Raw genomic sequence first — 144,179 nt, 5'->3', positions numbered from 1 at the left:
TCTTGGACTGTCATGTTTTCATTTTCATTTGCTTCCATACATTTTTGAAATTTCTTCTTTAATTTCCTGGCCGACCCATTCATTCTTTAGTAGGATGTGCTTTACCCTCTATGGATTAGAGGTCTTTCCAAACCTTTTCTTGTGATGGACTCCAAGTTTCATAGCATTGTGGTCAGAAAATATGTATGGCATGATCTCGGTCTATTTGTCCTTGTTGAGGCCTGATTTGTGACCTCCCACGTGATCTGTTCTGGAGAAGGTCCCATGTGCCCTCGAAAAGAGTGTGTATTCTGCTGCCTGAGGATGAAATATTTTGAATGTATCTGTTGAGTCCACCTGGTTCAGTGCGTCATTCAAAGCCATCGTTTCCTTGTTGATTTTCTGCTTAGATGATCTGTCCATTGCTGTAAGTGGGGATGTTAAAGTCCATCACTATTACTCTTTTGTCATTAACGGGTTTCTTTATGTCTGTTATTAATTGCAAATATTTGCAATTGTTAGATCTTCTTGTCGGACAGACCTCGATTATTATGATGTAGTGTCCTTTGTCATCTCTTGTTACAGTCTTTGGTTTAAAATCTAGTTTGTCTGATATAAGTATGGCTCCTCTGGCTTTCTTTTGATGTCCATTAGCATGATAACTGGTTCTCCATCCCCTCACTTTCAATCTGCAGGAGTCTTTTTGTCTAAAATGAGTTTAAGCAGCATATAGATGGGTCTTTTTTTTTTTTTTTCATCCATTCTGACTCCCTTGTGTTTTGATTGGAGCACTTGGTCATTTTCATTGAGAGTGATTATTGATAGATATGAATTTTGCATCATTGTGTGACCTATAAATTTGTTATTTCTGGAGCTTTTCTCTGCTTCTTTACAGTGTATTGCTTTTGGTCTTTCTTTCCCAGTCAGAGAGTCCCCTTTAATATTTCTTGCAGGCCTGGTTTTGTAGTCATGAGCTCCCTTAGATTTTGTTTGTCTGGATTTTTTTTTTTTTTAAGAGACTGAGAGAAAAGACAAGAGGGGGCAAGGAGTAGCAGAGGGAGGAGGAATTTAAGCGGGTTCCATGCCCAGTGCAGAGCCCAGGACAGACCTCAGTCTCACGACCCTGGGATCATGTCCTGAGCGGAAATCACGAAGTCAGACACTTAACCAATTGAGTCACCCAGGTACCCCTCTGGGAAACCCTTTATCTCCCCATCTATTCAAATACCAGCCTTGCTGGATAAAGTATTCTTAGCTGCATGTTTTTCTATTCGACATGTTGAGTATAGTTGAGTATAGTATGGCATTCTCTTCCAGCCTGTTAAGTTTCTGGGGATAGATCTGTCTTCCCTTTTAATTCAGGGGTTTCTTTTCCCTTGCTACTTTCAGAACTTTTTCCTATCTCAGTATTTTGCAAATTTAACTAGTATATGTCTTGGTGTTGGTCTGCTTCTGTTGATTGTGGTGGGCGTTCTCTGTGCCTCCTGGATTTGGATGCCTGTTTCTTTCCCCAGATTAGGGAAAATTTCAGGTATAATTTGCTGAAATAAACATTCTGTCCCTTTTCCCTCTGTTCTTCAGTGACTTCTATGATATGAATGTTATTACTCTTTATGGAGTCATTGAGTTCCACAAGTCTACCTTGATGATTCAATATTTTCCTTCCCTCTTCTTTTCAGCTTTGTTAGTTTTCAAATTTTAATCTTTTTTTTTAAGATTTTATTTATTTGACAGACAGAGATCACAAGTAGGCAGAGAGGCAGGCAGAGAGAGAGAGAGGAGCAAGCAGGCTCCCCGCTGAGCAGAGAGCCCTATGTGGGGCTCAATCCCAGAACCCTGGGATCGTGACCTGAGCCGAAGGCAAAGGCTTTAACCCACTGAGCCACCCAGGCACCCCTCAAATTTTAATCTTCTATATCATTTATTAATTCCTGTGTTTCTTCCATCCTTGTAGTCATTACAACCAGTTATAATTTTGTATCTCATTTATAACATTTTTTATTTCAGGTTGACTAATTTTTAGGTCTTTTGTCTCTGTGGTAAGGGACTTCCTGGTGTTTTCTTTGCTTTTCATAAGCCCAGCTAGTATCCTTATGATTGCTGCTTTAAATTCTGGATCAGTCATATTACTTATCTTTTGATTTGATACCTGGCCCTGACTTTTACTTGTTCTTTTTTGGGGATGAATTCCTTGGTCTTGGCATTTTGTCTCAGTTGCCATCTTCTGCATGTCAGGAAAGCCTGGTATGTTTCCTGTTCCTGAGAGTAATGGCTCTATAAAGAAGAGGCCGTATACTGTCCAGGGCCTGGTGCTTCAGGAAGTGTTTCTGGCATATGCTGAGTGCACTCTGTTGCTGTGTTTCAACTGTTCTTTCCTTCAGGTCCTCTCCAGAGTTTGCCTACAGTGGGAAGTGTTTGGACCTTGTCCAGTTTGTGGTGAGTTTCACTAGGTGTGTTTCGGTCTTGCTTGTTTAAAGAGGCTAGATCCTATTTACACTAGAGCAAAGCTTTGCAGCGCTCTACGGTCAGTAGACTTGGTGTGTGCCGGAGGTCTGTGCAGGTCTCCTAGGCGGGGTCCGGCTCTTGCTCTGCCTCTGAGGCACACCTGTCCTGGTAAATAAGCACCTGCAGAGGAGGGTGGGGCTAGGTGTAAGCAGCTGGAGCCTCCACTCAGTGCTCTGCTGCTCACTGAAATCCCGTTGTGCTGCTGGGTGGGGGAAATGATGTCAGTCTGTTCTTTGGTCGGTGAGGCGGAGTTTGACCTGTGGCTGTTCAGGAAGCTGTCCCAGGAGAGTGAACAATCTCTCTTCATGTGCCCCATGCAGCCCTCACCCTGCCTTCCCTCTGTCTGTGTCCAGAGCGTCTTCCCACCTGGGGGCACTGTGCTCCTGTGTTTCATCTGAGGGGTATGGGTTTCAAATCTCCATGGTGTGCACTCAAACTGACCCTCTTGGGGTTTTGCTGGCTTTGGCTGGTGCTGGCAGTCGCATGCCCTCTTAGGAGCTTGCAGTTCGTGGTAAAGTGCAGCAAAGCGCCCGTGGGTGTCCAGGTTAACTGTCCTCAGCTTGTTTCTCTGCTGCTGTGCTACTGAATGGAGCAGTGCAATGGTGTCCGCCAGCCCTTTTGTCCCCAGAGAGACAGTGCCGCCTCTCCCAAATGCACTCCCAGAAGGGGAACTCTCTCTCCCATTGTGACCCAGGGGATCCTCAGACCACACTGCTGGCTCCGGGGCCTCTGTCCTGGAGCACCTCTCTGCCCACCGGGCTCCACCCCAGCAACGAAGATGACTTCTGAAACTTCCGTCTTTGAGCTCCATTGCTTGTAAAAACTTGAAATCATCAGTCCCTCTCATTTTCCCAGTCAGTGGTTTTGGGGACATGTTTGTCTTGTGCAGTGCCCTGTGTGCTGCCTCCACTTCCTCTCTCTCCGTCCCCCACGTCCCCCCATCATCAGGGCTCCATCCCCTTTGCAGCACTCACAAGTCTTTTCTCTCCCAAACCATGTCTCCATACCTCCTGCCTTCGACCTTTTTTCCCTCTGGTTGTACAGTTTGTTCTTAGTCCTCAGATCAGTTTCTTGGGTGTTCTGAGTGATTTGATCTTTATCTAGCTGCTGTCAGGGATGAGACAATCATAAGGTCCACCCACTATTCCACCATCTTAAGTCACTCTACCGGCTTCTCTTACAGACACCGAAACACAGATATAAGCAAGCTGAAGCCTCAGCCCTCCTGGAACTTATTTTCTAGGGCGGCAAAACAAAAACTAACCACTAATGAAATGGTAAGGTGCAGAGTGGTATAAAGTATTATGGAGATAAAGAAATCTCAGGAAAGGTGATGGGGAGTGCTAGGGAAAGACTGTAATGTAAAAACAGAGTGGTCAGGGAAAGTCTCATTAAAAAGGTGAAATTTGAGCAAAGACTTAAAAGTGGTTAGAAAGTAGATGGATATCTGGGGGGGGGGGGAATTAAGGCAGCAATGTATGCAGCATGCTGGGTCAGTGTGTCATTAAAGAATAAGTACACCAAGGAGCCAGGAGAGGAAGAAGGGCTGCAAATTAAAATGAGGGCCAGACCATACAAGAACTTTTAAGCTAATGACTCTGAATAAGGTGTTTGGGCAGAGAATTACTAGGATCTATCTTCTCTCTTCGCCCCCACTTCTCTTTCTCTCTCTCCTCTCTTTCCAGTTACTATGTGTGTGGTTTCTTTTCTTTCATTAATCAAAGTATAGTTGATACACAGTGTTACATTAGTTTCAGGTGTACAACATAATAAATCAGTACGTCTATACATTATGCTATGCTCACCACAGGTATAGCTACCAGATGTCACCATACAATGCTATTACGATACCATTGACTATCTTCCGTATGCTTTGCCTTTCATTTCCATGACTTGTTCATACTTCTCTTTATAAAGGATCATTCTGGTTGTTGGATTGAAATTAGAGTTTGGGTAAACATTATCACACAATATAATTATTACTTGTTTATTTATCTCAGATCTCTTCCCCCTTTGAGTACAAAGCTATATCTTGTTTATCTTACTATGCTTGTGACTTTTAAGTGTTTGAGAGACTTAACAGGTGAATTTAATCTGTGAATTAGTTCCATTTCTTTCATCAGGCATAAGAGAAATGTTTGTATTAAATTCAATCTGAAAAGATTACATTAAGCTTAATTTCATAGGAAAGCAACAGTAAATTGATAAAGACAATAGAGTGTAGAAAGGGAAAAGAGAAGAAAATTAAACCTACGTGTAGATAAATAAATATAGGGTGCAGTTTTAAAATAAGGAATAATTTGTCTTTAGGTTTTTAAATGGATTAAGAGCTAAGGGAGTACAGAATTCCAGCTTAATCAAATATATTAAGCAAACATCTAGAATGACACTAACTAGACTATCATGGTGTATGTCTCCATTAAAATCAAAGCATTGGTAAAATGTTGGAAAGTTAGTAATTTCTCGAATGGCTATGTTACAGTAGCATAGGCAGATCATCAGATAAGTATTTCATAGTTAAACAAACTTGTCCCTTGAATCTAAATCAAATTATGTGTTTGAGGCATGTGTATTGCTTCTAAATACGAATTTGCAACTTCATTCAATTTTCAGACAATTCCTAGGTTTCACTAAATGTATTCTTTTGCACTGTCATTTGTCTTGGTGTTTGAAAAGCCGTATTCACAAGTTCAGCTAGAAAATATTTATAAGCCCTATGGTGCCAGGCATTGGCAAATGTCCTCCCTGGACATGTGCTGAAGGGAACGAGCCATGCAACTGCTTCCTTCCCACATAATCCCTCTGGCTCATTGAAATTGGATGACCTTCCTGGGAACTCTTTACTGTGGCCTCTGTGGGTGCCAAAAGCCCAAGAAAGCTTGCTGGGTTGTTCTCATTCAAATACTGAACTTGCTGGGTTCTCATTCAGGCATCTTTAGACACACTTCCTTCTTGCTCCGCGACACTACTAATTGGCACAGGAAACATCCCAGCTTTGTCCATTTTCTATAGAAGTTGGAAATGCTTCTACCTCACTGTGCTGAGAGAATTATATTTTCAATGGTATGAATGCCCCGGACATTTCAATGATAACTTTGGGAATAAAAATAAAACACATAATGCTGTTCTTCACAGCCTCATGCCACAGAATAAGGGGTTACAAGCAAGAGTCCTCAAAACCAGGAGCTAAAGAAATGTGTGCTTGTGATATAGTTATTTAACTTTGATAGAAGCTGTACCTAGTGACTTGGTGTTGCTGTGCTCTTTACCTTAATTGACCTATTTGCACAATTATACATTTAATCTGTTTGCCACTAGTTGTAAATAAGAGGCTGTTGTGGTCTGTTTCCAAGGAATTTTTCCATCAGTTCAAGAAAGTGTGTTACATTGCCAAGAGCGAAGAAAATTGTCCTTGTATTTTTCATTGGCTAGGAGCCTATGTCTCCCATATTTATAAATCGGGGGAGAAAAACATCTCTAATCTGTATTTTTAGGTCTTTCCTGCTTGTAATGGGCTTGTGTAGAGTGATAGGCAGAAAGGAGATATAATTACTTGTGAGAGCGCTTGGGCTGGGTGTTGAAATTACTGAAACCTTTTTAAGCCAGTCTTAACATTTTGTAAGTTTGTGGCTACCTTAAATTTTTTGCATATGTGTATGCATATTTGTCTTCTTTGAATTCAAATAGATGCATAAAGCTTTTGTAGAGTTTTTTGAGGCTAATGATGCTCTTTAGTTGTGACATTTCACATTAAATATATTGATATGAGCAAAATCCATTCAAAAATATTGTTAAATAGATTATTAATGTTTTGCTTTGTGTTTCTGATTGCATATGGTGAGGTTTTGGGGTATTCAGTAAGCATAAGATAACAGTTCATGACATCACTGTCCTTGTGTTTTAAAGATCATGACAGGGTGACTGACCAGGTTATTAGTCATACACAGAAAAATCCAGCCATTTCTGGTTTTTACTTCATGTATAAGAAGTTCATTCATGCTGCCTTGTTTCTAGTGCAGGAAGGTATTGGATTCATTGAAATTCTATGTTCCCACAAAATGTCTGGAACTGTGATAAATACTTGAATGGATAAAAAAAGAGGTAGAAGTCTCCTGGAGAACTATTGTTTAGGTCTTCTTTGAATTATGATTTTTAATTCTTGCCAAGTTTTTTTGTTGGAATTAATTTTTAAAGGATAGTTTCAAATTTTCTAATTTTTCCAAGTTTTCCAATTTTGTTAATTCTTTCAAATATTTTATGCCTCCCCCAATTAAAGACCCACTAGTTTGTGAAACAAAACTAAAAACAATTTTCAAGATGATAGTAAGCCAAAGAGGCTGATGCTTGACAAGGAACAAAATGATAAATAAAACAGAATCGACATTTCCAGAAATAGAGCCAAAATTCACATAGGGATTCAGTGTGTGGCAATGCTGTTATTTCAAAGCAGTGGGGAAAGATCAATTATTTAATACATACTGTTGAGACAGCAGCTAGCCATTTGGATGAAGATCAAGCTGGATCTCTATATAGGAGCCCTAATAAATTTTTGGTAACATTTTTTTAAATAATAAGAGGAACCCTAATAAATTGGAGAAAAATTTAATACAACTTTTTAAATTTATTTAGGACCACGAGATGGGCAAAGTGTATACAAACATAAAGTATCACTTAAAGACTATAAAGAAAAGGAAATGGCAGAATTGCTTATGTAAAATTTTAAACTATTTGTGCAGAAAAATATATCATAAAATCTAAAAAAAAGTCAAAGTGGGAAAAATATACATTGAACATATAATAAGCAAAGGCTGATATTCTAGATATGCAAAAATACTCAGAAACCAACATAAAGATAACATCTGAAAGAAAACTGGCAAAAATATAAACTGTTCACCAAAAAACAAATGATCAATAATCATTCATGTCACAATCATGTGCTGAAAACCTGTATGAGCCAGTAATATTCAATGTACTTATAATATATCAAAGAACAAAACAGACACAAATTCTTGCACTTGAGTTCATTCTATCATGAGGGATGGTGGTGAAGAGGACAGTAAACAGTACACCTAAAAAATAATTATATAATGAGTTGAAGACATGGTTCCCAAACTATGTGCCAAGGCATCTTGAGGTACTGAAGCAAAATTACAGAGGTGATGCAAGTTATCGACATTTTTAAGGGAAACAAGGCATCATCTATCAGAAAATATACAAATTACTAGCTCAGGTAGCTCAGAGTTTCAACATCAATTCATGCTAAATTTCTTTTGGTGACATCATATTCTTTTTCATTGGTTGCTGTAATAACCCACAAATCCTACACAAAATTGTTGTGTATCAGGAAATGAGGATGGTGCTGTCCATTATGATTTCAAGTGTTGACAAGCCATTCAGGGTCCGACAGGCACACACATCCTATTAAGTAACTAATTATGATGAATTAAGAATGAAATAGAAATATTATTACTTTTTAAAATGGCTACTAAGTTGTTTAGACATCAAAACTATTCAGTTGTTTGGCTCTATCTGTTTAACGAATGGAGTTAGATACATCTTTTGGATAGAGGTGCTGTGAACATTTTTTGAGAAACTAAGGGTACTGTGAACTGATGAGGTTTGGACACCTCTATGTTAGAGGGTGATAAATGCTATGGAAAAATGCAGAACCACCTTTTTTTATTATAAGATACTCTCTTATAATTGTATTTCTTTGGTGTTGGTTCTGATCTCTCTCCTTTCATTTGTGAATTTCTCTATTTGGGTCCTTTCTCTTCTCTTTTTGATAAGTCTGGCTAGGTGGTTTATCAATTTTATCAATTCTTTCAAAGAACCAGCTCTTAGTTTTGATGATCTGTTCTAGTGGGTTTTTGGGTTGTTTCTCTATCATTATTTCTGCTCTAATCTTCATTATTTCTCTTCTTCTGCTGGCCTTTGGCTTCTAGCTCTGTCAGGTGGAAGGTTAGGTTGTGTATTTGAGATGTTTTTGCTTCTTGAGGTAAGCCTGTAATACTGTATACTTCCCTCTTATGACAGCTTTTGTTGCAGCTCAAACGTCTTGGACTGTCATGTTTTCATTTTCATTTGCTTCCATACATTTTTGAAATTTCTTCTTTAATTTCCTGGCCGACCCATTCATTCTTTAGTAGGATGTGCTTTACCCTCTATGGATTAGAGGTCTTTCCAAACCTTTTCTTGTGATGGACTCCAAGTTTCATAGCATTGTGGTCAGAAAATATGTATGGCATGATCTCGGTCTATTTGTCCTTGTTGAGGCCTGATTTGTGACCTCCCACGTGATCTGTTCTGGAGAAGGTCCCATGTGCCCTCGAAAAGAGTGTGTATTCTGCTGCCTGAGGATGAAATATTTTGAATGTATCTGTTGAGTCCACCTGGTTCAGTGCGTCATTCAAAGCCATCGTTTCCTTGTTGATTTTCTGCTTAGATGATCTGTCCATTGCTGTAAGTGGGGATGTTAAAGTCCATCACTATTACTCTTTTGTCATTAACGGGTTTCTTTATGTCTGTTATTAATTGCAAATATTTGCAATTGTTAGATCTTCTTGTCGGACAGACCTCGATTATTATGATGTAGTGTCCTTTGTCATCTCTTGTTACAGTCTTTGGTTTAAAATCTAGTTTGTCTGATATAAGTATGGCTCCTCTGGCTTTCTTTTGATGTCCATTAGCATGATAACTGGTTCTCCATCCCTTCATTTTCAATCTGCAGTCACTTGTAGGCAACACAAGTATGGGTCTTTTTTTATTTTTTTAAATCCATTCTGACCCCTTCTATGTTTTGATTGGAGCATTTAGGCCATTTGCATTTAGAATGATTTTTTTTTTAAAGATTTTATTCATTTATTTGACAGAGATCACAAGTAGGCAGAGAGGCAGGCAGAGAGAGAGGAGGAAGCAGGTTCTCTACTGAGCAGAGAGCCCGATGCGGGGCTCGATCCCAGGACCCTGAGATCACAATCGGAGTTGAAGGCAGAGGCTTTAACCCACTGAGCCACCCAGGCGCCCCTAGAATGATTATTGATAGATATGAATTTACTGCCATATATTACCTGTAAAGTCATTGATTATGGAGATTTTCTCTGTTCCTTTCTAGTGCTTACTGCCTTTGGTCTTTCTTTCCCTCTCAAAGAGTCCCTTTTAATATTTCTTGTGGGGCTGGTTTAGTGGTCATGAACTCCTTTAGTTTTTCTGAGCAAAATCTTTCTTTTTTTTTTTGAGAGAGAGAGAGAGAGCGAGAGCATGTGAAATTGGCGGTGGGGGTGGGGGGCAGAGGGAGTGAGAATTTAAGCAGGCTCCATGCCCAGTGCAGAGCTTGATATGGACCTCAACCTCATGACCCTGAGATCATGACCTGATCAAGGTCAGCCAGTTGACTGACTGAGTCTCCCAGGAGCCCCTGCTTGGGAAACTCTTTATCTCTCTTATTCTGAATATCAGCTTTGCTGGATAAAGTATTCTTGGCTGCCTATTTTTCTGTTTCAGCATGTTGAATATATCATGCCATTCTCTTCTGGACTATCAGTTTTCTGTGATAGATCTGCTAACCCTATTTGTCTTCCCTTGTAAATTAGGGATATTTTTGGCTTTGTTGTTGTAGGATTTTTTTCCTTATCTCTGTATTTTGCAAATTTACTGCATGTTTTGATGTTGGCTTGCTTTTCTTTATTTGTGCTTCCCAGATTTGGATGTCTGTTTCTTTTCCCATATTTGGGAAGTTTTGAAGTATAATTTGCTCAAATAAACCTTCTGCTCTTTTATCCCCTCTCTTCTTCTGGGACTCCTGTGATATGAATGTTATTATGCTTTATGGAGTTGCTGAATTCTCTAAGTCTACCTTTATGATCCAATATTTTTCTCTCCTTCTTCTTTGTAGTTTCATTGTTTTTCATACTTTTATCTTCTATATCATTTATTCATTCCTATGTTTCTTCTGTTCTTGTGGTCATTACATCCATTTGGTTTTTCATCTGAGTTTTAGCATTTTTTATTTCAACCTGACTAGTTTTTAGGTCTTTTAAGTCAGTAGTAAACGACTCCATGTTGTCTTCTCTGCTTCTCCCAAGCCCAACTAGTAGCCTTATAATTGTTGCTTTAAATTTGGATCAGGCATATTTCTTATACCTCTTTTGACTAGATCCTTGGCCGTGACATTTTCTTGGTTTGGGGGAGGGGGGTGAATTCCTCTTTCTTATTTATTTTGTCTAGGTCTCTGTCTTCTTCTCTGTGTTAGGAAAGCGTGGTATATTTCCTGTTCTTAAGCGTAATGGCTTTATGAAGAATAGGTCATATACTTCCTTTTCCACAGGAACACCGCAGTGCCCTCAGGGCTCCACACTGGCCATGTTTTGGAACTCTAAAACTCCAGCCTTGGAGCCCACTGGTTGTAAAAACACACGAATATCAGCCCTTCACATTTGCTTGTCCAATGGCTTTGGGGAAGTGCTTTCCTTGCCCAATCCCCTGTGCATTCCTCTCTCTCTCACCTCTCTCTGTGACCAGGCCTCACTCGCCACTCCCTTACCTGTGATCCATTTCTCCCCCAAACCATGTTTCTGCACCTCATACCTTCTGCAATATGACCTCTTCTCTCCCTTTATTTGTGCAATTTATTCTGTCAGTCCTCAGATTATTTCTTGGGTATTTGGGATGATTTTATATTTATCTGGTAATATTCAAGATAAAATGCAAACCTAGGGTCCTGCTCTTACTCCTTAGCTCCTCCCCCATATATAATTGGTTTTATGCAACATCTGACTCTTGGTAAAAATAATCAGGTACATGAGGAGGTAAGACAATGAGATCAAAATTAAATGAAACATATGATGACACAATGAAATTACATCACAAATTTTATATTTTTATGTTACTCATGGAAAATTCCAAACATACATAAAAATAGAAAAATAGGGGTGACTGGTTAGCTCAGTCAGTTATGTGTCTGACTCTTGATTTCAGCTCAGGTCATGATCTCAAGGTTGTGAGACTGAGACCATCATGGAGCCCCTCTTTTCCTCTGTCCCTCCCCTCTATCTCTGGCACTCTTAAAAAAAAAAAAAGAAAAAAAGACATGATAGAACGAAAAAGGAACACCTTTCTATCTATAACCCAGGGGTAACAGTCAACATTAACTCATAAACCCTCTTTTGTTTCATCTATCCAGCTCTCCCACCTTTGAATTATTCTAAGAAATTGTCATAATTTTTCACCTGTAAGTATGTCAGCATATATCATTAAAAGGTAAAGAATCTTACTTAAAATATGTCATGGACTAAGTATGTCTCTCTAAAATTTATATGTTGAAGTTCTAAATTCTAACATGATGATATTTGAGATGAGGAGCCCGAGAAATATTTAGGGGTAGATGTGAGGAAATGAGGGTGCTACGTTCATGATGGGATCAGTGCCTTTCTAATAGGAGACACCAGGGAGCTTTTTCTCTTTCCTCCCATGCAAACACAGAAAAAAGCGTACAAGAACATATAGCAAGATGGCACCTGTCTACAAGCCAGAAAGAGAGCCTTCTACAGAATCTCACCACAGCGGCAACCCAATCTCAAACTTCCAGTCTCCAGAAATGTGAAGAAATAAATTTGTGTTGTTCAAGCCACCCAGTCCACGTTTTTGTCATGGTAACATAAGATGAGAACTATAATATATAACAATAATACAATTATCACTCTATAAGGGGGGGAAAACCATTATAACCCATTTTCCAGCCTGAGTTTTAACTTTCTGAATTGCTTCAAATTTTTTCTAATTGGATTGTGTGAATTAGGACCCAAACATTGTTCCCGGCACAAATCTAGAAAACAAACATATTCAAAGACCCTTCTTTGAAAAATCGTCTTTGAAAAGGGTCTTGTTTTTTCTTTTCAGGGGATAGATAGATATAGATATATCACATCTTCTTATCCATTCATCTATTGACAGACATTTACTTCCATACCTTGATTATTATAAATAATGCTGCTGCCATAAACATTGTAGTGCATATAACTCTTTGAATTAACGGTTTCATTTTCTTTTGGGTAAATATCCTGTAGTGGAATTATTTGGTCATGTAGTATTTCTGTATTTTAATTTTTTGAGGAACCTCATACTGTTTTTCACAGAGGCTGCCCCAATTCATATTTCCGCCAATAGTGCAGGAGAGTTCTCTTTTCTCCAGATTCTTATCAACACTTGTTATTTCTTATTTTTTTGATTCTAGCCATTTTGAGAGGTATAAGGTAACATCTCATCATGGTTTTGATTTGTATTTCCCTGATGATGAGTGATGTTGAGCATCTTTTTATGTGTCTGTTGGTTATCTGTATGTTTTCTTTGGGGAAAAAAAAAGTCTATATTGGTACTCTGCCAATTTTTAAATTGGATTTTTTTGTGTTTGTTCAGTTGTATAAATTCTTTATATAGTTTGGATATTAACTTTTTATTGGATATATCTGTTGCAAATACATTCTCCCATTCAACAGGTTGCCTTTTTGTTTTGTCAATGGTTTCCTTCACTGTGTAAAAGCTTTATATTTTTTGTAGTCCCAGTAGGTTATTTTTGCTTTTGCTTTCTGTGCCTGAGGAGATCTATCCATAAATATGTTGCTAAAGCCAAAGTCTAAAAGATTGCTATGTTCTCTTTCAGGAATTTCATGGTCTAATGTCTCAGATTTAGGTCTTTAATCCATTTTGAGGTGATTTTTGTTCATTGTGTAAGAAAGTAGTCTAGTTTCATTCTTTTACATGTAGCTGTCCAGATTTCCCAGCATCGTTTATTGCAAAGACTGTCTTTTCCCCATTGTATATTCTTCCTTCTTCTGTCATTGATTAATTGACCATATAGATGTGAGTTTGTTTCTAGCTCCTCTATCCTATTCCATTTATCTGTGTCTATTTTTTGTTCCAGTACCATAATGTTTTGATTACTATAGCTTTATAGCTTATCTTAAGATCAAGGATTTTGATACTTCCAGCTTTGTTTTTCTTTCTCAAGATTGCTTTGGCTATTCCAGATCTTTTGTGGTTTCATACAAATTTTAGGATTTTTTGTCCTAGTTCTGTGAAAAATCCTATTGGTATTTTGAAAGGGATTGCATTGAATCTGTAGATTATGTTGGGTATTATAGACTTTTTAGCAATATTAATTTTTCCAATCCATGAGCCTGAAATATCTTTTCATTTGTTTATGTCATCTTCAGTTTCTTTCATCAGTGTTTTACAGTTTTCAGAGTGTAAGTCTTTCACCACTTTGGTTGTATTTATTCCTAGGTATTTGGTTCTTTTTGTTAGAAGTGTAAATGGGGTTGTTTTTTAATTTCCCTTTCTGCTATTTTATTGTTAATTTATACAAAAACACATTTCTATATATTTTGTAACTTGCAACTTTACTGAATTTATTTAGCAGTTCTAATAGTTTTATGATGGAGTCTTTAGGGTATCATGTCAACTGCAAATAGTCACAGGTTTACTTCTTCCTTACACATTTGGATGCACATTTGGATTTTTATTTCTTTTTCTTCTCTGATTGCTACAGCCAAGACTTGCTGTGTTGAATAAAAGTGGTGAGAGTGGACATTTTTGTTGTGTTTCTGATGTTTGAGGAATAGCTGTCAGTTTTTCACCACTAAAAATAAAAAGAAAATAATGTTAGCCATGTTTTTTTATATACGTCATTTTTTAAGTTTGGGTATGTTCCCTCTACACCCACTTTTTGAGAGTTTTTATCAAGAATAGTTGTTGTGGGGCGCCTGGGTGGCTCAGTGGGTTAAAACTTCTGCCTTTGGCTCAGGTCATGATCCCAGGGTCCTGGGATCGAGCCCCACATTGGGCTCTCTGCTCAGCAGGGAGCCTGCTTCTTCCTCTCTCTGCCTGCTTCTCCGCCTACTTGTGATCTCTGTCTGTCAAATGAATAAATAAAATCTTAAAAAAAAAATAGTTGTTGTATTTGCCAAATGTCCTTTCTGCATCTATTTAGATGACCATATTGTTTTTATCCTTCTTCTTGTTGATGTGACTGATTTATGAATATGAATCACTTGTACCCCTGCAACATATCCTACCTGATTGTGGTGAATTTTTTTTTTTTTTTTAGTGTTTGTTGTGGATTTGGTTTGCTTATATTTTGTTGAAGATTTTTGTGTCTATCTTCATTAGAGGTAATATCCTGTAATTTTGTTTATAGTGTCTTCCTCTGTTTTGGTATCAAGGTAATCTGTCTTGTTGAATGAATTTGGAAGTTTTCCTTCCTTTTCTATTTTTTGGAATAGTTTGAGAAGAATAAGTATTAACTCTTCTTTAATGTTTGGCAGAATTCATCTGTGAAGCCATTTAGTCCTGGACCTTTGTTTGTTGAGAATTTCTTGATTATCAATTCAATTTCATTCCTAGTAATTGGTCTGTTCGTATTTTTTAATCTCTTCCTGATTCAGTTTTAGAAGATTGTATGTTTCTAGGAATTTATCCATTTCTTCTAGGTTGTTTAATTTTTAATATGATTTTTTATAATCTCTTATAATTCTTTGTATTTCAGTGGTGTTGGTTGTTATTCTCCATATCTGATTTTATATATTTGAGCCCTCTGCTTTTTTCTTAATAGGTCTGACTAAAGATTATAAATTCTGTTTATCTTTTTAAAGAACTAGTTCTTGTTTTCAATGATCTTTATGTTCTCTTTTTAGTCTCTGTTTCATTTATTTCTGCTCCAATCTTCAATATTTCCTTCCTTCTGCTAACTTTGAGTTTTGTTCTTCTTTTTCTAGCTCCTTTAGGTGTAAGGTTAGGTTGTTTATTTGAGATTTTTCTTTTTTCTTGATGTTGGCCTGTATCACTCATTATAATTTCCCTCCCACAACTGCATTTTCTATATCTCAAAAATTTTGGACTATTGTGTTTTTATTTTCATTAGTCTCCATGTATTCTTAAATTTCTTCTCTTACTTCTTTGTTGACTCATTGGCTTGTAATAGTATGTTATTTAGCCTCCATGTATGTCTGGTTTTTTCTCTTTTTTTTTTTTTTTTTGTAATTGATTTCTAATTTCATACCATTGTGGTCACAAAACTATACTTGATATGATTTAGATCACTTTAAATTTATCAAGACTTGTTTTATTATCCTGGAAAATGTTCCATGTGCCCTTGAAAACAATGTATGTTCTTCTGTTTTTAGACAGAGTGCTATTTATATATTTTTTAGTTCCATCTGGTCTAATATATTATTCAAAGCTGCTGTTCCCTTGTTGATTTTCTGTCCGGATGATCAATTCATTTATGTTAGTGGAGTGTTAAAGTCTCCTACTGTTATTGTATCACTGTCAATTTCTCCCTTTATGTCTGTTAATACTTGCTTTATATATTTAGGTGTTCCTGTGCTAGATGCATAGATATTTATAATTATTATAATCTTTTGTTGGATTGATCCCTTTATCATTATGTAATGCCTTTCTTTGTCTCTTGGTACAGTCTTTCTTTTAACATCTATTTTGTCTGATAGAAGTAGCTCTACCCCAGCTTTCTTTTTTGCTCTGTTTGCATGATATATGTTTTTCCATCCTTTCACTTCCAATCTGTATGTCTTTAGGTCTGAACTGAGTCTCTCATAAGCAGCATATAGATGGCTCTTATTTTTTATCCATGCAGTCATCCCATGTCTTTTGATTGGAGCATTTAGTCCATTTACATTTAAAGTAATTATCGATAGGTATGTACTTAGCGCCATTTTGTTAATTGCTTTGGGGTTTTTTTTTTAGAAGTGGCTATTTTTTAATTGAATTATAATTAACATATGGTGTTATATTAGTCTCATGTGTACAGCATGACAATTCAACAGTTTTATACATTACACAGTGCTCATCACAATAGTCGCCATCTGTCACCAAAAAACGTTATTATAGTATTATAGACTATATTCTCTATACTGTACTTTCCCTGTGACATTTTATAACTGGAAGTTTGTACCTCTTAATTCCTTTTTGTAGTTATCTGTTCTTCTCCTGCTCTCTTCCTTTGTGGTTTGATGGGCTTCTTTAGAATTATGTTTGGATTCTTTTCTCTTTGTGTGTGTGTGTGTGTGTGTGTGTGTATTTATTATAGATTTTTGGTCTGTGGTTACCATTGGATTCAAATATAACATCTTATGTGTGTAGGAGTCTGTATTTGAGTTCATGGTCTCAAGTTAGAGCACATTCTAAAAGGATGAATTTTTTACTTTCCATTTCACATTTTATGATGTCATATTTTACCTCTTCTATTTTGTATATTCTTGACTAATTTTTTGCAGATATAATTGATTTTACTACCTCTGTGTTTTAACCTCTTTATTGGCTTTATAAGTGATTAATCTAGTGCCTTTACTGTATGTTTGCTTTTACCTGTGAAATTTTATCCTTTCATAATTTTCTTGTAGTTATGACTTTTTCTTCTTACTTAAAGAATTCTCTTTAACATTTCTTATAAGTCTGGCTTAGTAGTGATACATTCCCTTAACTTTTGTGTGTCTGGGAAACTCTTTATCTCTTCATCTATTCTGAATGATAACAAAGTATTCTTAGTTATAAGTTTTTTTTTTTTTCAGTGTTTTGAATATATTATGTCACTTTCTTCTGGCTCACAAATTTTCTACTAAAAAAATCAGCTGATTACCTTAATATGGTTTTCTTTGTATGTAACTGGTTTTGTTGTTGTTGTTGTTGTTGTTATTGTTTGTACCTTTAAATAATTCTCTCTTTATTGGGGCACCTGAGTGACTCAGTTGATAGGGTGTCTGACTCTTGATTTCAGCTCAGGTCATGATCTTGGGGTTTTGGGATTGAGCCTTATGTCAGGTTCCACCCACAGTGGAGGTCTGTTTGTCCCTCTCCCTCTTCTCCTTCCCTGGCTTTCTCTAAAATAAATTAGAAAATTAAATCTTAAAAAAAGTTCTCTCTCTTTATTATTACTCTTTGCCATTTTAATTATTATGTGTTTTGGTGTGGACCCCCTTGAGTTCATCTTTTTAGGGGTTCTCTGTGCTGATGGATGTCTGTTTCTTTCCCCAGATTTGGGATGTTTTTAGCTATTATTCTTCATTTAAGTTTTCTGCCTTCTTTCTCTCTTCTCTTTTTGAGATTGCTGTAATGCAGATGTTATCACACTGGATGATGTCACAGAGCTCCCTTAATGTATTTTCATATTTTATTTTTTTCTTTCTGTTGTTCAGCTTGGTTATTTTCCATTATCCTGTTGTCCAGATCACTAATTTGTTCTTCTGAATATTCTAATCTGCTATTGATTCCCTCTGGTGTATTTTTTGTTTCAATTATTGAATTCTTCAGCTCTGACTGGCTCTTTTTAAAGTATTTTATCTTTGTTGAGTTCTCAATGAGTTTATCCACTCTTAGGTCCAGTAAATATCCTTATAACCATTGTTTTGAATTCTTTATCCAGCATACTGTTCACCTATACTTTTTATTTTATTCATTCATTCAGGGCATATTCTCCTGTCTCCTCATTTTTTCTGTCTGTGTTGTTTTTTTATGTATTAGGTAGGTCAATTATGTCTCCTGGTCTTGAAAGTAGTGACCTTATGTAGAAGAGGTCCTGTGATGCCCTGTAAGCACAACGCCTTCTGGTCATCAGAACCAGGCACTCAGAGGGTTACCCCCATGTGGGCTTCATGCCTCAGCCTATTGTGGCTGAGCTGTGGTTGCCTTCAGCCCAGTTAGCTGCAATGATCTCCTTTGCTTGCTGTGGGCACACTGGGCAGGGTTTGCTCCCCACATTATTGAAATGCCTGTCTGTGGCCCACTTGGGCTCATTGGTGGGTGGGACAGATATTCACCCTAGTTCTCTGCAGTCAGCCTCTTTGTCACAGCAGTAGGTGCACCAAGGCAGGGCTTGTTCCCTGCTGGCAACAAGAGGACCAGCTGCAGGAACTACAGGTGCACTGGTGTGTGGGGTTATCTTCTCACCCCCTCACCACAGCATGAGTCACTCTGGTGTGGTGTCAGTCATGGCTGGGGCTGCCTGCCAGGTACAGCAGGTCAGAAGCTGCTTTGGAGGGATGCCTGTTGAGGCAGGCAGTTGGATACAGTGGATTCTTAGGGGAATACTGGGGCAGGTCATGTGATTCTAACAGAATAGATGGAGGGTGTTAGCACTGGTTCCAGAAAGGGTCTGGCTATCTAGATTGGGGGTTGGAAAACCAAATGGCATCCACCAGCGCCTTTATTCCTGGAGAAATCTCCTGCAGATCCTTGCCCCTCCAGCAAAGGTTCTAAGATTAGTCAGTGAATCTCCTTCACATACTCCCCAAGCACTTTTCAAACTGCTGCTTCTGAACTGTGTGTCTTCGGCCAAATTATTTAATGTGTTGACTTTTTAAGAGGAGCGACTCAGTTTTCTACCACCCTCTGGCTCTCCTGGAGTTAAGCATGCTGGTTTTTAAGCTGCTGATGTTAAGCCCCACTGATTTTTAAAGTTCTCAGAATTAGGCACCTGTGTGACTCAGTCAGTTAAGCAACTGCCTTTGGCTCAGGTCATGATCCTGGCGTCCTGGGATCCTGTCCCACATCAGGCTCCCTGCTCAACAGGGAGTCTGTTTCTCCTGCTAACCTCTCTCCTCTCATGCTCTCTCTCTCGCATGCCCTCTCTCTCTCAAATAAATAAATAAAATCTTTAAAACAAACAAACAAAAAACAACAAAAAAAAATAAAGTTCTCAGAATTAAATCTTGCTGTTTTTCAAAACTAGACGTTATGAGAACTGTATTCCCAGCGCAGGTCCCTGATACTAGGGATGCTTTTGTTGTGGGATCTGGTCCTTTTGTTTTTCCATACTTGTGATGTCCTCCTTGTTTGTGGTTAGTCCTGCCAGGCCTTTGGTTCCCAGCTATGTCTCTATCCCTCTTACCCTTTTTGATGTGGCTTCCTTTCCTTGATTAGCTGTGAAAGGTCTGTTCTGCTGTTCTTCAGGAGGTTTTCAGAGTTAATTGCATGGATGTAGCTGTAATGTATGTGTGTCCATGGGACAAGGTGAACTCAAGATTCTCCTACTCCACCATCTTCTTAAAACTCCTACATTTTAAAAACAAATATAAAGATTACAGAATCTTTATATCCATTTAATATATTTGAATTAGGAGTTTATAGTTGTTTTGATGAGCTATTCCAAAACATCTTTCCAGGTTGGAGTTAAATAAGAGTTTTCTCTTTTTTTCTCATAATGTGTTTTGATTTTTTGCTTTGAGTTTTTAAAACTATATGTTAGATGTCCTTAAAAGTCAGAAGTCCTTAAAATGTCATTATGTTCCAACAGCCTTATGTTGGGAAGACCATCTTATTACACAAAACCTCTTCAGAACATTTTAAAGTATGTTTAAAGAAATGCTTGAAGCTGCTTTGTGAAAGGCATTCTTAGGAGAACGAAAAGATAAGCCACAAACTGTAGCAAATATGTGCAGAACACATATCTAACATAGGATTTGCATCTAAAATATACAACATTTTAAAATCTAATAGTAAGGAAACAACCCAATTTAAAAATGGACAAAAGATTTGACAAAACACCTCACCCAGGAAGATAAACAGATGGCAAGAAAGCTTATGAAAAGATGTGCATCATCATTTGTCATTAGCAAAACAATAATGATACACTATTACCCACCTATTAGAATGGCTAAAATCCAACAAACTGACAATAAAAATTGCTGGAGAGGATGTGGAACAGCAGGACTTTTCATTCATAGCTGCTGGGGTTGCAAAGTGGTATAGCCATTTTAGAAGACACTTTTGTGTTTTTTACAAACCTAAACATAGTTATACCATATAGTCCAGCAATAATATTCCTAGGCATTTACCCAACTGATTTGAAAGCTTATGTCTCCCAAAAAAATGAATGTTTGTAGAAGCGTAATTCATAATTACCCAAAAACTGGAAACAACTAAAGATGTCCTTAATAGGTAAATGGATAACCAAATTGTGACACATCCAGATAATGGGGAAAAGTAAAAACTGTAAAGAAAATTAAAAAATCAGTGATTTCCAGAGGTATGGGGGAGGGTAGAAATATTGAATACATAAAGCACAAGGGAATTTTTAGGGCAATCAAATAGTTCTGTATGTTCTATAATGGTGGGTGTATAACACTATACATTTGTCAAGACCAGTACATTGAGAAACCTAAAACATGTGTTCTCATATACAGATTTTCTGGTTCTATAAACATAGCAATTTTATTCAATTCTATTGTGTTTCCTCACAATTAAGAGGAAAAATGTATTATTTGTGTATAATTATATTACTTAAAATTTTCTTGTTGGGGAAAGCTACCAAGGACTTGAGCAAGCATTAATGAAAACGGATTCTTCCACCTGTAATTTTACACATCAGGTGACTATGATGATCGTGAGAATTTTCACCAACTGGCTTCTGCCTCCATTCATTTCAGACCTTGTTTTTCATCCATCACCCACATAATTCTGGTACCAGGTCCATAAGACACATTCACTAGGGCATCCTAATGCAGCCTCTGCTCACACACATTTTTTGGTCATCGTGTCCTAGTGAACTGGGACAGTGGTCAATGGGAGTGTTTCTAGAAGCCATTTCCACACCAGAACACTAATACCTTAAAGATAAATGGAATTGGCTGCAAATTTTACAACAATATATTACTACCTGAATACATTGCTGGCTCCTTCCTATGATGTATAAAAGATCTATGATGTATGAGGACCAGAAATTTAAGTTTCTTTAACTTCACAGAAAATCAGCCTCCTGGTGTTAAGAGTGTTTGGAAGTTCTTATTTATTTATTTATTTATTTATTTATTTATTTCAATTTTCAAGGTAAAACAGCCATCAAGATTATGACCTAAGAGTGAGAATGGAGAGTGCAGTGAGGGGTCGGGGAGAGAAAATGTGTAAAATAGCTATGAAAATGGAAAAGCGAAAGTACTAGAGAAGAACAATAGACGAGAAATATAATTGTTGGATCAGCATTAAGACCCACTTGACAGGAAGGACTCTATAGAGAAACTAGTAAGGATGATGGTGTAATTTATAACAGTCATGTTTAGTCATACAAGTGCAGATAAAGAGTGGGTGGAGAACTATCATTTACCAGGCAAATATTAGGAACTGAGAGGGATCAAGAAGAAAGTATATGCAAGAGAGTGATTATGATGATGGACTGTGGATTTTAACCTGTTTAAGGAGAGGAAAGAGGACATCAATGACTGACACTTAGTGGAAAATGGTAGAATCATAGATTGACAGTCCCACTGGATCAATGGGATTAAACTGGAAAGATACAAAGTGGTGGTCAGAGATGGAATATATGAAATTGAAATATGAATGGGTTACAGTTAACGGCAATGATAAAGTCTATAAGAAGACCATCAGGCTAAGTGGCTAGGGTGGTGTTGAGAAGTGGTTCATTAGGAGAAAAGTTCCAAGGACCTGAAAAGACAGGATGTTGAAAGGATCACTTATGTGCATAACAAAATCACAAGAATTAGGACAGGAATACAAAGAATTGAGTGACAGTGATCCAGGGGCTAACACCATGAAGAAATGAGGGAGAGGAACCTGGGAGTTATATATGGAAGCAAGAGTGAGTGGCAGTGGATATATAGTCTAATAATGTGAGATTCAAATCTGGGAGGGCTTAGGGAGTAGAAAATAAAACCGAAGAAGCAACGAAGAGCAGAGGACCCATTTCTGAACTCAGTGACAGTTATGGACGGTAAACACCCCCTAACTGAGAGGGCTGAAGAGGTAGATATATTCTTAGAAGAGAGCCTCATGTTAATTTTGAGTAAGATGATGAAGGAAAAGTTCTAAAAGTACATTGGATTTTGCTAATTATGGACTGGAATTCTAAAGAGCACACATTATATTACGATCTCAATGTCCATCTGTAATTTTCTGGCCATTATGGCACAGCAGATAAAGGTTTATGTGGGCTGATCCAGAGTGTTACACATTCTTCTAATAAATGGAAAATGTAAAGTTAGAGAATAGTATTATACATATACATGCATACACATATACATACGTAGATACATATATGGTATGCTCATGCCAAGAAGTTCTGGAAGTTAACACAAAGTAGTTATTGGTGTTGATCTCTGGGAGAACCTAAATTCAATGTTAAAGGGAGACTTTGCCTTTATTTTATACCCTGCTATAGTGCAATACAGAAATGTACAATTTACATTTGTACAAATGTACAATGATACGAGAATTGAAATGTGAATACTTACTGACTCTTTAATATTAAGGAATTGTTCATTTTTCTTAGGTGTGGCAAGTGTACTGTGTACTGTGGTTATATTTTAAAAAGTTATAATTTAGAAATACACATACAAATACTTACAGTCCAAATATTTTTAGGTATTGACCTACAAATAATATGAAGGAGTACCTGGGTGGCTTAGCGGGTTAAAGCCTCTGCCTTCGGCTCAGGTTGTGATCCCAGGGTCTTGGGATTGAGCCCGGTATCGGGCTCTCTGCTCAGCAGGGAGCCTGCTTCCTCCTCTCTCTCTGCCTGTCTCTGCTTACTTGTGATCTCTGTCTGTCAAATAAATAAATAAAATCTTGAAAAAAAAAGTTTTTAAAGTTAAAAAAATATGAAAGGGCGGTGGAGAAGGAGTATAGATAGCAGACTTAGATAAAGATCATTCAGTAGTTGAGTCGAGTTGAAGCTAAGTTATGCTTACATGGGGTTTCATTATACTACTCTGCCCATTATATATATTTCAAATTGTTCATAATAAAACATTATAGAAAATTATCAGACATTAGGTAATATCTGTTCAGTTCAAATTTTTTTAAATTATACATTTATTATGTGTATTAAAATTTAGGGAATTACAGTGGTATAAATATTCATGGTCCTACCCCTCACAATGTTCATGACTTAAAGGGGAAAGAAATCAATTACCGATCCCACCCCCCCACTCCCCCCCAAAAAACGAGATGGACCAAGCAGGGCCTTGTAAGCCATGTTAAGGCATTTGGGTTCTCTTTGGAAGTAATGAGAAATCATTTAAGTGTTTTAACCAGAGAAAAGTAACATCAGATTTCTCTGAATTATTTGCTCTAACTTAAGGAACTGATTGAAAAAGGGCTAGTGATGTGTGATCAGGTAGGAGGCTATTTAGTTGTCTAGGCTTATATTGGCAAAAGTTTGCAATATAAACATTGAGCAGAGGCAGAATCAGCAAAGTTGGAAAGAAATGGGTGAAAAAATATTGTGTCATAAAACTAGGGGATGTGGTCTCAAGAGTCAAAAACCAACCAGAGGTTAAGCAAGATAACGATTTATTGCCTAAACCGCATGAGCCACCGTGGTGTTTCATCTCACCATTCCTCTTCTCAGAAATACACAATGGGAAGTTTCCCATGGTTCCTAAGGATATCTACCCTCCTTGTGGTATTCAAGGCTGTGCTCTCATCTCTCTTTATATCTCTTTTTGTATTATATGCTGAGGGCATGCTGGTTTGTTTCAATAGAATAAGCTAAGAAATTTTATTGCTTCTTGCTTTGGAAAGTGTTGCTCAAACTGGGTATAATTCTGTCAAAATTTGTCTCACCCTTGTAAATCTTAGCCCAAATATCAACTCCTCCATAATCTTACCTAATCTACATCCATTTCTCCTTCTTGCGTGCTTTAAGGACATGCTCCAAGCTTTGCACTTAGGTAATTACTTCAGTGTTGTTTTATACAAAGTACAGTGGTTTTCACATCTTTTCCCCATTAGAAACAATGTTGCGATCAAACAGGCTTAACTTAATGGGTCAGGTAATCAAAGACAGTAACTGGTAAATATTTATTGAAATGATTTATCTCATGCTCATATGGCAACAACATCTAGATTGAGTTTTTGTAGAAAAATTTGATTTTAGCTTAATAAGTGCTCAACCATTTTTTTTTTAAAGATTTATTTATTTTAGAGAACACAAGCAGGAGGGGGAGGCAGAGAGAATATCTTAAACAGATTCCTTGCTGAGCATGGGCTCAATTTATTGACCTAAGCCAAAACCAAGAGTCTGATGTCCAGCTGATTGCCAGGCAAGGACCCCCTCAACCATGTTTTAAATATGTGTGATAGCTTTGAGATATCAAACAACAGGGCAAACTTCTGAGAGTGCATAAAATTCTTTATTTAGAACAATAAAGTATATGTATATATAATGTAATTTCAAATTCAACCTGTATAAAAAGGGGTCAGGACATAAACCTAGTTTAAAAAGTACACATGTAGTATATACACATACACATCACATTTTACAACCTTTTTTATTTACTTACACTTCAGTCATAATAAACTAGAATAGTGTTGACATACATTTACATTACAATATGCAAACTCCAATCTATGACTGAACTAGCAATATATCTATGCATCCATCTAAATGTTTGAATACTTTCAAGTCCATCGATTTAAAAAATAGTGACAAGTGGACACTATAATCACACATTAATCCTTAGAATATAGAATAGGATATTCTTATTGAAAATTTTTGAGTCTTATAGCTGAGAAATCAAGTAATTGAAAATACTATGGTTTTTAAACAATTATCTTAATTATATTTTTAAAAATAACATCATAATGACATAGTTGGAGATGGCAGTTATAAATTTACAGTGCTTAGGAAACATTTTAGGATTATGAATATCCACTTTGATATAAATTATTTCTAAAACATCTTGTTAGGAAATGAAAGTACCATTATTTTATCTGTAACAAAGGCATTTCCAGACTTGTTAATGGAAAGCAGCAACTCATAAATTGTGTGATCAAACACATAAATTACTAGACTTTCAATCTGAATGTTTATATTTTACTGCCAATCTCACAAAATAATACTGTTTCAAAGACAAGCTGGCTTAATTAAAATTCTTATACCACTTTCTAATTTTAAAATGTAATTTATGGATGACCCCTTTCCAAATGGATTATAAATGATCTCTTGGCATTCAAAAACTTTGAGCATCTTACGTTTTGTGCTCTAAGCTTTTAATAAAATAAGAGCATTTAAATAAGCTTAATTTGGTGCAATTCTAAAAGTTACACATATCTTATAGTATCTCTTTCTAAAACGTAATTGTGGTTTTCATTCTTCAGAGGTGATCCAAAAATGTTTACTTAAGCAAAGGAAAAAGCCATCTCTTGTGTAAATGGTTATCCAATTCACCCTACATGAGACTGAATTTTACTTTTACTAATGGATCCTATTTACATTACAGACAAGAATAGCAATGACTTTTTATGTTCAAATTGCTTATTCACAGAGATCAGAGTTGAACATTTTATATGGAATAATTCCAGATTATGTTATCGTCTTTGTCAGTCATATATCAATAGGGCTCACACCTAAGGCGATGTGACCTCCAACTTCACCATAAAGATAAATAAAAAATTGAGATCCAAAGAGAAGAGGTGACTTAACCAATATCAGTTAACAGCAGAGGGGAGGCTTCTGACAATTTTCCCACACAACCACCTCGCTGTTCCAGACTGTCTTTTTGAAAAAGATTTCTTAAAGAATGAGTGGGAATGGCTAAAGGCCTCATATTGGAATTACATTTTGAAACCAAAACCCAGCTGCACAAAAACATTAAGAGATAGCCATGAATTCTGAATGCTTTTTCTGTTACTTTCAAACCTCAGTTGAACTAGAATACCAAAATATGCCACAGTTGCCCCAAAGTACTTTAATATTCAAAGGAATGTGTTTAATTCTTATTAAAAGCAAACACTGCATTATAAACACATACTTTCTCATACATTTTCATTCTTCACATACTTAATCCTTTTTTAAAGAGAATAGGGTACTTATGCTATTATCATGTTGAAAAAAAAAAACAATTTGTCTCACTCATTAAAAAGTGGCAGTGTGGTGAGCACGTAAGATTATAATACAAAATCCAGTAACAATTTGATATCAGTGAACAGGCACCATTTCTCACAGAGCCAGCTTCTTTACAGGCTTGTGTTCCACCAGAGGTGCAAAGCTCTTAGTATAATTTAGAATCTGCAGACTTCTGAGATCATTTTAAAAGGCAGTTTTGAAATGTTACACAAGAGACCTATCAGATACATGGCACCAGTTTAAGAGGTGATTTCATCGTTTATAGTATCAGTTGTGAGTTTTCCATGATTTCTGAAGGATATTCAGCACACGTACTGGATAAAACAAAGCAAAGATATATAGTTCTATATATATATCTCTCTATATATTTATCTCAAAGCAGATATGACAATTCCCAAGAAGCTAGCATCCAAAATAATGTTCAGCCTTTTTCTACTATTCATGCATTTTATCAAACTTTAGTGTTTTAAAAATTGGTCATTCACAAAACTCTCAATGAACCAATATATTTAATTAGAATATATTACCTCTCGCCTACCATGCCATATTTCATAACTTGCTGAATTCGTTTATTTAACTCTATTGATTAGAACCATCTCCTTGAGTGTTAAAACCCAGCTCCTAGCTTTGAGAACAAAAGTGTTTTTCTTGTACTCTCAAGCCTACTAAACAGCATTTTCTCATGCCTAAGAGATTTGAAACCATTGGTGAAATAAATCAAACTATTAAACTGAGAAGTATCAATTTTCTCAATCTACACCTGACCTACACATATAACTCATACATATTTATATCTATTTTCCTCCAAATAACCAACGTCACACACTGAGACAGGTCCTTTCAGCAAGTAAACTGATCTCTGGGTTTATTACTAATCGATTGTATCGGGGGATATTTAAGGGCCTGAATAAGTCAATGCAGCTTCCCAAAGCACCTGGGTTGTATCTTAGAGAAATGACTACCTTTTAAGGAACCCCAGCACTTTAGAGAAGGAAGGGATCATAGGAACCATCTGGGCTCTTTGGTACAAAAAAAGAGCAAAGGCCACTTCACTGGAGTTGATTTGGATCTGCTTTGAACATAATCTAAAATCCAACCACGCTAGAAATTCTTGGACTTTTGAAATCAAAGGAAAGCTCACAGTTTTTCATGACTTTTTTTTTTTTTTAAATCACTACACTGCAAATGGCCATCTGAGGGGGTGGAACTTGACAACAATGTTATAACAAGAATTAAGTTACAATAGAGAGCTTTGGATTCCTTTATGTATCTGTTCATGATATAGTAAAAGTATCTTCATCAAAATAAACCATAAGAATTCATTTCAGTCAGATGCTTATTTGCCTATAAAAAAATTGGTAATGGAAATTCACATGTCTTAACAACTTTAGTTTAAAAGCATGATGTCCATCTTTGGAATTCTTACCAAATTCACTCTTAATAGGACAAACGCTGTTACATGTTTTAAATAGCAAACTGACGTGTAACTACGTAAAGCTCGCTAGTTTTATTTCATAGACATTAATGAATATACAGTGACTGATTTTAAATAAATGGATCCTTTAAGCTGATAATGGTGATTATATGAGAAATAACTAAAATTTCCTGATTCCTTGCTGCCTTATAAAAGCCAGGTAACCTAGTTTTCAATACCCATATTATAATGTGGGTGTGGTTTTCTTAGATACTAAATAAAATTTTACTTTCTCTCATGATATAAATTGAAAATTGCACCTTCATATATTCAGCAATTTCTCTGTAGTCCCTTTACATAACTCTGTAGTATTTTTAGAACATAAACATTTCATAACATATTTTGCAAGCACAATTTATACACTCTGATAGTGGCAGGGGAAAAGGGTACTGAATGTGTTCCTCAGTGACTGTCCTGATATTCAGTGTTCTTAGCTTTGGGCCCTAAGTCTTTTGGAAAGTCTCCTCTCTGTAAAGGCATCAATATTTGGGGGGGGGGGGCGGTTTATTATTTTTACATTTTTATTCAACTTAAACTAACAAACAAAAAACCTAGTTCATTCATTTATTACCCCACCTCACCCCTTGCAACCACCAATCTTTTCTTTGTATCTATGAGCTTGGTACTTTTAATTGTCTTTCTTTTATTTTTTTTAGACTCCACATATAAGAGATCATATGGTATTTGTTGTTCTGACTTGTTTCACTTAGCCTAATGCCCTCAAGGTTCATCCATATTATCACAAATGACAAGATTTCATTTTTAGAGCTGAGTGATAATCCATTGTGTGTGGGGGGGTATGCACACACATATAGGTACATGTACACAGACACACATCTTCTTTATCCATTCACCCATTGATGGACACTTATATAATTGTTTCCATATCTTGGCCACTGTAAATAATGCAAAGAACATAGGGGTTTATACATCTTTTAGAATTAGTGTTTTTATTTTCCTTGGATAAATTCCCAGAAGTGGAATTCCTGGATAATATGGCAGTTCTATTTAAAATTTTTTTGAGCAAACTCAAAATTTTCCATAGTGACGGCACCAATATGCATTTCCACCAACAGGGCACAAGGGTTTCCTTCTTCTCCACATCCTTACCAATACTTACTATCATCTTTGTAGATAATAGCCATTCTAACAGGTATGAGGGGATCTCTCATTGTGGTTTTGATTTGCATTGCTCTGGTGACTAATGTTCAGCAACTTTTCATTTATCTGCTGGGCATCTGTAGCTCCTCTCTGGAAAACTGTCTATTCAGATCTTCTGCCCATTTTTAAATTATATATATTTTTTCTATTGAGTAGTTTGAGTTCTTCATAGATTTTAGATATTAGCCCCTTATCAGATACATGATATGCAATTATTTTCTCCCATTTTGTAGGCTGTGTTTCATTTTGTTGATGACGTCAATGTTCTAATTCAATACTGGCTCATAGGCATGGTTAGATCCAGCTAACCATGTCCATTTTTCTAGTGGGATACAGGTTTATGTCGAGAAGAGACCGAGATCAGACCCAGACCATTCATTAGCATCTACAAGGCTGACATGTTGCCAACTCCCATTATTTTATCCCCACTGTTTTCTCCATGTAGAGTTGTTGATGTTATTGACATTTGTTCTTAAAATTTTTTCTGGATCCCTTTGAGAAAAATTATTACCCCCCACTATTCAGGATAAAATCTACTTGCAGAGGCCAAGATAACTATGAGCTGCAGGTTGTAACTGAAAATCAAGCTATGTGGCTTTTCAGCAATTAGACACTTCTGGAGGCATGCAAAATGGTGCATGCTGTCTGGGACACGTGCTTTCTCTCCCAACATCAGTTGCAAGTTCTAAATGAGACCACAAGTCCCCCAGGTCCTTAAAATAGAGTCCTGCTCCATGCAAGTTCTTCTTTATAGATGATTAATTCAGCGCCACTTTCACAGTAAAACACTTTGTTCCAATTTGTGAATCATCCATATAGAGTCATGGGTAGCAAGAACAGATAAAAATGCAGTCTGTCACTCCAGACAGAATATGAATTTGTTTAAAGCTGCTTCATTTATGAAGCAAACATGAACTGTTACCCGCCTAGAGAGGAAAAAAAAGAGAGAGAGGTTATGGTGTATCTGCTTTCTGCTGCCTTTTCATTCTCAATAGCTGAATTCATAGGACTCCAGATTGAGTAATAGACTTAAAATAACTGCTTCACTTACACAGCCTAAAAGCACTTGACAAGTCTTTCCCCAAATGCAATGACTGGTCACTCTCTCTGATCTTCCTGGTAACATTTAACATTATCTGAAATGATCTTACTGTTTGAAGTCTCTCCACCCATTAGAGTGTATGCTCCATGAGGACACAGAGATTTGGCCACCTTTTTTTTTTTTTTTAAGATTTTATTTATTTCTTTAGAGAGAAAGAGAGCAAGAGTGAGCAGAGGGAGGGGCAGAGGGAGAAACAGACTCCTGGCTGAGCAGGAAAGCCCTATGTGGGGCTTGATCTCGGGACCGTAGGATCCTAAACTAAACAGAAGGCAGACCTTAACTGATGAGCCACCCAGGCATTCCATTTGTCTGTCTTTTTAACTTCTGTGCTCCAACACCTAGAACAGTGCCCGACACAAAGGAGATACTCAGTAAATATTCTTTGAACATAAGGATGGTTGAATGCATACCCGGCGGCTTTCACACCTATTTACCGGTTTGAATACAACAGATTGTTTCCATTTGTGGTAAGAGGGTTATCTTGTAGCCTTGTGTTTCTCTAACCAGGCCATGAGAAGGTAGTAGGTAAGGGGAGAGGCTTTGAAAGACCCAGGCAGTGTCTAGAGAGAAATGGAGTAGCATGAAGGAGATAACCAGTGGAGAAGCTGATCACCACCAACAAACAGCAGCCTTGTGGTCACTGAGCAATGCTCATGTGTTAACTGCCCAGCCAGGTTCAAGCCATCGCTTCTCTCAACTGAGGAACAGCAGCCGCAAGTTCACTTTCAATACTGTCAGCCAAGAAGAGAAAGACAGAAATCCTGGCACCAGAACCTGACAAAGCTTCTGGGGAGGTTCATTTGGCCAAACAGAGCTTATTGTACTTGTTGAAACATGAAACCTAGACATTGTTTCATTTCTTCAGAACTGGTGTTAATCCACTGAGTTTTGGACTCAGCTTTAGGATTTTCAACTTTCAAGTCAAGTATCTATACTTCCTTAACTGTTTTTTTTCAGTCGCAACCCTTAAATGAATGTTTGTTGCTTTTTCTTCCCTACTCAATACTCCTTCTCTTTGTCCTTACCACTCCCAGAATCTCAGTTTTTAAATATTTGAGATCAGTGCAGAGGTTGTATGTAAATTGTGTAAAATTACGCACTATAAGTGATAAGAAGTACAGTATTTTTGTCCAGTCTCTCTAAATGAACATACTAAAAATGATATTCCATGACAATTTACCAGAGAACTTCAGAAACTAGAGAACCTGCACCTGGGAAAAGAGAACTAAATCCTGAAAGAAAAATTAAGAAAAATTAAGAAAACTTCAGAAATCCAAAACATATAGCAGAGACTTTAAAGCTTGATTAAAAAAGTAAAAGGGAATCACACACACGCACACACACACAAAAGCAAAAGGATATATTTTTTAAAAAGCTAAGAAGAGCTTAAAATTCTAAACTTAAGTAGAGAAGCAAAAATGGAAATCTATTTCTAATTTTGTCCCCAGGTCTCTTAGCTAAGAAAATAAACTTGAAGGTTTGACAACTGTTCTCCCAAAGAACAAAAACTACAATTTTTTTATAATGATACCCTAGATCCTAGCAATGACTTCATGAAATAAGCAGGGTGAATCATATTATCCCCTTAACTATCTCTGAAAAACCAGGGGTTAAGACAATGGACTCATCCAGGAACATATAGCTTATCTAGTTGCAGAGCCAAGTCCTGAACCCAAGTCTAATCCCTTCTTTTTTTTTTTTTTTTTTTTTAAATTTTTTTTTTTTATTTATTTGTCAGAGAGAAGGAGAGAGAGAGAGAGAGTACACAGGCAGGCAGAGGTGGAGAGAGAAGCAGGCTCCCTGCCGAGCAAGGAGACCATGCGGGACTCGATCCCAGGACCCTGGGATCATGACCCGAGCCGAAGGCAGCGGCTTAACCCACTGAGCCACCCAGGCGTCCCAGTCTAATCCCTTCTTATCCTCTATATTATAATGTGTCTACAGAAGGAGTTCAAAAACAAATCCTCCAAAGCTCCGGAAATTCTTGGGAAACATCTGGTAAAGAGTCACAGATTGTACCAAGCCCTGTGTGCCAAATGACTAAACCTGACTCAAGGTCATCCATATTTCAACTCTAGGATCTATTATCTCCTGTCTTAGCTCAGGTCTGCAGGAAATGTCCAGGTTGTGTTTCTTTTGCGAATCTCTCCACCAGCCTAATTGTAGTAATTATTTTCACCACTTACCATACTGGGGAGTATCATTAAACACTGCTGTCCTAGTGTCTACAAAGTCACGCTATTTACAGTCAACCAAACTGGGCCTTCTCTGTGACGATGCAGTCCTTCTCCCAATGTCTCAACTAAAATTCTTTGTAGCTGACTCCCAAACCCCAAATTTATTACTTCCAGCCCTGACTATTCTTTGAATCTCCATTCTAACAGATTCGGCCACTGGTCAGTATTTCTTAACACCTCCTTCCCTTATTTTCTTTTAATGGCACCACCAACTGGTTAGTCCCATAGGCCCCAAATCATCCTTGAATACTACCTGTGATGTCAAGCCTCACATTCCACCAGTAACCAAAATGTGTTGATTCTTTTACTGCATATCTCCAAAGTGGTTCATGCTTTCCTATTTCCATGGCCCTGACCCTAGTCCAGGTTATCATTCTCTCTCATCTGTTTGTAAGACTGGCTTCCTAGTGGGAAGGAACTCCCTGACTCCAGCTCACTGCTTCCATCCATCTGTCTGGCCAAACCAACTTCTCATTACTTTCCTAAACCTTGGCTCTGACTGTATCATTCACATGTATCATTCACATCCAACATCTCCTTACATTACTCAATAAAGTATATGTCCTGTACTTGGAATTTTTCTTTTTTTTCTTCTTCTTCTTCTTTTTTTTAATATTTATTTTACAAGTAGGCAGAGAGAGAGGAGGAAGCAGGCTCCCTGCTGAGCAGAGAGCCTGATGCGGGACTAGATCCCAGGACCCTGAGATCATGACCTGAGCCGAAGGCAGAGGCTTAACCCACTGAGCCACCCAGGTGCCCCCTGTACTTGGAATTTTTCAAACTGACGTCCATAACCCTTGTTTCTTAGCCTTTTAACCCCTCATGTGTGACTTTCCACTGGGAGTCTAACTAACTGTACAAATGGACTCTTGAGAGCACTCTCTGCAACTTCTGGCCTCCCTGACTCAGTTTATGCCATCTGCAGTATCCAGACGACTCCTTTCCTATTGCTATTAAAATTTTACCCATCATCCAAGATCTGGCTCAGTATATCTGCCACCTCTAACATCTAGCTTGTGATGAAGCCTTTCTCCTGTTGCTAGTGATTTCTCTCCCTTCAGATAAGGTAACTATATATGGGTGTACCTGGTATAGTTCTAGGAGGTCCATCCATTCCACACCTACGTCAAGGACACATCCTCTACAATGTAAGCAGTGGTCTTGCCTTTGATCTCTTATTGCATTTGCCTTGTAAGCTCCTTTCATTGTTTTTTTAAGTTCATAAACCTCTAATTTCCTTTTAAAAGTAGGTTATTATGCACATGCCGTATTTCCTTTTGTAGGCTATAAGCAATCTGAGGATATAACTAGGTTATATTAAGCTTTGCATCCAACCATGTACTTACTTATTAGAGTGTGTTGGAATCACATTTGTGGAAAGAATGAAGAGCAAAATTTTCCTATACTCTTTTATTTCTTTCTCAAATGGCTATATACTGCTAATAAATGAAAAATTCTTGTGGGGGGGGCGCCTGGGTGGCTCAGTGGGTTAAGCCGCTGCCTTCGGCTCAGGTCATGATCTCAGGGTCCTGGGATCGAGTCCCGCATCGGGCTCTCTGCTCAGCAGCGAGCCTGCTTCCCTCTCTCTCTCTCTCTCTGCCTGCCTCTCTGTCTACTTGTGATCTCTCTCTGTCAAATAAATAAATAAAATCTTTAAAAAAAAAATTCTTGTGGGATGCCACTTATGAATACTTGAAATCAGCTCATCGATTAAGTCTATTTTTAAATTTTGTGTAGATATTTTCATGTTTGGTATCCAATAGACACCACTCTAGTCTATTTTCATTTAGAGCCAATTTCTTTTGTTTCTAGCTCATTACCTTATAATCTTTCCACCTTCTTTTCTCATTTTTAAAATACCAAACCCTCCTCCTCTTCATCTTCCAATTATGGGTTATTTCATTTAAAGAAATATTCCATTTTCTATTCTAGTACTACAATATTTATCTTAATTTGTTTTAGCTGATGAAACTTACACTTCAGGGAGAAATTCCTGCCATAAATCTGAGTCATTCCCTGAACTTTCCCCTTCCTTGTAAACTAAAAATGGCTATAATCCAGATTATATCTACTTTTAAAAATGCATAGCAACAACTGCGGATGACATTTCAATCTTGGTACTTTTTACTACTGTTTTATTTCTTGGTATATTTCCTCTCCTACCACCTTATATTCTGCCCTCACCAACCTTTTCCTTTATCACACCCCTCTTCCCAAATTATACTTCAAGATCCTTGGCAGGTTTTAAAACCTCTGCTGATACAGGGACAAGCAAAAAGCTTTACACAATGGGTACTCAGTAAGTGACTACACGTGATACCTATACATTTTGAATTTAGGTCTGTAGATTCAGGATGACCAGCTGGATCTTTTGTCTTTTTCTTATCCTTCCTGTGTCTATTTTTGTTTTTATTTTCATAAATTTTGTTCTCACGTTAATGCAATTCTGAGATTCCCATCTTCTCCATTTTCCTTCCCAACAAATATTTATTCATCATTTGCATGCACAAAGTATAAGCTATATAGTTTGGTGGGATTCCAAAATGAAATTCGGAAACAAATCCCACCCTGTAAGAGCTTATGGTTTAGCAGAGGACACAAAACGTCTATAAAAGTAATTGTGAAGTCCTATTAGTGTGTATTACATGGGCATTCCATGATGTATGAACTGTCACATGAAATATAGTGAGCTGGCCATATATTTGGGAAGTCGGCTTTGTGGAGGCAATGGTACCTGAGCTCAGTCTTGAGAGAGCTCCGTGGACATGACGAGTAATACTTTATGAAGGAGAATGCCACCTCCGACTTCACCACTCCTAATGTGTGAGAAGTTAATTTCTAAACAATCCAGAGCTCCTTTTTAAATAGCTTTTTTTTTTTTAATGTATTTATTTGACAGACAGAGATCACAAGTAGGCAGAGAGGCAGGCAGAGAGAGTGAGAGGGAAGCAGGCTCCCTGCCGAGCAGAGAGACCGATGCGGGACTCGATCCCAGGACCCTGAGATCATGACCTGAGCCGAAGGCAGCGGCTTAAACCACTGAGCCACCCAGGCGCCCCAGAGCTTCTTTTTAAACCCAGCTTGATTCATTGTAAACATGAACAGTATTTCACATTTTAAGAAAAACAGTCATTTCCCACAACTCTCTTTCCTCTTGCTTTGGACATTTGACTTTCCTATTGACTCAATTCAGCAAATTATGTACGCATGCGCACACACATACGCGATAAAAAGAAACCCAACTTTGGTTTCTTAAAGATTTTTAAATTTTTATTTTATTAAGGTAAGAATGCTTACTGTGAACTCTACTCTCTTCCCACCTATTTAAGTACACACTACAGCACTGTGAACTAGGCATAATGTGTCATAGCCGGTCTCTAGCACTTACCGTCTTGCAAACTAATAAAATAAAAAACTGTACTTCAGAAGGACTGCCTTCCTTACTAGTGGTTAAATGTTCATTCAGAGTTTATTCACCCTGTCACACTCCTTCAACAAGCATTGAGTGAGGGTCTACAACACACAGGTTACAAGTGAGTCACTTGTGAAGAAGACACGGCAAGAACCAGCCAAGCTCTGCTCCTCTCCCTCACTACGCCTCAGTTGCTTGACAATGGCTGCTTTAACACGCAATTGTTTTCCCTCCTAAACAGGTGCCCTGGGTTTTCCCATCATAATCCATTTTCCAAATGTCACAGGACAAATGCCGCAATTAAAAACCACATGATTAAAGACCTGTGTGCCAAAACAGGATCCCAGTGATTAATGCAGTCCAAAACCAAACAGAGGACGTTACTTGAGAATTTAAGACTCAATTAACCATGTAATGTGTGGTTTGTGGATGTCTCGCTTTAGGGAAGTGAAACGGCAGAGAACCACCTGCGAGGCTCACGTGGGGTTGAAGGGCAGAGAAATTATTTTTCCTAGAAACCTATGATTTCAGCTTGTAGGGTATTGCTCCTGAAAATAGAAGGTATCAAGAGAAAATGTCTATTTGTTAACATTGTTTGACAGAAAACATGAGCTTAGAGGGAAGGTCAGATGGTGAGCAGGGAGGGGGGGAAGGCGCCGTTTATACTTTGGATACGATCAAGGGCCCAATTAAAGGCCTAATTTAGAAGTCCGTGTAATAGCAGGGTTAAAGGGTTAGAGAACTTTGTGACATAATTATTATATCATGTTATTTGCGGCTGTTGAAAAATATTCTCCTACCAAAGTGAGCCCCTGGAGGAGTTAAAAAGCTCTGTGACCCAGCTTCCCTGGGAAGGTTCAATCTGGAGATGAATCTCTGAATCTGGGACAAAAATGAAGTTGGGAGGACAGTGACCTATAAAGCAAAGGCAAAGCTCACCACAGACCATCTATCTAAGAACCCCAGAGAGTAAATGATCTTCCGATAATGAGGGAATGCAGGGAAAGAACTGGAGATTGAGGAAGATGAGAGGACATTCATGTTCCGCTCTGATAAATGCCCGGGATCCCAGAGCCACAGCAAAATGAACAGCCAGCTGGCAGCAGAGGTAGAAATGAGCGGAGCTCATTTGAACTGAGGCTGGCTCAAGTTAGTGCCATTCGGGGTGCTTGCCCCAGCCCCTCCCCGACCCCGCTAATCTGGCGCCTGTAGCTGGGCCCCTGAGAAAGCAGACAGGAGAGCAAACAGGAGAATCTGTGCCTCCTGGCCATGGTTTCTTGCTCTTTTCTCCCAAAAGCCCTCCACAGTCCTTCACGATCTCGACGGGTATCTGTTTCTGGTTTATGTTTACTGCATCCTGGGCTCTGGACTGGGATGAGGCCCAATTATTGCCAGTCATGTGGCAGGCGGCACTTTATCTTGACAACTTTCTTCTCCTGATTCCTAAGATATTTTGGTCCTTTCTCTTTTTCCTTTAAATAGCAAGGAAATATTTTTGGCATTCACTTGTTTCAGCTTCTAACTGAGATACTTTTTCTATTATGTTATAGTAGCCACACCTAACTGAAATGGGTTTTATTTACTCTTCCTCTCTTAATATTACTTTAGTCCTAATTTGTTTTTTCCCCTTGCCTAATTTTTTTTTTCCTGGCCTTAAAATAGCAAACACTCTGCTGTTAATTTTTTGTATACCTCCCACACAAGACGAATCCACTAATCAGGACCACTAATCTCTGCTTGTCTTTCAAAATGTCGAACTCACATAAATGAATTGTGCATATGTAATTTACTGTAACAGCTTCCGTTAACATACTGACATCATTTTAATAGTCAATTTACTATATTTTGTATATTTATATACATATAAATATAGTATATTTACTATATTTTTTTATTTGACAGAGAGAGATCACAAGTAGATAGAGAGGCAGGCAGAGAGAGAGAGAGAGGGAAGCAGGCTCCCTGCTGAGCAGAGAGCCCGATGCGGGACTTGATCCCAGGACCCCGAGATCATGACCTGAGCCGAAGGCAGCGGCTTACCCAATGAGCCACCAAGGCGCCCTGATGCTGTATCATTTTTTAAAATCTTTCATCTTGAATTTGAAAAACTTACCAAGCTACGAAAGTAACAGTGTTGATAAGAAGCCACAATTACACCTCTTGAAACTCTCTCTCTTTTTCTTGCAACATACTGAAAAACAATGAGAAAAACACTTATTTGCTTTTGGACAGAGATTCTAAAGTGTACCATGATCTTGGCATTGTAAATGGCAGTTTTTCCGTAAATACAATTAGAAAAGGTGACAAAATTGGTGAGAAGTTTACCTTCATAAACAATACTAAAGAGAAGAAGTAAGGCTTTTTCTGCCTCAATATAGTCTTCCCAGGTAATGTAAAAATTCTCTCTGCCTATGCATATACACATACTAAAAATGCCTATCTTACTTAATACATGTATATGTATATACAAAGGCATGATTGAAGAGAAAGTAACATGCCAAGCTAAACTATAACTGGAGGTAAATCAAAATCTTAGTATTTAGGCAATATGGGGTAAGGTAAAAGTGATCGGCATCAGCTACAGTACATGGAAAGTTACCTTCAAAACAATATTTGTGTTTGGCTTTGGAGAAAATACTAAACAGACTGAGAAGAGTTAAGGGCTCCAAAAACTAGAGGGAATTCATATATATCAAGTATCCAAGAGAAAGTCACTGCAAGTATCCTGACTAGGAGGTAACCTCATGAACCGGGGTTTACGGGAGAATGAGACAAGGGAACAGTTTAGAAGGGGGAAGGAAAAGCAAAGTTCTGTGGCAGCTCAGCCAAGACATCATAAAGATATGGATGAAGATGATGACAATTGCCAAAGAGCTAAGACACAGGGAGGAGGAATCAGTAAGTCCTACAGGTGGCATGGAAATGAAGGAGAATGTGCCGCTGAGCCTCCAGAACCCCGTGATGGGGCGTCTAAGCAAGATTCTGCTGCTTAGAGAAATGGAGCCGAGAGGACCACTACTGATGCCTGAAGATAGGTCACGAAGATGTGAAGGTCTTCTACAGGTAAGTGGAGATGTGGCATCGAAGCAAGTGTGAGAGGTAGGAAACGGGGATAAAGATCACCAATACACGTTGGGAGGTGCCATGCAGAGCAAGTAACTTCTTAGACATATAAGCATGTGCATGGTTGGTGAAATGGCAACAGTCAAGCTTACTTCTGCACATATTTAGCAAATAAAGTACCTTATTTCATTATCCTCTTCATTAATCTGTATATTTTCAACTGTCCTTGTGAGATTTGGTTGTTTCTTCTGGGAAAAGAACAGGATATGTATTATAAAAATATCAATGAATGGTATAATATTCAAGAGGTTAATGGTCTCAACTTTTATATTTTATGTCAATAACTCCAATATTAGGGTTTTTTCCCCCAGCATGCAGCATATAAAATACTTTTGCAATAAAAAAAATATGAAAAATGTACCATATTATCAATTTTTTTAGGGGGTTGAGGTGAAAAAGTAGTATCAAATTCAAAAGAGAGTTCAAAAAGTTGGATCACAAGGATTTAGTGCATTTCAAAATTTTTGGATAGGTTTCTGTGAGAAGAGAACAGAAGAACAGAAATCCAAAATAGCAGGTAATACAAATGGTGCTTCTATTTGACATTAAGCAAGTCATAGGATTTGCAACCTATTTCTTCCTTTTTATATTTGCTGTGGGCTATGAAAATCAGTTCCCATTTCTTAAGTGTGCCTTTTCAGTGGGAGGGTTGTCTCCTAAGCATGATAGGGAATAAGGGGAAAAAAACCTTTAGCATTAGAGTCTATTGAGACTAAGTTAAGGTAGGAACTTTTCTCAGAAAAGGGCAGTTTGGTAATCGTTTATGTAAATCAAGTATGCACAAATAAATATCTGAAGTTCATGAAGTTTTGATCAAGGAGGAAAAAAAAGGAATAGCAACCCCTTACCTTCCAGTATAAGGCTCCAAAAGCAAACCCAATTACAAGAGAGAAGAATGCTGGCAATGCCATGGCTGCCCACTGCAAGTTGGAGTCTCCCAGGGGGTGTGCGGCCTTCCCTGTAATTCAAACAGTGCAGTAGTGAGCAGCACATCCCGGACAGAGGTTTTGCTCTTATCCTGTGGTTGTTCCCAACTGTTGCCATAACGTACTCTTGACCCAGCTCTGTTTAAAATATTTGGAACCCTGATTTTTCCGCGGAGTGTTGTTTTGGGACAGCCAGACAAGTCCATGTTGTCTCCACAGCACGTTAAGTTGAAAAATAAAAGAAAAGCCACAGAAGGATCTCTGATGTGGCTCATGTTGACACACATGGAACACAGACTGCATATTCCTAAAGGTGATTTGTACTCTTGAGCAAATCCATTTTCCATGACTTTATCTTCTAAATCCTTTTGGTTTTCTCACTCTTCACACTTTGCCAAGAAATTTGGAAGAGGACGTTTTGCAACCCGGATCAAGGTCGGTAGGCGTTAAGCTGCTTTGCCTGCCACAAGAAGTAAGTCATTAAACGGACTTAGCTATTAGAGTATTTTTAGGTACCCCGTGCTTAGAGCCATGGCGTTTCCTCATCACATCCGCAGTATACCTTTACTGGAAGCCAGAGAGCGGCCGGCTCTGTGCTAAGGACTAAAGGTTTGATTTTTTGGACCTTTTATGTTGGAAAGTCTGAGACCATTAAACACTAAAGAATGGTTGAAAGTACCAGTGTCTTCTCCTTGCTTACTCTAACAGCAAGAGACAGAGAGGGGAGAGAGAGAAAGAGAGAGAGAGAAAGAGAGGGCGAGAGGGAAAAAAAACATGTGAGATTAACTTGGGACTCCTTTTGACCTTGCTCAGCTCCTCCCTGAGCAGCAAAATGATTCATGAATTAAACAAAACACATCTACCATCTACCACAAGGGTCTCTTCTCTGTCTCCTCACAAGGAACAACCTGGTTGTTAGAGACCCAGACACATGTGCCAACCTGTACGAAAAGAACTCAAAGTCTTCGGTTTTCTTTTGGTGAAGAATACATTTAGAAATTACATATTTTCAGCAATTATAGGATCAAATGCAAACTAATCCAAGGTAAATGGTTGTTTTGGGCTATACTATTGTGCAACATTTGGGATATGGTGTCAGCCTATAGTCACCTGTTTAACATATTAGGTACATAACATAAAAGAACCAAACCACTGTACACGTGTAAACATTTACAGAGTTATATCAAAGATTGTGTGTACTAGTCTGGAATTTAACTACCATTTATTAAAGTATTTTCTCTCAGAAAATGGACTCAGAATTATAAGCAATTCTTGACATTTTAGGATTTTTCATATCACTGTCTGTATATACCTTGGCTATTTGTGGTTGTGTTCCAGTAACAAGCCTGAATTCTCTTTGAGGGCCACTGTGCTATTGATGAAGGATAGTTGGAAGGCAGGGACAGGCGCCCCCCCCCCCCACCTCCAGGAAGAGGAAACCACCCTCAAAAGGATTTTACCCTGCCATGGAAGGAATCCTCCCTCCTTTCCCATATGACAAAACCCTGACTGGATGACAGGCACTGGGAGGGCTCGTCAGATTGACACAGCCTGTCAGCAGGTCCATAAAAACCCCTAGACTTAGATACTTCAGTGGCAACCCCTTTGGGTTTCCTCCCACCTTGGGAGCTCTGTACCATCACTTTGCTATCACTCAATAAAGCTTGTTTTGCTGCCCACCACTCTGCCTGGTCTACCTCTTCATTCTTTGAGGTGGCATGACCAAGAACCATGGGCACGGACGGAGAAAAAAAATTCCTGCAACACTATGGCCCACAGTGTCTATTGGGACTGCTGTGTGGTTATGATAGATTTGACCAGGAGGGGTCCTAGAGGGGTCCCCTCATGAAGATATACACAGAGAACAAAGGAAGCTATTAATATTTTTGTCCCCGGACTCCAGTGGAAAACAAAGGAGCTGGTATGGTGCTATGGAGAATTCTATTACATATACTAGGGTACCAGATGCCTTAGGGTACCAGAGCTTAATAGCCAGCCTTTGGTTCTTTCCAGAGATACTACAGTCCCTCTTGCAGAGAGAGAAAAAAAGAATGTTATCAGAAAAGGCTTATTCATACCTCCAGGGCATGACTCCCAAGGCTACTGCTGCTACTTACTGGAGATCAGTGAGATTTGAAATGTGTGCCTCAAGGCCAAATAGTGGGTATCTGGCCCTACAGATGCCCAAGCTAGTAACAAAGCTTTGCTTTCAAGTAAAGATTGCCACATAAAACTTGTAGGGTGAGGAAGCTCATCTGGATAGGATTTGAGTAATCCCAAATCCCTGGGTTGTTGTCATAATTCTATCTCATTACTATGAATGTCCAAAATTTATGGAAACTGACTTGTTTGGTTTGACCAATAATACCCAACATCTGTTCAAATACAGAACACGAAAAACTGTGCTACGATTTTGCTGACCTGCTTTTTCAAATGATTTTACTTACAGGCATCACCATGCCTGTGAGCATGGACCTCTTGGTGCTTAGAAAACCTTCAAGTCAGTACCCCTCCTTAATTCAGATTCAAAGCTCATTGCACGTTGCCGTAAGTACTGACCCACAGCCTTGGTGCACATAATTGTTCTAATAATGATGAACACATATTATATATAAGGCATGGCTCCGAGTTCATGTGTGTTAACACATTTAAAACTCACAGAAACTCTATGAAGGAGGTACTATCATCCTTCACTTGACTGGCAAGTCCAGAGAGATTAACTTGCTCAAGGTCACACAGTTATCCAAGGGCCAACACTGGTATAGAAGCCCAGGCAGTCTGACTCAAAGACTGTCTTTTGAGATGTATAATGTAATGTCAAAGTAAGGATAACTTCCATATCATTTAAATATAGTCTGCAAAGATCTTAAACATTCTTTTAGCTTGATAAAAAGGAAATAACTTATTTTGAAAACACAACTCCTTCTGGATAACTTGAACACTTTTATAAGGGAGAATCACGGCGTAAATATGAGAGGTCACTCACGTCTCGGGACTCCTTCATATAGACTGCTCCTCCAGCTAGCATGACCACTTTTTGGGATTTTATCCTGCAAACTTCACTTCAAATTTCCCTGGCCATATCCCTCCAAAAAGTCTCATCTCCTTTATGCTACGACTAAAAACATTGCCATACTTCTATTATAATATATATTGTAATATATATATGATAAAAATACTAGGACTTTCTCTTACAAGAACGTAAGCTCTACAAGAGCAAGTCTGTGCATGGGTATCTAAGTGCCATATTGATGAGTAACGTCTCCTGGCAAAAAGCTGCAAATCATGCAAGATCCACATTTTTTTACAAAAAGGAAAAAAGGAAAGCAAAACAAAAAAAGAAGGTTGACCATTTCGTAATAAAAAAAAATGGATAGGTGTTTTATATTCAATGTCTTTTGAGGTAAGTAGAAAAGACCTTTGCTTCCAACCATGGTAATAGCATATTAGCCTTCCCAACCTAAATAAAAATTGTTATACTAAACAAATTACCTGAGGCAGTTATTTTCATACATTAGTCAATAAGTAGCTCAAGAATGTAATCCCTAGGAGTAAAAACATATCTGGTGAGGCTCATGATTGTCTTCACTTTCTGGCTGGGAGGTATAGAAGATAGAATCCAATTAGGGTTCAGTAGTTTCACAGAAATATGGAATCAGAGACTGAAGTTCAGGGATGCAGATGTGTCTGGAGTTCCTGGGGCAGGGTTATTGGTGGGAAAGGAACTGTGCAGAAAGGAGCACCAGAAATCTCTGGAGGAACCTCCTTAAGTCACTGGTTAAAAAAAATAAGCTGTACATGCAAAGAAGAGACTTCACAAAGTCTGGCAATAAACAATATCTGGGAAGCTATGATCCTGACTGTTGATCAGAGACAAATGAGCTCTGACAAGCCAGAATGGGCTGATTTTCTAGGCACTCAAGAGGTACCTTAGAAATTCTATGCCTTAGCAATAAGGCTACATTCCCCCTTCCCTTTAAGAAAGCTTAAAAACAAGACGGAAGGAAAATAAAGATAATCTGCCACTAATTGAACTGCCTATCTGTACAAAACTCAGAAGTCTCTAAAGAAATGCTATAAAATCTACGTTCTCATAAACATAATATCCACAATATCCAGCGTGTATTCAAAAATAACTAGCCACTTAAAGGGAAATGCGACCCATAATCGGGGAGTGGGGGGCAGTCAACACATACCAACCCTGAGATGACCTATATGTTGAGATCAGGAGATAAGAACTTCAGAGATTCAGAACAACAGTTGACCCTTAAACAATGCAAGGGTTAGGAGCACCAACTTCCTGCACAGCTGAAATCTACATGTAACTTTGACTTCCCTAAAACTTTATTAATAGGCCACTATTGACTGAAAGTCTTACCAATAACAAACAGCATGTATTTTATATGTTAAATCTATTTTATATATTAAAATAATCTAAGGAAAATGTTAAGAAAATCATGAGAAAATACATTTACAGTACTGTAAAAATCTGTGTACAAGTGGACCCATGTGGTTCAAACCCCTGTTGTTCAAAGGTCAACTATATATCCAGGGGCCAAAAGAGAAAATATCATAATGAATATGCAGATGGAAAATCTCAGCAGGAAAATATACAAAGAATTAAATGCATATTTTAGAACACAAACTTAGAAATGAAAAAATGTACTAGATCCAAACCCATAGAATGTATAGCACCAAGAGTGAATCCTATGTAAAATAGGCACTTTGAATGGCTATGATGTGTCCAGGGAAGTTTATCAGTTTTAATAAAGGTTAAATATTCCCTCTCTGTGGGGAATATTGATAACAGGAGAGGCTGCACATGGGTATGGGCAGGAGGTATGTGGGAAATCTATGTACCTTTCCCTAAATTTTGCTATGAACCATAAACTGGTTTAAAAAAATTTGAAACCAAAATCAATTGTATTGGATGAAAATGTATTGGATGAAACGTTCAGCAGCTTACAGATGGCAGAAGAGCCAGGAAACTTGAAAATAATAAGTAGAAATTATGTATTTTGGTGAACAGAGAGATTGGGGAGAGAGAAAAAAATCTGAACAAAACCTCCATAATGTGTGAGACAAGATCAAACTACCTAATAAATATGTGATTGCTATGTGTGTGATTAAATATACTATGTGTGATTCCTTTTGGAGAGGAGAGAAAATGAAGAAAATGAAATGAAAATGAAGAAAAATATTTGAAAGAGTTATGGACAAATTTTCCCCAAGTTTTGGGGAAAATACACTTATGTATCAAAGAGGCCTGACAAAATGCAAAAGAAAAAAAAATACCAAAAAACTCCCAGTCCTAGGCACATCTTAGTCAAACTACTACACAGAAGAAAAACTTGAAAGGCAGAGGGAAAAATGACCCAGTACATATTAGAACAAATATAAACTCTGGATACCTTTTTCTCAGAAACAATAAAAGCAGGAAGACAATTAAGTGACATCTTTAAAGGACTTGAAAAAAAATTCTGAAAACCCAGAATTCCGCATCCAGTAAAAAGCACCTGCAGTACAGAAGACATTTTTTTTTCTTAAGTATGCTCCATGCCCAGCACAGAGCCCAATGTGGGGCCCGAACTCATGACCCAAAGATCAAGTCCTGAGCTGGGATCAAGAGATGGCCACTAACACACTGAGCCACCCAGGTACCCCCAGGGACATTTTTTAATTAAAAGAAAAAGATTCTGTTGTCAGTAGATTTACACCACAGGAAATACTAAAGGAAGTTCTTTAGACTGAAAGGAATTAACACTAGATGGAAAGTTCGGTTTACAAGAGGGAATGCAAAGTTTAAGAAATAATATATGGATAAATATAAAAGACAACTATATTCTTTTGTTTTTTTAAAAAAGACATAGGATAGTTTAAAGCAATAATTATAAGACTATTGTGAGGCTTATAACCTATGTAGATCTATATGTCAACACAGCACAAAAGATGATTCTCATATTTTTTTTCTTAAGTGCTACAATAGTAAGTAGAACACTGCAAGATGTATACTGTAATTCCTAAAACAACCATAAAATAATACAAGGAGAGCTGTTGAAAATAAAATCACAAAATTAACCTAAAATCAATCTGGAAAGGAGAAATGAACAAATGAAGCAAACAGGAAATAAAATGGTAGGCCCAAATCCAACTATACCAATAACTGTATTAAATATAAATGGATAAAACACTCTAATTAAAAGTTAAAGACAGCCTAGCTGAAATAGCAAGGCCCAACTATGCACTGACTACCAGAGATGGTCTTTAAAAATAGAGACAGTAGGTTGAAAAGAAGAAAGGTATAACATGAAAACAGTAAGCATAAGAAAATTGGCTCCACTAATGCAGACAAAATACACTTCAAGACAAAGAATTCTAGCAGAGGTAATGATGATTATTTCACTAACAATATAAAGGTCTGTTAATCAGGGAACCCATAACAATATTCAATCTATAACCACCTAACAACACAGCTTCAAAATATGAAGTAAAAAACACATAACCAAAAGGAGAAATGGCAAAAACCGCAAATAAAAGATTTTTAATGTTCCTCTTTTAATAGTTGATAAAAAATTAGACAAAAAAATTTAATAAGCATTTGGAAGATCTGAACACTATTAGCCATTCTGATCAAATTTTAGAATGTTACACTCATTATTTGAATGATACACCTAAGTCTCAATAAATTTTGAAAGATTACAGTGTATGTTTTCTGACAATAGAATTTAGAAACCAACAAGATATCTAGAAAAAAAAATGCATATTTTTAGGCATTAAGTAACCCACTTTATTACTCATGAATTAAAGAAGAAATCACATGGAGAATTAAAAGATATTTTTGAAGAAATGATAATGGAAACACAACATATCAAAGTGTGTGGGATGCAACTGAAGTTGCTTACAAGAAAATTTATAACTTTAAGTGCTTCCAACAGAAAATTAGAATGGCTTAAATCACTAATCAAACTTTTCAACCTTAAGAACTTCACCTACAACTTAGCTGAACAAACTAAGCCCAAAGTAAAAAGAAGGAAATAATAAAGATGAGAAATCAATGAAATATAAATTAAGAAGGCAAAAGTTGCATCTTTGAAAAGATTAATAAAATAAAATCAGTAGTTAGTAAGAAAGACCTTAACTGGCTAACACAGTCTCTTTCTAAAACTTTTCAGATGTGATGTGTTTTGTAATTCAGAATTTTGATCTTTTAGAAGATTCTGTCTTACAGATATTGTATATAATATCCTCAGCAAAGGGTAGGTAGTATGCTGTGATCACACACAGTATTTCTATAGTGAAATCTATAAATATTCACTTTTAGAAGGAGAAAGACTATAAACAGCCTTATCTCAGTTTAGGTCAGGTCAGGTTTTGGTGCCAAAAATTCCCAAACAAATGGATTTTAGAGGTTTTTAAATTTTTTCTGAACTACAGAACTGGTATTGTGGATTTGTACTAAATTGATTACTCCTTTTTATAGGTAGGTCCTCTCTATGTCCCTGAACATATGACAGTGCCCCATTACTAAGTCTTAAGGGATAACTTTCTTAACTAAGATCATAGGATGAGTTTTTTTTTTTCCTTCTACAGCTTCCATGAAACTAGAGAATCAGAATATTTGGTAAAATCCAATGACCTTTATAACGACCTTCCCTGTATTTGAAAGGAGGACATTAGACTACCAGGAAATTGGGTCCTTAGTCAAAGAGTACAGAAATTTAAGGCAAAGAAGCATATTCTCCTCTAACCTAATTTTATAGTAAATAAAATCATCAGATGTACAAATACAAAATAGTAAATACTGATATAACAAAACTGAAAATAATCCTTAGAATTCTATACAACCAACATCTATAATTTCAATTTTAAAATTCCATTTTTGTCAGGTAAATTCCACAAACAAATATATTAAGTTGACAATGAATAAAGCTTAAATCATATTTCTAAAAGTAATTATATGACTTATTTAAAATAATCTTAGCAGATTTTGGCCCAATACTCTAAAGATCATCTTGGGTTGTAGGGAAACCCATTTCTACAAACCTAATATTTATTTAAAAATTATCTATTATTTAATAATAATAATTATTTTAAAATAATTATTTAAAAAATTTTTTAAAAAATATTTATTAATTTGAGAGAGAGAGAGCGCACGTGCACACAAGCGGGAGGGGCAGAGAGAGAATCTCAAGCAGATTCCATGCTGATTGAAGAGCCCATGTGGGGCTTGAGCTCATGACCCTGAGATCAGGACCTGAGCCAAAACCAAGAATCAGACGCTTAAGCAACTGAGCCACCCAGGCACCCCCAAATTTTCATTTAAATTCTAGTTAGTTAACAAATAGTATAATATTGATTTCAGGAGTAGAATTTACTGATTCATCACTTACACAGAAACCTAATATTTAATTCTCAGGAAGATCTTAACAGGAAGAACAGCAACAGAACAGTATTAATATTATAATTGCAGAAATTTCCTTTAAAGCCCATGCAATACTCCCATAGGTGCTAACTGGAGCCATGCATGCATTAAATCAGACGTATGTACTTACTATTACTGCTACTGCTGTCATTCCTAAGGGAGCTGGCTGCAACAGGGGGTAACATAAATGGTTTTGTGACACTGACTCTGGAATCTAAATAGAAAGCAATAATGTGTCAGTGTTGCATGGTGATTTACATAAATTACAGAGTGTGCAAAAGGTTGAAGTGCAATACCAGAGTACTTTCAAGGTCTGCTTCCCAAATTTTGATTATTCAGATCCTATTTATTTCTTACTGGGTCCTGTTCTATTTTTATTAAGAAATTCATCACAGTCACCTTACAGAACAAGATTCATTGCCTGCATACTTAACAAACTAAGTAACACAGATTTTCCCAGTGGGAAAACAAGTCTCAATACTGAGTAACTGGTCAAGATCAGAATTCATGACTCAGAGGTAGACCGTAAGGAAAAGGCTTGAAAAGGGGACATTAAGAAAACTGGAGATGAAGAGTAACACACACTACACAATACGAGCAAGTATCAGATAATTCTACCTCCCAGATTGTTTACCAACAGAAAATTCTTATATTTGAAAATGACAAGTGTTGCTTCAGTTTGAAAACCAACAAATCAACTGATCACTTCTTTCATGCCATTTATATATGTCTTTGTGCTAGACATGTACACATACATCTTTCTCTAGCTACATATATATTTGAGTCAGAGGTAGATTCTCACCTATATATACAAGATTTAAGCTTGCTTTTCACATTTGAATTGGAAATGCTTATTTGCCTTACCTTTTTCAGGACTTAATGTTGAAGGAAGCACACATTCACTAGTTTTAGATGCCACTGTCTCCAAGTCCTTGAGGGCATCAATAGATCTATTAAAAATTCTGAAGAAATCTTCAGGGGTAAAATGCCTGGGTTCAGGGCTCTTAAGTGATTTTTTTACATTCTGGAAGAAAACAGGATTATAATTCTTCAGAGAGTTTACAGATCTAACCGATGTCGAGGTAACAGACTATAAAAATGTCCCTCAAGGATGCAAGTAAAACTAACACTTTTAGACAACTGTCTTAACCTACATAATTCAAATTGGTACTATAAGATAGTGATCGCATTCACTTTGGTCTGGGGCTCAACTCCAGATAAAGGAATGAAGTGGTGGTGGGGGTAAGGTGAATAGAGTATCAAAACAAAATAATGTTAGCAACAAATTAGAGACACTGTTCTTTAAAGATCCTCATTAAGATAATGATTCTTCTTTTATTTTTTATATTTATAACTTTATTATATTATATATCTATATTTATATGTATTTTATTTTTTATATTTATTTTGTTAAAAAATACCACTTATAACTTACACTCTAAATATATTTCATTTATATAATTATATATTTATTTACATATTTATATATATTTATTTTTTATATTTTATTTATTTTATTTTTAAAAATCCCTCTTATAACACATGCTCCAAATAACCCCAAATTAAAAAGTCAGATAATACTAAATAGTGGGAAGAATATGGAAAAGGGGGACTCTCATATATTGGAAGAATAGTATAACTTGGTGCATTTGGTATCATCTGGTAAGGTTGGACATGTGCCCATTTTGTAACCCAGAAATCCCACTTTGGGTGAATGTGCTAGAGAAGCTCTTGCACATACATGCGAGGAGATACACAAGAAAAGTTCTTATCAACAGTGTAATATAACCCTTACATCAAACAACAGAAGAGTGGTTTAACCATGAGAGACTCTTAACTATAGGAAACCCACTGAAGGTTGCTGGAGGGGAAGTGGTGGGGGATTGGGTAACTGAGTGATGGGCATTAAGGAAGGCACGTGATGTGATGAGCACTGAGTGTTATAAGCAACTGATAAATTACTGAACTATACACCTGAAACTAGTGATGGATGATATATTGGTCAACTGAATTTAAATTTATTTAAAAAAAGAGTGGTTTAATAAATATCAGTATATTAAGCCCACTCTATAAGCAGGAAAAACAATTTCAGCTATATGCCTCAAAGTGGATATAACTTATAAACATATAATGCTGAGCAAAAAACCAAGTTATAAAAGAAACAAGTATGTTTAATTCCTAGAAACTCCCCAGGAAAGCAAACCAGACTGTATTTTAGGAATTCGTACATGCATGATTATCTATAAATAAAAGTAGGTAATAATAACACCCATGTAGCACTAGCTATGAACCACACTAAGTGCTTTATACATATTAACTCCATCTCCAAAAACAACAGAGAAATACCTCTTCTAGCCACAGTGTCGTGATTAGTAATGAATACTCTTCAGTATCTGGGATGCTCTTCTTGACATCACCATTTACCTAACACTTAACTCCTCTTTCAAGCCCCAGTGGTGGATTGTTTCCTTCACAACATTGTTCCTCAGGTGCCCTACTTTTTGTGACCTCTACCTCTTATCACTGCCATCAGAACCCTATTTGTACTACTGTGATATAAAAAGACATGTTAATTCTAAAATGTCATAGACTTTAAGACACACTAATTTAGAAATTAAAAAGCAAAGCAACGGATGTGATGAGATGTAGTGAGGAGGCTCTTAGTACAGTAAGAATTCCGAGTGTGAACACAAAAGGGATGAATATTGGGTCTTACAGAGAAACTGGAATTTGAAGGAGAAGGAAGTATTTAAGTTTTACACTACAGAATGATATCTAAAACCTTAGGTTTAAACACCTAGAAGGCCTGTAGGACAGACAATGAATTGTGAACTCTATGCCAAAGCAGGTCTCCCAAGGCCTATTTTGTTATGGATGTGGTATTCTAAAATAATAATAAAAAATGTTTATTAGGATTTATTTTGCCAGACATGGTACTAAGGCACTAATCACAGATCATCCAATGTCAGCTCCATGAGATGGATCCTGTCACTATCATTCTAGGGATAAGGAAAGTGAACACAGAGAGGTTAAGTTCACAAAGGTCACTAGTGACAAAGTCAGAATTTGAACTCTAACACGTCATTCTTAATCTCTATACATTGCCTCGTCAATATACTTCAATCTCACAGTCCTGCCAGGCCCACATTCTGAAGCTGGTGACAGCTAATCACAAATGGCCTGGCGATGGTAAAATTCACTGTTGTGATATGATTACTATGGATAGGGTAAGTCTAAGTGTTCGTTATAGGCAATTTTCCTTTTTTTTTTAAGATTTTTTATTTATTTATTTGACAGATAGAGATCACAAGTAGGCAGAGAGGCAGGCAGAGAGAGAGGAGGAAGCAGGCTCCCCACAGAGCAGAAAGCCCGATGTGGGGCTCCATCCCAGAACCCTGGGATCATGACCCGAGCTGAAGGCAGAGGCTTTAACCCACTGAACCGCCCAGGTGCCCTGGCAATTTTCCATTGAAAGGTACATGAACATTTGTAATCTAAAAGGTGAGTTTTAAGGCCCTCCCTCACAAAATAAAGGGCTATTTTTTTTTACACTGTAGCATGAATAAATTTTATTTTATATTAAATGACATCTAAGCCTTAAGGTATATTCCAGGATTTCAGTGTGACTATAACCACCTATTTCTATGCTCACCTTGAAAAACTTTTTTTAATGGAACATTTCACAAATAAAAGACACCACCCACCCTTGCCATCCCCAATCAGCATAGGTCTTAGAGAAGAGTAGTAAGAAACCATCCCAAGGAATACAAATTTACCTCAAATGGGTGTTCCTCCATGCACTCCACAAGGTCGTCCACTATTTTCACAAGTTTGTCTATGATAGAGTAATTACTCAAGCCTTCAGAAATATTTGAAAACTTGTCCAGAAGATCAGTTAAGCTGACTGACAACTGTTCCACCATCACTCTTATCCAACAATGACTAGGCTGCAAGAGATTGAAAGAAAGGAAGATAAAGGAATCTGTTATAAATGCAGTAAACTTGGAGCATCCTTCTTCAAAGACATCAATATTTCGGTCACTGCTGGACAAAGAATTTCCTTATATCAGAACAGGTCAGTTCTTGTGTTTTGTTTAACTCAGATGTAACATCTGCTTCTAAATTAGCAAACGAATGAAGACGTGAACAAAGTACTGATGGTAAAGAATGTTGCTCTTTTGGGCATCTGGGTGGCTCAACTGGTTAAGTGTCTGCCTTTGGCTCAGGTCATGATCCCAGGGTGTTGGGACTGAGACTCCCATGGGACTCCCTGCTCAGTGGAGAGCCTTCTTCTCCCTCTCCCTCTGCCTGCTGCTCCCCCTGTTTGTGCACTTTCTCTCTCTCTGTGTCAAATAAATAAATCTTAAAAAAAAAAAAGGCAGAAGAATGTTGGTCTTCCATGGAAGTAAATTAAAGATGGAACCAAGTCTTACCCCTGACAAGGTTTACTCACTTTACTCACTCAGAATATTCTTAGAACAGTTTTAAGCATAAAGGGAGTTATCAAAAAAAAAAAAAAAAAATGTAGGAGAAAGTCCTAGCCCTCAAGGACTTGAAGTTTTTTGGTGAACTGGAATATGAAACAGTGGGTTAAAAATAGCTGATTTTTTCTGAAGTGCTTGATAGATTCCAAGGCTTCTTCATAGATAAATTCATGTGGATATTTAAAAAACAAACAGCCTTGGCAGGAGTGTGCTCTCAGAGAGAAGCACTTTTGTCTTAGCAGCAAGCCAGAGACATAATTTGTAGAGCCAAGTGCAAAATTTGTTCACGAATGAATAATCTGTTCAAGAATGAATAATTATAAGATGGTGACAGCACAGCTTTAAACCAATCATGGAATCTTGCCCCTGAAGCTAGTCCCGCCCATTAGGTTAGAAGTTGAAATCTGTACAGTCAGGTATCACTGGGGTTCGATTTGGGCTGAGGAACTCCAGACAAGCTGCATAAAGTCTCTGAACCTCTCTGTAGAATGGGAATAATAGAACAAGTTAGTTGTGAGGAGATAATGCACATAACTTGAAAGTAAGTTTTATGAAGGCAGTATTTTTTTTAAAATATGGCCTAGAACTGTGTCTCTGGCATGCGAAAATTGCTCAGAAACTATTTGTTGAACAAATGCATGAGTGAATAAAAAATGAATGAGAAAAAAATACTCTTGTGTCAGGGGTCTACACTTTCTGTAAAGGGCTAGGTAATCCGTAGTTTAGGCTTTGCATACCAAGAGATGAAAATAAAGGATATTATGTAGGTACAGTTATAGAGAGAAAGTAAATTTCTATAAAACTGTTATTAAAAATTAAAATGTAGTCTCAATAATTGAATATGTCTTTTGCATAACAATTAAATTTGATCTCCTCTAATAGAGGTCTACCAATAAGAATGAAATTCTTTATTTTGGGTCAACATTTTGTTTAGCTGGGTTTCAAAATATTCTCTATTATCAAATAGACTGTGAATGTTCATCTGTAAAAACCAATCTCAGCTGACTGACCATATAAAATCAGGCAGTGAAAAATAAAATAAAATAAAATAAAATAAAATAAAATAAAATAAAATCAGGCAGTGGATTGGATCTGGCCTATAGTTTTCCAGCCCCTTTCATAAATGGCTCTGGGCCAATAAAGGTTTAGATTATCAGGAAAAAATATCTTTGATGTATTAAAATCCATTCTACTTTTTAAAATCAGTGTAACATTACTTAAAACAATTACTTAAAATAAGTTTATATACTTTATACTTTAACACTATGTTTTCTTGTATAAAGATCTTTTAAGTAGAAGCTCTGAATTTTTTTTTTTAAACTCTGCTAAAATATAACAAGTGAGAAAAATAAGATTGGGGATAGCTATAATTGCCTTGGTTTATAAGATCCTAACAAATTTAAAATAACTTCTGCTGTAATAAAAATATGATAAGGAGTAACTGATGTCATGTAAAACGAACCAAACCACTAGATTTCCCTTCTTACCAGCAGAATATATCTATGGGGGAAGGCCAAGTAATTTATCCTAAATTATACAAGGGGGCCGTCTTCTATTCATTTAACAGAACAGTTTTAATTAATATAACACAGCCAAAAAGGAAACGGGTTTATCTACAAATTGGTAAGCTCCAATTCCTGGAAGCACGAAATGTCATTCAAAACTTTCAGAAGTGTTGGCTCTGGCTTCAGAAAAGTAGAATAAACAAACCCCCAAATGGGAATTAGTTCAATTAGGCCATTTCACTCAACTCATCAACCAAGTTCTCAAAGACTATGTGTTTTCAAAGTATGTTCAGAATGGATTCTTTGTTTTGTTTAATCAGTGCTTATCTCAAGCACATGTAAGTTCACATTTGCATCATTCACAGGTCTCTTTCCAAAATGTCACTCTTTCCTTTGGGACTGAATCGCTCTCCAAGTCTCCCTCCATTTAAACAGTGATAATTCCCTTTTAGACAGTCAGCCCTGTCAGCAAGGGGCAGATTTCCTAGGATATGGGATACAGCACAAACTGCAAATAACTGTTTGAAGAGTATTTATATGGTGGTACAGCCTTCCCCAATTAATTCATTCTGTTGTAATTGTGCAAATTTTTCTGTGGCAAGCAGATTCTAGGTGTCAGTCTCTTTAAACCCAGTCTTTACTCCACTTTATAAATATGCTTGTCTATCCTTCGCTCAAATCTTCTGACATAGAAAAACCAAAATCAAATTCCCTTATTCTGAACTTTAGTTTCTGCAGTCTTGGCGCCTTAAGTGAGCAGGTGTTTTTTGTTTTTTTTTTTTTCCTTTTTGTGGTTAAAGTAGAAATGATTTTGTTTATAGGTTTCTTATTTTTAAACCAGGGAACTCTGGAGTGCTTACTACCACCATTTCTGTTTATCTCTATTTTCAGCTGAACTCTTTGTTTCCATTCTGTATTTAAGTTCTTATTTAGCTATGCCAACCCATAGTCCCCCACGGTCCCCAACTTTCACATACCCAATCAACAGCTGAAGCAATCAACTTTTCCTAGCAAAAATTCTCAAGCCTTAACTTATAATTTCTTACAGTTAAATCCTGGAAATCTCACATCTAATCCTAGCCCAAAACTTGCCCTTTACAAATTATGAAGAATTCTCTGCTTGCTGATATGAGCTTCTGTTACTACTACACTACTGAAAAACATCTTGTAAATTGCATTTCATTCATTATTCATTCTTGCCAAATTTCCTTGGGAAAAAAAACTGTATAATCAATTCAGAGTTCTATCTTTTCATTAATTTGCTTAAAGAGTTACATGTTAGCTTTTAGGATTCTTGGACTTATTAAAGATAGCTCTGAGGCTGAAACAAAATTAAATATCAGCCAGTTTTGACCTGTCTGCAAGAAAACCAGCTTTGACTAGATCATATTTTCTTTTTAATTAAATATAATAGTCAATGATTTGCAAAGAGAATGAAATATAGGAAACTCAACATTTTGTTTGTGAGATCATAGATCTGCTTCTTGACTCTTCTAAGATTATGATTAAGAAACATGATTGAAGGCTGTAAGTTTCCCAAACGTAATTTTTTCCCTTTGCCTTAATAACAGGCATTATTATCACCATTCCTTAGCTTTCAGAAACCATTTTAAGCTTAAATAGTTCTGTATAAATATCAACTCACAACATTCATCAAAAGAATGTAAGATATAAATAATGTTCTCTATTTTACTAGCAGAAGAATGTGAAGAATTAGGAAAGTTGGTAAAACCACACAGGAGGCCAAAGAAGTGAGGTAAGAGGTACCGCTCAAATTCTTGAAGTACGTACAATTTAAAGTTCCATTCCTACATATACATGCAAAACAAAACATACTCCTTGCTTTGAAAGGGAAAATCTGCCTGGGTTTTCCTTAATTCCAGACTCTCAATTTCTTATCTTCTTTCCTAGTAGCTTCTGTCTTATATTTGCTGGGTTAATTACAGCAACTCTGGCTAAGACTACTGGAAAAACATGCTTTCAATTCCTATGTAATATGTATCATTCTAAAATACTAACTGAATCAATTCATCGACCTGCTATCATGCCATCACCACTGAAGATTTGTTTAAAAGATGAAAACTTCCTGGGGCTCCCAGATGGCTCAGATGGTTAGGCATATGCCTTCTGCTCAGGTCATGATCCTGGGGTCCTGGGATCGAGCCTCCTATTGGGCTCCCTGCTTGGCAGGAAGCCTGCTTCTCTCTCTCCCACTCCCCCTGCTTGTGTTCCCTCTCTCCCTGCATCTTTCTCTGTCAAATAAATAAATAAAATCTTTGAAAAAAAAGCTGTAAACTTCCCTCCCTAAGGGATTTTAAAGTACCATGACCAAGTTAATGATTTAAGTAAATGATGAAATAAAAGATATAAAAACTACTATACTTAAAAGCATTCTAAACATGGGGCGCCTGGGTGGCTCAGTGGGTTAAGCCTCTGCCTTCGGCTCAGGTCACGATCTCAGGGTCCTGGGACTGAGACCCGCATTGGGCTCTCTGCTCAGCAGGGAACCTGCTTCCCCTTCTCTCTCTGCCTGCCTATCTGCCAACTTGTGATCTCTCTCTGTCAAATAAATAAAATATTAAAAAAAAAAATAAAGCATTCTAAACATAACTAGGAATAGGACTGCTTCCAAAGACTAATAATGAAAATATCTATGCACCTTCTAAAACCACACATAAATTTAAAGTGAGTCCTATATGAGCATATAAAATAAATACTATATGGTATGTGATATAACACCTCTGCAGTCCCAGAACTGATACATTCGAGACCCTGGCTGAAACTGTGTGCTTTACAAATGTCCTGGGGACTTGCTCAGTCTGGCATGCCTTTCTCTTCTCCATCCCCTGCTTCTTTCAAGAAATTGTTCTGGTTTATAATCTAAAAGAAGTTGACACATTATTCTGCATCAGACTTAGATGCACAGGGAGTCTCTAAGAGCAGTCACCATTAGCTTTCACTGGACAAAACATACTATAACATTTCTTCACGCATAGTTGGCGCTACTCTCCATTTGGTAGCTCTAAGTATAGAGAGACCTGTGCCCTTCCTTAGTGGTCCTAATGCAGGTATCTATATTGTGAGAGTTCCCTACAAAGGAGCTGGGATAATGACTCCATTAGAGATTCTCAGGGAGAAAAGCCCTGACTCATAAACCATAAGCCCTCTGAGGAATATCCACAGCATGCACCTAGTCTTCTAATCCAACTAATCTGATTACCAGCCTTACTGCCCAGTTACATTGTTTTAGTTTTCTTTGCTTTAATGTGTGTGTGTGTGTGTGTGTGTGTGAAACCTCAGTCTAGTCAGAATTAGAGGTATGAATGCCCAAGGCACGAAGCATTCCTTTCTTTCCTCTTGTGCTTCTGGCATTTACCTCCAGGCTGAGAAATCCAAAGAACGTAGAACCATGCCATTGAGAATCACAAGAGTTAAGATCTGGAAGGAATGCTGAAGACCACCTGCTCCAGTCCCACCAATTTCAGAAATGGGAAAACCAAGACCTAGAGCCGTGAAGTGTTTTGTTCAGGCTGTACAATAAATGTAAAACAGAAACATTAGAACGCCAGGACTCACCTAGTTCTTTCATCAGTGGTACAAAGCACGGACAGTTGTGGTATTTGCTTTCTACAAAGGTAACCATGAGTCTCACCGTCTCGCATCTGGACCATGCATACTGGTCCTTCGACTCAACTAAGAGAGCTCTGGGGAGTGGAAATGGCTCTTTCTGTGTCAGTTCAATGAATTCAGAGTCCTACTGATGAAAATAAATTTCTCCGAGCCAATTGTCACACCCAGACAGCAAATGTCTAGTGTCTTTAGTGGACTTTCTTTATTCTCCTTCTAGTATTTACTCTTAGGGCTGGAGAACACACTCCCCTGCTACTCTCAAACATTCCATGGCAGGCAAATTTCAAACATTTCTATAAAAGCACTTTGCAAAACAGTCTGTGCTCCTGATGCTGGTGTGGAATCTCTAAAGTCTTAACTACCTTTTGGAGGAGCTGGATTTTTATCATGATTTATTTTGGTCTTCTGCCTAAACAATTCATTTGGGTCTTCAGTATTCTCTTCAGGCATCTGACTTTCACGTTCTTGCTTGGATTAAAGTGATATAGAAACCTCAATCTGATTAAGCTGGTAATCAGCCCAAACACTATAAATATGTATTTCCCAGGGCAGGCCTATAAATGGTCTCTGATCCTGACCCAAAATGACACAATGACGAAGGAATGGCATGGCCAGGTAAGGGCAGAAATGATGGACGAGAAGCTCACTGTCTAGTCCCAACTATTAACACACTTTGTGGATTTTAGTCAAGTCACTTAATCTATTCAGGGCTTCACGTTTCTCCATAAAATACCGGGGTCTGTCTAATCTGTACTAGCCAAAACAGGGGGCTATTATCCCGTGCGGCTACTTAACAATCAAACTGTAGCTTGGCTGATTAAAGCATTAAATTTTAATTTTACTTAACCTGTTTAAAGTAAAAAATCAATACAATGGAAGAAGTGTGTTTTTTTGAAGATTTTATTTATTTATTTAGAAAGCACATGCAAGCTGGAGGAGGGGCAAAGGGAGGGGAGAGAGAGCATCTCAAGCAGACTCTGTGCTGGGCATGGAGACCCACGCGAGGCTCGATCTCACAACTCTGAGATCACCACAGGAGCCCGAATCAAGAGTGAGATGCTCAACTGACCAAGCCACACCAGCTGCCCCAGGCCTGGAAAACTTTTAAGTATATTTGGAAAAACTCAGTTACATGAATCTGCACTTTCAATTGTAAATTTTATGAAAATCTAAACATGGAGTAAACATTTCTGATGAAAATTTAATGTGTGCATTGAAGTGTGCTATATGTGTGAAATACATAGTGGATTTTGAATATGAAAATATTTAAAATATTCCATTTATTTTGAGAAGGTAAAATGTTATTTTGGATATATTGCAATAAAAACTATTTTACTTATTCCCCTGTTCCTTTTTACTTTTTTTTTTTTTTAATGTGGCCACTGAACAATTTTTAAGATTACACGTATGGCTTCCATTAAGTTTCTACCAGACAGTAATGGTCTAGCTATTCTGAAGAGTGTCTTCATACAATCACTAAGATGGGTCCTGTAGCTTGAGTACACAAAAGAGCTACTTAAAAATAGTATTTAATGTTATATTTTATTCATTTAACATTTTATACCTATTCATTAAAAAAAAATACTTTCTTTCTATATAGGAAGTAGAAGTAGGTAAGTACAGTATCTACTTGGAGGATTTAATCTGTTTCTATAGGAAGTACTTCTAATCCTAGGGGCTGAGCCTCAGGATCCCTACAAACAACTAGGAAACTTGCCCTATGGCCTGACTAGATAATGGTAGATCCTCAGCCAGTTGGAACAATCGTAAAGTCCCTCCCCCAAACCGGTAGGTAATAGAAACTAAGCCGTCTCTGAACAGCACCACAATTGCAGATATATAAAGTTGGGAGTCTGGGGTAGCTACGTTTCACCAGGTGACTGGAACACAAAGAAATTCTGCACAGACAGAACAGCATAAGGCAGAGATGCAGAGACTCAGAGAGGAAAAGGGAAACCCGGTAGTTTTCCAGTCCTGGCTGGAGTCCCTTCATGAAGCCTGGCCACATCCTTGCCCTTTTACAAGAATGCTGTTCTTCAGCATCCTTATAACTAGAATTTTTTTTTTTTTTTTTTTTGCTTTCCTTCTTTAAGTTTCAGTTCATTACTGTTAGTGAGAACCAAAGAACCAAAGAACTTACCAAAGTAAGATGGACTCCTTTAACATCTGGAAATCGGGACATATTTTGACAACAGTTAAATGTTTATTGGTGAGCAGTTTTTTGAGTAACACCTACCTCCTTGAATGGCAAAGAAATACAGAGGAGTGAAAGATTTGATCCCTAATCTTTCCTAAATAAATCCCTAAATAAAACAGTAAAAAGAGAAAGCATGACAAAATAATGGTAGCATCTAACAAATGTATATATCCTATATCTTGGGCTTTTCCGATCTTAATTATTTCTCACAACACATTGAGATAAATACATAACACATACAATTCTAAACAGCTCTGTAAGCCATATACGATCAGAATGAATAGGTATCCAAAATGGACAAATTCTATAAAAATGCAGAGATGATGAGCTAAAAGGTAGGGTCCACAGACCAGATATCATGTTGGTGTTACTGACCACCGTGTCTCCCCGAGTCAAGCAGAGCAGGGGGTAATGCTAGTTTCTCCAGAGAAGAGAGCAGGGTCTCGAACAGTAGGAGATGGCCCTGGGGAGAAAGGGGGATCACCTCCTGGCCTCGGATGAAGAGGATCATGAGGTTGCTTTCAGGGGCAAGATACTGCATGATTGTGCAGTAGAACCAGAATGAGTGGATGGAAGAGGAAAGGGCATTCGTGGCAAAGGGAAGTAGCACTGAGCGAAGTCCTGGAGTTGAGAATAAGCACGGTAATTTTATTTTTTATTTATTTATTTTTGAAAGATTTTATTTACTTATTTGACAGAGAGAGATCACAAGTAGGCAGGGAGGCAGGCAGAGAGAAAAGAGGAAGCAGGCTCCCTGCTAAGCAAAGAGCCTATGCGGGGCTCGATCCCAGGACCCTGAGATCATGACCTGAGCCAAAGACAGAGTCTTAGCCCACTGAGCCACCCAGGTTCCCCAAGCACGGTAGTTTTAGGAGAAAGGGATGCATCTTCCTGGGGTGGCAGGTTTGTGTTGGGAAATAAAAGATAACAAGATGAGGCAAGATTAGGAAGAGTCATGGACATCAGATTCAGGAATTGGGTGTTCAGCCTTCAGTGACTGGAACAATGAGAAAGTCCTTGAATACAGAAAAGACTCCATGAAAAGTAGTTTATTCTTTATTTTTTTAAAGATTTTATCTATTTATTTGACAGAGAGAGATCACAAGCAGGCAGAGAGGCAATGGGTGGGGGGAGGAGGGGTGAAGCAGGCTCCCTACTGAGCAGAGAGCCTGATTGGGGACTCGATCCCAGGACCCTGAGATCATGACCTGAGCCGAAGGCAGGGCTTTAACCCACTGAGCCACCCAGGTGCCCTCAATGAAAGTAGTTTAATAGGAGCTTCAAGGAAACCCTGATTCCTAAAAATTGCATAATACCTTATGCATAAATTTTTTTTTTAAAGATTTTATTTATTTATTTGACAGACAGAGATCACAAGTAGGCAGAGAGGCAGGCAGAGAGAGGAGGAAGCCGGCTCCCTGCTGAGCAGGGAGCCCGATGCAGGGCTCGATCCCAGGACTCTGAGATCATGACCTGAGCCGAAGGCAGAGGCTTTAACCCACTGAGCCACCCAGGCGCCCCTGCATAAGATTTTTAATAAAATGTACATATATCTAAAAAAAGAAGGGCAATAATGCTGAGGTGCTGGTATTGTGTGAGGCGTTATAGGCACTCATCTCACAGTAATCCTGTGGACTCCATCCAGGTCAAATTTGTGCCTTAGGGGAATAACCAGAGATTACATGAGAACTTTTCTCCTTCTTCACTTTCTCTCAGCAAGTTATTCATTAAGTGGCTATCAGTCATTAGGCACTGATGCTATAAAAACAGAGCAAACATAGACAATCCCTGTCCTCATGAAGTTTACAGGTCTAAGCAGAAGGTTATCAATTAAGTAAATCTACAAATAAACGGGAAACTGTTCTTTGAAGACGGTCACAAAGGAGTTTCCAACTGAGGCCTTGGCTTCATCAAGGAGGAAAAGGAAGGCTCCCTTACAGAAGTGAAAATGAAACCAAGAGTCTGAGTTACTGGAATCAAAGGTCTCACCACGTGCAGAGGAACAGGGGCCACAGGGAACCGGTGAGGACGTGGGGCTGGTAGAGGGTTTGGAAAGGTGCCACACAATGAGGGTCTCGGAGGCCTGGTTTCAGGAGCTCCTTTTTTCTGTTTCCTAAGAACTCTGGCATTCAAAGTATAGAAAGAGGGAAGGGTAAAACAATTAGGTGTGTGTTTGCTTGTTTAATCAGTTGTGTCTACTCATGAAGAGTCAAAACCTCAAATGAGAAGTCCTGGAATGGCAAGGGAGATGGGAAGAGCCCAGAGGCAGCAAAGCCCGGCAAAAGAAGGCAGGAAGACCGGAGACTTGGAATCCTGCACACCTGGGGCAGGGGGCTGCAGGGGGAAGGTGGCCTGGAGGATTATGGTTAGAATGAGGTTACATATTCCCAATGACTTCTTTGTTTAACCTTGCCTTTAAAAATAATTAAAAACTGGGCACCTGGGTGGCTCAGTGGGTTAAAGCCTCTGTCTTCGGCTCAGGTCATGATCCTAGGGTCCTGGGATCGAGCCCCGCCTTGGGCTCTCTGCTCAGCAGGCAGCTTGCCTCTCTACTTGTGATCTCTATCAAATTAATAAATAAAATCTTAAAAAAAAATTATTAAAAACTGACATGACATACAGTAAAGAAGGGTTTGGGTAAGAATCATCAATAGGGTTGCCTGGGCGCCTAAGTCTCTGCCTTAGGCTCAAGTTATGATCCCAGGCTCCTGGGATCAAGCCCGGCATCGGGCTCTCTGCTCGGCAGGGAGCCGCTTCCCCCTCTCTCTCTGCCTGCCTCTCTGCCCACTTGTGATCTCTGTCAAATAAATAAATAAAAAATCTTAAAATCATCAATAGATGCTAAATTTGGGGGAGAAACTTTGATGAGGAACTGTGCATGGTCTTAAAACATCTCCCTCAAATATTTCTCATGCGTTGCTAATGAGTAAATACATAGAACTAGTGGAACATCTTCACCAGCGGATCTCTTTAAGCACCTTGAGGGGAAGATGGACCCTGTGTGCCTCTGGGTGGGATAACCTAAGGACATTTCATCACTTATGTAGCATCATGGCTTCAAATACATAATCTGAATATAATCATTAAGGAACATCAATCAAATGTTTCAAAGACACACATTTTACTTAAAGGGGATGGTTGTGTTACTTTAAATTTTAATGTCATAGAGACAAAAGAAAGGCTGAGGAGCTTTTAAAGCAGAGTAAAGAGACAGGAGATATTAGCTTACACAAGCTTAGTGGGCTTAAAACAGCACAAATTTATTATTTTATCATTCCTGAGGTCAGAAATCTAACACAGGTCTTACTAGGCTCAAATCAAGGTGTTCATGCCGTCTGGGTTTCTTTTAGGGGCTCTTCAAGAGAATTCCTTTCCTTGCTTTTTCCAGCTTCTATTTTATTTTAAGATTTTATTTATTTGAGATGGAGGGAGAGTGAAAGAGTAAGGGCTAGGGGAGGGGCAGAAGAACAGGGAGAAGCAGACTCCCCACTAACCAGAGAGCTCTGGCTCAATCCTAGAACCCTGGGATCATACCTGAGCTAAACGGAGACACTTAATCAACTGAGTCACCCAGGAGCCTGCCTTTTCCAGCTTCTGGAAACTACTTGCATCCCTTGGCCTGTGGCCCCTTACCCCATTTTCAAAGTCAACAGTTCAACATCTTTTAATCATTCTCTCTGACTCTCACACTCTTGCTTCCTTCTTATAAGGATTCAGGAGATTAGACCACACCCATCTGGATAATCCCAGATAAGCTTCCCATCCCCCAAATCCTTAATTACATCTGCAAAGTCCCTTTTACCATGTAAAAGATAGATATATTCACAGCCTGGGACATCTTGGGGGAGCCATTGTTCTGTCTATCACACATAATGTCAAAAAAGGAAATCATTATCCTAGATTGGATCTTGTACTGGGGGAAAGAAATACTTAAAAAAAAAAAAAAAGAAAAGAAAATTTTGATAAAACTGATATACAGCCAATAGATTTAAGCATTTTTGTTATTGCTACATTTATTAAAACTGACAACCATACTATAGTTATGTAAGAGAAAATCCTTTACTTAGGAAATACACACTTAAGTATTTAGGTATAAACAGCAATTAAGTATACAAGTGACTCAATGAGTTTAGAAAAATAACACACACCTGCGCACAGAAAGCAAGCATTTAGTAAAGCAAATAAGGCAAAATGTTAAAAACAGATGAATATGGATTACAGAGTTTGTGAGTGTTCTTAGAATATGCTTATAACTGGGGCGCCTGGGTGGCTCAGTGGGTTAAAGCCTCTGCCTTCAGCTCAGGTCATGGTCCCAGGGTCCTGGGATCGAGCCCCGCATCCGGCTCTCTGCTCAGCGGGGAGCCTGCTTCCCTTCCTCTCTCTGCCTACTTGTGATCTCTGTCTGTCAAATGAATAAATAAAATCTTTAAAAAGAAAAAAAAAAAAAGAATATGCTTATAACTTTGCTGTATATTTGAAATTATTCCTGAATAAAAAGTTAAAACTGATGAATATATAAAACTGATCATTTTTTTCTTAAATAATATAACTCAAGGGCGCCTGGGTGGCTCAGTGGATTAAGCCGCTGCCTTCGGCTCAGGTCATGATCTCAGGGTCCTGGGATGGAGCCCCGCATCGGGCTCTCTGCTCCGCAGGGAGCCTGCTTCCTCCTCTCTCTCTGCCTGCCTCTCTGCCTACTTGTGATCTCTCTCTCTCTCTGTCAAATAAATAAAAAAAAAAAAACAAAAAAAAAAACTTAAAAAAAAATAAATAAATAATATAACTCAATAATATAATAATAATAATATAATTCAAATAAATAAGCAAGTCATAGTTTATCTCATTTTATAAACATTGAATGACTACAGACGTGTGACACAAATTCAGCAACACAGTTTTTGGTGTTTCTGTGGTAACATTACTGGTGAATGGAAGGATCAAGAAATGTTTAGGATTTTAAGTTGGGATTTTTACGGTTAGTGACTTAAAATCCTAACTGTCTGGCAATATTATAGTTTCAAGAGTTTAAAATAGAATTGGTAATTATCATCAGATTTAAACACCGACTGGTTGGTTACACCCTGCTATCTGTGAGAATCCGCTAGGTAATTTTCTAGGAGGTTTCTTGGAAAAGTAGCTCCCTAAATATTCAGGAGTATTTAGCAGATTTTTAAAGCAAAAGCATGACAATGACAATGAACTGTTTACAATTCTAGAACCTTCTTCTGCCTGGTGCCTCAGGCGGAGTTTTATTGCTTTGGCCGGGGAGAATCTTTCTGGTATCCATTCTGATTCCTACTCTGCCCTCTATTGTTTAGAAACAAAAGATAAGGCAGCTGGGACTCTGACCCCTGACAAATCATCACTGGCCTCTCCACTGGGAAACTCCTCTGGGTCTTGGCAGAAACTCACGTTTTAAAATAAAGGTAAAACAAAGCCTAGGACCAGTTTCTGCCCAAAGCCTTCTGCACGGGCTTATTTTTCTTGCCAATTATGGTAGCCAAGAACAAAGTTTCTCCAGTCGTGCCAGGACAGTATGCCAAGATCAAATAATAGTGGACTTTTCTCAATTACAGAAACACGAGAAAAAAATGTGGCAATGAATCAGCTTTATTTTTACAAGTTTGGCTCTTGCTACCACCAGCCCATACTGAAAACTGTGATTTAGCATAATCTATGATTATACCAGCACAAAATAATCTATTTTGTTATTTTCAGTTTAACACTAAGCTGCATGATTTCTTTGAGTCAGTTTGGCAATCACACAACTAAATGCTTCACCAGTCAGGGCAGAGGACATCTTTATTACTTAAATGTTTCATTTAGAACACCTTTCCTTGGGGCCCCTGGGTGGCTGAGTCAGTTAAGTGTCTGCCTTCAGTTTAGGTCATGATCTCAGGGTTTCTGGGATTGAGCCTCACACCAGGCTCCCTGCTCAGTCTGCTTCTCCCTTTTTCACTCCCTCTGCCTCTCTCAAATAATTAAAAATAATAATAATAATAATAATTTAAAAATTTAAAAAAAAGAATACCTTCACTTGCCCTTGCTATTGTAATTATTTAGATACTCATATACTGTAACCCAAGGTTAAATGTCAGATGACCTCAAGTTTCTTTTTTTTTAATGTATTTTTTTTAAAGATTTTATTTATTTATTTGACAGAGAGAGAGAGATCACAAGCAGGCAGAGAGGCAGGCAGAGAGAGAGGCAGACAGAGAGAGAGGAGGAAGCAGGCTCCCTGCCGAGCGGAGAGCCTGATGCGGGGCTCGATCCCAGGACCCTGAGATCATGACCTGAGCCGAAGGCAGAGGCTTTAACCCACTGTGCCACCCAGGCACCCCTTTAACGTATTTTTTAAATTTCTTTTCAGTGTTCCAGCATTCATTGTTTATGCACCACACTCAGTGCTCCATTCAATATGTACCCTCCGTAATACCCACCACCAGGCTCACCCGAACTCCCACCCTGAAGTTTCTTTTTTAAGAGTGCCACTTTTTAGTTATATAACCTTCAGTGAAATTCTTGCAAATCTCAGTGTGTCAATTTGTAAAACAGAAATCACACAGATTATGGTAGCTATCTTGCCTTCCTGGAAGGGTTTTTCTAAACATCCAAGGAGATAAATATGTGAAATCATTTTGAAAATTTAAAAAAAACAAAAACAAAAAAAAAACACCCCACATTATAAAAAGGCCCCTTTCATCCCCCTCACTTAGTTATTATTAAAGCGCTTTGCACACAAGGCTAGGTGATGTGTTTGTTTCTTAAAGTATCTGGTAAGGTGCTGGCTCCTCTTTTTTTCCTAAACAAATGCTGTGCTTTTTCCCTGAGTAACTGAATGATTAGACAAATTAACTTCCAGTCTGCTATGATTTTACATTCCTATCTCCCGAGAACACCCCCTAATTCAACGAGACAGACACTGACCTAGACTTGAGGCTATCCGGTTCAGCATGAAGAGACACATTCTAAGAAACTTTAGATAGCTCACGCTAACTTAAATGCTTACTTTCCTACGGAAAAGAAATAGGCCTTGGACTTTCTCTTGAAATGACAGTCTTAGAGTCGGTCTTTGAAAGACTTTTTAAGCATAAGCACTTAGCGATGGGCTTAACATAATTCAACTGGTAACAATGGATCGGTTGGCTAATCCACAAAAAGTATGCAAAGCCTGAGATAGCTTGCACCAAGTGGGTCTGTAATAAGTATTCCATAAGTCATGGAAAGAGGTCTACCTACAGAGTCACCCAAATGATTTTAAGTTTAACTCAAGGAATACAATACAGCAGTTAAAATGAATCAACACGGCTCAGCCCCTGTCAAACATGTGTTGCAAAACAGAAGTTGCAAAGTGGCAAATATGGTATTAATGCTATTAAGTATGAAATTGTGCAAAAAATACAGTAACTTCCTTATGAGTACAGATTTGCAGTAAATGGAAAAGAGCAGGTGGAGCTACTTCACGTTGTTGCCCTAGCACGACCCCAGAGGACGCTATCCTCACACCAAGCCGTGAAAACATGCAGTGGGATGAAAATTCCAGGTCGGAAGACTTGATCCTAATAGTCAAATTGTGTATAAGAACAAAGTGGTGATTCGTGGAGACAAGAAAGAGGCCATACAAGGGCCTTGAGTAATATGTATAATGTTTCACTAGAAAATAGATTTGAAGCAAATGCTGCGCCACGGTAAGATTTAACAAGCTACGTGGTGGGTATGTAGGCATCTCTATGCTTGCAAGATTTCTCATGTATGAATTCTGGTAATTTGTAATCAGAAAAATAATTAAAATTTCTTGGTTGCAGTAATAAAAGCATATTTATAATCATAACCTCCTATTTATATTGTAAATTTCTCAAAATCTATTGACTAATACATGGTGGTCTCAAATTAAATAGGAAAAAGACTTATAAATAAAGGACATTCGCAGAATATGCAAAGAATTTGCCTAATTTCACACTCAAGCTTTTAGAAGGAAGCTACAAGAAAGAGCAATCTGTGGCTAGCTCTAAGGAAGATGATCTTATTTACTTTAGAAGTAACAGGTCTAAGACAACATGTACTGAAAAGCTTACCCATAAGTAAAGTTTAGCAGTTACTTGAGGATAAAACAAAAATAAAACCATGCAAGTTGAATTCCAAGGATACTTTCTTCAAATACTGACCATGAGCTAACTTCTAAATGGGCGATAATTCCCTGTCTCAATAAAATGATCCCATCCCTTTTATCAGCTACTAAAAAGGAACTCAGAAATGTGCATTTTACTCACCAAAACATCCATCCCGGGGACATATTTGAGGGCTATCTTATAGTCTTTTGGAAGATTTGCCACCTACAGAGACCAAGAAGGGGGGGGGGGGGGAGAGAAAGGAAAAAATCCATGAGAAAATTCATACATAACAATTAATATTGTTTTTAGTGGGAGAAAAATACACACAAACCTATTATATTATTTTTAAATTATCACTGCATTTCAATATTTACCTTTTCTTGATTTCCTTTTGTAATCAAAAGCACTCTCCAAAAATATAGTAATAATACAAGTCTTTTAGTCCCCAAATTCAGTAATAAGTATAATCCAGTGGGTTTTGGAAGCATCTAAATTTCAGTTTCTATCTGTGATCTTGGAATTCCCTTCCAGGACTGTTCTCCTACTGTTTCACCAAAGAATCAGCAATACAATGTTTTGTTTTGGTTTTTTTGGTCAGTTGTTCTCAAAGTGCTATATCAACATCACCAGGGAACCACTAAAAATGCAAACTCTCAGGCCACATCGCCCTACTGAATCTTAAGTCCTCCAGGTGATTCTGATACAAGTTTGAGAACTTGATCCTAGAAAAAAATGTTAGTGAAACCTCAAAAGAACACTACTACTCATGAAATGCAAATGCTTTCTAACTTAAATAATTTGTAGAGATTCAGTTCTGTGAGATAACGTAATCTGCTTACATAGGCCTGAACATTAGAAATGTCTCAAATGTCTACCTAGCTTCTTTAAAAGGCTTTTTAAAAATATCTAACATGTTTTCATCAGTCACTGTGGCATGTGTTGAACAAACACCTGATCTAGAACGAAATCTAAATTCTGTACTTTGGGGTTCTTTTGTTGTTGTTTTAATTTTTCTTATTTTGTTTTTATTTTGAAAAAAGTCACAAATTCTTTTGTAGTAAGTACAGAACAAAGAACTTTTTTCTCTGAACAATTTGGGATTTATTTGGTAATTTGATATCCCATCAACCCTTAATACTTTATATATTCTCTTACGTAACAATCATACAACGATCAAAATCAGGATAAATTCTGTACATTGGTTTCTTTCTCTCATCTATAAAATGGGAGATGAAAGTACCCATGTCAAATAGTCAACTTACAAACTGAGATAACTTCATGTGCCAAACACATCATAGATGATCCATTCGCTGTATTGAGGGATATACTGGCAACTGACTTCCCAGGTATAGATCCTGGCATGTCACGGAGTTCTAGTTTCCCTTATCTCCTTTCCCACATATAGTACCAGCTCTCTCATACCACCACAAATGCAAATTTCCAGCTACATATAGCCAACAACTGATTTAGACTATGAGTCTTAAGACAATATACGGTGCAAAAAAGTGATTTCGCACTATTACGTCTTTAGTAAGTCTACCTTACTTTTGCAGATTTTTCCCTTCATCCTTTGTCTGAAATCTTTGCTCTTCCCCATCTTAAGCTAGATCTAGTTCATGCTTGCTGGGCCAGGTCACCTCTGACAAGTCTCCCATAACATAATCTGTAGGCTTCTTCCTGGCCATGCCAATAGCTTCTAGAATCTGAGAAAAATTTGGTGAGAAAGGAATACAGGCAAAGCCCTAAGTGAGTCAGAAGGAAGCCAAGGTAGTAACTGATCCCTTTGTGCTTACGACCATGCTCCCTCTAATGGTACCATCTTACACTCACCTGAGTCTCAAGCCTAATATTTTCTCAACACGCGCCAGGTACTGTGTTCGACAAGGGCTTATGTTACATGATCACATCTGGTCTTCCAATCCCTGTGACATATTATCTCTATTGAACAGACGAGGAACTTGACGCTCAAAGAGGTCAAGTAACTAACCAGACCACAGTTACTGCTTGTAAAGTATGGACTAGAACTCAGATCTCAGACAGGAGAGCCTCCCTTGCCACTCCTGTTCTACTACACATTTCTTCTACTCTCTGCACGCTTGTCCTGGGTACTTTCTTCCTCTCAGTCAAATTTCCTATGAGGCTTCTAAATTTTCTTTGTCTTTGGATCTTCATGCTCATCTTTGAAAAGCAAAATGACCCAGTCATTTTAGGTAAGCCCTCCTGGCAAAGACAGCTGACATTTCTGCGGGTAGAAACACCGGAATTAGACTGAGCAGCAAAATTTCGTTATGTCATGAACCAACCATGTAAACTAAAGCCGCTCCAGATGGAGAAACAGGACAAGGAGTGGCAGGTGTTCTGAACATCACCTGCTTGACAATCTAGCCCCTCCTTAGGAATTTACGTTTTATATATCTACCTATATAAAACTGACAGAATTGGTATTCAGAAAGCTAAGGACCTGAGTATACATAAACCTAAGGAGCATTAAAAAAAAAATGTAAGGGATATATGGCCAATTCCATTTTATTAGTAATTTATATATAAAGTGAGGGGTGCCTGGGTGGCTCGGAGGGGTTGGGCCTCTGCCTTCAGCTCAGGTCATGGTCTCAGGGTCCTGGGATCGAGCCCCATGATGGGCTCTCTGCTCAGCAGGAAGCCTGCTTCTCCGCCTCTCTCTGCCTGCCTCTCTGCCTACTTGTGATCTCTCTTTCTCTCTCTGTCAAATAAATAAATAAAATCTTTTAAAAAACAATCAGTTGAAAGAAGTCAGCTTACTGAAACACACTGAAACCTCCATACCTTACACTTGGAGGGCGGTATATAATAATAATTTCTGCCTTAAACTGATTTATTAAGATTTTAATTTCCAATGGGATGAAAATACTGTTTTTGAAAAGTGCTCTGCAATTTAAAACACGTTTTCATGTATACAGTCTTTGCCACAACCTCATGAGATATATACTATTAAGCCTATTTTATAGATGAAGACATGGAGGCACAGAAGGGCTAACTGGTAGCGGACATCAGAAGTTCCCAATGGAGGGAGGATACAAACCTGGCCCTCCATGCCTGGCTCAGCACCGTCCTCTAGAGAGCAGTCTCCTTTCATCACTCTCTTGGCTGACATTGGCTCCTTTCCAGTTACATTCGGAAAAGAACTTAAGAAGTCAAGCTGTAGATTTTTATGGCTGCTTCATGAATTATTGTATGACTTTCTAAGCACTTGGTAGTGTGTTGAAGAGCCCTCAGAGAGCACAGATAACTTTGTGATAAATTCAGCTTCTTTGATAGACATTGATCATTACAGAAAGTCTGTAGAGGGAGGGAACCTTTGGGATTTAGAAGATGTTCCTTTCAGTTAGTTTGATGGAGGAGTCATGGGACAGGTTCTGGGGACACACTGCTAGATCCAGGCCCTTCCGCATGTTAACTCAGACCTTGGCAAGTTACTTAATCTGCTTTAACTTCAACATGTGTAATATGGGAATCATAACAAAATCTAGCCAAGGAATTTATAAAGACTAAATAAGGACTAACAACTCATTTAAAACACTTGGTGCTTAAGCACGGTATGTACACAAAGATGAGTTTACATTAAATGCAAGAGAGTGGGACATTCTAGATGGAGAAGGGGTCATATGCAAAGACAAAGACATGGGAAAGCACAGGTGTGTTCAGGAGACCTTGGGAAGATAAATCAGGTTCCTGAACGTAAGAAACAGGAAATATGTCAACAAAACCATATTAGAGAAGGACTTAAATGTTGGGCTAAGGAGGCCAAATGGGAGGCGGTGAAGTTCACTAGGACATGTTCTACCACCAAACCCACCAAGTCACTTCTGCTTCATTTTCTCTCTGACGAATTTTACCACTTGTCCGTGAAATAAAGGAAGTGAACTCGGTAATTACTAAAAATGTATTCTGACCTACCTTCATCATGGAAGTAGTGGTGCTACACTGAACACAGAGGAATCAGGACAGTAAATTCAGGAAGATTGGTCTGGAAGGTATGGATTGGACCAAGGATAGAACAGAGGCCAGGAACAGTTTAGAAGACCACTAGAAAAGTGCTGAACATGAATTAAATATTTATCTAGAGACTGGAAGCCAAAAAAATTAGAAATGAGGTTTAGATTTGAAGGAAGTAGCCTATTGGGAGGGTTAAATGGATGAGTAATCAAAACTATAGATTTTAAAAACAAATCCATTCTGGTAAAATAAGTTCAGGTCAAAAAACAAAAAACAAAAAGGAAGTTAATTGATGGTGTATTTTGCCAAAAGCCAAATTATCCCAATGAGCTTTTGTGGTTTGGCGTATGAGGATGTCAATACTATGCTAGATTGTAAAATGCATAAAACTGCAAAAACAAGTCACTTTGTGATGGGCTCATTCTACTAGATGGGCCCCATTGGGTATCTTTATGATTGACCATGCTCAGTGACACTGGGAAGCACAAAAACAAAACCAAACGCCTAAGGGAAAAGCATGCAGAAATGCTGAAAACTCATCCAAGAAAAAGTCTTTTGACACCAAACAGATACTGGCTTCATACCAGGTCCTAAAGGTATTTGGACTCAGAAGAAAAAAACTCAAAGTGAGAACACTTAATGCCTTCTCTAGATCACTAATCTAAAATCTTTGGATCTCATGGCTCAAATGTTATTGAGGTCTCTAAATCTCATGCAGGCAGTGGCTTCTTGGACATCTTTGCCGAGACCCTTCCCCGTCTCAATAATTGTTTCTCCTCAGTGCAAGGTAAGAATCAAAATACCGTAGCAGTGACTCCTGATTCCCTTGCTACTGTATGTAAGACGTTGTGCCTAAGTGCACGTCTCTGGGGAAAGAGTCCACAGTTTCCAGAGTCTCATCAGACCCAGATAAGCTTAAGAATCACTGCTTTGGGGGGCGAGAGGGGAAGAGTATCTATGCTTATATTTAAATATCCCACCTCACTCATGTATAGCCACTTAGTGTAATGCTGGTTTTCAGAAATAACTCAGGAAAAAGCTTTTTGCTTTTTTAGTTTCCCTTATAAGTCATCCCCTGTTGATACTAACAACGCAATGCAACAAGACAACGGTCTTTAGTTCTCAAAGGTGTTTGTTTTTAATGATAACGCAGAGATTTAAAAAAAAAATTAAGATGACAATTTTACAAGACTTTTCTGAGTCTTTTCTCAGTGAAAAATACCTAAATAGTTAAAGGACTCATCTCCCTCCAGAAATAATAATAAAATATTAAAACAGATTAAAAGAACATCTACAACATGATCACTTCTTAATCATAAGACAACTACTACCTCGGAAATACAATTCTTACAATGATAATTCTTAAACCGCAGTTGACGTTTAAATCTTAAATTAAGACATTGTAAATTATGAGCTAGGTTTGTGTGTTCCAAAGACAGGTAGTTATGGATGTGAACTTCTCCACTCAGTTTCCTATTTCCAGGTAAGGATGGTCAGGTTACGTATCACTAGGTCTCAGCTTCCTAATCAATAAACCAGGGGTAAAAATAATTACCTCCTAGGTTTGTAATGATTAAAGGACAGAATCCAAATAAAATGCTTTGCATGGTTCCTAGATACTCACACAGTAACTACTGCTCTAAAAAGTCAAGGAGCAGGAGCCATAGTACCTAAGTGATTCATCCTATAAAGGAAGAATGACTTTCTTCTTCAAAATTAAGACTCCCGGGCACCTGGGTGGCTCAGTGGGTTAAAGCCTCCGCCTTCAGCTCACGTCATGATCCCAGGATCCTGGGATCAAGCCCCGCATTGAGCTCTCTGCTCAGAGGCGAGCCTGCTTCCTCCTCTCTCTCTGCCTGTCTCTCTGCCTACTTGTGATCTCTGTCAAATACATAAAATCTTAAAAAAAAAAAAATTAAGACTCCCACATCTGGTAATATAACAGGACATTTGTCAGTTTTTACAAATACTATTTCCAATACACTTCTGTCCTTTCTTTGAACACTACAAGTTCAAAATTTACTTTCAAATAGAAAAGGAAATTTCTACTAACTTCAGGAGAAGAAATTAAAATGCTAAGTGTAGCCAACTAATAAAAATAAACTTTAAAAACTATCCAGCTCTCAAACCATTATTCTTCAAAGATCCAAAATAGAAAAGGGAAACCCAACCCCAAAAAACTGTGAGAAATCTCCGCTTTTATTTATTTTTGAGAGAGAAAGAGAGAGAGAGAGAGAATGCAAGCACAAATGGGGGGAAGGGCAGAGGGAAGGGAGAAAGAGAGAACCTTAAACAGACTCTATGCTCAGCTCGGAGCCGGACGCGGGGCTCAATCCCAAGACTGAGATCATGACCTGAGCTGAAATCAAGAGTTGAATGCTTAACCAAATGAGCCACACAGGCACCAAGAGATCTCTGCTTTTATTTTATCTTTTTTTTTTTTTTAAAGATATATTGAGAGAGATAGAGAGAGAGAGCACAGAAGTAGGATAAGGGAGAGAGGGGGAGAGAAAGAATCTGTGGAGGGTGGAGCCAGCCATGAGATCATGAACTGAGATGAAATCTGGTCTCAGAGCCTTAACTGACTGAGTCACCCAGGTGCCTCTGACATTTCTGCTTTTATTTATTTATTTTTTTACTACAAGTTTTTATTTTATTTTATTTTATTTATTTATTTGAGAGAGAGAGAGAGAGAGAGAGAGAATAAGCAAGGAGGAGAGGTAAAGGGAGAAGCAGACTCCCCACTGAGCAGGGAGCCTGACACGGGGTCCTGGGATCATGACCTGAGCCAAAGACAGCCCCTTAACCAAATGACCCACCCAGGTGCCCCTGAGATTTCTGCTTTTAAAGAGAAGCTATGCTTAGAAAAGCTCAGAATTCATCTAGAAATGGAAACACTGAGACTCCAAAACTTCATTTTAATGCTGTGGTAATTCTATTTGAAAAATACTGTACTTGAAGTAGAATAAAAATCAAATTATTCAAAACTGTCCAAAGTGAAACTTATCTGAGGTATTTTTATATCTTCCATTATATTAAACTCTAAGAGTCATGTGTTAAAATAAGTGCCTATCAAAAGAACAGGAAAACCATGAATTCCTGAGTTTTAATTCTGTTCTGATTTGTAGACTGACCTGGAAAAGACAGAGTAATTTCACCTTTATAAAATGGGGATGGGCCAGCAACCTGCCTTAAACATTTTGAGGAAGAAAAATAATTACTCAATAGATATTTAAAACAAAAAGTTTTTTAAAAAGTAACGTAGTCACCTTTAATTAAATTCCCCCAAATGAAAGAAAACTATGATTGCAAATGAAGGCATCAGTACAAAGAACAAAAGGAAAAACCAATTTGAACTATTTCAATAATTGGACGCCTCCTTCTGTAACACAACCGTTAAATCTGCAGCCTCATTGTCCCACAGACCACAAATTTTAAAAAGTTTGTTTCATCTCTTCCCAGATCCTTGACCCTTTCCTTAGGTAGGTCTGAGTTTGCCATTTAAAACAAGTCTTACAACATTTTTTAGAAACAAAGCAAAATGTTCTATAAATAAATGGAACTATTATGCTGAACAAACATGCCAGAGAGATTTAAAATGAAAACCATGGGGACTGTAGGGGCAGCACAAAGTGTCCAAGAAGAAATTAAAAGAACAACAACAAAATGACAGTAAGGTCATAAATCATGTACTTCTGTGACATGAGAATCACCCCAGGCAAACAGCCTTCAGGTCTCTGGGCACAGTACCAGCTGACACTTAATGCAGAGAAGGAACTGGTAGAGACTGCAAAGAAAGGACTTCAGTCGAAGAGATTACTGGGCACTCAAGGTAAGAAAGGTAGGCGACCTACTTTGTTTCTCTCAAACAGAATGTACCAAGGTTAAGCGTATAAAGCAAATCCCTCTTGTTCTATGTAACCTCCCTGAGTCAGGGCATTACTGAATTATTCTAGAAGATTCGAATCGACAAAGTATCATTATGGAATTGCCTCATGGTACTTTAGAGAGAGGCCATGATTCTCTGCATCTGTGGAACTCAGAAGTCACTCACGTCACTGAATTAGATTAACGAGTTTAGGCTAAGGATGAGAACACAATTTTGTTTTGTTTTTGTTTTGTTCCCCCCAACCCCAAACAAAAAACCCCCCACATTAGAGGTATGATTGCCTAAGCAGTTCTGACACTTACATGCAGATCCCTACCACCCAGGACGCTAGCTGGAAACACCCCATCTTCACAAGCTGAGACTCCGAATTTCTGCAGTGGGAGCCCTGACAGCTGTACTTTTAATAAGTACCCTAAAACACTGCAAATGAATGATTCTCAAATGATGCCCTACATGTGTTGGTTTATAGCAGTGACTTCCAACATTTTTTCAGCTGATTCTTTTTTCCACATCAAGTCTTTTTTTTTTTTTTTTTAAGATTTTATTTATTTATTTGACAAGAGAGACACCACAAGTAGGCAGAGAGGCAGGCAGAGAGAGAGAGGAGGAAGGCGAAGCGGGGCCGATCCCAGGACCCTGGGACCATGACCCGAGCCAAAGGCAGAAGCTCAACCACTGAGCCACCCAGGCGCCCCTCCACATCAAGTCTTATTTGGAAATCCAGAGACACAAATGAAGGCTGAATGGCTGTGTAAGCTCTAGGAGCCAGTCTGAAAACTACTGTCGTAGAAGGCACAGCGCTGGTAACGGGACCTGGAGCTGGGCTTCACCATTCCTGGGGCTCAGTTTCCTTATTAACTTCTTAAAGATTTTATTTATTTATTTATTTGTCAGAGAGAGGGAGAGAAGAGAGCACAAGCAGGGAGAGTGTCAGGAAGAAGGAGAAGCAGGCTCCCCACTGAGCAAGGAGACCGATGCAGGACTGGATCGCAAGACCCTGGGATCATGACCTGAGCTGAAGGCAAAGACTTAACCCACAGAGCCACCCAGGCATCCCTCAGTTTTGTTTTGTTTTTGTTTTTGATTTTGTTTTTAAAGATTTTATTTATTGAGAGAGAGGGTGAGAGAGAGCATGAGAGAGGAGAAGGTCAAAGGGAGAAGTAGACTCCCCATGGTGCTGGGAGCCTGATGCAGGACTCGATCCCTGGACTCTGGGATCATGACCTGAGCTGAAGGCAGTCGCTTAATCAACTGAGCCACCCATGCGCCCCTTTTCTTAAAAAATATTTTGTCCAGATTGTCTCTAAATTTCCTTTCAGCTCCAGGATCCTCTGATCCCACAACACCACTTCCACCACTACTAATAGCTAACATGTAGCAGGCACTTGCTGTGTTCCTAACACTGTTCTACTGATTCAATCCTTAGAATCACTCTATGATGTACTATTAATCTTACTACTGATAAGGAAACTGAGGCCCAAAGAAGTTATAGGACAGTAACTGTGATAAGAAACATCATATATACATTCTTTTATTTAATCTCTAAGGCAAAATTGGGATGTAGAAATTGAGATTCAGAAAGGTAGTTATTTAAGGTCAAAAACCTGGGATTTAAATTCAGGTCTACGAAATTCCAAAATCCATTCCTTAACCAATATATCAGCACAGGTTGGTCCTACATGAAATTTTTTAAATGGCATCCATGTATCATGTATTGCGGTATTAGTGATATGCATTTATATTTTTATGGAGATGACTTATCTCCCAAACTAGATTATGAACATTTTGAAGTCAGGGATTGTTCTCCTATTTCCTATTCTATGAAATATGGGTTGCAAATTATATAGGTCTTTATTCAATTATAAGTAGACTGAGTCCTATCCTTGAGGGGGGAGCAGGAGGCAGAGAGAGAAGAAGGGAGACTCTTAAAACAGATTTTGCACCCATTGTGGAGCCCAGCACGGGGCTCAGTCTCACAACTCTGAGACCAAGACCTGCGCAGAAACCAAGAGTCGAACGTCCAACTGACTGAGGCACCCAGTCACCCCTGGTGAGTTCTATTTTTTATTAACTTGATTTTTTTTCAATAATCCAAAGTAAACACACTAATTTCACTAGATCAACTCTTGAAATTATAAAATTTTCCCGAGTCAGTTGCTGGAAGGGAGGAAAAACCCTCTTTTTTTCAGTCTAATGATTTCACATTTGCCCTTGGGGTGAAGATTTATCCTTTAGTGTCAATATTAATGAATATCCCAGGCTCTTCTTTCTCTGTCATGGTTCTCTGTCATGGTTCTCTGTCTCTTGCCATTTTTCATTGTATCAGCAGACAGGTAACAGACTGAGAATAAACAGATGGTCAAAGACAAGGATGGAAATCTTGGAAGGTGCTTGTAATATCTACTTATGCCTCTCGAAAATACTGGTTCGACATTTCACAGGAAGTAATGCTCATGAAGTAGTTTCCCTTAAACACTTAGCAAGTAATACTACATGTAAGTAATTTTTCTTAGAGACCATGTTAATTTTGAATATGCCTGGCCTGTGGTCAAATATACCATCATCTTCCAACTATAGTTCATTGCCAATGTACTTGACATTTGCTCCCTCGGATAACCGCAGATCTCCATCGATCATCCTCAGTTCCACAGTTACACCCGCAGACCCGTGAGAGCAGTAATTTCCCCATTGTGAACTACTTGAAGCATATTTTTGAGACTCACATTAATCTGAGATCCCTCTAAATTTATGTAACATAGATAAAGCTAGTCAAAATAAGAACTGGGACTAAATTAGGATCAAGACACTTATGTCTCCAAATTTTAGAGACCCAACAGACCACCTAGAGCAGTAGCTCTTAAATATCCTTTCAGACATTTCTTTAAAATGTAGATGCCTAGAGCCCTTCCTTGGACCTGTCATTGTATTAGTTTCTTAGAGGGCAGCCCAGATACCTTTAATTTTAATAAGCACCACAGGGGACCATAATGCTTACCACAGTGAAGCACATCAGGTCTTCAGTCACTGAACAACCATTTAGTGAGCAACTTTTTACCAATATAAAAATTATAATATAAGCATATATTTTCTTTTTTTTATTATTTATTTACTTACTTATTTGAGAGAGAGAGAAAGCAGAAACATGGGGAAGCGGGAGAAGCAGGTTCCCCGCCGAGCTGGGAGCCCAGCGTGGGGCTTGATCCCACAAACCTGGGATCATGACCTGAGCTGAAGGCAGGTGCTTAAATGACTGAGCTACCCAGATGCCCCTTATTTTCTTTGCAGTGCAGTTCCTTGGGTCACAGATTAATAAGCAACTTGAGGGAGAGGTCCATGCTCTGCAATCTTTGAAAACAAAATAAAGCAGGAATGCCTGGGTGGCTCAGTTGGTTGAGCGCCTGGCTCTTGGTTATAGCTCAGGTCATGATCTTAGGGTTTTGATATGGAGCCCCACCTTGGGGCTTAGTGTGGAGTCTGTGCTTAGTGCAGAGTCTGCTTGAGATTCTCTGCTTCTCCCTCTGTCCCTCCCTGGGCCTGTGTACTTGCTTCTCTCTTAAATAAGTAAATAAAATCTTTAAGAAACAAAAAATTTCCCCACTCGTTCCCTAAGACCTAGTGGGGCATATAGCAGGCAAATGCTGCTTTGCTTTTGTCACTAGACCCTCAAATAAAATGTGTTGATAGATCTTCATCACAAAATACTGCATCACAGAATACTTTTTAAACTTGGATCCTCTGGGCATCCTTCTAAGGAATCCACCTAAATTGCGTGCATGTCTGTGTCGTGTGTGTCTGTTTCCAACTGCATTGAGGCTAAGCCAGAAAGACTCGGACCATAGAATTAAACTTCTGGTTTGAAGTTTGGCTATAAGCCCCAAATAAAACATAAACCAGGAAATATAGATCAAGAGTAGGGAAGACAAATATCTCAACAAATACAATTTTCTTTCTTTTGTCCGTATCACGACCTTTATTTCTTCCCTATGTTTGTTATCATCTCTGTGCTCTAGACAATTTTCAAATAACAGAATGCCACTTGGCTGCTTTGAACTGGGCACTTAACAAAAATGCTTCTCAAAGTGTGCTCACCCTGAAATCACACCTTGTAGCTCAAATGGGCATGTAAAATCTCCCCTAGTTCAGGAGAGCTGGGAAGAACACATTCCAGATGCTGTATTCTCTCTCTCATGCCACGGTATGCATTTTAAGAGAAACATGGCATGAAGCTAATCGTGACCAAGGGGCACCGGTGTAAAATGGCTTTTGCTGAGAGATGAGTTCTAACGTGACAAATGTGGGAGAGGAGTCTGTTCAACATCTGGGTAACAAATCACTCCTCCAGCTATGTTCCCAGAGGGAGCACATACCCACCTACATGTGATGGGGTCTTCGTGCTGTTGAAGGGGGAGATTGGCCATTTCAGGTCTTTTCTGTTAGGCTTGTTAGAGAAGAGAAGGCAGGCATATGGGAGGGAAATAAGACACTGAGAAACCCACTAGAGAGATAATGGGGAACAAGGTGTGGTATGCCACATCAGCACACAGAATGTCCTTCACTGCCTGTGACGGAGATGAAATAAACAGAAACAAAGTCACTGCAGTGAGGTACCAATGTTACCAATAGATTCTCCTTGATCATAAATATCTCCCTGCCTGCCCTCTATACACCCTTTACAATAACTCATTGATTTCTTTCTTTGTCTTGGAAAAATACTCACTTGGGAAATGTTTTTCAAAAAAACAGGAGAAAAACAAAACAAAACACGGCTATTGAAAGCATTCCTTACTTACCAATTTTGTAACGTCTTTTACATCATCAGTCACACGGTTCCTGCAGATCCCTTTAGTTTTCACCAGAGGATTAAATAGGAGTAGTTGAAGATAAATGCAAGTGATAATCCAAGTCTAGATGAAAACAGAAAGATTGCTGGTGATGACCAGTTAACAGCTGTAATCACTCAAGCTATTACATCTTACACCTTAATGTGGAAAAGACCATCTACATTAAAAAAAAAAAATGCTACTGGCTTAAATACCATTCAATGTTGAGTAATTGAAGTATGCTCACCAAATTTTTAAAAACTGCCAGTTAAAATGTGGTTTGGATTTTTCATTTCTATGACATTACTGTTCGTTTTTGTCAGAAGCCTTCTAGAGCCAATTTCCTAATGGTAATTAGGAATGAACGTGCAGCAACACGTAAAAGATCTACCACTTGAGGTGTTTCCCAAAAACTAGGAATGTATAAAATTCATACCTCAAGGCACTAAAAGAGACTTTCTATACTTTAAGTGTAGACTGTTTGGCAAGTAGCAGCAAACCTGAGTAGTGCTTTAATTCTAATAGTGTAGGACAGTACACCAAAGTGAGGGAGAAAGATGTATTTTTAGATCCAGGACAGGATTTAACCGCATTTATGAGACATCAAAGGAATCAGTGTTTTGAATCATAGCTTTTTAGCCATTTACTAGGGGAAAACGTTTTTCTTAGTGAATAGGAAGACATTCTTGAGCCCTAGTGTGAGGTCATCACACACATACATGAGCACATACACATGCCTCTCCTTGAAAATAACACAACCATGTTTTATAGTTACTTTTATTCAGGACTTATTTTTTATTACACTATATTTGAGGTTCGTTTTTTTTTTTTAATTTATCTGACAGAGAGAAGGGTCACAAGTAGGCAGAGAGGCAGGCAAAGAGAGAGGGAGAATCAGGCTCCCCACTGAGCAGAGAGCCCGATGCGGGGCTCGATCCCAGGACCCTGAGATCATGACCTGAGCCGAAGGCAGAGGCTTAAACCACTGAGGCACCCAGGCGCCCCTATATTTGAGGTTTTTAAGAAATCAGGCATCCTGTTCTCTTTTTATAGTACCTTCGTAGCCCGTAATATAGCACCTTGCATATTAAAAGTTCTTAATAAATATTTGCTGGATGAATCAGTGAGGAAGGTAAAAAACGGTCTAATGTTTCAAATTCACATCCATTTTATTGAGCAGATATTATGAGACAGAGACTGTACCAGTCACTAGAGAAACAAAGGTTATGAAGGTGCCCTTGCAACTCAGAGGCAGGTACATAAATAACGTGCATGCTCTGTGACAAATGCTTTGGGAACACAAAGGCAGAAGCAATTAATCCATTAACCTTAGCGAGGAGAACCCTTGGCAGGAAGACCGTGCCAAGAAAAGCTAGAGAGAAAATGTGACTCTGGCTGGCTTCTGGAAGACAAGGAGTCTGCAAGAGTTGACAAGGAAAGGATAAGCATTCCAGGAAGACAAACAGCATGAGCAGAGGCACGAAGATGTGAAGATACCCTAAAATGTGACAGTTCTTTTATGAGTTAACATTCACTTACAGCATCTTGAAGTTACACAAAGTCCATCGGCGCGTGGCTAGAAATCCTTTCTATTTACGCAGCTGCCATGTATTTTTTAAAAAACTGGATTATTTTCCACTAATATCTGCGTGCTAACTAGATATTACACTGGACCAAATGATGATAGTCATTTGCTGAAATTTCTGAGACTACAATGCTACCTACATAGATAACAGTAGCTTGTAAATAAAATTCAAACCCTTATATTGTTTTACCAGTGTGTTCTCCTAGTTTGGCAGCAATCCTATTTAAGTTTGGTTAAAGCTCCTTTCAGCACTGTGGGGTCACACTCTTCATAGCAATGTCTCCCTTGGAATGAAATGAAGACTAAATTGTGCAAATGATTTCTTGAAGAAACCAGGATGCTCTTTGATAGATGGATAAATAAACCATGGCGTATTGGACAATGGAATGTTACTCGGCACTAAAAGAAGCGAGCTATCAAACCATGGAAAGATATGGAGGAAACTTCAAGGCATATTATTATTAAATGAAAGAAGCCAATCCAAAAGGACTACATATCCTACAATTCCAACTATTGCGACTTACTGGAAAAGGCAAAACTGTCAAAACAGCAAAAAGATCAGTGGTTGCCAGAGGCTGCAGGGGGAGGGATGAAGAGGTGGAACACAGGGTTTTTAGGGCAGTGAAAATATTCTGTAAAACAGTAGATATGTCATTATCCCCCTGGTCCAAACTCACAGAATGTACAGTACCAAGGGTAAATCCTAGTGCAAACTATGGACTTTGGATTATTAAGACATATCATGGACATGTATCAACTGTAACAAATATACCACTCTGGCCCTGTGTAGGGGCAGGGAACAAGGGGGAAACCTCTGTACTTTCCCCTCAACTTTGCTGTGAACCTATAACTATTAAAAAAAAAAAGACTTTGGGGACACCTAGGTGACTCCGTTGGCTTAAATATCTGCCTTCGGCTCAGATCATGATCCTAGGGTCCTGGGATCAAGCCCCACGTTGGGCTCCCTGATCAATGGGAGCCTGCTTCTCCCTGTCTTCCCACTTGTGCTCTCTGTTGTTATCTCTGTCTCTTTCTCAAATAAATAAAAAAATATATATTTTTTAAAAATCACTTTGATTGCTGTGGTGATTGCTGTAGGGTAGCAATAGGTAGAAACAGTCCAATTAGGGGCTCTTGTTATAATCCAAGCAAGAAAGGGTTGTAGCAATGCATTGACCAGAAGTTGTTAGATACTGGATATCTCCTACAGGCTCAACCACTAAGATTTCCCGATAGCTGGAGTGTGATTTGAAAGAGTCAAAGATGACTCCAAGGATTTGGGCTTGAACAAACGGAAGCATGGTGTTGCCATCAACTGATATGGGGAAGGCTGAGGGTAGAGAAGGCCTGGATGGAAGATCAGGAGCTGAATTTTGAGTGTGCTAAATTTGAAATGTCTTTGAGATACTTTAGGGAGGATACTAGGTCATGATATTTGAATCTGGATTTAGAAGGGAAGTTGGGGCTAGATATCTAAATAATAGCCTTTGATGTATAAATGGAATTTATTCATGATTCAAAAGAGTGGGTGAGCCCATCCAGGGAGTGAGGACCAACAGAACAAAGAACAAAGAATTGAGTCCTATGGTGCTCTAACTGGAAGAGGTCTGGAAGAAGATTTAGAACTCACAAAAGAGCTGGGGAGCTTGAGAGAGAAGCCAAAGGAACAGGAGGAAGCCAAGTTTAAAAAAAGAAAAATTACCTGGGGGAGGAGGTCAAACTATGTCAACTACTCGTAATAGGTCAAGTAAGAGGAGAGCGGAGAACTGACCTCTAGATTTGGCAGAAGACAGCTCACTGGTGACACTAACAAGAACATTTTTGCTGAAGTAGTTATGGGAAAAAGGCAATCTGGAGTGGGTTTAAGAGAACATAAGAGAGTAATTAGGAACTGTGAATGTGACAGCTCTTTTAAAGAGTTGTCCTTCAAAGGAGAGCAAATAAACAAATGAATAATAAAAAAAAAAAGTGGGGTAGCGATTGGCAAGGACGGGGGTGGGGTGGGGTGTTCTCTGTAAGCTGACCAGGCTGTCCGCATTGCCTATGTGGATGACACAGCAAGAGGGTGCAACTGGCAACGTGGGCCAGAAGAGAGGCAACTGCTTGAGCAATGTTCTTGCAAAGGCAAGAAGGGGTGAGATCTTGCTGTCAATCACAGGGCCCAGCTTTAAATAAGAGCCTGTAATAGTTCATCAGTACTATCAGACAGGATGTCCATCAATGTGAGTGCAGACACTGGTATTGTTTCAACAATGCACTGAAGAACAGCTACCATTTACTGGATATTTCTTATGTACCAAACATTTTGTATATCTTCTCACAAACTAAGTTTCACATACCCTTATTTCATTAAAAAAAAAAAATTTTTTTTGAAGATTTTGTTTATTAGAGAGAGAATGACAGAGATCATGAGCAGGTAGAAGGGTTGAGGGAGAAGCAGACTCCTCACTAAGCAGGGAGCCCAATGTGGGGCTCCATTCCAGGACCCCAAGTTAATGACCTGAGCTGAAGTCAGAGCTTAACCGGCTGAGCCATCCAGGTGCCCTTTCAAAGATTTTTTTCTTAAGATGTTATCCATATATCCTAGTTTTAAAGGTGAAGAAATTGAGCTACAGAGAGATTTGGGGACTTCTAAATAATTTAAAAAAAAAAAAATAGGTCTTTCCAATTCTAAATCCTGCCCTCTTTACCAACCCCCATAGTATCACACCATTCCCACAAAGCTCAGATCACCGGTCAGGGTTACAAATAGCATAGCTCTAAAACTTCATAATTTTTTAGATGTCAAGTGTATGGAGACAAGTATATTTCATAATCCATGCCACAGCAGAATATTCTACATTTCTCAGGTTACCATAACTTTTAATAAATGTTCCATCACAGTTTTTAAAAATATCCTAATACAGACTTCTATAATAATTACAAAATAATCTCACCAGGATAGCCTCCATAAACTTTTTTTGGGTCAGTTACATACAAACTCCTGAAAAGATATGATTTTGCTCACTTTTATAGGAATGTTTGGCCAGGGCTAAAATTAAATTTGTTCATACACTCATACATCTCTGACAAACTTATATTTCCTAAAGCACTTTATTTTAAAGCTGTTAAATAGATTTGTGATTTATTTTCGTATACACCTAGCTAGTAGTATGGGATATTCGCCTTTTGTAAAATTCAACAATTCACTCTGCCATAACTAAACATTAGAACAGAGGAGCCATCATGGGAGTAATGTCCCTCATCAGTATTCTCGTGGTAGGAGAGGGGTGAAATGCAGAACTTACTTCTTCATATGGGGAAGTAATCTTTCAGTATTATTCTGTATCAATTACAGACATTTTTCAATATATAGTACACACATTTTCTTTATCTCTGAACAGTGGGTAGAAGTATTAAACCTTACTTTTTTGATGGTTCAGGTTCATGATACAAAAGACTACGTGAAATAAGATAAGCCAGATGTAAACATACTGTATGATCTCACATGTGGAATAGAAACAAGAAAAGGAAAAAGAAAAGAAATAAAAGAAAAAAAAAGTCAAATTCATGGTAACAGAGTAGAATTAAGAGTGGGAGTTACCAAAGGCAACACTGTCGTTAATAAGACTGTATTATATACTTGAAATTTGCTGGGAGTAGGCCTCAAGTGTTCTCACCACACACAAAAGGAAAGGGTAACTGTAAGGTGATAGTTGGATTGCAGTCAGTCTGTGATGTACACTTACCTCAAACATCACATTGTACACCTTAAATATATATGATTTTTGTCAGTCATACCTCAATAAAGGTGGGTAGGGGAAGAAAGCATTTCAGGTATGTGGCTTTGACCACCTTCCTCTAAGTAGCTCCAAAGTACTGTATTTGTTTGAAAGACTGTTTTTAAAATTTTATTTTTTGTTGGGTTCTCACTTTACCCGTTTCTCCCAGGCTGTCAGGTCATTCCTTGCAATATATTTTACTGTTAGTATGCCTGTTTCTAGCTTCCTGTAGTCTCAATGGCAACATACAACACATGGCCCATGGGGGGCTGAGTCCCATTGGCACAGTAATGGCAAAAAGATGGCCACACCCTAATTCTTGGAACTTGTGGATTTTTTCCTTATATGACAGAATGGACTTTACAGATGGGATTTAGCTAAGGACCTTGAGGTGGAGAAACTGCCCCAGATTACCTGGGTTCAAAAGAATCCTATGGCTCCTTACAAACAGAACCTTTTCCAGCTCTGGCTAGAGAAATGGAATAAAGGAAGAGGGTGAACTGCGACATCATTTACTTGCCATTCCCGGGAAGGGATCAGGAGTGCAGGAATGCCAGTGGCTTCTAGAAGCTGAAAAAGGCAAGGATCAAAGTCTACCTGAGAGCCTTCAGGAAGGTATATGGTCCCACAGACACCGTGATTTTAGCTCAGTAAGCCTGCCAACTTTGGATTTCTGAATCCCCAAAACTGTAACATAATAAATTTGTATTGTTTTATAAGTCACTAAGTTTGTGGCAATTTGTTACAGCAGCAATAGAAAAATCAGAGCTCAAGAAACTTCTGAATGAATTAATGGATGAATGGCATAGTATTGCGATGTCCAAGCTTTCCTAGTAAGGAAAATAAACTGCCCTTGTCAGTATTCTGGGCCCCCAACCCCGCTTTAAGCAAAGCGGCTTGGCTTTTTTTTCTGTTTTATTTGTTCATGCTTCTGGGTAAGATTTTATTTGAACAAAGGTTTCCAAGGGCAGGAAAGGAAAAAAAAAAAACAAAAAACATGCTTTTGAAAACTGGTTGTGTGATGGCAGAGAGAAGAACGTGGATCCAGAAAACCTCTGAGCCCCTTATCGTGGGACCTCAAAGAAGCCAATTAATCCTCCAAGGCATCTGTTTATCAGTCTAAGAGATGAGAATGAGAATAATTTTTGCCTTACCCACTTCATGGAGCGATGGTGAGGATCAAATGAAAAGTTTTTAAGCCATAGGAGCTGTGCAGTTATTTGTTGTGTGGTTTATGGGTTTGGGATAGTCTAGGAAACCAGGGAAACAAGGACTTTTCAAACTGAATAAAGGAGGGAAAAGGACTTTATAGAGTCAATCTTCCAGGAACAAAGAGGATGTTCTTTAGTACACGGATATTTTGACACGGCTTTTGGATTCAGAACTTTTTTCAATTTATTTCTTAGTTCTCGACTGTGTTTAGCTTCAATTAACAGATGACTTCCGATTACCTGAGGTAATTACCATGTATCACCAAAATATTTATCTTTGTTTTCTCCCTCTTCCTCTTTCTCTAATTTCTGGAAACTCCAAAAAGGGTACACGGGTGTCTAAATGTGGGGGGGAGGGGGGTGTGTGCGCACACACACCCTATCGGAGATAGAATGTTGAAGCAAAATGTCCCTGTGTTTGTGACTTCTGCTCTAAAATGTATCTTTTCAGTTTGGGCAATCATCTCACTGGTTTTTTTTCCCCCTCTAACATTCTCTGCTTCTGCCTATGACATTTTTCTCTGGCTACTTTGTTTTAACATCGTACAACTTTTCTCTCTAGGTCACGCTCGTTGTGTGATAACCTCTCATTCCACGATAACCTTTCATTGTACAGACACACCAAACTAATCTTATTGTCGGCAGTTCTAGATTTTTTTTATTTAGAGGCATGCGTCAAAAGTGTCCCCCACATACTCCCCACATCACACACAATTCCAATAATTCTTTCATTGCTAAAAATTGCCTTTACATTATTCACATGATAAAAAAAGAAAAAAGAATAAGATGTCTGGTTGTGCTACTAGAACTAAGCCATACAACAGAAACGGTTTTGGTAGCAGGAAGAAGTGATGAACATTTATACTCCATTGTGAATGACAGATAGAGCAGATATTTTTGGGGGAGGTTTTAACAGTGGCAGATAGTTCTAAAAAGATACTTTGAACAAGAGGGGCAAAGTGACAGAAAGTTGAGGCTGGAGACCCTGAAAGGCAAAGGTCTTATTAAGGTTTCATGTTTGTTAAGAATCAGTCTCAGCAGACCCCAGTGGGATAGTTACCAAGTCACCAGTTTTTTCTGAACATAAGAACCTTCCTTATAATAAAAAGCCACATGGCAGGAAAAGGAGCTGCAAATTCCTCCTAAAGCAAACTATTTACTTGATCTGAACGTGTGTGTATTATAACACAGAAGTTACTTCGCAGATTTCTTTCTTTTAGTACAGAGGGACACGCAGGTAGCCCAAGTACATCAGGGGAACATATGCTGTTTGAGAAATCAGAAGATTCCAAGTTTCTAAACTTGGAGGAAGACAACAACAAAAACCAAACTTTTCTCTCTATGAACTCGAGAAATGATTTTAATATATGTGTTGCCAGGGCCCACATTAGACACTTTCCAAAGTCGGACAGGTAGAGGAGTGTCTGTGTAGCTTGTTTTCTTTAATACACAGACCTACAGAGTTGTATTAGGTCTGCCCCGAACAAAACAGCAGCTGCTGCCAAAAACAATATTCATCTTCTCTTTAATCTTGAATGCCAGCTAGCGAAGCAGGCAGTTAGTTCCCTTGTAGACCAAACGTGCTTTGGAAGCAGGCCAACTGGCTTAGCTACCCAGAACTAGGAAAGCAATTTACCAAGATATGGGTACAGTAATTAGTCCTGAGTTCAGGTCTTCTGAGGTCATATGAACAATATCCTTCAAAAATAACCTTAATGTAAACCAATAACAGATTCTGGTTCAGGAAAGAACCATTTACTTCTATGTGACTTCTTTCTTCAGATTTTTAATTTTTAAAAGATAAACCATTACACATTATAGAGAAAATACCTAATCATCCCTACACAGACTCAAATTCTTCTCTAGCAATTGTCCAATAAGCTCAAAGGGGCAGAGGAAACACGTAACAGTAAAATTTAGAAAATAAATCTGCTACCAGGAAAGCAGATGTTAACAGAATAGCTCAGTGAAACTCAAACCAGCTTCTTCAAGTCCAGTTTGGTGCCCTAAAGTCTTGCGAAACGACACGTCCACATCTCTCCATGTAGATCCTTTTGTGAAGTGAAATGAAAATATTCTAAAATATGGATGATCCCTAAAATACATGGTGAATATGGTCTACTAACAAAACCTGAACCACCTCGAAACGAATTGTTTAATATAAAAAGATAGGCAACCGCTTTAAAGTAAACAGTAAATTTGAGGATTTCAATGGGAAAACAATGAGAAAATTTACCCTTGATGGGGCGCCTGGGTGGCTCAGTGGGTTAAAGCCTCTGCCTGGGATCAAGCCCCAAATTGGACTCTCTGCTCAGCAAGGAGCCTGCTTCCTCCCCTCTCTCTCTGCCTACTTGTGATCTCTGTCTGTCAAATAAATAAATAAAATCTTAAAAAAAAAAAGAGAGAGAGAAATGACTCCCATATACTGATATCTGACTAAGGGCCACACCTAGGAGCAGCTTGCAGATAGCATTACATGTAACCTTCCCACCAACTGGAGTCTGCAGGTGAATAAGACACGCTTCAGTGAGATTAAGTAACTTGTTTAGGGCTGCTCTGCTAGTCAGTTCCTGGGCTGGGTTCAAACCAAGACCTATACTATATATTAGAAAGAAAAATACCCAGTCAGACAGATAATAAAACTGATTTCAGTTGTATTTAATGAACTATTTAATTTTACCTAAAATATCTACGCAGTGGATGGCATATAGGTCCACTTTTTTTTTAAGATCCAATTTTTAAATTAAAGATTTGATTTTTTAAAGAATCAATTTTTTAAAAGATTTTATTATTTTATTTGATAGAGATAACAAGTAGGTAGAGAGGCAGGCAAAGAGAGGAAGGGAAGCAGGCTTCCCGCTGAGCAGGGAGCCTGATGTGTGGCTCAATCTCAGGACCCTGAGATCATGACCTGAGCCGAAGGTAGAGGCTTTAACCCACTGAGCCACCCAGGTGTCCATGAATCAATTTTTGATTGGAGTTACAGTGGCAAATTACTACGAGGCTGGGTAGACAAGTTGTACAGGTAAATCAAGCTACACCTCACTAGAGCTTTTTAAAATTTTTCATAGCTAGAGGGAAGGGAAAACAACAAACAAAATGAAGCGTAAGTGGTTCCTTCTGATAAAAGCAAAATTGAGTACTTTCTGATTTCTAAGAAAAGCTGCCTATTCATTTAATAGACATTTATGGAACACCTGGTAAATATGTAAGTATAGAAGATAAAGAGAGAAGATACTGATTTGGGCCTCTGGGAGCTCAAACTATTAGAGAACACTGCAGGGAGAGAGGCAGGGAGGGGATGGGCCCCCGGAGGGACAGCTAAACCTGACTTTGGGGAGGGGGAACTGAAGGAGGGGCTCAAGGAGGGCTCCTGGGAGAGGACCTGTTCTTTAAAGGTGAATCACAGTAACGGATCAAGGAGAGCCGGGGTGAAGACCCCTGACAGAGGAAAGAGCTGGTGCCCACAGAAGTGAGAAAACAAGGCATTTTCATAGAACTTCACATGGATGATATGACTAGGGAAAATGAACTTGAAGGAAATCAACAACAGAATAGATGAAGCTAGAGGGACAGGCAGAGGTCCTCCCGATTTTTCTAATTGATTTGGATTTTATCTTAGAGACATGAGGAGCTCTGGAAGGACTGGAAGGACTTTAAGCCAAGGAGTATCAAGATCAGATTTATTTTAGAAAGGCTTATTAAACATCAGCATGAAGGACAGATAGACTGGAGGGGCACGGAGGTCACCAAAGTCATTCACTGGGGCAGAGGCAGTGGTAATGGAGGGAAATGGGTAAGTTCAAGAGGATATGGAAGTAGACTGGGACTTGGCTGACTGACAAATGTGTGGGGTAAAAAGGGGAGGAGTCAAGAATGACCTCAAGTTCCAGTTCAGGTGACTCGGTAAGAAGTCGTGCTTTTCACCGAGTCAGGATAATGTAAGAGAAGTGACAGCTGGAGACTCTAAGTTATCACCTAAAACTCTGCAGGACAGATAGAGGAGGAGGAGAAAGAACTACCTGCATAGATGAGACAATGAGAAGCCAAGCACAGGAGAGGGAAATCAGCTGACTGCGGGATCGGCAGCCACCGTGAAAAGCAAGCACAAAAGGGCAAATGTGAACAACAAAAGAAGCACTAAAAGTTGTCAACCTTGGGGCACCTGGGTGGCTCAGTCAGTTAAGCGTCTGTCTGCCTTCAGCTCAGGTCATGACCCCAGAGTCCTGGGATGGAGTCCCACATGGGACTCCTTGCTCAATGGGGAGCCTGCTTCTCCCTCTGCCTGCCACTCCCCCCTGCTTGTGTGTTCTGACAAAAAAATAAAATATTAAAAAAATAATAAAGATGTCAACCTGACCATTGCCGGAAAACACCTCACAGAGTGGACACTGACAAGGATCATTTCTGTGGGACTGATAGAACTAGGAACCCATCCACAGTGGGTGCACAGGGATAAATGAGTGGGGGGAATCTCAAGGGTAATCCAGAACATCTTGAAAAGGAAGGAGAGCAAGTAATTCGGAAAGGCTAGGGTGTTAACTTTGGTCTTGGTAGAAAAGAAGGCAGCTCAGAAGCAGTGGGGCTATCATGATAAATTCAGCCTTTCTCTTTCTTCAGTGGCTAACGAAAGCCAGGTAAGCTCAGAAGCTTTGCCATGGTGTGAAAATCTGTGCAATGAACTACCTCAGGCGAGAATCTGGGGCCCAGGTGTTCAAGTTTTGTTATTACTATTTTGTAAGACACTTATATGGCAGAAGAAGCATTTATGCCAGCAGTAGGCATTACTTCATTAGAAACAAGCATAATATAGGTCATTAGCTCTTCACAAATACAGCAGTTCTATAAAAACACAGCGAGAGACTTTCCCTAAACAAAATAATCACTCTGTTTTAGGGAGATACTGATGACTAATTCTAATCGATTTTATGAGGAGAATATGTAACAAACCAAACTACTCTAGAAAATTGGTAGGTACTAGTTTAATGTTGAGCCTGGCTTTACATATTTGTTGCCAATTCTTTTTGCAAGTAAATATATTTTCAAGGAAATAGGAGACAGGCCCCCAAATTGGCCAAAGTATAGGAATATAGCAAAAAAAAAAAAAAAAAAAAAAAAATTATGACAGTTCTGAAATGCACATTTCCACCTTCAGAACCCCATGGGCACTGGTTTCTTTTTGGATGGCATTGTTCACTACCACAATAAGCGCTCTGAGCACTGTACCTTTCCAAAAAAAAAAAAAAAGTATAAAAACATTAAATTCTAATTCATACTTTTTCAACTGTGACTCACTTCTGAAAGTGTGATCTCATGTAAATCATCAAAAAGCTCTGAAACTTTTTCAAAATCCATAAAATCTTTTGCATTCCAAACAACTGAGAGATGGAGAAATAAATCTTGGTTCCTATTGCTCTCTGATCCCATGTGCTGAATCTGGACTGAAGGACTGAACTTCCTAGAACTTCTTGTGTTTTTTGTTCTCCTACAGTTGCAATTATATGTGTTCAGATGTCTTGTCAGATCAGCTACCAAGACTCTGACAAGCTTGGTCTCTCCAGGCCTTTTAAGTTTTAAAAAGCTTAATCTGAGGAAGCACTCTCAGGAAATCCTGGAAGCTTTTTTCCCCCACCTAGGCTTTTTTAATGACATTAAAATAAACTAAATCTTTACGCTCGGCTTTAAGTGCTTCCAAACAGCATGAAAACCAGTGGGGGTTAAAGGCATGAGCTAAAGCACACTCACAATCTTGATCATTTTCTCCATCACATCACATGGCAACCCGATTTGCAAAGGTCACGGCCTAAGCATTCCTGATTACTCAATGTGTGCTGGACACACCAAACTGCCTTTGGTTAAGTTGAATAAACTGTTGAAACGTTCCCCCCTTTCGTTCAAAGGGCTCTAACTGAAATGGGGAGTCAGCTGTCTTACCTTTAGAGGAAAGTGTATAATCATCTGGGGGTGTTTACTGAGATTGCAGATTCCAGCATCACAGAGAACCTAAATTTCTGAGAGTGCATCTCAGGAATGTACACTTTTAACAAGCCCTCCATGTGATTTTTTTTTTTTTTTAAGGTATTCTTGAAAGTCTGAGACTGGCTATTTTAGGCTCTCCTAGCTCAGGGGTACTATATCATTTGGGAAAACAGAGAGGTCTAAAAAGGTATACAAAGTTGCATTTGGTTCAAGGGCTACATATTAGATGCTCCTGATTTAGAGCAACTTGGAAAAAGAAAAGGGAAATGTAATGAACAGTGTATGAGTAGTGAGTGTAGAGGACTGCGAATTGGCTCTTTCCATTCCCACCCAGCCCTCTCCTAGCACATTCTCCTCCTCTGTGGTGGCTGCCAAACTTCTCCTGCTCCTTTGCAGTTAGGTACAGTTGCAGAGATGACTGGGCCAGTCAGGTACAGCCCTGAAAGACTGATATGGGAAGGACAGTCTTGAGAAAAGAGCTAGATGCTGGGCATGCATTTTGCTCATATAGATGGTAGCCAGAGCACAAAGACCCTTCAGTCAGGAGCAGTAACAGCTTCCAGCACTAGCTGTAACATTTTTAAAGACAGCAGTGGACTTAACTGGGCTCTAGGTGACCAAAGTATTCTGGAAGTTTAGCCACCTCTTCTGGCCCCTCCAGTGGTCTTATAAGCCACCAAATACATTTCATCATATCCCCCCTTCTGTTTAGCTAGAATGGATCACACCACATGCAACTAAACCCTAAGCAATGCTAGGAGAAAAGAACCCAAGTTATTAAGCATTTATTTCTCATAAAGTTTAGTCTAAACTGTCCTTCGGAATTTTCAATTAGTGTTTCAAAATTCAAATTGTAAGATAAGCATCATTTTAAATTTAAAAAAAAAAGGAATTTTTTGATTGGCAATCCATGAGAATGTTAATGTAATTCTACTACCTAAAGCACAACAAAGCACTTCTCTTTGACATGCCTGAGACATGTTCCTTTGGAAACAAGACACTTCCAAATGCAAGTTCATTGTTGATGGAGCTGATGTTTAGACCAGAAAAACATCAGCAAAGACTTGGATTCAAATCCTAATTCCATCACTAACGTGCTGTAACCTTGAACCAATTATGTAACCTCTGTGAGCCTCAGTCTTCTCTTGAGGATGGCATTTCTTTGGGGTTTTGAAACGATTAAATAAGACAGTGTTATGCAAAGCACCCACAAGATGCCTGGTACATGACAGATCACGACACGACTGCCATAGTTATTTAATCATTATTACTAATCCTTTAGATGTTGAAGTCAAAACTATAAGTTGTACTAATAGTGAAGGTCACATTCCATATATGCTCCGCTTCCCTGTGGATGAAAGATCAGCTCAGGAAGAGGATAAAGAGGTTGTGAAATTGCCCCTGGACTTGGATTTGGATCAGTTCTCCCAAAGCATGCAGGCCCATCTTGACCTGGCATAAAAGTGAGGCTGAATTGTTTGGGTAATACGTGATGCTAACCTCAACAGCAGAGTTTCAAAAGTCAACTAGAGCTTCAGTAATAAATTCGAGAGAGTTTTAGAAACCATCCCTGTTTACTCATGCACAGAGAAGCCTAACTTTGAATCTCTACCCTGCCACTGATCACTCTTGTGGCCTTTGAAAAAGTCACTTCATCTTTCTCTGCTTTAGTTTCCTCACCTGTAAGATGGGCCTCATTGTAGAACCTACTTCCTAGGCTTGTTGAGGGTGGAAAGGAGCTCTAGAAGGGAAGCACTTGATAGAGGACCGGGAAATAGCACACCCCCATCCATGTTTCCATTGTTATTATCGTTGACCTCATTCCAACCACACTTAGCCCAAGCATCTCCAAACTCAAATCACAGTGGTTCAAGCCAAAACCCTGGGCCCCATCCTTGATTCGTCCTGTTCCCCTATTTCCACATCCAGGCTGTTATGTCCTATTCATTCTATCAGCAAAATCAATCTTGCAACATTCAACTTTCTCCACCTCCTCCTTTACCGCCACAGTATGGGCTCCACTCCTGCCCAGAAGGCTTTCAAGGGGCCCTTAAGTAGCCTCCTTTGCCTTCATGCTTGCTCCTTAACAAAAGAGTGGTCCTCTGGGATTATAAAACAGCACTCACTGCCTGCTTAAAATCTTGGAATACCTTTCTATTCCATTTACGACAACAGGCAAGCTGCTGATCAAGTCCTACCAGAAGTCTTACCAGGTCCTATTTAATGTAAACTTGCCTACTTCCATGCTCGTATCTTAGCACACAGTCACTTGGGTTTAGGAACTGGGGCACAGATGAGGTCTGGGTAATGTATGATTCATTTCTCAGCAGATGGTGTCCATATTCACACAATGGAATTGCAACATCACCCACCAGTTTTGTTTATAATTTGACTCCCACATTTGAGCCAGAGAACCGTGCATAAGGCCGGTACTTTTCAGGGCCTCCCTGTTCTGGCCAGAGTGGGTAGAACAGGGCTGAGTACAGAGAAGTGTCTCACAAATATTTTTTCAATGAATGAATGCAGGATAAACAGAAGAGTTTCACTCAACAGTTGGCCATAAACCATGGTCACGCTTCTCTCTCTAGGGTCCAATAACTGCTAACTCCTAATGACAAGTTTGAGTCATGTTGCAACATTCTCTTAATTATTCAAAATGGGACATCAGCTAAAGGCTTTTTGGGTTGAACTTTGAGCCATTTTCTCTGTGCCTTTAGATACTTCTCTAGCTCATGAAAATGATAAAGCAGGATATCAAACCAAAGGTAGACTGTAAGCTCCATGAAGCATAGCAACAAAGTAATTTTTGCTATTATATTTCTAGCCTCTAGCACAGTGTCTTATAGTAAATGCTAAATAAATCTTTTTTTTTTTAAATTGAGAGAGAGCGAGCTCACATGCATGGCGGAGGGTGGGGGGGGTGGGGGGGTAGGGATAGAGGGAGAGGATCTCCTGCAGACTCCCTGCCCAGCACAGAGCCCAGGGAGGTCTAAATAAACAAATTTTAATGAACAACTAGTAGAAAAATGACTTTCCTAGATGTGGCTGAAGTAGGATAATAGACCAAAGTGCTCACCTGCCTATAAAATCCCCAGAAGCCCCCCTCCAAAGGAATTATGAAGGAATTACGAAGTTACTTTCCCTTATTGACCCAACAGGTATTAAAACAAAAACCACAACCAAAAAGCCCCCCACGGATCTGGAATGTAGGCACTTTCCTATAGTAAGTTCAACGGAAGTCTTTGAGAATTCTACAACTCCGTACTTCATTTAAAATTCAGAATATGGCAAGTATAAATTTCTCCTGGTCTCCAATGAGTTGCAATCCATCAAAATTTCTAAAGCAGCCAATTAAAAAAAAAAATTATTCATGGGGATTCTGCACTGGGAACACATGCAGAGAAAAGGATTTCACTTGGGAGAAGACATGTTCAGAAGTGATGACATTAGGTCAAGCTTTTAAATACTAATCTTATCCCTTCCCAAAGCACTGGTTAACTTATCAAGTGGTCAGGCGTACTAAAGCAGGCAAAAAAAAAAAAAAAAAAAAGTTCATAGAACTGATGGTTTGTTTTTGTAATCCAGATCCATTCCTAGTTTGACTAAAGAATAAAACGTTACCTTTCTTCAGAGTAACTGAGGCATACTATTACTGTTCCCCTCTTCCATCACTTGGATGCAAGAAACAAAGTTGCATGCCAGACTACTCATCAGCTGACTCAAATGACACTCTGCCCCCCCAAAATAGGCCTCAGTTGTGCCTTTTAGTGTGAAAATGCAATAATAAGTGGCAAGCTCTTTTACTCCAATTTTCCACCATGATGTTCATTAAATTATACTTAGCAGTAGAGACTCCAAATTTAATAAAGAAGATGCACAGCAGAAATTAACAAGACCTTTCCAACGTATCAGGATGTAAGTACTGGCATCACAGATTTTGATAATGTTTGAAAGGGTTCTGAGTTAATCTTCAAAATAAATGTAAACTATTTTGTGTTTCAAAATTCTCCTTCAAGTCTCACTTGGAAGCTTGATAATATTCCCTAGATTTAAACAAACAAACAAACAAAATGAAGAAGACTATGAAAAATGTACTTTAAACCCTCAAGTTCTTACTTTAAATAATGCTGGGTGGGGGGGAAAAAGGAACTTTCTTCTTGGGTCAGCAAAGAGGGTGAGTGGGTGGCCATTGCAAGATAATCCTTTGGGCTTCTTTTCAAAGCAGCTGCTTTGCTGGGGAATCCGCGGACAGTGAGAGAATGAATGTAAACAGAGGGATGGCTTGGGTAGCACAAGGACTCTTTCCCCACAGGGGGGAAAAATGGGGATTTACTTCCTCAGGAAGTGAAGAGAGGACTGTGTGAGCAGCACATCCAGCTTTAAGTGAAATTGAAAAGACATTCTTCAGCTGCTGTAGGATTTAAGTGCCAAATCTGCACAAATAATTTTGCACATCTACTTCATTGTTTAATTTTTGTGTGTCATCTCTCATTTATGGTACTTTTTGGAGCTTTCGTTTGCAAATTAGGGCAGGCGGTAGACTTTGCTCTTTGTGACATAGTAATTACTTAAAATCTGAGACGTTTTATAGGTTCCAGAAATGTTAAGTTTTGCATTCTACATCCCAAACTGAGCTGAAATGATCTAAGGAAGAAAAAAAAAAAAGAAAGAAGGAAAAAGAAAATAGACCATGCTACAAGGTTGCCTAAGTTTAAAGCTTCAGAACTTGGAAAACTTGGCTTCAAAAGCGTATGGGGAAGTTTTAAAGTACACTATACCCTGCTGCTCTAGTTCTGCACAGTTGTGCTCCATCACATGGTGGATTCTCATCACAGAAGCAATGTGAAAACTTCACTTACTTATCCTTCTCCGACCTTCCTCCACACACAAAGAGATCTTTGCTCTTAAGCACTGAAACATCATTTTTTCCTGAATTCCTTAACCACACCTGTCTTAAATTCTTAAATACTCAAAATGAACCATCTAAAGCTTCTATGGTCATATTTGTCTTCCCTCACTGTTTTGGTTTGTTTTTTTTTTTTAAGATTTTATTTATTTAAGAGAGAGTGAGAGAGAGCATGAGAGGGGAGAAGGTCAGAGGGAGAAGCAGACTCCCCATGGAGCTGGGAGCCTGATGTGGGACTCAATCCCGGGACTCTGGGATCAAGACCTGAGCCGAAGGCAGTCGCTTAACCAGCTGAGCTACCAGGGCGCCCTTCCCTCACTTTCATCGATAGAGATTATACACATCAGTGTCTGAATCTATAGGATACCCCGTCCTTGTCTCCTGCACCGGCTAATTATTAACTAGTACAGACTACGAAAAGAAAATCTGAAAGGAAGCATCCTGAATGTGGGTAAGGTGTGGAAGAAGAGTGTGTTTACTCTATTTACAATAGACATATTCATTACTATTACATATCAAGAAAAACACCCTAGTTAGGCAATACAAGGAGATGACAAATACTGATACAAAGAAAGGCTTAGAAGCCAACAGACCAGATCTGAAGACGGACTCGATGTTAAGATGTGGAATAATTTGCTCAGTCTCCCCAAGCTCATATTCTTCTTCTGCAATGAGGAATATCCATATTACCACTCTCACAGATGGAGAGAACTGGGGGAGATAAAGTGTGTATCTTCTTCATCAGCAACAGTATTAGGTCTAACATCTTTTCTGGCTGTTAAACCTCCTATACATCTTGAATTAGTAGGCACTCACTAGCACTTGCCATTCAACCGATTGTATTATTTCCTTAAAGATGGCCAGCAACTTGCCCACCTTTTTTTCCCCCACCTTTTTAAAAATCCATAGGCTCTTCTACAAGCCAAAGTGGCCCATTTCTCTCTCCAAACAGAATTATGTTTGAACAATGTATGTTTGTGTGGGCCAGTGCTGCAGGAAAGGTTATACGCATTTTTTACTGACATCAATGCATAATAGTAATGTTCTAACGTTCTTCCTATCTTCCAAATCACTCTCCTTATATCAGCTGAGGTCACACGTCAACTGAGGTCAGTAGGCATAAAGATAGTTAAGTACCCAGATCCACTCTTAGACTACTGGTAGGTGTTCAGAATACAACATCTGATCATAGTTTTGTTCAGAAAATCTTTGCCAAGATTTTGGTGCTGAGCTACTAACAGGAGATACCAATATGAGGCAATTTATCTTGGCAGACAGGTGAGTAAGATGATAATTTCAGTACAGTGTTTTCACACTATTTTATTTTTTTTTTAAGATTTTTCATTTCTTTGAGACACAGAGGGAGGGAGAGAGAACATTGGAGGGGACAAAGGGAGAAATGGACTCCCCATTGAGCAGGAAGCCCAAAATGGGGCTCAACTCGGGACCCTGAGATCCTGGATCTTAACTGACTGAGCCACTCAGCCTCCCAGTATGATTTTTTTTTTAATTTAAATGTATTTCTTTTAGAGAGAGAGAGAGAAAGCATGAGAGTTGAAGGGTAGGGCAAGGAGAGAGGGAGAGAAAGAATTTCAAGCAGACTCCCTGCTACACTTAGAGCAGAACACAGGGTTCGATCTCGTGACACTGAGATCCTGACCTGAGCTGAAACCAAGAGTTGGGATGCTCAACCAACTGAGCCACATGGGCACCCCCATTTTTTTTTTTAATGCTATGAAAATATAAGGACAGATTGCTAAACACAAGGGAAGTGGAAGTGAAGAATAAGAGCAAACAATCATCACTGAGGGCTTTGAGAAGAGCAATCATCTCAGCTGGACAATCGGAAGATGGACAAAGAAGGGCCCCAAAGGGCCTTCAAGGCCAAGTACAGTCTGGTGGGTGCATCCCTGTACCACTGTATGTTGTTCGATGACACTGTAATAAAATGTACTACTCAGAGTACTGGAAATAACCAACAACCAAATCAGAGAACCCTGTATAGCATGTTGAGGGTTTGGACTTTATACTGCTCATAATGAAAAGTCAGGGGAGGGCTTTAACCAGAGCAGTTACATAGGGAGACTTCCTCTAATCACTCTAGATGATGCGCATTAGAACTTTTGAAGCAACAGAAATCACCATTTGTTTTGTTGCATAATGAAATGGGCATCCCTGGAAGGAAGGACTAAAACACCAACACCACATGGTTGAAATCAAGACATGATCTTCAGAGTTAGCAAATTCTTGTTCTGATGTTCCTGCAGAACGCCTCAAATGCCAGGACACAGATTTTCAGGGAAAGATGCAAAACTAATAAGCTTCCTTGTACTCCAGCTCTCCTCCTCAATCACTTACAAAAATAGTATAATGTCAGTGTTTCCATCCCATTCTCCTTTGAGTTTGAAATTAATGGACTTTATATATATATTAGCATGTAAAAGAAAATTTTTCTCCTTGGTTTCACAGTCTTGTTTCAAGGTTTTGTGTTAGATCTACTCTAAACTGAACCCAAAATTACTTCACACATTTCTACATTGGTAAATTAATCACAGAGGTAGTGATGATCAAAGATTCAGTCAAGAAACCTCTAGAAATGGCCTCAAGATTATACAATGTTAGAAAACAGGAGCTGTTTTCAGTCTTTCATAAGTGCTTTGAACAAGTCAGCACTTTATCAAAAGGGAACATAATAGTTTCATGTTCTGTCAAAGAATGTAGTGCTTGTTTACCTGAAGTAATGGACTGATAAAAGTAACTTGCATCTGTCTTGATTGACACAAAGCTTACTTGGGGATTAACCTGGACAATCCAGCCCTTACTCTTGAAACAATTACCTACAAGAAAATAAAACTTGAATTCACACTGAAAACACCCTCAAACTCTTGATTCTGACACACGTATTAAATTCAACAAATGCTGCGGCTCCTGGGTGCGCTGAGTGAGTGAAGCCTTTGCCTTCTGCTCAGGTCATGATCTCAGGGCTCTGGGATCCAGCCCCCAATAAAGCTCTCTGCTCAGTAGGGAGCCTGCTTCACCCACCCCCGACCCTGCCACCCCCGCCTCTCTGCCTGCTTGTGAGCTCTGTAATAATAAATAATTAAATCTTTAAAATAAATAAATCTTTTAAAAAAATAAAAAATAAAAACAAATTAAAAAATAAATTCAACACATGCACCAAAAAAAAAAAAAAGTTTTGAATGCAAAAATGCATTTTGCTTGAAAGCAACCAGCATTTGTATTTGGTATGGTACTAGCCCTTTGCGTGTACTGGTTCATTTAATCTTCACAATCGTCCGAGGAATTAGTCACTATTATAAGCTTTATTTTACAAATGAGAAAATCAGAATACTCCAAGAATTAAGTGAATCAGTCATCCAATCTGAAAAGGTGACTCCAGATCCAGAAGTCTCCAAAGCTATCAACACATGCTATCAAGTTGCTTCGGGCTTATTCTGAAAGACATTAATAAACACAAAGCTTTTTAAGGATTTGGAAAGTTTGAGTTTTTTAATCACTCAAGGCTTAGAGTAAATATGACCCTGGGCCCCTGAGTAGAACAGCACAGTCTACAGAGCACCACTCTAATAATTACCTCTCTCACACACAAGCTTGTGAGGTAGTCAAGCCCTATGTCAGTCAGCATCCTTAGTTACAAAGGAGGATGCTGATCCTCCCTGATCCAGACCCCTTACTAACCTCAATTTACTGTTACACAATCCTATTTCCCATAGTCACCCATAATTTCTGCTTTTCAATGACAACAGATTTTGAAATTATTATAGCCACCACACAAATAGAACACACTGAAACAGTACATAATCTGATATATACTGATCTTTTGCTGGTAAAATACACCCGGAAAGATTACAGATACCACCTATCAAACATTGGTTCTGAGTCAACCAACTTCCATCTATTATCTCATTTAATCTTTGTAGTCTTTCAATGGCATACTATTACCCTTATTACCCCATTATACATATGAGAACATCAAGGCCTAGAGAAAGAATGTTCATAACATGCACACAGTCTTGGTGAATAACAGAGCTAGGACTTGGGCTTCCTTCTAACTACAAAGTCTGTGTTCCTTTAGGTGTCTTTGAGGCCAATGAGTCAAGCACTTTTGCACAAACATAATTTTGTGCTTAACAATACAGTAGGAAAATGTGTTAAGACTGGAAATTATTTATAGTAGTGTGATTCTGCGAGTGACAATCACAAAGCAGGTACACAACATACTATTTCTAAAGTGAGGAAGGGGGAATACAAGGAAAGGATGGGGGTTGGAGAAAGGAAAAGGGAGGAGAGAGAGGCAGGAAGGAACGAAAGGTGCTAAGAATTATTATTTTACAAAGAGGAAATTCTGGGTAAGAAAATGTGAAGCCAAGCTGAATAATTTGCCTAAGATCGCCCAGCAAGCTAGAGTCAAAAGCCAGAGGGAGAGCCCTGGAGCTCGGGCACAAGCATTCTTTCTATTCTCCTTCGACAAAGGGCTATATGTCAGCTGATGCTGAAAATGACTTCTCCCGGATAGGGAAATTAGGAAATCACTCACCAGTTCATGTTCTCTCCCTCCAGTTCCAGGTGTAGCACAGAGTTTAGGAATGTAGACTCTGGTTTCAGACCACCTGGTTCATAAAGCAGCTCTACCTCATACTAGCTCTGTGACCTTGGGCACATGATAGACAGAAGTAACTCTGCTCCTAGGTAAACTATCTTGTGATTACAATTATGCACATTTAGCTCTTTTTCAATTTTTGTTAAAGTAGGGAATGAAAACAATCAAATTATTCAGGACTAAAGTGAATCTGAAGCCTGACTTGTCTGGATGAATGGCTTTAACTTTCCCTTTCATGCTGACAGTGGAGACCTTGCAATTAAGAAAAGTCATGGATACTAGAAAAACTTACCATTTGTTTAATGCTCATCATAATAGCAAACATTTTATTTAGTATTTCCAATGTGCCAAGCACTGGACTAAGGGCTTTTTTGTGGATTATTTCATTTACTCATAACCACCTTTGAGAAAGGTACTATTGGTCTCCCTGTTCAGCAGATGGGGAAACTGGGGCTCAGGGTAACCAGCTTAGCCAACCAAAGCAGGTCTGCTAACTGAGGTCTTTTGGTTCATCACACTTCTGTTCTGTTGTCTCCTTCACCTGCTCTCAGATGATTCCTTCTAGCTAACGCTTTCATTTCCAGTATTGTCAAGTTACCCAGTGATACTGCTTATAAAGGTACCCTGACAGCCATTTGTTTAAACAATCAAAACATCAAATTAAAAAATGATCATTCATGCACTTGAGCTGAACGGACAAGGAATCACAAAGCAAAGGTCACAACTTAAATGGCTGGTAGTTTTAAAAGCCAGACATAAGCATAAGGACATTATTATTAAATAGTTTTCTAATATGATCACAGCCACTTAAAATTGTCTTCAAAAATAGCACGAAAGAGGGTCAGAGCAAATTGATTACAGTAATCCCTGATGCATTATTTTTCCCCCAAGAAGTTTTTTTGAAACACAATTTAGAAATATTTTAAAATCTGCCCTCTGCCAAGAACCATATCGTTTTCTTTGAAAGGCACCAAGGATTTGGCAGTAATTCTGAATTCCATAAAGTTAAAGGCATTTTTAGAGTTTCTAAGGGGCCTCCCTCACAACCGATGAGGCATGCATTTGATGGCTAAGGAGACAGGAGTGGAAGAGGCTGGTGTCCAAGCCCAGGCTCCCTAACTTGTGGGGGTCTCATTACTCAGCACAACCATTTACACTCCTGGGTGGTGCTGAGGGAGTGCTGGTGGTCAGAAGCACCAGTCCCTCATGGGGAAACCCAGCTTGGCCTGCTCCCAGTCTTGCCCATGTAAGATTAAAGGACATCATCCACACATACACAAGTGCAAGCCTTTCAGATAGCATGGCTACGGACATTTATACTGAAAGATGGGTGCATTCTACTGCAGTCATTGGGAGGAATCTAGTCGTTAGAATTAGGCAGGCTTGGTTTGAAAACCAAACTCTTCCACTTACTTGCATTTTTTTCTTTTAATCTTGGGCAAATTTTCTTAATCTCTCTGAATTTTAGTTTCCTTATTTGTGTAAAAAAAAAAACCAATATCTCCCTCTTCACATTTTTTTTCTCTCTTCTTTTTTTTTTTTAAACTAGAATCAAATGAGACCTACTTGTACAGTGTGTGGCACGGTGCCTCATCCGTGCTGAGCAGCCAGATACCAAATTATTAACTAGTCCTATCACTTCCTTTCTCAATAAGCTATTCTTTCTCTTGGAAAGAAGCTTGTCTTTTGGTCTATTTTGTATAACTGTCTCCTTTCTCAGGAAGGGAAGAAAGGTAAAGGAGATCAAATTGGGGAAAAATTTTGTTGAATTTACTGAGTGCTTATGAGTGTTAAAGAAAAAAAAAGTAGATAATATGTAAACAAGGCAGTTAAGCCATTACTCTCTAAGGATTACTTTCATTCATTTGTTCAGAATTCAAGTCTTATAGCCAAAGCCAGATATGGCTAATAATGAAATAATTTCTACAGCATGTGGATTTGCTGTAACGCTCCAGGATTATTCTAGTAGAGAATGAAATGATTAACTAATAAGTGGAAGTCACTGTGCTATTAGGCACTATCCTACTTAATCATCACATCAATACTATAATAGGTAGTTGTTTCTGCACCCATTTGAAAAATCAGGGAAAGTAAAGTGCAGAGAGAAACACTTACTACAAGTCATATAGCTAGTAAGTGGCAGAACCAATAATATATTTGATCTAGAACCCAATCCACTGTTTTCTAGTTTCTTGCATGGTCTCCCATTTTGGTTAGTAAATGACATTGCATATTCACTGAAAATTAATGCTGTAAATGGTGAACTAACCCCTCCAATCACCAACCAAACACATGTTTGTATAATGGACATGTTTGTATATGGTAGTTAAAATTTGCTTTCTGTTTTAACAACAACAACAAAGTTTCTTAAAAATATATCAGCCCCTAACAACCTGAACCCAGTATCCAGTCATTCCACAACATTCAGCATGAATTTACTAAGCATCTAGGATAAGCCACTCTGCTAGGCAACTAGAATCATGAAATTTTTGTTGTCTAAATATCACTGGCAGCTGTTTTTTTTTTTTTTTAATATTTTACTTATTTGACAGAGAGAAATCACAACTAGGCAGAGACGCAGGCAGAGAGAGAGAAGGAAGCAGGCTCCCCGCAGAGCAGAGAGCCTGATGTGGGGCTCGATCCCAGGACCCTGGGACCATGACCTGAGCCGAAGGCAGAGGCTTTAACCCACTGAACCACCCAGGCGCCCCTCACTGGCAGCTGTTTTAATATCTGAATCGCTTTTCTCTTTTGATTCAATGTTCCTATAACAGAATGTGTATTTTTTTTTCTTAAAGATTTTATTTATTTGACAGAGAGAGAAAGAGATTGCAAGTAGGCAGAGAGGCAGGCAGAGAGTGGTGGGGGAGGGAGGCTCCCTGCTGAGTGGAGAGCCAAATGTGGGGCTCCATCCCAGGACCCTGAGACCATGACCTGAGCCAAAGGCAAAGGCTTAACCCACTGAGCCACCCAGGCGCCCCAGAATGTGTATCTCTGAGGTACTGAATAAGCCTCATGGATACACTGGGATTGAGCCAGCTAAATCTCTTTGGTTGCTAGTCTTGGCAATAACCACTTGGAGTTGGCAGAGGAAAGACCTTATCTCAGTTTCCTCATCTGTGAAAAAGAGTACCTACCTCCCAGAAGAAAAGCTCTATGAATTAATCAATCTTGGAACAGTTTTCTACTAAGTACCATTTTGGCATGATCTTAGCATCAGGGTGATTTGATTTTATAAAACAGTGATGGATGCTATTTAAAACAGCCACACATTTAAATGTCAAACACTGGACACATAACTATAGTAAATTTCCTTTCTTCAAGCTGAATCATTTGTGTGTGACGTTTCTACAGAATTAAAATAATGATCAAATCAGTTTGGGATTTAAAAGTGTATCGAATTGTTTAGGAGTAAAAAGATCCAGGTTTCAAATAGTTGGCAGAAGTCTACTATTTTTTAAATATTGTTAAGACATATTACTATGGTCATAGAACATCATAAACAAATATGTACTAGAATCTTAAAAAATATTTTCCCAGGCAGGGGTTAAAAAATGAAAAATTTTAACAAAAAAAAAAAAAACTATTACAATGATGCAAAAACAAGAATTATAGGAACCCTATTTTGTAACCCTGTGCTTTTCCACATAGATTTTTTTTCATCTAATATTAAAAAACACTATGCTAATAACCTGCTTTTCATTTTTGATGTTTTCTACCTCCCTTTTATTCCTGCATTTCAGTGCCTATTTTGGACCACCTGGAGGCAGAAAGCACCAACCACTCCCCTCTACTGTGATAATTTATCTTTCTAACAAGCAGTCGAATAACATGTGTTGGTCCATCCTCTACTTAATGGAACACATCAGAAATGCCTGGGCAGGGCCAGATAAATAGAGTAGTTTTCTAAAATCACCAGATCCAAGCTAAAGCAATCACAGGAAGTTTTAGTTGACCATCAAAAACCTAAATCCCTAACGTGTTGACGGTTTCAGAAGCATTAAATTGTAGGCTGACACAGAACCATAAATAATGATGTGTGACTGCCAAGGCTTGTTTTGCAATCCTTGGGTTTTCGAGATCACATTAGAAATCATTTCATATAAAACCTCGCCACCCTTCCTCCCTCTGCCCTCATCCGAACGTCTGCAGTGAATATAAATTTTGATAGCCATCCATATGGACAACACATCCCAGGAGGAAGGCAAGGCATCTCTAACACAACCACTTTCTCTGCAACACTCTTCTTGGAAATCAAGGAATCTGTGTGTTTTCACAACACAGTTGCTTAGAAGGGCACTGAGAAAGGGACCCCAAGGAGGTGGTGGAAAACTCAGCACAAGAGGGAACCTCACAGTAAATAGGCACCATTAAGTTGTCATTGCTATAGCTGAGCTGGTTACTACACCATTCAAACACTTGCATTAGGAGAAAGAAGCCAATTACAAGAGGCCTTTGCATCCTGGAGTTTAGTCAAGGCACTTAAATGGAAAGGTCATTGGCTTCAGAGATTTTTACGTCCAGGTTAAAAAGAGGCAAAAGTTCTCAGCACCCACAGGGCTTTTTGTTCAGAAGATGAACTTTTGCTCCTGAAAGGGCGACAAGAGTGTGTGTATACAAGACAAACACAACGGCCCCCTCTGGGCTGTGCTATTTCCTCCCAAGTCTGCAGGGGGAGGCACATTACGCAGTAAAGACGCCCTTTCTGTAAAGGTGACAGAGACTGTGGCTTACTTTTTCAAATGAGCAGGGGCGGTGGGTTTGCTCTTTTTCTTGCCCTTTAAGCCCTTTCCCATGGGAGCAAGGCATCCTTTGCAAGGTGACTGCTGGATTTTTGAGCTGCCATCTGTGCACCAGCAACAAAGAAAAGAAACCCTAAGGGCCCCCATGAAGACACATTCTAATGGGCAGCTCTCAAAGCCCCAAGGCAACAGCTACACCTGCAAAGTCAGGGGCTGAATTCCTGCATCCTAGTGGCTGGTCTATAGCTACTGTTACTTGCTTAACTGTCTGCATCCATGACTTTTGATTGTTTTAGTAGGTAGTTCACTTGACTGAGGGCATTTAGAGGAGACAAGCACTGGCATCATTGTCATGATTGTATTTTCTGAGAAATTCATGGTCCCTTGTCTGGAGGAGAGGGCCACCTGATCTTCTGATATTCTCAAGTCAACAAGAAAAGGACTGTTGTGGCTTCTGATCACTAAGGAAAAACCTAGTGCTGGCTACCAAGCTTGTCCCAACCCTGAGCTAATGTCAGTTTTACAGAGAAGCTAAGGAAAGAAGGCAAGCAAGAGGTGTTCTAGAGACTATATTAGATCGCAAAAAGCCAGGGCAAGGAAAGACTCAGCCAAGGGTCATCCACAGGAACTATCTTTTCCCTGAAGCAAAAGGGCTGTTCCCTCTTTCAGCTTCTCTACGTCCACCTACATACCCCCTCCTCTTCACGATTGTCTCAGGATTAACACTAGGGTGCAATTCACAGATAATACTACCACTCAGAGACTTGCCTGTAACTTGCCCAGGACTTGCCCAAGACTTGCCCAAGCCTACTAAGACTCAGTGATGCGCACTGAAGCCAGAGCCGCACATAGGACCCATTCTTCTGATTCTGCCCACTAATACCTCTACTGCATGACCAGATTCTCTCCATTTTCTACTCCCTGCACACAGACATTGGAGACTGCGAGGGCAGCAAAGAGGAGCAAATACTGGGAATCATTCATGACCTTTTGTAAGCTTACGTCCTCTGGCTGTCTGACCTTGCCTTAGGGTTCTTCCTCCCCTGGAGAATTTAAAGATTAAGAAGAAAGAAAGATCCTCTTCAACTATGGATATTGCTAAAACAGGAATTATAAATAGCATTCTTATTATAGAAAATTATCAAGTAGAAGATGGAATGGCCCAAAGTGCAACATCTTACACTTAAATCTCTTTCACTCCTCCCCATTGGCTGGTTCATAATCATAAAACAATGGTTCTAATTTGTATTCACACCAAAGCACTGGCTACATAATTGTCCAAATCAAAGGAAGCTTAAATGCCATGTGGTTCAAACCTCTATTTTACCAGTATCTCAAATCAAAAACTTTAGAACTGAAAGGCACTTAGAAATCACCTACTCCCACCTTCTCACTTCTCACTTGGTTGAGGAAACCAAGGTTGGAAGAGATTAAAATGCCTTCCCAAAGCTATACAACTTAGTATCTGGGCTAGCAAAAGAACTCCATCCCCTAACATCCAAGTCAATGTGGCAACCTAGAAAAATAGTTAAATGTAGCCAAAAGAGAAAGAGAGCTACATAAAGAACAGTCTTTCTTTAGATGACATACATTGTGATTTTAAAAAAAGAACCATGAGGCCTAATTATAAGAAAATCAGCCACCTCTGCCCAACTCCTTTTTTTTTTCTGGACAGAAGGAAATAGGTAGAGATGAAATAATGATAATTTTCTCAAACTCCTAACCCTGTAAACAGTTTTTAGTACACACATACTTAAGTGAAAAGGCAAAAACTTCCTGCTGCATCTATAAATTAGTAAGCTAAAGTCAATGGTTTCTATGAGACGAAGTCTATACAAAATAACTCTGAAAACAGTGTAGATTATAAAAGCATCCTGGCGTTCCCTCAATTTGTTTTATAAACTGTTCTGACTACACAGGTGACTAATACCAAAAAAAGAGCCTCTTGCAGCCACTTGTGATTCATGTACTGGAAAACAAAGATAAAGTATCATTCCTCAGATTCATATCCAAATGCTTTACACCCTAATTTATAAAAGGGAACATTAAGGTAATCAAGGGAAAAAAAAAAAAACAACCTCACAAACTTGCATAATGAAAAAAAAAAAAAAAGTCACTGTATGTTGCCTGGTAAAGATACCCTGCAGAAACGAATGCATGGCCTCCCTCAGAAGAGCAAGTACCTTTAGTCCACAATAAACAGAATCACACCAGGGCAACTTTGCAAGAATGTGGAAATATGGAAGTGAATCAGATATGGTAATAATACTTCCAGTTCCTATCTTTATTTTCAATTCTAAAGCTCTTATTCTGTTTTACCTTTAAAGAAAAACTTTAAAGGATTTAACATCACCCATGCCATATAGTGCCTTTGTTTTCACAGTCCTAGTTTGATGTGTGTTAATTACAGTCTATAAACAGATAACAACCTATAACGGGAGGCACTGAGTCCATAGATCCAGATTTATAAAAACTTGGTCTCTCTGTTTTGCTGGTTTAGATGCAACAGTCAGTTTTTTTCTGGCTTATAAATTGCTGGCAAGGAGATTCTCTTCTCAGGGACAATAAATTCTGATTGTACTATAGCAAGGAACTGTGCTAGGATAAAGACCAATAAAAATTTTTGTTTAATCCTTTACAATCATCATTATGAGAAGAATCTTGATAACTAGTTGATAATCATCATATAAATTATAACCTGGAAATCCTAAGAAGTTTAACCATTTGCCTGAGGGTCATTTGTCTTACCAGTGGTAAAATAGATATCAGAATTTAAGTCTTCAAAAGCAAGAGCCCAAGATCTCTCCATAATAGCTTAGGTACTCCCTAGACACGGGTAGGGAAGGCCCAAGCAGTGCGGTTTAAATGGACCATGCAAGAAACTTTCCTTCAATATTCTGAATAGCTATTTGGGCAGAGTTTTTTTGTTTGCTTGTTAGTTTTAAATTTTTTTATGTTATTTATGGTGATGGAGGAATTTCAGTCACTTATTAAAGAAAAAAAATGTGACTCACAATTGCTATCTTCAAATTGGTAGTTAGACATAAATAAAAAATTTTAGCAATTTTAATTTGTTTGGCTCAGGCTCTCAGATTTCCATATGGTTACTTTCCTTGTTTTCTATTAAATGTAATTGACTTAGCACTTGACTTTTAAAGTCTTGGCAGAATGTATCAATTAAAAGTATATAAATTAGAATTATTCAAAGCACGCATTCCAAATTGAGTGACTTTAAGGACAAAATTTAGAAATGCTCTTTTCATAAATGTTATTTTTTTCTAAAAACTTGCATCATCATGCAGATGACAAATTTCATAAAGACAAAAGGGGGTAGTTTCTTTGGAATAACAAAAACTAACAAGCATTCTATTTGTTTCTTTTCTGAGAACTAATGTGTGCCTAAAATGGCCTTTCTACACTGTTTGCAAGATGAATTTTTCCTGTCTTGGTATTTCTAAAACTGACAGCAGTCATGAAAACTCTCACAAACCATCTCAAAACTAAAATATAATTACAACATTGATAAACATGGCTCTGGGCCCATTACACTGACAGCTCCTTTCTAACCAGTCTTGCCAAATAAACTGCACAATTGTTATTTAATATACCAGTATATCAGAGCATTACATTGAAAAAAAACGATTACACATTGAAATAGATGTTCCTTCTAAGCCAGAGCCACAATTCTCTTCTGAAGATGTAAAACCACACAATATGAATAAAATACAAGCAGAAATCTGAAAAATGCAAAGCACATTCATTTCTGTAGGTTCATGATTCAATTTATTGTTACAATTGCTCCTAAGGACTATTGCCCGTGTAATTCTTTTCCAAATACTGAAGTCCATCACTCAAGCTAAATAAATGACAGAATCATTTATCAAGCCCCAAGTGGTTGTTGATGGAATTTCCACACTTATTTGGCTCTAATGAAAAGCCAGAATGCCTGTGTGTCCCTGGGATTCTTGGAGAGCTTATAATTCAAGTTAAAATTTATCACTATTATTACTATTATTAAATTCTCATTTTGTATCTTGGGTAATGGAAACGTACAGAACCAGCTGCCTTATGATAGAATTCTGGTATGGATACCATATTTATAAATGATTACTTAAGCCGTTGAACATTAATAGACATTCCTTCCTGGCAAGGATATCATTAGATGCAGTAGAAAAGAAAAAAATGACCTTACTTATTAATGTCTAATTTCCTTATACTATTCTCCATCCACATAGAATTGCACAGAAAATTTCTTTCTAACTTCCTTATTAGGAAATTTAACAATATGAAGGAGGATCTAATCCCCCTCCCCAATTTCCATGATGTTATTTATTTCCTACTATTTCCAAGTGTCTTCCTTTGTAGTGGCAAGAATGTGGAATTGCTAGAAGTATCCTTAAAGGAAACCTTGAAGGTCATTAGATCCCAGGCAATGAATGCCTTCATTCAACAAGGGCACTGCCCTCCTTTGCCTGCAAACCCTTTAACATCAGCAAGATCCCCCAAGGGCTTGCACTTTAACTTGGTTGGAGCAGGTCACATTTCTAAAATACTTAGCGGTCTCAAATGTCCCTGGTCGGCAGCACTGAGTCACTAAAGCCACCGCGTTTCAGGCTAGATCGACCTCTTTCTAGTTCTCGATGGAATTATTCCATGTAATCCGATTTACACAGCCATTTAATCAAAGCGAGAAAGGAGATTAGAGAGCTCACATTTGTTTTGCAAAGGAAGGGTGCAAGGATCATCAATCCTACTGACTCTCAAAGTGACATGATAGTCCATCGTCTCCCTTTGGAGAGTTGGACATTAACCTGATCTGGCTCCTGTATTCTTGTTCAAATAAGAAGGTTCAGGCTCCCCCCACCCCCCCACACACACCCTCTCCTAAACTAGAACATAGCAATTTCTCCACTGGGTCTCACCACTACCATTCATGTGAGGAGATGCTCCTAGAACAAGGAATTGGTCCCCTGCGCTTATTATTCCACAAAGCAGAAAGCTTGCACCAGTCAAATAATTACATTAAAACTTTTCTTTCGGTGCCAGTCTCTAACATTTGCGTTTCAAGAGCACAGTGCGGTGATCCTGGGTGTGGTGGTCAATGCTTTGCCTGTAAACTAATCTGCTTTCCAGAGGAACCTGTGCTCTGCTCCTTGGTCTCGCGCAGCTGCCCTCCAGACAGCACAAACCTCCTTTCCGCCAGGAAAGGTCCCTTCCCCCTGCCCTTCCCACACCTGTGCATCGGGCTCCATTCTTCCTCTTTCCTTCTGAATGTGTACATTTCTCAGACCCACACATCAATTTAAAATAGGATACAAAGAAATCCATTCAGCAAAGCATTTTCAGCACATGGATACCTTCATTTTAAACAGACGATTTGGACAAATTCTCAGTTTCCTTTTACCCCACCACTTCCACCCCTCGGAATTGCAGTCTCTGATAGATCCTCCTGGGGGGTGAAAGGGCAGCTTTACCCAGTTCGCGGCAGACACACAGATAAATCCCTACGGGGAGAAGCGGGAAGAGGTAACAACTGCAGTGGAGAAAGGAACCGTGCGTGGGAGTACCGTGGCAGGCTCTTCCAAACTGTAAGCCAGATAGTTGCTTCCAGGGGAAAAAAAAAGTCTAATTGTACCCCTGGGCGGTGCTTTACTCACAGTGTTTATGTATAATGCACAATTTAGCCGCACTGGGAATTACCTCAATAACTATCATTAGAGGTGCCTGTTTAAAAAGCAAACAAAACGACAACAACAAACTTTTTTTTTTTTTTCCTCTTCTGTAATGGAAGGAGGTGGGTGCACTGTGGTGGTATTACCCCATCGATGGCTCTCTGGAAACTCACCCAGAGCCGCAAACCTGGCAAAGACCGCGCAGAGCCAAGTTCCGGGGCTGGCGGGCAGGTTCCCCGCCTCGCGGAGCGCCACTGCTAAGGAGCTCCCGTTGGCTCCGCTCCCGCGGCTGCACCGGAGTCCGCACGAGCCCCGCGCCCACCTACCTAGGCGCGGCACAAAAACCTGGGTTCGAGAGTGAGCAAGCGTGGTGCGCTGGGAGCTGTTTTGTAATCTCCCGGGATCCACGGGGAAAATATCTCCCGTGCAAAGAAATGCCTTCCCGTGGTAACTCTCCGGCCAAAGAGCGGCAGATCCTTCCATTTTATAGGAACTGCGGTTCCCGACTGACAGCTCCAAACTTAACGGCTTCGACTCCAAACTTGACACCAGCTCCGTCTCATCGCTCCCACTCCTTCTCTCTGGCTCACCCGACCAGGGCGGCTCCGACTCGCACTCCACGCCCGCCTCCCTCGCACCCTCTTGGCTCGTCCCGCGGGAACAGCCCCACACGCCCGGCAGCCGGTGCGGAGACGAGCCAGCCTCCCCCGGGCTCCGGGCGCGATTTTCTAGGAGAGCCTGCAAGGTCCCGGCGCGCCCTACTCACTTGTGTCTTCTTCATAAGGAAAGGCAGCGCTGTGATCCAGCCCAGGCAGCGGTGTGGCGACTCCGTTTAGATGTTCTGGAGCTCCAGCATATTGCACGAGCAGCGGCGGCAGATAGTCCACGCATTGGGTAGCCCGAGCGCAGCGCCCTCTCCACGGCCCGTGCTTCCCGTGGCGCTCCTAGTCCCGGCGCAAGGCGGCAAGTGAAGCCCGGGCCGGCCCGCCGCCAGCACTTTTATACCGGTCCCTCCCGCCTGCTCCGGACACGCCTCCTTCCCTTCCGGAGCCCCGGAGAAGGGAGACGCTGCAGGGGCGCGGGGGGAGACCCGGGAGGGCTGCCAGAGCGCGGCCAATGCCCCCGAAGTTGAACGAATCAGGCCAAGCGCTTCCTCTCGCCTGGCCGCCGCGGGCGCACACCAGAGAGAAGCCACGAGGGCGCCGAGGGTGAAGCTTAACCTGCAGCCGCAGCTCGCGCCGCGTGCCGGGTGCTGCGAGTCCTGGCTCGGCCTCTCCGCTCCGCCACGATTCACCTGGCACCGCCCGGGGACAGACGCGCGCTAAGGAGAGCTGGGAGCTCCCCCCTTTTACACTGAGGCGGTTCGCAAGAGGAGTTCACAGGGTGCCTAGCAAAAAATTCACCCCGCCCCGCCTTGGGGACGGGGGTGGGAGAGCTTAATTGGGATCTGTAGTTAGGCCATTGTCTTACCCCTCTATTTTTTTTTTAAAACAATTTAGTGAATGAATGAATATTTATAATTTTAAAAAGAATTGTTGACTCAGGGTTATTCTGAGGGAGATGCTATTTTAAGAATGGTTTCCTGGTGCTGCTTTAGAAATTAACATCAAAAGAGAAGCTATAGATTATTAAATATGCAGGTCGATAACAGCAAGTGTTTGAAAGTTGTACTTTTTTGTTAGGGATATTTTGGAAATCAGAAAGATAAAGAAAAAACAGTGGTAGTAGCATTATGTTATTAACTTAATTACACACCAGGTGCCACGCAAAGGACTTTTGGTAGATTCTTTTGTTGAATCTCTCCCTCAAACCTATAGTAACCTCAAACCTATCATTTCTTTTTTTAAATTTTTTATTTAATTGAGAGAGAGACAGAGTGAGAGAGCATGAGAGGGGAGGTCAGAGGGAGAAGCAGACTCCCCACGGAGCTGGGAGCCTGATGTGGGACTCGATCCCAGAACTCCCGGATCATGACCTGAGCTGAAGGCAGTTGCTCAACCAACTGAGCCACCCAGGTGCCCCCAAACCTATCATTTTTTTTTGAAGATTTTATTTATCAAAACTATCATTTTTATTCCCATCTTATGGATGACAAAACAGAGGCTTAGGTCAATTTTCCCAAACTACAGCTAGTAAATGCTACATCTTAATTTGAATCCAGAGTCCTCTGGCTCTGTAGCCTTTAAGATTTTATGTATTTATTTGACAGACAGAGATTTCAAGTAGGCAGAGAGGCAGGCAGAGAGAGAGAGGAGGAAGCAGACTCCCTGCTGAGCAGAGAGCCCAATGCAGGGCTCAATCCCAGGACCCTGGGATCATGACCTGAGCTGAAGGCAGAGGCTTTAACCCACTGAGCCACCCAGGCGCCCCATACTTAAAAAAGAAAAAAACTTAGAACAAGTATTTTATTGCCTCCGCAAAACTCTTCTATTTTTGTTCTTATAACTGGAGACCATTAAAAAGAATTGTGTTAATTTTTTAAAACAAAATGTTAATCAGACATAACATCAATAATTTTTTTGGAACAAGAATAATGTATAAATTTAGGAATTAGGTATTTTAATGAGAGTAGGATTAGAAATTTGCATTAATTAGCTCAGTGTGCCTTTGTTAGCAAATAAATATGCCAAATTTATAACCATGAGAGCAGAAACTAGGTAAAATTTGAACCTCACTGAGTTAGTTTTTTATGGCTGCTGTACCAAATAACCACAAATTCAATGGCTTAAAACAACACAAGTGTATTATCTTACAATTTGTAGATATCTTTTGTTTCCAGATGGATTTCACTGGGCTAAGTGTTGGCTGTGCTGCATTCCTTGTAAGAAGCTCTAGGGGAGAATTCCTTGTCTTACCTGTTTCAGCTTCTAGAAGCTGTCCACATTCTTTGGCTCATGGCCTCCTTCATCTTCAAAGTCAGTAAAAGTGAGTTGATTTCTTCCGGCCTCAAACCATTCTGACTTTCCCTTTTGTCTCCCTCTTTTACTTCTGAGGACCTTGTGGATAATCCAGGAAAATCTTCCTATTTTGAAAACCTGGCTGACTGGGTGCCTGGGTGGCTCAGTGGGTTAAAGCCTCTGCCTTTGGCCCAGGTTATGGTCTCAAGGTCCTGGGATCCAGCCCTGCATCTGGATCTCTGCTGGCAGGGAGCCTGCTTCCCCTCCTCTCTCTGCCTGCCTCTCTGCCTACTTGTGATCTCTGTCTGTCAAATAAATAAATAAATAAAATCTTTTTTAAAAACCCGGCTGATTAACAATAATAACTGCATCTTAATTCCCCTTTGCCATGTAACAGAGGACATTTACAGGTTCCAAGGATTAGGATGTTGCCATCTTTGGAGGGGAGGGGGTCATTATTCCAACTACCACATTCACATAATAGCAAACAAATTTGGGGACTTGGTATGTCGATATGCCTTCCTTCATCATGTGGTTTGCTCCATGTGGCTGCCCCTCCCAATTAGAAGAATACATCCCTGTCCATAGTTATGAAAACAATATTTGAAAAAAAGGACCACAAGAAAAGTTCACAGTATTAAATGATTGTTTTTACTTTCAATCAGAATCGTGCTGCAAACCACTTTAAGCAGAAGTGGAAAGAAGCCTGAAAACAGAAGCATGTATGACAGTATTGGAAAATCATTTAATTGAAGACTTCTCCCAAGTAATCCCAATTTTAACCAGCCCTTGCAGGTAATTTTGTTATGCCAAAATCTTCCAAACACTTGCCTAGATATTATGCATAAAGAATCTCCACTCCTGAATGTCTTACTGTACGCTAATAGAATGGCAATTGAGTATGAGAAAGGTTGTTCCAGATTCTGTGGCAGGCTCTAGTACCTTGCCTCAAATCGTGGGTATAGCAGTGTGACATGCATAGCTATAAACGTTCCCAAGATGATTTTAGGTGGTGCACAGATTAATATTTTTGTTTGTTTTATCAAATGATTATGGATTAAAATGTATATATTTTTAAATGTATACACATAGAATATGTATATATATATCACATCAAACAGATGATTCCAAGTTGTTTCTTAGGAAAAAAAATTAAGAGTCAATTTAAAGAAATTTAATGTATAATATTAAATAAATAATAACTAGTACTAAGGGAAGGTATATGTGACAAAAATTAATGAAGTTGGTAGAATTACAAAACAGGCAAACATCAATATAACCATATTAATTTTATGAAACTAATAAGAAGGAAGGGCTAATAAATTAGGCCAGGTTTAAAAAAACAAGGAGGTGAACCTCTCAGAAATTCAGGGAATTTCTTTTTATTCAACTAAGTCATTCATCTCAGTATTCAATATATTCATCTACATTGTACTCTCTCCCTCCCTTCCTTCCTCCTTCCCTTCTTTGTCCTTCTCTGTTCTGTCTCCTCCCACCTGCACAGCTCAGTGGCACTAGCTGCATTTAAATCATTGACTCTCTTACCCATAACCATATCTTTTGTTTCCTTCATATTGATGCACCACAGTTTTGCTGTATAATCGTGTTATTTGAAATCGCGTCAAGAGAATAAGAAGCAGATATCTAAGAGATTAGAAAGAGCTGGTATGCAATTCAAAGATTCTCCAGCAAGCTCATGGGGAGGTCAAAAGTGGATCAGAAAGACTGAGATCTCCCTTAAAGGCAGCACGCCTTTGGAGGAGCCACAGGTAAGAATCCAGTCCCTTAGCAGAAGGAATCTAGGAGCTACTTAAAAGTGAGCAAGTGTCAGGGCGCCTGGGTGGCTCAGTGGGTTAAGCCGCTGCCTTCGGCTTGGGTCATGATCTCAGGGTCCTGGGATTGAGTCCCACATTGGGCTCTCTGCTCAGCAGGGAGCCTGCTTCCCTCTCTCTCTGTGCCTGCCTCTCTGCCTACTTGTGATCTCTCTCTGTCAAATAAATAAATAAAATCTTAAAAAAAAAAAAAAAGTTAAAAAAAATTAAAAAGTGAGCAAGTGTCAGAGCTATGCCCCAAGTGGATAGGAGATACGGGGAATGTTTTCTTGCAGAAATAGTAGGCTCCCATTAGGGTTCAGGGAGTTCAACATTTGGTACATTTGGAAGCAAAGTCTCTCCATGATAATCTCGTCTTTACTTGCATTCTTTCAATGCTACTTTGTCCATCATGCTCTTTTTGATTAATGGTTGGAAACAGTTTATATTTTTCAGTTTAACATTTGTTGTTGTTGAGACAGGTTTAATTTAGTAAATAAGTCTTGTAAGTCTTTTCTCATTCATTTGAAACATCTCTTGTTCATTCACCATTTTGTGACTGCCCTATATTAGATACAGGTGTTTTCAGTGCCTTTCTTTTTTTTTTTTTTTAAGATTTTATTTATTTGACAGAGAGAAATCACAAGAGAGGCAGGCATAGAGAGAGGAAGGGAAGCAGGCTCCCTGCTGAGCAGAGAGCCCGATGCGGGACTTGATCCCAGGACCCTGAGATCATGACCTGAGCCGAAGGCAGCGGCTTAACCCACTGAGCCACCCAGGCGCCCCTTCAGTGCCTTTCTTTAAAGGGGTACCTGGGTGGCTCAGTCGTTGAGCATCTGCCTTTGGCTCAGGTCATGATCCCAGGGTCCTGGGATCGAGCCCCACATCGGGCTCCCTGCTCAGCGGGGAGCCTGCCTCTCCCTCTCCCACTCCCCCTGCTTGTGTTCCCTCTCTCGCCCCTGCTTGTGTTCCCTCTCTTGCTGTGACTCTCTCAGTCAAATGAATAAATAAAATCTTAAAAAAACAAAAACAAAAACAAAAAAAAACAGACACCCCAGACGGAAACTGTTATGGTCTGACCAGGCGAGACCAGAGAGTTGCCATCCATTCCCATCTTTAGGGGAAATGGAAATGTAGAAGGACAAGAATTACTTTTTGATTATGTAACTTCCTCTGCTGAAAACTCTTTGGTGACTTGTCATTGCTCTTGGGATAAGGAAATATATACCTTAGCAAAGGCTTCATGACTTCCAGGGTCTGGCCCCTTGCTGTCTTTCCAAAGTCAATGCATTTTATGCTCCCCTGCTCAGACAAGGGCCTTCTTTCCGTTCCTTGTGATTCCTTCCAATTTCAGAGCTTCTACATATCTCCTTCCTTTTGCCTCTGCTTACATCACTTTGCTCAACCCTTTTTTTCTTTGCCTAGTAAATATCTTCTCATCTTTATTAGGTCTCAATTCAATATTCTCTATATTCTCTTCCTTAGGCAAGCTTTCTCTAAACTCGGATTCAGTCAACTCCTCTCTTAATATAAACTCAAGTATGCATTCCTTCTCTAGTGTAGCATTTACAAAGCTGCAGCAGTTTAATATTTGTCTGGGTGATTATTTGATTAAAGTCACTGACTATGCCTGTCCTCACTCGTTATTTTATCATCAATGTCAAGTCCAGTGAGCAGAACATAGTGAATCTCTTAATACAGTTCTAATTAAGTTACTGATGCCAGACATGAGGCAGGGATTGTGCTAGGCCCTTACTTTATGCTTTGTCACTAACTTCTCACAACAATCATGTAAAGGAGATAATTTTTCTATTTGATAGATAAGGACACTGAGAACCAACAAGATAAAGTAGTTTCTTAACGGTCCTTCAAACAGTTAAGGAGAAAAAGCATTGCTCTAACCCAGGCATACAGACTATGGTAAGCATTTATTATCCCAGCACACTTTCCTATTCTTCTTCTCTGCTATCAGCACCCCCACTCCTTTCCAGTAGAATTCACAGTGGATTCCATGTCTTTCATGAGGGATTATAATTCACAAGGCTCTGTACCTCAACCCCTGCCTCTGCAGCTCCACATAGGGGTTGGTGAGATAGGAATCCTACACCTAAAATGGACCAGTCAGCATCCACTGTGGAACTTATCTATTGAAGTTGATTGGAAAGATTACCTCTTTCTGTGGAATTGCCAAACTACAAAAATGTGAATCTTCCCCTTATCCTTCCCCTATCCTTATAGGTGGGTGATTTTTACCAGCCTTAGAACTGATGAAAAAAAAAATTATGGAATATTCTTTGAATAACCCATATTTTCTGGTATTCAGGGAATACCATCAAACCCATTTGTTCAGTTCATTTTTTTCTTCGTTATGGAAAAAAGATTAGTAAGCATTGCCAAGGATACTAAATACTTAAATTATTGGTAAACTCTTCTGTGAAATTCTAGAATTGTTCATAATATTAATTCAGAAAGTTCTATTTAGTGTTTTCAATAAATATTGATCACATATCAAATGGAGTTTGGCAAAATAAAAGAATTAGTGCTTCAAGGAGCTAGTTATAATACAGACAGATCATTATCCTCTACATCTATCAAATAATCAAGAAGATATTAGCCATTATGGCCCAAAGAAAAAGTGGCATCAAGAAATTCTAAAGGAATAATCTTATTTAAACATTTTAGTAGGAATATGAGAGAGAAGAAATCCAATGGCTCTTCAATAAGGAATTTCCTGGCATATTTAAAAGTATTAGTTTAATTTTATAGAAATAATTCATATTATTTATTCATTAATCAATTTGACAAATATTTTTGAATACCTCCAGATGACTAATAATTTCCTTTTAAAACATCATATCCATTTCCATTATCCACTGCCCTACTTCAGAGTCTCAGGAATCTCACTTAAACTATTTCAGCAGATCCATCAATCATCCTCCTGCCCCTGGTCTTTTATTATTCCAGTCCATTTCAACTTCACTGCCAAAATTTCAGTAGCATCTGTAAAAATCTAGTCGCACCACTTCACTATCTATAAATGTATTTTGATTCTCATTACCTACAGATCGAAATCTGAAATTCCTCACAATTTGGCCACAATATTTAGAGCTGCCTAGGTTCATTTGCTATATCAGCCACTTTCATTCAATTAGCCATATTGGACTTCTTAACATTTTCTCTTTGACACCTTTGTTCCTGAGTTCACACTGTTCCTTCAATAGCTTTTTCTCTATTTTCTGCCTGAAACCTCCTTTTCATTATTCAAACCCTGATTCAAATAACACTTCGTCTTTGAAGCAGAGTGTCTGTTCATTCTTTATAACCTTAATTAGGTTTATAATTAATGGGAAAATTAATTTGTAATACATGAATCCTCACTCAGTGAAGGAGCAAAGGATATTGTTCAAAATGTAATAAGTCAGGGATGCCTGGGTGGCTCAGTTTGTTAAGCCACTGCTTTCAGCTCAGGTGGTGAGCCTGGTGTCCTGGGGTTGAATAATGCATCGGTTCCAGCTCCGTGGGGAGTTTACTTCTCCCTCTGACCTTCTCGCCTCTCATGTTCTCTCTCACTCACTCTCAATCTCTCTCTCAAATAAATAAAAAAAATCTTTAAAAACAAAAAAAACAAACAAAAAAACAAAAAAAATGTGATTAAGTCAAAGAGTAAAGTGAGCTGTGGGAATTTCATGGGAACATTCTAGAGAAAGAATATAAAACAGGGCTTCATAAAACAACTATGTTTTCATGTCATTGTGTTTGCTACTAAAGGTTTAACGAATGTTTTTTGACTCAAAATTTATTTTCTAATAAAAGAGGTATAATTATTTCAATTAACTTATAAAAACATTTTGCTTGTCTTTTTCTAATCCTTAGATATTTCAGAAATTTATTTCACAAACATAGTTTTTATTTTTTGTTACCTTTTTAAAAAAGATTTTATTTACTTATTTGACAGAGAGAGAGAGAGAAACAAGGAGAGAGCAAGCACAGCAGAGGGAGCAGCAGGCAGGGAGAATTAGGCTTCCTGATGAGCAAGGAGCCTGATGTAGGGCTCTATCCCAGAACTCTGGGATCATGACCTGAGCTGAAGGCAGAAGCTTAATGTACTGAGCCACCCAGGTGCTCCAACACGTAGTTTTTAAAACTAGAAGACAGTTTTGATAAATGTAGTTTACAGATGCAGACAGAAACTGAGGCCACAAAGGGCTAATCTGAATGAGGGGCAGAATCTACATCTCCAGAAATGACTTATGAAACACTAGTCCAGAAGCACTACCTCTAAGGAATCAAGATCAAAGAGTAAATATGTCACCTTTATTTATAGTAAGAGTGATTTATTATTAATAAGAAAATGATTTAAAGATTATTCAGAGAAGGATTTCTAGAGAAGAAGAAAAGTTAAAATTGATTTTCTAAATATGTGTTTTCTGGGAATATGCTTCTTTATAGTCTGTATTCCCAGAACATAGGACACTGTGGAACATACATATATTTTAGATGCTCAAATACCATGAAATGTTACAAATTTTATATATTTTACCAGAGGTCCCTCTGCTCTACCCCATGACATTTTAAAAATATATGTCTAATTGTACACTTTTGCATAATTTTCCTGGTTTTGACTTTCATGTATGTCACATAACTTTTTGTATACTAGATAAATTAATTAATTTATGTTGGTGTTTTTGGTTTATGTTGGTGTTACCCTCTTCAGTTATCTGATTTTAAAAGAGATTTGTGGCTCCAACTGTAGCAATGTTCTTTTCTATATTCTTCTTTTAAAATGTGTTCTCTAATGAATCACTTAAATGAGAAGTTTCTAGAGCATGGCTTATTTCCTAATTGATGTTTGTTTTGTACAACTTTTGAATGGCACTGTTAATAACGAGGGCAGAGATATAGATCAATATACTACTTTATGAGGCTCTATGACAAGATATAATGCAACTCCCCTCGTTATCTCTTTCTGCAAAAACTATGAACAGGGAATTCAGAGAAGCTGTCACATATTTGGAATTTTTTTCTTTCTTTCTTTTTTGGGGGAGTGTCTTTAGGTGATAAGGAATGGGTTTGACATTAAGGTGGCTAGGCAGCAGATAACTTTACCACTGTGGGTTCCATAGTCTGAAATAAGCAGTGCATTCTTTTTTTTTTTTTTTTTTTTTGGTGGATGTGCAACTTAATTAGACAAGTAGCAGATTTTTCATGTCTCTCTCAGCGTCATCAGACCACTTATCAAGTTTGGATAAAAGACATTTGTTCACAATGTACCTCATTGTCTGTGTTTTCCCTCAGCTAGAAACTGACTGTTTGTAATGACCCCATCTTTAGAGGTGATGGGGATCTTGACCAATTTTCAACCTATTCTCCAGAGGCCTTGAGGAAAGAGAGGGCTTTCAGAATCTTGAGATCCAACTTTAAAAATGGCTACTAAGCCCTAGACATTGTCATCCCTAGTCACATACACCAGCCACCCTCACCTACCTTCCTTTTCTTTATTGTTTCCATTCAAAGCTGTCATTTCATGCTATGATGGCCCCTATGGCAAATCCGAGATATCACCTTTCTTATTCTGAAGACCACACTCCAGGTGAGACTGTGAGATAGTTAATAAAAGTAAGGTTATTGTTGTCCTAATAATTAATTTTTTATTATGTACTTTCTTTTCACTTGTAAAGAATGCATGCTTAAATTGTACTGATTATTGCTGTGATACTGTTCATTTACCTTAAAATATGTAGAATGGGTGTGTGCGTGTGTGCGTGTGTGTGTGTGTGTGTGTGTGTGTGTGTGTGTGTCCACTAGGTGCTGTAAGCACTCTGCTGAGGAAGTCCGGTCCAGGGCTAGCCAGCTAGCTTTCTAACTAGAAGTTCCAGACTCTAGAGAATACTAATGTCACCACTTTTACTATCTATATCTATACCATACAAATCTACCTTATTTATAGATGTTGAAAATATGTTAGAAATAAGAATGTTAGATATCACTCATAGCACACTATATGGCCAAATAATTTTTTTTTAGACAGGACAAGGGTTGCTTATTGATGTAACACCATTCATGTAAGAAAGGCTCATTGATAATATTAAAGCTCTTCAGGATATATGGATTGGATAAAATTGTTTTAGAGGTATAGACAGGAATAGGGTATAAGAATTCAAGGAAGTCTGCCTTTGGCAGTGGAAATGATACTCTCAACTTGAGCCATAAAGAGACTGATTCCAGTCACTGGTGTGGCAGGATTTCTAAGGATATGTCTGTCTTGAGTAAATATTTCATGCAAGATGTTAATGAGAGCACTTAACTACAAATAGTTGGGACTTTATCAAGCTTTAAAGAATAGGTAATATGACCTGAGTTGTGCCTGTTTGTTAATGTACTGTTCTGTATGTGTTACAGAATTTGGTCTGTGATTTACTTTCAGTATGATCTGGTGGCTACATAACACACCATAAATATCCTAAAAGTTGTGCACATTAAATTGGCTTGAGGTCAGTTCATAACTGTTTATGGAACACTTACCAAATGCTGAAAATTTGTGTATATTATTTAATCTTTATAGTGATCTATACAACAATCCTTGCAATACTCCTAACACAACTGTTATTTTTTGGTTTTGGTAAACCATCTATGTATAGGGTGCTGTTAATCCTTGCCATTATTTGGAGAAAGAGAAGCAAGATGATCAAATCCACCTATAAGGTGAGTATGATTGCCCTGTTTTACAGATTAGGAAATTGAGCCACAGGGAGTTGAGTACTGAAGGTCACAAAGCTAGGAAGTGACCAATCTTGGATTTAACTTGGGCCTGAGTGACTCTAAAAACCTATCCTTCTAATCATGATGTTTTACTGCATCCATTAATGACTCTTCTTGTTAAATAGAAGAATTTATGGACTAAGAAGTTAAATATTTCTGATAATATAGTATTTACATTGTAGAGTTTTTTTTGGTGCGGTCAAAAGGTGGAAAATAACTTGTCAAGTCCTAGGGCATGCTGGGTAGCTGTCAGGACTATAGGATAATTAGTTACCTTTCAAAGGAGTATCTTCAGCATGGAAAATGTCCTTAAGGACTCTGATTCAAATGACTGATTTCACGACAATGAAGGACCCTGAAAGCGGAACAAGGTTCTTTTATGTAGAGCAAAGGAAATAGGCTAGCACTGAGTCTTTTCAGGGCAAACATTGGAAGCTGAAGATTATCTGTGCTGATTTTTACCCTAATCCCTGTTATTGGGTTTCTGGTTACCTGACCTTAGTATAGCTTGTACAATATCATCTCTGTAACCTTTGTGTTTCTCGGTTTATCTTGATCAACTATCAGTGCAAAGTGAGAAGCTGCCTTTCATCTGGTTTCCAATGGTGCTAACTAGAAAAGGAGAAACTAAAAAGTTTGCATTGAGCAGAAATAAAGTAGTCAAGGTATTAAAGCACCTGACAGTGAATCTAAAGAAGGTATTTGAAGAAGGAAGGCTTCCTAGGGAGAAGATTCACTAAAGAATATTGGCACCGTAGGACCATAGCGAACAAAGAGGGTTGACTAAAATCTTGACTTGCAGTGGTACAAAGTTTTCCTATCTGAACTTCAAGAAATAGTTTTTGTCAATTAATTCTTATGCTGAAGCTGTTCTCCTAAATCTAATATATCAAAGATCTGGCATCATTAAGGAAGATAATCCTAAGAACTCTTAGCAATATAAGCAAGGTTAGTTAAAAAAAATAGGTGTAATGCTACATAAGTTTTCCTCTCTGTAAAGAAAATAGAACAGGTTTCACTTTTGGAGATCAGCTAAATCAGGTGGAAGAAATGACAGACGCTTTGTAGCCAAAGAGGGAGGAGAAAATGAACAAGAGAGATGTAAAACACAGAATGATTTATTTGTAGTTGCTCATTAGATGAAAGGAGGAGGAGGCACATTTTACTTATCTAATGTGCTTCATTTTTTTAGTGGAAAGAACGTTAACTTTCAGTAGACAGACTTGGGTTTAAAACAAGGCTTCACCATTTTCCACCTGGGAAATTTAGAGGAGATTCCTTAATCTCTCTGAGCCTCAGTTTCCCTAAGGTTAAATGGAGATTCCAGTGTCTGTCTCCCAACAATGTTGGAGTCTGTATCTGTCACTAATATTCCATTTTTGACTTTGGTCAACTCACCTGCCTGAGCGTCAGAAGCTCTATCTTTAAAATGGGAATAATAATGCTTTCTAGCTCCAACTGAGAACTTTTCCCCTGCACATGTGGACCAAACATATAGGAATGATGCTCTTAGTAGCTTTTGTTCCATCAAACCAGTATAATAATGACTACCTAGTAGTAGCACTTTAAAGATTAGATAGTAACGTATTTCAGATCCCTAGTTTATGGTAGCCAGCCGATTGATGGTACATAATATGCATGCAGTAAGTATTAGAACTACATTATTAGATTCACACAGGATCTATAGGTGACACTGGCTTACTCCATACTTCCTTTCATAGAAAAAAATATATGCCATACTAGACAACTTATAAGACAAAAAATTTCTCATATTTAAATTGTGTTCTCCATTTTTTGAAAGCATAATCATATGTTTATAGAGAAGGGCACACATACATCATAGTCCCTCTTTTTTTAGAAAAGAAGGCTGAGATCCAGAGAAATTTAGTGATATTTACCAGAGATAATACAATTAATTAGGGAGTCAGGTTTGGATTCTGGATTCCTGAATTCTATCCTAGTGATCTCCTCACTATACTGCATTCTCCCTGTTCTGTGGGTCTGGCACACCTTTCTAGAAATCCTCCGCTATGACAAACTGTAAGAGCAAGAAAAAAATAATTAAAATAGGCTAGTCTATTATGAGTTCATGATGTGTTGATATCCTTGGCTTATTGTTTCAGTTTTTTAAATGTTAAAAAAAGAGATAATGAATTCTCTGTAACATTTAGAGAGGAACAGAGAGAACACACTTTTGCTAAATTGAGTAGACTCGTGCCACTATCAATTTTGAGCCTTGACCTGATTTCAGACCCTTGAAAGTTGAAAATTAGCAAAATGTCTTGCCATTTTTCAGAAACAAAGATCAAAGCTTTTAAGATCACAAATCAAATTCATCAACTTTAGATAGCTAAGGAAAAATATTTTGATCCACAGAGAAAATTGGAATATCAACAAAGTTATTTAATTTTCTTTGAAACATGTCTGCTTGTAGTACATGGTTACTGAGTACATATTGCTTAAAAGCATTGGGTTCATAAGAATCAAGCCTACACCGAGTTAGATTCCTTAATGTAGCTTATTTTGCCCAACTAAATACTTGACTACTTGATAATGTTTTCTTCACATTATTAGAATACTTCTAGAAACTATCAGAAATATAAAGCAATGGTAAATGTAATATACTATCTATTTCAGTTCAGTCCAACCTAGAATAACTTAATTCAACCTATAATACTCATAAAGAGTCTACTCTCTAGAGCATAATGCTGGCCCTAAGATAACTAAGGTCTTTGATGAATTCAATGTCTGAGTTTTACGATAATAAAAGCATATAGTTATTTACTTTTATTGATCACTTACATGCATCAGCCACTCCACCAAGAGTTTTGCACATGTTTTCTTATTTAATACCACCCCCCAACAACTTTAGGAGATATATTAACACCATTTTATATGTAAGGGAACAGTGGCTTAGATTAGGGAATATATCCAGGGCTCATAAATAATTTAATTTATTCACCTAATTCATATCTTAACCAAATATGCAGACACAAACCAACTTACTTATGCAAGTAGACACAAACAATTGCAACTTAAAAAAATTATGAATATATTTTTCCTCCTTCAATTGAAGCAAAGGTGTTTGCTGTTGTTTCTCCTGCCAGCCTATGCTTAAATAATGACTGTGTGATAGTAGCATCAGCGTTATACAGAAAAGGCAATGCATCTGTGATCATGGAGGAGTACAAACACGTTTCATGGCCATTAACTCAAGTCTTAAATGCTCTGACCCTACCACTGTGCTTTGTTCACTTTTTATGATAAATTAGAACCAAAATGATATTTAAATTTTAGGTTGACTTCATAATAATACCTCTCCTCTTAAACCATACTTGTGTTAGGGAATCATGGTAATAGCATGCTTTGAATATACTCTGAACTGTCTTTTAAAAAAGGATCCCAAACACACAAGGCCGGAGAGCCTTAGACATGAGTGCATGAAGGGCAAAAGTGTAAGAGGGAAACTCAGAGAAACATGAAATTTTAAAAAGAATAGACTCCCCGCACTGCCCTGCCCCCATTTTATTTAGTTTTCAGATGGAAAACTCTTGATAGAATATTTAGAAAAATAGAGATATCTAATTCCAAATAGTGGATTGAGTGTATTAATTTATTAGGTTGCCGTAACAAACTACCACTGATTAGGTGGCTTAAACAACAGAAATGTATTTGCTCACAGTTCTGGAAGCTGGAAGAATTGCCTTCTCCTGTGGCCTCTCTTTGGCTTGCAGATGGCTGCCATCTTGCTGTGTCGTCCCGTGGTTGTCCCTCTTTGTATACATGCCCTGGTATCTCTTTGCCATGTCCAAATTTCTCATTATAAGGACAGCACTCATACTGGATTAGGGTCTATTCTACTGGCCTCATTTTAGCTTAATTACCTCTTTAAAGGTCCTTTCTTCAAATAAAATCACATTCAAGCTACTGGGGATCAGGGTTTCAACATATGAATTTTGAGGGGAGACACACAATTCAGCCCATAACAGTGACTTTTAGCTGCAAAGAGCTGAGTTCTTACAGATCTAGTATTTCATGTCTCTTTCCCAAAATGTTCACTGTAGATACATTGAGCACAATCTAATTTACTAATAAAATGCTTTCCTTAATCTATTAAAAATGATATTCCTTCTTTTCTGTGCTATGCAGAGTGGGGTCCCCATTACGTTGTCTGGGTTTCCCTCATAAAGTGAATTTCCACAACGTTTGGAGCCCTAGATGTCCCCCAATTGAAGGAGAGGAGGACGTGCTCAATTTCCTTGCAGCAAGAACCCACTGAGGTGGCACCGACCTTGACTTCCAAACAGCACAGTACATTATTGGGGGGTAGTAGGGGGAGGAAGCGATGCCATTACGTCATAAATCTGAGAGGAATGTGGGAGAAGCTTCTGCGGGCAGCTCATGCCCTTGTCGCTACTGAAAACCCAGCTGATGTCAGTGCCATAGTCTTTGGGAATACTGGCCAGCGTGTTGAAGTTTGCTGCTGCTACTGAGGCCACCCCTATGGCTGGCTGCGTGGCCTCAGGAACCTTCCCTTGCGGGATCCAGGCCAACTCTGAAAACCGCGACTTCCGGTGGTTTCTGATCTGAGGATCCAGCACCGGGCGCTCCCGGAGGCCTCCCAGGTCAACCAGCCCACCATGTTGCTGCGGAACACAGATCCTCTTGTGCTGAGGTGGACAATGTCACCTCCTTCAGCGGCTCACTTGGGGTGGATGCTGGCCCGGAAGTTCCGCGCATGCGGAGCACCGCGTCCGTGAACGCCCGTGGGAGGTCGTGAACGCCCGTGGGAGGTCGTGAACGCCCGTGGGAGGTCGTGAACGCCCGTGGGAGGTCGTGAACGCCCGTGGGAGGTCGCACCCGGTCTGTGCTTCTACAGAGATCCTGAAGGGACTGGAAAGGAGGAGCGTCCGCAACAGAAATGGCTGTGACAGAGATAGAATTTCCGGGTGAATGGACTGCTTCGCCTTCCAAATTTACTCCCAACTCAGCCCGAGGGCCCAGGCAGGTGAGAAGGCGCGCAGGTGTCCTCTGCCTCTCTTCCGTGGTTCTCTGCTGACCTGGGGTCACCAGCCTGCCCCTGAACGCCAGACTGCGGCGCCACTGCTCTGGCTCGCGAATGGGTAGGAACAGCCCACCCAGTGGTCTTAAGCTATTCTTCCATACACTCTTTATTTTTTAACACGCAGTTAAATCGTTTTTCTTTTTAAAGACGTATTTATTTGAGAGGGTGGGGGAGGGGCAGAGGGCGAGGAAGACTCTTCAAGCCCACTCCTTGGTGAGCGCGGAGCTGGTCCGAGGCGGTCGGGAGGCTCCCTGTCAGGACCCTGAGATTATGGAAAAGTCGGTCCCTTGACAGACTGCGCCATCCATGCGCCACCCTCTTCTGCACACTCTTAAACAGAAAAATGGAAATGAAGTTCATGAAGAAGAAACAGTTTCCAAAAAAAAAAAGACATTCCTGAATTAGCTTTAGTAATATATATTATATCTATGTGTGCATATGTAAATACACACATACACAGGCAAGGCGGGGAGACTGCTGTGGTTATAGCCACCTTTTATTCGCTCACACGTTTACAACCCAAAGCATGCATCCATTTAGTAACCAATTAGATGTAACCAAGTGAATAACCCAAATCACACATTTTCACCATGCTAAGGACATTCTTTTTAAGAATGCATTTGACTAAGTTTCTCTTTTAGGATAATTTACAATTTCATGTTACATTAAGCCTGGTTTTCGGATATATTTATATAGACTAAAATAAGTTATCTGCAGTTGTGCTGAGTTAGAAGTTACCCCAAGTACATTCAGCAAGAGCCTTGCTGCTGTGGACTGAATCTTCCAAAAGTGGCTGGGACAAGGTTTCCAGTTCCACACACTCTTGCCAGTTCCCAGTCTAGAGGTGAAATCTGTGTCTCTGTCTGTCCCCCACCTGCCTCTTTAAAATTTGGTGGGTCTTTATGAGTGCCTTACTAAACAGAAGCAGCAGAAGGGATATGATGGACTTCTGAGAACAGGTCCTAAAAGGCTACATACCAGTTATTTTTATTTATTTATTTGACTATTTTTAGGTAAGTTCTTCAAATATGTTGGATTTTTTAATGCTGCATGTAGTTCCAAATTTTACTTTATTTCTTTTTAATGATTCATATAGTAAATATTGATGTTCTCATCTAATACATCTGTTGGCCATTCTGTAGAGAATAGCCATCTGTTTTATTGTGGAGGTAGTATCTCATGAATCTTGAATCATTCTGTTTACTGTCTTAAAGTATGACATAAGCCAACATACTGAAAAGTTCATTAAAATGTTGGGTGTTATTAATTATAAATATTTTACTTTTCTAGATCAGTTTCTTCATTTATGGAAAAATGGGAGGTTATACCAAGTCAGCTTATGACCATGACATTACCTTGGTAAAAAATTTTTTTAACAAGATCCTGTTATGACTCTATGGTTAAAAGAATTTTTGGAATGGGGCGCCTGGGTGGCCTAGTCAGTTAAGTGTCTCCCTTTGGCTCAAGTCATGATCCCAGAGTTGCAGAATTGAGTCTCACATGAGGCTCCCTGCTCAGCGCATGTCTGCTTCTCCCTCTGCCTCTGCTCCCTGCCCTGCTCATTGCATCTCTCTCTCAAAAAAAAAATAAAATTTTAAAAATTTAAAAAAAAAAAAGTTTTAGAAGTAATTTCTAGTTGTTCAGTTTCTTAATGTAGGAATATTTCAAACTCAGTAGGATTACATTTAATTCTTAATCATCATCAATAATGGGAGCAAGATAATTCAAAGGGGTGAATAATCTCCAGATTTTGTACCTTTGGATTTCAAATGAGTTCTGCATTATTTTGTCTATTGTTATATAGCCCTAATTATTCTTTCTCATTGAGATATAAAATTTAGTATTAATTATAAGATCCTTATCAACCATGTACAGTTTCATCAAAATTGTTTTTTGAAAAGATACACTTGTCATATGACTTAGTCATTTTGCTCCTCAGAGAAATGAAGTCATATGTCCATACAAAGACTTAGATGCAAATATTCACAGCTTCTTTATTTGTAGTAGCCAAATAATGAAATCCAAATTTCCAATAAGTAGATGGATAAACAAACCATTTTATATACATACAATGAAATACCACTCAACAATCAATAAAAACCAACAAGTGATACACATAAAAACATGGGTGGAACTCTATTATTAAGATAATTATATGGAATGAAAGAAGTCAAACCAAAAAAACAAAGAGTACACACAGTATGATTCCATTAATCAAAATTCTGGCAAGTACAAAATAATCTATAGTGACAAAAACCAGATCAGTTTTTGCCTGGGGACAAGTAGAGAGTGAGTGAGAGGGATACAAAAATATATGGGACACTTTTGAGGTGATGAGTATGTTCATTATCTTGACTAGTCTGACGGATCCACGAGAATACACATATATTAATACCTATCAAATTGTACACATTAAGTATGTCCTTTATTGTATTCTAAATATCTCTCAAAATAGCTTTAAAAATAATATAAAAATATTTAAAAATAAACAGGTGTGTGAGAGCTATGTAAAGAAAATTTTAATGCTTAAAATATATGTACAGCATCTGTGGGACATTTAATTAATTCTTGGCAGAATTTTTATGCCTCTAGTGAATGGCATGATGAATATTTCAGTTTCTTGTTTTATGATTACATAGTTTTTGAGTTTTTTAATAATGACTTTAATTTGAAACTAGATATTTGAACAATTAATATACATCTGTGCTCATAATGAATAATAATACATAATTTAAAAATTCAAGCATAACCAATGTTAATTTATTACTACAGAAATATTCAGTTTGCTCTCTTGTTGAAATTGTGGTTTTCTAACCTAATTTAATGCCAGTCAATTACTCAGCATAAATGTTTGAACTACATTGTGATACAGGTTGTGGGTAGTGAGATAATGTAAAGAATCAGACAAAGTTTGAAATCAGACAAAGGGGTAAGGACTCATGTAACTGTATCAGAAAGTACTAAATACTTTTAGAGAATTACAGATAAATAATTACAAAAAGAATGATTAAAAGAATGAAGAATTACCAAAAACAAAAACAAAAAACCCACCTCAGATGAATTCCTGGGGCAACTTATTACTTTTAGTGGATAAGTATTACATTTCTATAGATCATTGTGTTTTGAAAGACCAGGGATGTCCAATGGGAGAAAGGTTGTTTGGGATTGCATTTGAAGACAGGATAGAATCGGGACATTAGGATTTGGTTTGGAGAAAGAATATTTCAGATGAAGGGAACTATGTGTGCAAAAACAAATGGCTAAAAATGCCAGATGCCTGTAAAAAATTTTGACTGGTTCAGGTTGGCTTGAATAGTTCTGTGTGAGGGCCAATACTTGGAGTATAGTTGGAGAGGTAAATTGAGATTAGATCATATCTAAAACACTATTTGGTTAGGCTTGAGTTGGTAAGCTACAGGGAACCATCAAAGTTGTTGAGCATTTTCATGTCATGATAAGATCTATATTTTAGGCAAATCATACGGCAACACAGCAAGGAGAAGTTGTAGGAAAGAAAAAAATTTTTTTGCTCTAAATAGTTTTTCATTTTTTAAATAGTCACCTATGTTGCCAAAAGATACTTTCTTAAGCAGATAACATACTGCCTTTATTAGGGATGCCAAGAAAGAGGAGTTAGTTATTAGAAATACAATAGGTTGAATAGCTAGTGACTATACAATCCACCTGAAGGCTCTGGCTTACTTATACTCTGATCATACTGTCATACCAGGTCATACTCTGGATGAAAGGGATATGTATCTCCCCTACTGGGGCAGCTTTTGGCTAATTACAACTCCTATGCTAAGACGAGTAAGTTAAAAGAGACAGGACTATGAACCTGGCAGACAGAAAGGATCACATAGGCGTGATAATATGTCTGCGGAAATTAGGTAAAACAAGGATCAGCATGCAAATTTAAACTAGACAGTGGATTAGAAGCAGTCATGGGGGGTGGTGAGGGAGGGATGGGGTTGGGAGAGGAGAGGAGAATTTGTAGCATGTGCCAATTTCCCTGGTGTAAATACTCCTACCACAGTAAATTTTAAGTTACCAAAGTGGGATCAACAGGCTCACAAAATTTTTGAAATTGAAACAGTCCATTCTTTTGAGCCAGCATGGGCTAGCTCCAGCCCACTACCTGTACCGCCACAGAGAATTGTAACCCAGGCAGGGAAAATAGACCAGAGATCAGGGAATTAGGCAAACAGACTAGGCAAGAAGTTTTCTGAATCCAGGCAAGGCATCTGGGTGATATATACCAGTATCATCAGCAAGAAAAAGCTGGTTATATTACTGAAAGTTATATGAGCCGTGGCCTCCCTCTGTTCTTTTCTTTTAAGATTTTATTTATTTATTTGACACAGAGAAACACAGCGAGAGAGGGAATACAAGCAGGGGGAGTGGGAGAGGGAGAAGCAGGCTTCCTGCAGAGCAGGGAGCCTGATGTGGGGCATGATCCCCCTGGGATCATGACCTGAGCTGAAGGCAGACACTTAATGCCTGAGGCACCAGGCCCCATTCTGTTCTTGTCTTTAATCTCTGTGGGGGTAGGTCAGAGGTAGGTGGAGGCAAATTGGAATATCTACCTGAGTTGTGAGCATCATATGGCAGTCATGGTCCTCTCTCCTGGACAGTTAGCATGGGTTTCTGGGTCATTAGTAGGGCTTTGGCTCCTCCTTTTGATTAGAGGCTTCATTCTTAAGCTTACAGCTTGGCAAGTATGGAAAAAGAAAAAGTAGTCCCTGAAGAAAATCATTTCTCTATCTGGTAGTGAGTTGCCTGCTTCTAGCCAGTTTTTATGAGATAATTTGTACAAAAGTCTTTCAGCCTGCCTCTCTCTCTCTCTCACTCAGATGTTCTGCCTTGCTTAAAGCGAGCTATCATTCCAGGTGACACGATTCACAAATACGGTATTATAAGAATATTCTTTAGCTCACATTCTAGGATGGGGGGTTTCAGTGTTTAAAATCTCTGAAATTGGGCGCCTGGGTGGCTCAGTGGGTTAAGCCGCTGCCTTCAGCTCAGGTCATGATCTCAGGATCCTGGGATCGAGTCCCACATCGGGCTCTCTGCTCAGCGGAGAGCCTGCTTCTCTTCCTCTCTCTCTGCCTGCCTCTCTTGTGATTTCTCTCTGTCAAATAAATAAAATCTTTTTTTTTTAAAGATTTATTTATTTATTTATTTATTTGACAGAGAGATCACAAGTAGATAGAGAGTCAGGCAGAGAGAGAGAGAGAGGGAAGCAGGCTCCCTGCTGAGCAGAGAGCCCGATGCGGGACTCGATTCCAGGACCCCGAGATCATGACCTGAGCCGAAGGCAGCGGCTTAACCCACTGAGCCACCCAGGTGCCCAATAAATAAAATCTTAAAAAAAAAAAAAGAAAAAAAAATCTCTGAAATTATTTTCTTTCCAGAAGAAATTTACAACCTAAATAATAATAAAAAGAATGCTAAAATGACCTGATAACTGTAGTTTTCATCACTTGGTAAATGTTTTCAAAATAACTGTCCTTAACATATCAGTATTTTTTATGAGTTTGGCCTCTGTGTACAGTTTTAGTTATAGTATTCCCATTGATAATTTCTGCCAATTAGTTAGTTTAGGGAAACCCAGAGAAGCTTTCCTGAATGTCAATAAAACAATTAAATATGGTATTTAAAGGAACCAAATTTTGTTAAAGATTGAAACTAAAAATTTCATTAGACTATTCCCTTTTCTTTCAGATGTTTTTTGTTAGTTAAACTAAATATTGTTTATTTTATTTTATTTTAAAGATTTTTTTTATTTGAGAGAGAGTGAGATAGAGCGTGAGAGGGGAGAAGGTCAGAGGAAGAAGCAGACTCCCTATGTTGCTGGGAGACTGACGCCTGGACTCGATCCCAGGACTCCAGGATCGTGACCTGAGTTGAAGGCAGTCGTCTAACCAACCGAGCCACCCAGGCACCCTGAACTAAATATTACTATGCATAAAGTTGTAGAAATAGTGTTTTCTAAAGATATCTATCTGCCTTATACCATAAAAACTGTTGACACAATTTTAAAAAATGATGTATATACTACACAATTAATTATGTAGAATCATCAGAAGTTGTAGAATTAGAAATAGTTTGTGGTGGGGTTCTGTCTCCTGTGAAGGAAAAAAAGATAATAAGTAAAATAAGATAGGGGCGCCTGGGTGGCTCAGTGGGTTAAAGCCTCTGCCTTCGGCTCAGGTCATGATCTCAGGGTCCTGGGATCGAGCCCCGCATCGGGCTCTCTGCTCAGCGGGGAGCCTGCTTCCCACCCTCCTCTCTGCCTGCCTCTCTGCCTACTTGTAATCTGTCAAATAAATAAATAAAATCTTAAAAAATATATATAAGATAAATAAACAAAAATTTAAAATATTAATTTAAGAGGCACCCTGCCAAGCCTACTACTCATTTCATTTTTCATTCCATAACTCTTAACCCTGCTGTATTGCTTTGCCATGCTACCAAGTCTGTCTCCACCTGGCTGAAGAGTTCAAGTCCAAGCCTGTCTCTGATAATGTTCCTGAGATTCCTCTCCAAAGTCCTTCCCAAGGCACTAGGGCTTCAAGCTTTCTCTTTCTTGTAAGGTCCAGAGGCTTTCCCAAAAGAAGGATGAACTTAGAGCTGCAGGCCCAGGTCAGCAACATTTGGTCCTGCTCCTTAAGAATCCACACACTAGTGCATGCTATCAGCCTCTTTGTGAGTTATAAGCTTCTTTGTTTACCACAGCATTATATACTGTTTATTCCACTGCCCTGCCTTTTCTTTTTCCTGAGAAGGGCTGGGGAGGTAGGTTTGGTATCCCATTTCCCTTGAATTTTGTGAGAAGCCGCCCCTGGAGTATAAACTAGTATTATATTACCCTAAGCCATTTCTTGGCTTTCCTGTTAAGAATTGCCTTCCCTCAAGCCTTTAACCAAGCTTCACATACTCCCTATCCGCTTTTCAGCTTTATTTCCCTCCCTAATATCCATCACTGACTGGAATGCCTTATATTCTACTTCTCTATTTGTCTACAATTTTTTTCCTACTAGAATGTAAATTGCAGAAGATCAGGGGTTGTCTGTGTTGTTTACTATTGTGTCCCTTGCACCTAAGTCCATGCCTGTACACAGTAGGTACTAGACAGTTACTGAATGCATGAATGAATACAAGAATGAATGAATAAACTCTGGAGGGTAGAGTTCAGAGCTGGTAATAGGGTCAAAGCTGTGGCTTTCTGCTAGCCAGCTTCATAAGAAATAAGGTGAACATAATTTCCATGCATGGCTATTTTTTATTGTAAATATGTGCTTCATTCATTCATCTCTTCACTTAACAACAAGCATTTGTTGAGAACCTTTTGCATAAAGGCATTGTTCTGTATGCTGGAAGTTGGTGCAGAGTTCTAGATTAGTGGGTCGGCTAGGGTAAGTAAGGTTCAGAAGTGATGTGTGTTATTATGATATACTTTATGGATGCATAACTTATATGCTGGCTGAAGGAATACATGAGTGAATGCTAGAACAAGCATCCTGATAGAAGTGGTTGTAAAGCAGGAGCAAAGAAGCCGTGAGTGCCTTTAAGCAGGTTGTGAAGAGCTCTCGGCGGGCATGGAATTACTGAGGAAGATTCATTTATTTGATATACCAAAGGAGTTATTGGCAGTGGTCATTCTGAACTAAGGGCACTAAATGGTCAAAAATATAAATGAGGAAGAATAAATCACTTGGGGAGAACTGCTAAATTATTTGTGACCATAGATTGGGAATGTGGGTTGAGACAGGATTAGATATTATCTTACGAATTTTAAATTTTGGGGCACCAGGGTGGCTCAGTGGGTTAATCCTCTGCCTTTGGCCCAGGTTGTGATCCCAGGGATCGATCCTGGGATCGAGGCCTGCATTGGGCTCTCAGCAGGGAGCCTGCTTCCTCCTCTCTCTCTGCCTGCCTCTCTGCCTACTTGTGATCTCTCTTTCTGTCAAATAAATAAAATCTTAAAAAAAAAAAAAAAGAATTTTAAATTTGCATCCAGTGGGTTATGGGAAGCTACTTAAAGTTTTTAAGTGAGGAGTGACATGTATTTTTTGAACATTTTTGGTGCAAAATATTTGGGAATGGAGGAAGGAGATTTCATATAGAGATGCCTCATAGAGAGCCATGACTTTGGTCCAAGTGAAGATGATGAGGACTAGGGTGATAGCCATGGGAGCAGAGAAGAGATAATAGAGTAAATAAATATTTTGGAGGTGGAATCCATAGGATTTGAAGAGAAGAATAAGGAATGGCAAAGTTTCTGATTCAGGGAACTAATACATTGTTTTATCTTTAACTCATATGACTAATACATGGGGTAGAGGGAACAAGTTTGGTGGGAAGTTGGGGAGGGAGGCACCAGTTTGCTATTAGACATGCTATGTTTGAGTTGTGAGATGCTATTAGGAAGATGACCTCCGGGCTCAGTGTAAAATGGGGCTGTAGAAGATGATTTGGGTGTCATTGCTGAGGCTATAGGATTTTATGAGTGCCATCAGATAGAAGGTACAAAGCAAGAATAACAGCACTCCTAGGATGGAATTCTGAGGTACATGAATATTTAAGAGGAGCTGGTAAAGATGGAGAATAAACACTCAGTTTCACCAGAACCAGAGGAAAGAGAAGGGAGAGGGAGGGAATCTTTGCAGAAGGATGAATCATCCATCAACCAAAAACTGCTGCAGAAGTCAAAAGAATGGACAATTCAGAGTTTTGGGTGGACTTAAAAAGAGATATCTCAGTTGGGTGCTGGAGGTGACAGCTAGACTGTGAGGTCTATAGAAGGTGAGAAAGCAAACTGAATGTTCTGCCATTTTATATGAATGCACAGCAGCATCCCCTGTTGCATCCTTGGCCCCTCCCTGTGCAACCCTTTCCACAGAACAGATTCGCAGTCATGCAGGGCTTACAATAAATGGACTTAATTTAGTATCTTGTATTCACATGAGAACTCTATAATAGTATTCACGAGTTATACAATATAACTGCAAGTCCTTTCCTTTTCCTTTAGCACCCTCCCAGATGCTTTTTATGACTGAGGAATACCACTTACTGAACAAAATGTGTTGGAGGAAGTGAGTGAGGAAGCATTCATTTCTGAAAAACATCAAGAGTAGGTGCTCTGATTACTAATAGCAGTTACCGAACCTGAGAATTCCTTGATTTACATTTGATTGCTTTTGAGCTGATGATAGTAGCTTCAGTCACCTCTATGATGAAAAAAATTGCTGAGATCATTTTATAAGTAGAATTTTTGTCTGAAAGCAAAAGGACTGAAAGAACACACATATCTATGTATCTCTGTGTGTAAATGTATAGAAGAATCTGAAGGGAGTTGTTAGTGAGTAACTTTGGGTGGGTGAGTGAGATTACGGAAGGGACTTTTTATTTATATTCTCCTGCACTGTATAAAATTTCAGTCAACATCTATTCATGTGCTGCTTATGCAATTTTTTTTTAAATTTAAATTTTAGTTAACATACAGTGCAGTATTTGTTTCTGGAGTAGAAAGACTCCTTTCCACAACTACCCCACACAAAATACTAAACAGAGTATACAGTGCATTGAGGGTTTAAACATCTACTTGTTAACAAGTTAGTTTTAATCATGAGCCTATTGGTAAAGGGAAAAATGTGAGCAAGGGTAGAATATGTATGTATGTATGTGTGTATAGATACATTTAGCCAAATTTTGTTGTTCTTTTCAGCAGCCAAATGGTGCAATACACTTTCCCAGAGTGCAGTCCTCTTGTACGTGAGTCACAAGGAGGTATGCCATAGAAATACAGATTCCCAGGTCCCACTCTTGATCTACCAGATAGGATGCTCTGAGGGTCAAATCTGGGAGCTTGCATTTTTTTTTTTTTTTGAGCTTGCATTTTTTAAAGAATGCTTTTGGCAATTCTCAGGTATACCAACATTTGAGGATCATTGGCACATACAAAAAGAGTACTAACTTGGGAATATGTAGGCCTGTTTAGTTGGCCTTGTACGAATAGTTTTCTTCTCTGATACTTACTTTCTCTTCTGACAGTTGGCATTCCCTCCCAGTTCTAGGATTCTGTGTTACGTGTGATTGTAAGCATGACATGGCACTGTGAAGGAGAAACTTACCTGTAAATAAATCTCTTCATTATATTGTTTAGAGTTGTGCCTGGTCCCACCAAGTAAGATGCCTTTAGTGAAATTGTGTTTATTGTTTCAAACTTTTAAAATCTGAGTTTATCAAACCTTCAGATGCTTATCTGAGACAGGAATTCCTGTGGGTAATGGTCACGGGTGTCAGCCATGGGAGGAATCCTTGCCAATGTGATAGTACAGCAGTCATTAAAATTTCTGTTATTTGTTCCTATGGGGTTGGTAGGGGAAGCACGAGTAATGAAGGGAGTGCTGTAAATGTAAAGAAGTTTAGTTTCTTAATGCTGGAGGTTATTGAAATTCTAAGTTTCCTTTAGTGTGAGTGTGATCTTTCTCACCTCCTGTCTTTGTATAATAGCTGGGTAGTCAGACTTCCTGCAGGCTTGCTTTGCTCTTGTTCTGGTTCTCTGGACCAGATTCCCAATCTGCTGGCCAACAGTGATTGAGAGTTAACTTGGTGGAATGACCTTGGAGTCACACCCTAAGGTGAGAAAGCAGGAGCAACCAGTTGCTAAAAACATCAGGACAGAAATTGTCTCTTCTATTGATCTTTTCTCTGCTTCCAGACTAGAGAAGAAAAATGGTAGAAGGTTTGCTATACTTTTGCTATTTCACTGTACAGAAATTCATGAGAATTTCTTGTATTTGTTTAAAATTACAATTGTTAAGGACATAAAAATGTCGTTTCTCTGTTTTGTGCAATACTCTACTCAATTTGGTATAGCCTAGTATATCATAACCATAACAAAAACAACCACACACGTGCGCACACGCACACACACACACACACACAACACCCTGAAATTTCTTAATGGTGTTTAGGATACCAAAGTCCCAGTTGCATTTTGTAAGACACTGTGTCCCTTCTTGGCTATGTTTCCTTTTCTTTTCTAGTGCTGGAGCTATTGCTCTCCCTTTTTCTCTCCCTCTCTTGCCTGTCTTCTCTCATTCTTCCTTCCTCCTTTGAAGACTGATGTCTAATACATTTGAGACCCAATAGTATTTTTCCATAGACTGCAGTGATTTGATACATGCAGTATGGCCATATTTATTTATTTGTTTGTTTATTTTTAGTGGGGCCATATTTTAAAAAGTGCCGCTACTTATGAATTCTATGACAAGGGCAGGTTGAGGGGAGACAGGTTTCAGTTTTAAGTGGAGGCTCTCCTTTTGTTTGGAAAAAATCACCTTAATAGGGCTGCTGCTTATGTCAAGGCAAAGTCCAGAGTAGGCTGGGCAAGGTTTGCACAAAGAAGAAAAATTACTAAATGCTACCTAGTGGGAAAGGTGATGTTCATTGAGTAAGCAGGCGATTCTGAGAAATCGTTAGGCTAACTGACTACTTCCTCTGGCTGGTGGATGATAGGGAAAGGGGACAGTGGTCACTGGGGGATGATTAGAGAGTAAAAGACTTTGAGTTGCAGAGATCTAAGGCTCAGCCCTGGAGACCAGGGAAAAAGGAGGGAATTTCTCATGGAAGTGTGGCCCATCCATATGTACCCCAATGTTCATAGTAGCAATGTCCACAATAGCTAGACTGTGGAAAGAGCCGAGATGCCCTTCAACATATGATTGGATAAAGAAGCTGTGGTCCATATATACAATGGAATATTACTCAGCCATCAGAAAGGTTGAATACCCAACTTTTGTATCACCATGGATGGGACTGGAGGACATTATGCTGAGTGAAATACGTCAAGCAGAGAAAGTCAAGTATCATATGGTTCACTTACTTGTGGAACATCAGGAACAACATGGAGGATATCAGGAGAAAGAAAGGAAAAATGAATTGGGGGAAATCAGAGGGAGAAACAAATCATGAGAGACTGTGGACTCTGAGAAACAAACAGGGTTTTAGAGGGGAGGTGGTGGGGGGATGGATGAGCCCAGTGGTGCGTATTAAGTAGGGCATGGATTGCATGGACCTCTGGGTGTTGTACATAAACAATGAATCTTGGAACACTGCATCAAAAAATAATGATGTATTTTATGATGACTTACATACCACAATTAAAAAAAAAGAAAATGCAGCTGATTAAAAAACAAAAAGTGTGGCCCAAATCATATCTGATATTAATTTTTTCCTATAATTAAGCTTTGTTTATCACTAAATCCTGGATTAGATTTTGCTGAGAAAATTATGAGACAATTCTTTGATCACAGTTGTACCGAGCTCATGATGTGAGAGTAGCTGTCCATCACCCCCTCCCACCACGCCCCAGGCTAATGGGATGGTAACAACATTCTTTCAATGGATGATATCAGTCAATGAGTTCTGTGAGTTGGCCAGCAACAATGAAAGAGGCTTATGAAAGAGCAAGACATAAGTAGTAACACCCTAGACTGGCCAGTAGAATAGGCAAGTATTCTCCAAAGTTGACTCTGATATTAAGAAAGGGGGAGGTGGAAGGGCATGCATGTCTGCAATCTTGAAGGGGAAGAGTTGAATGATTTTTATCTGGGTATTAAAGGAAAGGGAATCTCCAAAGTCTTGCAAACTTGAGACCCTTTAGATTGGTCATAGTATATTGTGTCTTCACAGTGCCTCCTGTCTAGGGTTATCCATTTTGTAAACAGGATTATCATACTTTTATGTTCCGTAAGTTAACATTTAAAAAAATGTTCTTAAGGTTAGGGATGTCCTGTTCAAAGTCATTTCACATAATATTATACCCTATGTGATGGGATGAGGGTTAAATTTTATCCATAGAAGACTACTATTTGATTGCAATAAAAAAAGATGGGCAACAGAGAGACTGAACTCTGAGAGGTCATCTGACTTTAAAAAGATGAATGGAGTTTATTTGATTGACAGATCTCATAAAAGAGAATTTTGATGGAAAAAACAATCTGACTTTGTAATCAGTCACAGTGTTGTTTTTCACTGTCACCCTGGAATTCTGCCATTGATACAATGCCTGCTTTGCAATCTGTTTTTTCTTAGTCACTGCTTTCGTCTCCAAAATTCTCTTCAGATTAAGAAGTACAAAGCCACACTCAGTAGCAGTGATTCATGAATAAAAAATTCACAATCCATAGTCCTTCTATAGCTCTGAATTTTTTTTTCTTCTCCTTGAGCTTTTTCAGTTTAAAAAATAAATAGAGACACTTCTGGGAAGATTAACTTAATTTGCTGTCATCAAGTTGAAAATTATCCACTTAATATTGGCCTCATTCTAGCCCAAACAGTGAGGGTTTTATAGATGATATGCTTTATGCATAGTTAGTTTTAATCTTTGGGGGAAAAAGAATCTCTCTTGCTAGTCAGTAGTCCAGTTCTTGGGATTAGAAGGTGAACATGGGTATGAATTGTGGCTGACACTGCACGCCCTACGTCAGTGATTGTAGCAGGAGTCAGAAGCCTTAAAGGGAGATACAAATTGGTGCCACAGACTTGGCGCCAGGCACAGACAGGGCCTGGCTTTTAGTCATGACCAGTGTTGTCCTGTCAAAATGATTTCTAGATGTTGCGACCTATCACCACCTTCCCTGCCCTGGGATGCACAGCCAGTTTTGAATAAACTTGTTAATTTGTCTTTCTGCTTTTGTGTTCCTTTACTTTTCTGGCCTCCCTTTCTTCATTTTAGCTCATCACTAGTTACAAGAGTATGAGCTGGAAAGTGACTCTGAGAAGCCTAGTGAAGGACCATGATTGAAATAGAATTAAAGAACAAGCTCCCAAACGACCCCACCCCTCACCCCGTGGCCCCCTGCAGGAAACTTGAAAGAGCACAACTTCAAGAAAATGGGGACGTTAGAAGGGGAATCTTAGGAGAGAGAAGGCTTCAAGAAAGAAAGCTTGACAGATGAGAGATTTTCTCACAGGATGTCATGACATTCTGTCATGGGCATATGGGTATTATCTGGGAAAGAAAATATCATAGCTGAAAAATTGAAGGGAGCAGAGAAAGAAAAGAAGGGGAAGAGCTGGTTAGGAGGAGAACTTCTCTGTAATTTAACAGCCTTCAAAACAGAGACATTTCCAATAAATAAATATCTATAAAGATACTTATAAAAGTTCATAAAAATAAATTCAAGTATTAGATATGAAAATCAAATTTCCTTTTTTTTTCCCCCTTCTTCAGTCTTCAGTACCTAATGGAGAAGGACCTCAGAGGATTTTCCTTAAGTCATTATTAAAAAAAAAAAAAAATTCTGTCCTCTTCTTTTCTGCCATTAAAACCTTGCATGG

General features: G+C 38.7%; 1 protein-coding gene across 1 annotated transcript; it reads right to left on the bottom strand.

Moving 5' to 3' along the window:
* Nucleotides 1-28,754: 28,754 nt before the first annotated feature.
* On the bottom strand, nucleotides 28,755-114,420 carry KITLG (KIT ligand). Its single transcript, XM_046013802.1, has 10 exons — nucleotides 114,062-114,420; nucleotides 80,789-80,902; nucleotides 68,297-68,359; nucleotides 51,987-52,157; nucleotides 49,075-49,234; nucleotides 48,341-48,424; nucleotides 39,711-39,820; nucleotides 38,983-39,050; nucleotides 37,853-37,930; nucleotides 28,755-29,914 (listed from the first exon to the last, which is right to left on the bottom strand). The coding sequence occupies exons 1-9, from the start codon at nucleotides 114,074-114,076 to the stop codon at nucleotides 37,891-37,893; spliced, it is 825 nt and encodes a 274-aa protein (XP_045869758.1). The 5' UTR covers nucleotides 114,077-114,420; the 3' UTR covers nucleotides 28,755-29,914; nucleotides 37,853-37,890.
* Between the last annotated feature and the right edge of the window lie 29,759 nt (nucleotides 114,421-144,179).

The sequence above is a fragment of the Meles meles genome, chromosome 7 (assembly GCF_922984935.1).
Source record: "Meles meles chromosome 7, mMelMel3.1 paternal haplotype, whole genome shotgun sequence".
NCBI lineage: Eukaryota > Metazoa > Chordata > Mammalia > Carnivora > Mustelidae > Meles > Meles meles.
This window is presented reverse-complemented; position numbering and strand designations above follow the sequence as displayed.

Bases quoted from the DNA above. Each gene is read 5' to 3' on its own strand.
- KITLG (XM_046013802.1), bottom strand. The intron at 39,821-48,340 runs GTAAGTACATAC...TTTGAATTACAG, and splicing joins TGACAGCAGTAGCAGTAATA to GGAAGGCCGCACACCCCCTG. The intron at 39,051-39,710 runs GTAAGGGGTTGC...TTCTTTTCCCAG, and splicing joins TTGGAGCCTTATACTGGAAG to AAGAAACAACCAAATCTCAC.